This window comes from Ranitomeya variabilis, chromosome 7 (assembly GCF_051348905.1).
Source record: "Ranitomeya variabilis isolate aRanVar5 chromosome 7, aRanVar5.hap1, whole genome shotgun sequence".
Classification (NCBI taxonomy): Eukaryota; Metazoa; Chordata; class Amphibia; order Anura; family Dendrobatidae; genus Ranitomeya; species Ranitomeya variabilis.
This window is the reverse complement of record NC_135238.1, coordinates 28,071,096-28,215,274: the sequence shown is the minus strand read 5'-3', so window position 1 is coordinate 28,215,274 and position 144,179 is coordinate 28,071,096. Positions and strand designations below refer to the sequence as shown.

Below are 144,179 nucleotides of genomic sequence, written 5' to 3'. Positions count from 1 at the left end.
TACAACAATTGCAAAGTGATACATCCTGCAGCAATTTATACCACATCTATAGAATACGTTACAACCTAACCAAGTGTGGTGGACGGTCAGTAGTGAATTTGGATAAATTAGATTATAATATGTTACTCGCTTTTTTGGCCACCACTGAGCAACCCAAACCCAAGAGTTTTGATAATGTGGCATCCTCCTGTAAAAAAAAGTGAATATTTTAATACAATGTTCATAATTTCTTTAAACTGAGGACCAAACTGAAGGGACTAAATCGGTTTAAAAAAAACGCTGTACTGTAACACTCTATGTCTGAGAAATAGAGAAAAATTTTGTAGTCATTATATTGCTCATCCATAAGTTATTCTGTGGTCTGGATTACATTTTGTTAGTATATAACCCTCAAAAAACTTGTTGAAAATGTATTGGTATTATATTGTTCATCCATAGGATGATACTACTTCTCGTGTACATTTAGTGGCTATATACTGTAGGTCTTTGAAAAATAACTCAAAATTTTATCAGTATTGTATTGCTCACCCATAGGGTATTACATCTTCTTGGGTGCATTATGTTACTATAAAAGCCTCAAAAAACTTGCTCAAAAATGTATTGGTATTATATTGCTTATCCACAGACTAGTCCATGGTCTGGAGTACATTTCCTCGGTGTATAACCCTCTAAAAACTTGTTCAAAAATGTATTGGTATTATAATACTCATCCATAGGGTATCACATTTTCTTGGGTACAGTTCATTGCTATATAAGCCTCAAAAACTCTTTAAAAAATTGATTGGTATAATATATTGCTTAATCATAGACTTTGACATATTCTTGGGTAGATTTTGTTGCTATATACAGTGGGTACCGAAAGTATTCAGACCCCTTTACATTTTTCACTCGTTGTTTCATTACAACCATTTGTTAAATTCAAAAAGTTCATTTTTTTCTCATTAATGTACAGTCTGAACCCCATCTTGATAGAAAAAAAGAAAAGTAGTAATTGTTGCAAATTTAATAAAAAAGAAAAATATCACATGGTCATAAGAATTCGGACCCTTTGCTCAGACACTCATATGTAAGTCACATGCTGTCCATTTCCTTGTGATCCTCCTTGAGATGGTTCTACTCCTTCATTGGAGTCCAGCTGTGTTTAAATAAACTGATAGGACTTGATCTGGAAAGGCGCACACCTGTCTATATACAGTGGGGCAAAAAAGTATTTAGTCAGTCAGCAATAGTGCAAGTTCCACCACTTAAAAAGATGAGAGGCGTCTGTAATTTACATCATAGGTAGACCTCAACTATGGGAGACAAACTGTGAAAAAAAAATCCAGAAAATCACATTGTCTGTTTTTTTATCATTTTATTTGCATATTATGGTGGAAAATAAGTATTTGGTCAGAAACAAACAATCAAGATTTCTGGCTCTCACAGACCTGTAACTTCTTCTTTAAGAGTCTCCTCTTTCCTCCACTCATTACCTGTAGTAATGGCACCTGTTTAAACTTGTTATCAGTATAAAAAGACACCTGTGCACACCCTCAAACAGTCTGACTCCAAACTCCACTATGGTGAAGACCAAAGAGCTGTCAAAGGACACCAGAAAAAAAATTGTAGCCCTGCACCAGGCTGGGAAGACTGAATCTGCAATAGCCAACCAGCTTGGAGTGAAGAAATCAACAGTGGGAGCAATAATTAGAAAATGGAAGACATTCAAGACCACTGATAATCTCCCTCGATCTGGGGCTCCACGCAAAATCCCACCCCGTGGGGTCAGAATGATCACAAGAACGGTGAGCAAAAATCCCAGAACCACGCGGGGGGACCTAGTGAATGAACTGCAGAGAGCTGGGACCAATGTAACAAGGCCTACCATAAGTAACACACTACGCCACCATGGACTCAGATCCTGCAGTGCCAGACGTGTCCCACTGCTTAAGCCAGTACATGTCCGGGCCCATCTGAAGTTTGCTAGAGAGCATTTGGATGATCCAGAGGAGTTTTGGGAGAATGTCCTATGGTCTGATGAAACCAAACTGGAACTGTTTGGTAGAAACACAACTTGTCGTGTTTGGAGGAAAAAGAATACTGAGTTGCATCCATCAAACACCATACCTACTGTAAAGCATGGTGGTGGAAACATCATGCTTTGGGGCTGTTTCTCTGCAAAGGGGCCAGGACGACTGATCCGGGAACATGAAAGAATGAATGGGGCCATGTATCGTGAGATTTTGAGTGCAAACCTCCTTCCATCAGCAAGGGCATTGAAGATGAAACGTGGCTGGGTCTTTCAACATGACAATGATCCAAAGCACACCGCCAGGGCAACGAAGGAGTGGCTTCGTAAGAAGCATTTCAAGGTCCTGGAGTGGCCTAGCCAGTCTCCAGATCTCAACCCTATAGAAAACCTTTGGAGGGAGTTGAAAGTCCGTGTTGCCAAGCGAAAAGCCAAAAACATCACTGCTCTAGAGGAGATCTGCATGGAGAAATGGGCCAACATACCAACAACAGTGTGTGGCAACCTTGTGAAGACTTACAGAAAACGTTTGACCTCTGTCATTGCCAACAAAGGATATATTACAAAGTATTGAGATGAAATTTTGTTTCTGACCAAATACTTATTTTCCACCATAATATGCAAATAAAATGACAAAAAAACAGACAATGTGATTTTCTGGATTTTTTTTTCACAGTTTGTCTCCCATAGTTGAGGTCTACCTATGATGTAAATTACAGACGCCTCTCATCTTTTTAAGTGGTGGAACTTGCACTATTGCTGACTGACTAAATACTTTTTTGCCCCACTGTAAGAGCTCACAGCTCACAGTGCATGTCAGACCAAATGAGAATCCTGAGGTCAAAGGAACTGGCCAAGGAGCTCAGAGACAGAATTGTGGCAAGGCACAGATCTGGCCAAGGTTACAACAGAATTTCTGCAGTACTCAAGGTTCCTAAGAGCACAGTGGCACAGAAAACTGAGCCAGAGTATAAATGAAAACATGCATGATGTAAAGGCATACCTTGTAGCGGTGGGATAGCTTTTTTTGATCAAAAACAGTGTTTACTAAATACCCTATGCTAACTATTTAATGCACTTGTTTTTTTACTTACTTTTTTTTTCATTTGGGTATATGCAGACATTGTCTTTTTTTTTGGTTTTGTACATTTTAGCTTGCAGTTGGTTCTCTTGCGCCTTTATTTTAAATCAGAATTTGTTTTTGTTCTTTATTGCCACTACTAATAGCAGGGTTCTCACAAGAATTAATAAGCTTCATAAATTTTCCAGGCACTATATTTCCCTTCCCGTATTGCTTTAGTTTAAAGCTCTCCCAAATATGTGTTTTCCTGTTTTTGTAAGAGGCAACTCATCTCTAGCAAGGAGTCCATCATACACATAATTAACCGCATGGTCAAGAACCACAAAACTTTGCTGACGTCACAATTGATGTAGCCAGTTGTTCACTTGTAGAATAATTTTCAGTCTCCTTGTTTCCTTGTTTGATGTATATCCACTTGGAAGACATCCTGCTCTCCCAGTTCCTTCACTTTCCGGCCTAGGTCTTCAAAGTCTCTGATTATAATTTCCAGGAACTTTTTTGTTGTATCATTTGTTCCTCCATGTATTATTGGCCAAAGGTAGTCATCTGTATTTAGTACTTAAGAGTCTTGATACCCTATCAAACACATCTTTGTTATGGGCACCAGGAAGACAGCACACTTCTTGTGAGGTAATGTTCGTTAGGCACACAGTGGCTTCTGTTCCTCTCAGTAGAGAATTCCCCACGACCACCACTCTCCTTTCCTTCTTCACCACAGCGCTTCTTTTTTCCATTCAAGTGGCTTCTGACTTCTTACTGGAGTATTTTTTGTTGTCAACATCTTCGTAGTTGTCCTGCGTGAGAGCCTGGTAGTGTTTCTTCAGCAATATGAGTGCTAACTGTCTCCTAATCCTCCTGGTTCTTTGGGTCACATGCCTCTATTTCTCTTTTTATGCAGGTACATTTAGAGGTGCTTCTCTTCAAAAATTCTAAATAGTTATCTGTACTCTGTCATTAGCTTCTGCAGGAACACTGAAAAGTTCTTCTCTTGGAACATTCTCAAGTAGTGTTGAGCGATACCGTCCGATACTTGAAAGTATCGGTATCGGAAAGTATCGGCCGATACCGGCAAAATATCGGATCCAATCTGATACCGATACCCGATACCAATACAAGTCAATGGGACTCATGTATCGGACGGTATTCCTGATGGTTCCCAGGGTCTGAAGGAGAGGAAACTCTCCTTCAGGCCCTGGGAACCATATAAATGTGTAAAAGAAAGAATTAAAATAAAAAATATCGCTATACTCACCTGTCCGACGCAGCCGGGACTTCAGCGAGGGAACCGTCAGCGTTGTTTGTTTAAAATTCGCGCTATTACTTGGTTACGTGAATTCCTGGCTTGTGATTGGTCAGGTCGGCCATGTTGCCGGGACGCGGACCAATCACAGCAAGCCGTGACGAAATTACGTCACGGCTTGCTGTGATTGGTCCGCGTCCCGGCAATATGGCCGCCCTGACCAATCACAAGCCGTGACGTCACGGGAGGCTGGACACGCGCTCATTTTAAAATGGGCGCGTGTCCAGCCTCCCGTGACGTCACGGCTTGTGATTGGTTGCGCCGCGGTCAACCAATCACAAGCCGGGAGGCTGGACGCGCTCATTTTAAAATGGGCGCGTGTCCAGCCTCCCGTGACGTCACGGCTTGTGATTGGTTGCGCCGCGGTCAACCAATCACAAGCCGGGAGGCTGGACGCGCTCATTTTAAAATGGGCGCGTGTCCAGCCTCCCGTGACGTCACGGCTTGTGATTGGTTGCGCCGCGGTCAACCAATCACAAGCCGGGAGGCTGGACGCGCTCATTTTAAAATGGGCGCGTGTCCAGCCTCCCGTGACGTCACGGCTTGTGATTGGTTGCGCCGCGGTCAACCAATCACAAGCCGGGAGGCTGGACGCGCTCATTTTAAAATGGGCGCGTGTCCAGCCTCCCGTGACGTCACGGCTTGTGATTGGTCAGGGCGGCCATATTGCCGGGACGCGGACCAATCACAGCAAGCCGTGACGTAATTTTGTCACGGCTTGCTGTGATTGGTCCGCGTCCCGGCAACGTGGCCGACCTGACCAATCACAAGCCGGGAATTCACGTAACCAAGTAATAGCGCGAATTTTAAACAAACAACGCTGCCGGTTCCCTCGCTGAAGTCCCGGCTGCGTCGGAGAGGTGAGTATAGCGATATTTTTTATTTTAATTCTCTCTTTTACACATTTTAACATTAATGTTGTTGCGATACCCGATACCCGATACCACAAGAGTATCGGAATCCCGGTATCGGAATTCCGATACAGCAAGTATCGGCCGATACCCGATACTTGCAGCATCGGAATGCTCAACACTATTCTCAAGGAAATCTTCATTTTCTTTGATGAACGTCAGTGTAGCTATTTTCTCCTGAACACTTTGTACCTTATCCTCTAACAGATTCACAAGCTTGCATTTCTGGCACATAAAGTTTGTTTTTTTTCAACTCCGGCAAGTCTGTAAACATATAGCACACATTGCAGCTCACCATAAGGGTAATCTCCTTCGCCTTGTTGAACAAGATGAATTGATGTTAAACTGTTGTAGCTACACCCAAAGATCTTCAGACTCACGGTGACTCTTCAATACCCCCTACTCACCTCTTTCACATCCCTTTTTACTTCTTCCACATCCCTGCTTCACCCTTTTCATGCTCCCTTCTTACCCCTTACACCCTCCCTTCTTACTCATTCCACACCTTCTACTCACCTCTTCCATGTCTTTTCCATGCACCTGCCTCATCACTTCTGCATCCCCTCCTTACTAGTGTTGAGCATTCCGATACTGCAAATATCGGGTATCGGCCGATATTTGCTGTATCGGAATTCCGATACCGAGTTCCGATATTTTTGCGATATCGGAAATCAGAATCGGAAGTGTGCGGTGCGTATGGTTCCCAGGGTCTGGAGGAGAGGAGACTCTCCTTCAGGCCCTGGGATCCATATTCATGTAAAAAATAAATAATAAAAATAAAAAATATTGATATACTCATCTTCGGACGGCCCCTGGACCTCACCGCTGCAAGCGTCTGCCTCCGTTCCTAAGAATGCAGTGAGTGAAGAACCTGCGATGACGTCGCGGCTTGTGATTGGTCGCGTGAGCGGTCACATGAGCGGTCACGCGACCAATCACAAGCCGCGACGTCATCAAAGGTCCTTCACTCCCTGCATTCTTAGGAACGGAGGCAGACGCTTGGACCGGTGAGAGCCGGGGCCGTCGGAGGGGTGAGTATATCAATATTTTTTATTTGTATTCTTTATTTTATACATGAATAAGGATCCCAGGGCCTGAAGGAGAGTTTCCTCTCCTTCAGACCCTGGGAACCATTCCGATATTTTGTGTCCCATTGATATGCATTGGTATCGGGTATCGGTATCGGCGATATCCGATATTTTTTGGATATCGGCCGATCCAATCCGATACCGATACCTTTGCATATCGGAAGGTATCGCTCAACACTACTCCTTACCCCTTCCACACAACTTACCCACCTCTTCGAGGCCTCTTCTTCCAAACATCTTCCACACCCTCTCCTCACCTCTTTCAAGCTCCACCTTACCTATTTCACATTCTTACTCCACCCCTTTCACCCACCTTTCTCATCTCTTCCACACTTCCTCTTCAGCTCTTCCTCACCTACCTTCTCACCTTTTCACACTTCTCCTCACATCTCAACATTTGGATGCCAGGACTCTGTAATCACATCGAGTTATTACACACAGGAAATCTTCTGGAAGGCTTTGGTTGTGCCCTGGAGATTGGCCAACTCTTCCCAGAGTTCTTCCCTCTTTTCAGGAGAGTTGGGAATAATGCATCTTCCTGATCATGATACACTATGTCGTAGAGCTCCATGCTGCCATTTCCTATTAAAAAAAAGGTCTATTTGACAAGGCAACGTCATGACCAATTAATTCTTAGTAAAAGTAACAGCAGATAATTGCAAAAACTGTTTTAGATCTTTAATTATGGAGAAATCGGACAATTGGTGGAGATGAAATGTGTAATTACGAGAATTAGAAAAAAATATTGCAAAGCTGTGACAGGTAGCAGATGTAGCGGCTTCATTTCTGCTCGGATAAATAAAGTGTCAGCACTTGTAGCAAGTCTTCAGAAATTGAGGTGATGGTAACAGCACGGATATGTGAGATCAGGTGGCATGACATGGGGGCCTGGCAATACTTTGCATATGAAGCTGTCAGCTGTCTTGTATGGAGTAAAGGAAAGCTCCCATATTGTACATAACGGTACAGCTCGGAGGATGCCGGGCAGAATATATTACACACCTCTCAGCATTATGCCAAGTAGCGAAGACATCAAGAGTGTTTCTGGAAAAGCATAAGCAAGGAGAACAGATGCCATTATCACAAGCATAGCAATTACAAGGCAATGTCAATCTTATGGCCTGGAAATCAGAGCACTTAACTGTTGCCTGCTCAGCTGAAGCGTGGAAGAACCTAAGGACCTCTATGCATGAACTTGTCAGATCCCATGTTATCTTACTCTACTGTGTGCACTTTCACCATATCCCTACGTCAATCTCCCGCCAAATGCTGAAGGTATGGCTTTGATCTCTCAATTTCGCCTCTCAGGTCTCTTAGACTGAGTCCACAAAATGACAATTTTCTGCCGTGAATTTTATTGTAAAATCGAACTGAATCTGCAGCAAAATCTGTAAGCTTAGCGTTCTTCTTTGAAACGGAAGCTGCTCACTAGTTTACATATACAGGTTAAAAAAAAAGATGGCTGCGGCAAAGATGCTCAAAAATTAACAAGCAGAAGCCAAAGAAGACGCTTCAGGAGATACAAAGACGTGCCGTCTGCTTCAAAAATTCAGCTGGTACGCTGTCATCTAAAATAAGCTGTGCACTCATATCCTATGGATATGTGCAGCACCCCAGGTTACTGGTTGCTGCAGTGATGTTGTTTTTCCTTCGGGGAAGGTAATGTCATGCTCAGAGGCAAAGGAGTTCTCTTCACCAGGTAAGGCACACACATGCAACACATTCTGAATCCAGGCCAAGAGGGGGAGCCCAATACCCGGATTTAGGGGAACTGCCCTAGGCTTTATGTTTCCTGACCTGGAGGAGGAGTTAAAGTAGTCTAAGAGAGAGACACAGACATAGAAGGGAGTCTGGAACTGAGAGCAGACAGAGAGGCCTGGCAGCCACAGGGAGCTTCAGCCTCTGGGAAGGAGTAACCTGTTGGGTTGCATGTGGAGCAGCCAGAAGGGAAGGAGCACAGGAGAGAGACAGAGCACAGGGGGAACTGTGGCAGGGCACCCTCGGAGCTGAAGCGCAATAATCCAGGTACCGGGAGCCCGAGGCTTTCATGAACTCTAGGACATGGAGCAGAACCGGAGGGCATAACACTACATGTCACCTGCCCGCATCACGCCTGAGACGCAGCAGCACAGGAGGAGCCCGGGGCATCTGAGGGTCCCTGTAAAAAAGGCTCAAGCTGCCCATCATGCAGGTACCTGTCCCAGGACAAGGGGAAACTGGAGGACCTTGTAGGAAGCATAAAGCAGCAGGGACCTCACTTAGAAAGGCGCAAGTAGGAAAGGCTCATGGACCTTTACTGGGAAAAGAGAACTCTCACTTGCCTCTGAGTAGGCCGGACCACCATCATCCGTGCCTGGTACCCTGGTCTGTGGCCCACAAGTAAACCAGGTAAAGACTTACAACTCATCTTCTCTCATTTATTCATCAGCTACACCATCTACACCACACACAATAGGACCCCTGGGGTGGCTGTGTCTAGAAAACTTGGCAGCTCTGGCTCAGGACAAAAATCCTTAAAGATTTGTGCACATGATGAATATTTGCAGCAGATTTTTAAAAATAAAACACACCAGAATGTTGGCTAAAAGACCGCTGAGTAAAATATGTGCATTTTTTACGTGTTTTTCATGTGTTTTAAGTGCATTTTCTTAACATGGAATGGATGAAAAATGCTGAAAGAATTGACAAGCTGCAGATTTGAAAAAAACAGTTTGATCTCACTTTGTTGGTACTCTAAAGTGCAAAATTTTTACCCTTGGAAAATGCAGCAAAAAAAACAAACATGTGAGTAAGCCTTGAGGGTATGTGCACTTGATATCTTTTTTCAGGTGGATTCCATTAGAAAGCCACTTTCAAGTTATAGTGTAAAGCACAAAAAAAATTTTTTGGAAACCTCTTTCTAAAGAAAATCCACTATGCTGTTCATATGAGTTTTTCTTTTCCTGAAGAGGTTTTGGAAAACTTCTGTTGGAAAAATGCAAAGTACATGTTACCTCTTTCAAGTGAATCCTGAAGGAAATCTCTCCAAACTGGTCACTGTGAAATACAAAAGGCTACCAACAAAATGCTTCGGGAAAAAAATTCTTCCAAAACTTATACACTAAAATGTCATAATGCGGACAAAGTGGACCGCGATCGGGGTGCGTGTTGCGTGGTGCTGGGCGGCGAGAAGCGGATATTTAGATCCGAAGGGTTATACCCCAGAAACCACTATACTTATAGAACCTGAATGAGTGCTGTACAATGATACTTCAAATTGACGTTATAAATGCGTATATGTGTATGCCTGTGCCGGCTATACGGAGAGGTGCTTACCTAGCTGCACTTGTTGTTTCACCACAGCGCCCAAAGCGTAGCCCGAACTGGCGTCCGCTGAGTAGTCAGATGCGGCGTCGGTGGGGAGTAGAGGAGCAGGGGGGAGAAGAATCCCTGGTAACCGCGAGGAAAAAAGATGGCCGCTAGCGCCGGCTCGCTGGTGCCTAAGCAGTGACGTCACTAAGGTACGGAGCGGCGTTGGAGCCATCTTTTTTCCTCGCGGTTACCAGGGACGCCTTCGGCCGGGGCTCCCAGGTGCCGCGTCAGCTGCAGATTCTTCTTCCCCCCGCTCCTCTACTCCCCACCGACGCCACATCTGACTACTCAGCGGACGCCAGTTCGGGCTACGCTTTGGGCGCTGTGGTGAAACAACAAGTGCAGCTAGGTAAGCACCTCTCCGTATAGCCGGCACAGGCATACACATATACGCATTTATAACGTCAATTTGAAGTATCATTGTACAGCACTCATTCAGGTTCTATAAGTATAGTGGTTTCTGGGGTATAACCCTTCGGATCTAAATATCCGCTTCTCGCCGCCCAGCACCACGCAACACGCACCCCCGAGCGCGGTCCACTTTGTCCGCATTATGACATTTTAGTGTATATATTTTTCCCAGGATAGGCACAGATCCTGTGTGGTTCCAGCAGCTAGGGGTGTTCATTCCACTGCCCACTCTTCCTGTCACCTCCCTCTGCCCCCCTCCCTCTTGTGGTGAGCGCCAAAGTGTGTGTCGTTTCTTCCAAAACTTATCAAAACCACTTCAAACCTGCTTCAGGCATTGGAGAAGCTCCACCAAAATCTTCTCCCAAAAAAGTAGTTTTTCCTGAAGTGGTTTTCATTTTTTTAAAACTTGTTGTTTTTGACCCTCTCAAAAATAAAAAAAACTCTGTGTGCGCATACCCAAAAGCTTCCTAAAAATAGAGAGTTTCCTGACGAAGTCCCTCTTAAACAACTAGCGGTTTTTGAAAGCCTAAAAAAAATATTTGTGCGAATGTAGTTTCAACATAACTGGCTCTCAAAGATCCCACCTGGCCCTTACGGGAAATGTAGATTAACTTGTATGGGTGGGGAGCAGGTTAGGGGGTCCATTCTCCACTCAGTGTTCTACAACATCATTAAATCGGAGTTGGATAAAACAATGAGCCACTGATACTAAATGATATTACAATTAGCTGCTTCGAATGACATCTCGGCTGTGTTAAGTCTTACGAGCTCAGCTGGGCCACATCTGCGTAGGACGAAGCCTAGAGAGATCGTGTGACTTTGCTTTTGGAGTCAGAAGACCTTGACCTGCCATTGTTACCACTGACAATCATGGAAGGACTGCGGGCTAGATTAACTATACGGTCTCTGGTGTTAATACATGCTCTATCCTAGCAATGTTCCAATGTACAGAACACAACTTGGGAGAGGAAAGGAAATCTATTGATTACGATATTGTGCATTATTAATGACAATCCCAACGACACCATTGGTATTTATAGCATTGGCGCTGGCACTCCTGCAATCTCAGTGGATGACACAAGCTGGATATATCTGTAATTATCAGGAATTACTTGTACATTGCAATCAATAATCCAGGCTGTATATGGATTTTTTAGTGCACATGTAGCTCCAGGGCACTTAAAGGGGCTGTAAAAACCCCAGCTCTGTTCTGTAACCCCTGGCACTTAATAGGCACTGACAATGCAATGCGTGGATACGTCATGTCACTCGCACTCTTTGGTGTCTCAAATCCAAGAGATTTTATGTGAAAAAATCCTATTTAAACCCCCAAAAGCTTTCAATCTAAATCCATCACAATCCACATCTATACTTAGGTCCATAAAATATTTGGCCAGTGACCGAATCTACATGATTTCAGCTCTGCAGGCCACTGTTTTGGATTTTTAATGAAGCAACTAAGATGCAATTGAAGTAAAGACTTTCAGGTTTAAATAACCTGTGAAATGTTTACGAATTGTAACTATTTCAGGGGCTCAAAATTAATTGGCCAAATTAACTATCATAAATAAAATGTTCATTTTTATTACTTTGTAGAGAATCCTTTGTGCAATGACGGCCTGAAGTCTGGAAGCCATGGACGTCACCAAACACTGGATTCCTCCTTTGTGATGCTTTGTCGCTTTTACTGCAGTGACTTCAGGTGTTGCTTGTTTCTGGGTCTTTCTGCCTTAAGTTTTGTCCAAAGCCTGTGAAATGCTGCTCGATGGGGCTGAGATCTGTTGATGCTAACTCTCTGATGGAGTTCTATTTTTACAGCCTAATGATGGTCTGTTTCTCTTCTATCGAAAGGTTCTGTGTCACGAGTGTGTCAGCAAACTCCCCCGGCTCTAACTGACACACCTGGACCTGGGTGTTTATAGACTTCCTGGCTGCTTCTGGGAATCACCGTTGATATTTCCATTTCCTCCTGTTGAGGCTGGGAGCTCTAGCAGTCACTATCGTCCTCTTTGGTGCTGTTGGAGGACGTCTGTGTTATCTCTCTGAGTCTACTCAAAATAATTGTTCCTGTAAGGACTGGGACTGCGTACCTGTTTTTGTCTGTTCTTGCCCTTAGTTCTATTGGATTCTGCCCTTACCCAAAATGGAGTAGCTGGCCTCATGGGGCAATCTTGTTTCCTGTCTGATACTCCTTGCTTCCTGTATGCTACATATATAAAGGAATTCTGCACACTCTACCTTGCTTGTGTATCTTGTACCTCACTTGCTGCCAAGCTCAGGTACATGGAACCTGTTGTTTCTTCTATTCCACGGGATACCCCGCTTGCTTCTGGATTCACATACCACCGGAAAGACTCTGTTACTCTTCACATGCTTACACCCACCTCCACTATGGTCTGCTTCCCCACTAGGAGTCAGCCCAGGCTCTGACCTCTGGATTCTGCATTGCTGGACTTGTACTCACACCCTCGGTCTGTACTACTAACATCTGCATATTCTTGAGACTGTTTATTGCTTGCTTATCTGTGCAGCCACAGTTTACATCAGTCAACTGAAGTTCATCTTCCTACAATATATATATATATGTATTTTGAACTATGATATACCGTGTTTGTCATCATTCTGACCCACGTCATTGGTCTCCATAGAACGTTAGCATAATCTTATTACAGTTCCCCTTGTATGTCTATCCCATCTGTTTTAAGTTGTAGTGGGGATTGACTAGTACACACCCCATCCTTCCCTAAGCAGGGTTTATTGCCAGGGTAAGGATGACATTAGGTTCCTGCTTGGCGATAAGTGCAGAACCTATATAGGGATGTTTAGGGCAGACATGGTGACTTTAGATATGCCTATTGGTCTCCACTCCTCTCTTACCTAATGTTGGGCTCCTTTCCCCTCATCCCTTCATGTTGCACTTAGTCTTTCCCACTCTGTGTGTGAAATTGTGTGTTGTGAATTTGGATTCTGGGCTCCCCCGGTGGCCGCTTGTGGAATTGGACTTGTCATCCTCTTTCCTGTTTCACCTGGTTCCATCAGTAGTGGGTGTCGCTATTTAAGCTCATTTCTCTGGTGGTTTCTTGCCGGTCAACAATGTTATCTGATGCCTCTCAGTGCTTGTTCCTGCTTCTAGACAACTACTAGTTAAGTTGGACTTTTGTCCATGTTTTGTTTTGCCTATTTGTTCCAGTTCACAGCTGAAGTTTTGTTACTGTGTCTGGAAAGCTCTCGTTGATCAGGGCTTGCTACTCTGGCGTTATGAGTTAATGCCAGAGTTTAAGGTAATCTCTGGATGGTGTTTTGTTAGTGTTTTTCTGCTGACCATGAAAGTATACTATCTGTCTTCTGCTATCTAGTAAGCGGACCTCAAATTTGCTAAGACTATTTTCCTGCTGCGTTTGTTGTTTCATCTGAACTCACCGTCATTATATGTGGGGGGCTACTGTCTTCTTTTGAATATTTCTCTAGAGGTGAGCCAGGTCTTATATTTCCCTCTGCTAGCTATTTAGGTCTTAGGCCAGAGCTGGGCATCTAGCGATAAATAGGAAATGCTACCTGGCTATTTCTAGTTGCGCGACAGGCTTAGTTCATGGTCAGTATAGTTCCATCTTCCGAGAGCTTGTCCCTCTATAGGCTTGCTATGATCTCTGCCTGCAGAGATCATGACAGTTTGACCGGCCCATAAAGTGTTAAAGACCCAGGTTGAGAAAGGAGAGTTATAAGAAGTCTGCTGGAATTTTTTTTTTTTTTTTTTTTTTTTTTTTTTTTTCCTCCAGTCTGCCTTGCTGCAGTCTTTTTTTCTCTCTCTCCTCCTAATCTCTGTATGCTCTGTGTGCACCTGACAATAATGGATCTCCAGAGTGTAACTGCGGGTTTGAATAATCTCATCACGAAAGTACAAAATTTACAAGATTTTGTGGTACATGCTCCGGTATCTGAGCCGAGAATTCCTTTGCCGGAGTTCTTCACAGGGAATAGAGCTAGCTTCCAGAATTTCCGAAATAATTGTAATCTTTATTTGTCCCTGAAGTCTCGTTCAGCTGGAGACCCTGCTCAGCAGGTTAGGATTGTGATTTCCTTGCTCAGGGGTGACCCTCAAGATTGGGCCTTCTCATTGCCAGCAGGGGATCCTGCGTTACGCGATGTGGATGCGTTTTTTCTGGCCTTGGGCTTGCTTTATGAGGAACCTCATTTGGAACTTCAGGCAGAAAAAACTTTGATGGCACTATCTCAGGGGCAAGACGAAGCTGAAGTTTTCTGCCAAAAATTCCGTAAATGGTCTGTGCTTACTCAGTGGAATGAGTGCGCCTTGGCGGCAACTTTCAGAGAAGGTCTCTCTGATGCCGTTAAGGATGTTATGGTGGGGTTCCCTTTGCCTGCAGGTCTGAATGAGTCCATGACAATGGCTATTCAGATTGATAGGCGTCTGCGGGAGCGCAAACCGGTGCACCATCTGGCGGTGTCTATGGAAAAGACGCCAGAAAGTATGCAGTGTGATAGAATTCTGTCCAGGAGCGAGCGACAGAATTTTAGACGGAAGAATGGATTGTGTTTCTATTGTGGGGATTCTACTCATGTTATATCAGCATGCTCTAGGCGTACAAAGAAGCTTGATAAGTCTGTTTCCATTGGCACCATTCAGTCTAAGTTTATTTTGTCTGTAACCCTGATTTGTTCTTTGTCATCCATTGCCACGGACGCCTATGTTGACTCTGGCGCCGCTCTGAGTCTTATGGATTGGTCCTTTGCCAATCGTTGTGGTTTTGATTTAGAGCCTTTGGAGACTCTTATTCCTCTGAAGGGGATTGACTCCACCCCATTGGCTAATAATAAACCACAATACTGGACACAAGTAACCATGCGTATCAATCCGGATCACCAGGAGATTATTCGTTTCCTGGTGCTGTATAATTTACATGACGATTTGGTACTGGGATTGCCATGGTTGCAGTCTCACAACCCAGTCTTGGACTGGAGAGCAATGTCTGTGTTGAGCTGGGGATGTAAGGGTATTCATGGGGACGTACCTTTGGTTTCTATTTCGTCGTCCATTCCCTCTGAAGTCCCTGAGTTCCTCTCTGATTATGAAGACAGTAGCCCCAAAAATTCCAGCAGACTTCTTATAACTCTCCTTTCTCAACCTGGGTCTTTAACACTTTATGGGCCGGTCAAACTGTCATGATCTCTGCAGGCAGAGATCATAGCAAGCCTATAGAGGGACAAGCTCTCGGAAGATGGAACTATACTGACCATGAACTAAGCCTGTCGCGCAACTAGAAATAGCCAGGTAGCATTTCCTATTTATCGCTAGATGCCCAGCTCTGGCCTAAGACCTAAATAGCTAGCAGAGGGAAATATAAGACCTGGCTCACCTCTAGAGAAATATTCAAAAGAAGACAGTAGCCCCCCACATATAATGACGGTGAGTTCAGATGAAACAACAAACGCAGCAGGAAAATAGTCTTAGCAAATTTGAGGTCCGCTTACTAGATAGCAGAAGACAGATAGTATACTTTCATGGTCAGCAGAAAAACACTAACAAAACACCATCCAGAGATTACCTTAAACTCTGGCATTAACTCATAACGCCAGAGTAGCAAGCCCTGATCAACGAGAGCTTTCCAGACACAGTAACAAAACTTCAGCTGTGAACTGGAACAAATAGGCAAAACAAAACATGGACAAAAGTCCAACTTAACTAGTAGTTGTCTAGAAGCAGGAACAAGCACTGAGAGGCATCAGATAACATTGTTGACCGGCAAGAAACCACCAGAGAAATGAGCTTAAATAGCGACACCCACTACTGATGGAACCAGGTGAAACAGGAAAGAGGATGACAAGTCCAATTCCACAAGCGGCCACCGGGGGAGCCCAGAATCCAAATTCACAACAGTCCTGCTGGACATGAGAATATTGTTTCTGACAGAGGTACCCAATTTGTGTCTAGATTTTGGCGGGCATTCTGTGCTAGGATGGGCATAGATTTGTCTTTTTCATCTGCTTTTCACCCTCAGACTAATGGCCAGACCGAGCGGACTAATCAGACCCTTGAGACATATCTGAGGTGTTTTGTCTCTGCTGACCAGGATGATTGGGTTGCTTTTTTGCCATTGGCAGAGTTCGCCCTCAATAATCGGGCCAGTTCTTCCACCTTGGTGTCCCCGTTTTTCTGTAATTCGGGGTTTCACCCTCGATTTTCCTCCGGTCAGGTGGAATCCTCGGATTGTCCTGGAGTGGATGCGGTGGTGGAGAGATTGCATCACATCTGGGGGCAGGTTATGGACAATTTGAAGTTGTCCCAGGAGAAGACTCAGCGTTTTGCCAACCGTCATCGTCGTGTTGGTTCTCGGCTTTGTGTTGGAGATTTAGTGTGGTTGTCTTCTCGTTTTGTCCCTATGAGGGTCTCTTCTCCTAAGTTTAAACCTCGGTTCATCGGCCCTTATAGAATATTGGAGATTCTTAATCCTGTTTCTTTCCGTTTGGACCTTCCTGCGTCCTTTTCCATTCATAACGTTTTTCATCGGTCGTTGTTGCGCAGGTATGAGGTACCTGTTGTACCTTCAGTTGAGCCTCCTGCTCCGGTGTTGGTTGAGGGTGAGTTGGAGTACGTTGTGGAGAAAATTTTGGACTCTCGTGTTTCCAGACGGAAACTCCAGTATCTGGTCAACTGGAAGGGTTACGGCCAGGAGGATAATTCTTGGGTCAATGCATCTGATGTTCATGCTTCTGATCTTGTTCGTGCCTTCCATAGGGCTCATCCTGGTCGCCCTGGTGGATCTGGTGAGGGTTCGGTGCCCCCTCCTTGAGGGGGGGGTACTGTTGTGAATTTGGATTCTGGGCTCCCCCGGTGGCCGCTTGTGGAATTGGACTTGTCATCCTCTTTCCTGTTTCACCTGGTTCCATCAGTAGTGGGTGTCGCTATTTAAGCTCATTTCTCTGGTGGTTTCTTGCCGGTCAACAATGTTATCTGATGCCTCTCAGTGCTTGTTCCTGCTTCTAGACAACTACTAGTTAAGTTGGACTTTTGTCCATGTTTTGTTTTGCCTATTTGTTCCAGTTCACAGCTGAAGTTTTGTTACTGTGTCTGGAAAGCTCTCGTTGATCAGGGCTTGCTACTCTGGCGTTATGAGTTAATGCCAGAGTTTAAGGTAATCTCTGGATGGTGTTTTGTTAGTGTTTTTCTGCTGACCATGAAAGTATACTATCTGTCTTCTGCTATCTAGTAAGCGGACCTCAAATTTGCTAAGACTATTTTCCTGCTGCGTTTGTTGTTTCATCTGAACTCACCGTCATTATATGTGGGGGGCTACTGTCTTCTTTTGAATATTTCTCTAGAGGTGAGCCAGGTCTTATATTTCCCTCTGCTAGCTATTTAGGTCTTAGGCCAGAGCTGGGCATCTAGCGATAAATAGGAAATGCTACCTGGCTATTTCTAGTTGCGCGACAGGCTTAGTTCATGGTCAGTATAGTTCCATCTTCCGAGAGCTTGTCCCTCTATAGGCTTGCTATGATCTCTGCCTGCAGAGATCATGACAATTGTGTAACCGCATGTTGTGGGTTCACAGCAACAGCTTCCAAATGCAAATGCCGCACCTGGAATAAGCTCCACCTTTTACCTGCTTAATTGATTATGGATTAAAGAGGGAAAAGCCCATGCTGCCAATTAAAGGGCTTTTGAAATAATTGTTCAATTACTTTTTATCCCTGGAAAAAGAGGCAGCTCCCTTTTAAAGAACTGTAGTTGCTAAATCCTTACTCTAATTAGGATGTGAATACAATCAAATGAAAGCTTAGAATCAACATGTTAAGCCCATATTGATTATATAACTGTATCTTGAATATGTTTTGGCAAACATCTTAAATGCCAAAACTTTTGTCACTGTCCAAATACTTTTGGACCTAACTGTGTATTAGTCAATAGAGAGTGAGAGAGTAATTGGTAACCTCATATTATCATGTGGTTAATGACAGTAAGAATGATGTATGCCAAGATTGTTTGGTGTCTGAAATGGGCAGTTGCGGCATTATTACTTTATAAAGGAGCACTTGTGTTATATTTGCTTTGTAAGTGAACTCTCAGGGAATTACTACCTTATAGGGAAGCACTCAGGGCAGGGCCGGCGTCAGCACCCGGCGTACCCGGGCAAGTGCCGGGGCCCTGGCGATACAGGGGGCCCATTTAAGATAGTAACACTACAGTACAGACATGGACGGTACTACACTGATGCGCTCCTGGGGGGCCCCCCGCAGCCGGACTACATCCGGCTGTGCTCTATGTGTATTTACAAGATCAGCTCCGTGATCTCTGTCTCCCAGCCAGGACTCGGAGGCGGAGCCATCCCTGGCAGCAGGCACGGCACAGAACTCTCTCAGTGACTGAGTTTCGCTGCGCAGGTGCTGGAATACTCACCACACCGTCACCATGGATATGAAGAGTCACTTCCGGGCCGGCGGTTGTCTGTGTCGTCACTTCCAGATGAGCTCAGGTGCTCAGCGATCGTCCACCGTCCAGCCAGGTCCGGCGCCAAGCAGGAAGACGACGATGAGCACGAGCAGCCAGTAGTCAGTGAACGGTGCACCCGGGCCGTCCCTGTACAACGGGGGCGATGGCGTGAGTGACGGTGAAAGCGTTGCAGTGGGGATGCAGCCTGGGAGGACAAGGTGCTACTTTACGGGGCCACCACAGACCTACAGTATGGCATCTGAGTGATGCTGGGTGTGGGTGGGACTTATAGACTATATACTACATGACTGGCTGTGCTATATACTATGTGGGCTGTGCTATATACTATGTGAGCTGGGCAATATAGTACGTGGGCTGTGCTATATACTACGTGGGCTGTGCTATATACTATGTGGGCTGTGCTATATACTATGTGGGCTGTGCTATATACTACGTGGGCTGTGCTATACACTACGTGGGCTGTGCTATACACTACGTGGCTGTGCTATACACTACGTGGCTGTGCTATACACTACATGGGCTGTGTTATATGCTATGTGGGCCGCTATACACTACATGGGCTGTGCTGTATACTACGTAGGCTGTTATACACTACGTGGCTGTGCTATATACTACGTGGCTGTGCTATATACTACGTGGGCTGTGTTATATGCTATGTGGGCTGTTATACACTACGTGGCTGTGCTATATACCACGTGGGCTGTGCTATATACTACGTGGGCTGTGTTATATGCTACGTGGCTGTGCTATATTTCTCTCCTGTATCTGTGCATTATGAATTGTGGTATGTGTTAAAGGGGGGGGCCACAGAGACTCTTTCACCCGGGGCCCTCAGAAACCTGGAGCCGGCCCTGACTCAGGGCATAAGTAATCTATAAAGGGGTAATCAAGCCACTATTACTTTATTCAAAGAATTATAACTTGTGAATGGGGCACACAGAGGGCTTCAAAGATTTCTACGCATTGAATGTGACTAGTAAATATATCTCAGAGCTGAATGTGGCGCTCAAAGAAAGTAAGGTTGTAGACCCGTAAACCAATTAACCAATTGCCACCTACCAATGGCTCTGAGGATGTAGGAGACCTTTAACACCACCCCCAGTAGAAGATATTTGACAGTAGAAATGAAACAAAGTAGGGAAAAGGCAAAGGTATAATATAAGAAATAGTGATTATACGATATGTTCCCCATTTCTTAACTTAGCTTCTGTATAAGACGGTTCCTTGTAAAAAGTGTTTTTCTTGCAGAATCAGAGGAATGCACTGCCATTCTGCTACTGTGTGTCCCTCTCCTTCGCGGATCACAGGCCGCACAGATGGCTCAAACATCTCCACATTCTGGCACAGCTGAGTTCTTCATTAAGAGCTAGAAGGCCGCTCACTGCATATTGACTAAAGGTTCTTCAAACATGTTTACTTACAAGATTGATTACTTGCAGAAAGCTGCGATTCCTGAAAATGGACATGGACTGAGTCTATCAGAGCAGCAGCCTATAACCAGGTGTGAACCAGGACGTGTGGAGGCCACTCCAGACTCCGATGCTGCGGCGGCGTTGTTACTGTGCTCTAATACTAGAATCAGGGGAATTTTGGATGTTGTTTTTTCTTGTTGCATTGTTTGCACAAAATGAAGGTTTTGCAACATGTTTGATAAATTTGACACATTGCTACATATAATTCAGATGATTTTCCAACAAACCAGGAATAAAATTGTAACTTTTTAGCATTTTTTTTTTAAACTCACAATCAATCAAATTGTATAGCTAAGTACAATAACTTTTCCACCTGTATTTTAAGAGCAATGAAAAACGCAAACAGTCACATATTGTTTAGCAAAAATTTACATGCAACACATTTTGTGCTATTTTGACGCAAGGAAATTCACATACAGTGTTCAGAAATTCTCCAGAAAATGCTGTGTTTAAATATTAAGCATAGGCTTAGAACACGAGCTTTGTTCCCATGGACGTTCCTATATCTCAATTCATTAATATTCAGAATGCACTAATAATAATAATAATTTTTATTTATATAGCGCCAACATATTCCGCAGCGCTTTACAACTTATAGAGGGGACTTATACAGACAACAGACATTACAGCATAACAGAAATCACAGTTCAAAACAGATACCAGGAGGAATGAGGGCCCTGCTCGCAAGCTTACAATCTATGAGGAAAAGGGGAGACACGAGAGGTGGATGGTAACAATTGCTTTAGTTATTTGGACCAGCCATAGTGTAAGGCTCGGGTGTTCATGTAAAGCTGCATGAACCAGTTAACAGCCTAAGTATGTAGCAGTACAGACACAGAGGGCTATTAACTGCATGAAGTGTATGAGAACACGATGCAAGGAACCTGATTATGTTTTTTTTTTTTTTTTTTTCTATTTTTAATAGGCCACACAGGGATAGTTAGGTTAATGCGTTGAGGCGGTAGGCCAGTCTGAACAAATGCGTTTTTAGGGCACGCTTAAAACTGTGGGGATTGGGGATTAATCGTATTAACCTGGGTGGTGCATTCCAAAGAATCAGCGCAGCACATGTAAAGTCTTGGAGACGGGAGTGGGAGGTTCTGATTATTGAGGATGCTAACCTGAGGTCATTAGCAGAGCGGAGGGCACCGGTCTTTCATGGCATCACCTTTCTGTAACATTATAGAATTGTCTCATTTCTTGATATATCTTCAGTTCTTGTGCTTTGCTTTTAGTTTTATTTTTGTTGTATTCATTGTGCTCATTTTGTTGTAAATCTCTTAATTGTTTTTTTATTATTTTACTTGGGCTCTGTTAGCATTATATATCTAGATGTTTCTAACACAATTCCTGTGAATATTGTATTCACTTAGTCATGTACAGAATTATTACTCTATTTATATTTCTTTTCTTTCTGTTTTTCTTTGTGTTTATCTAGATATATATCTATCATATATTCTTGTTATTTATTTACATATCATCACAATTTTCTTTTTTTCTTCTTTCTTGCTTTCTTTCTTCAATCCTTTATTTGCTTCTTTCTCACATCTTATCAATCACATATGTATTTCTTTCTTACTTTCTTTGTGTCTTTCTCACTTCCTTTCTTTCTTTCTTTCTTTCTTTCTTTCTTTCTTTCTTTCTTTCTTTCTTTCCTTTCTTTCTTTCTTTCTTTCTTTCTCTCTTTCTTTCTTTTCTCTCTCATTCTTTCTTTCTCTCTCTTTCTCTATTTCCTTTTCTTTTTCTTTTTAACTTTCTTTCTCTCTTTCTTTTCTGTCTCTTTCTTTCTCTCTCTTTCTCTCTATTTCCTTCTTTCTTTCTTTTTACCTTTCTTTCTACCTTTCTTTCTCTCTTTCTTTCTTTCTTCTTCCTATCTGTTTATTAATCTATCTATAACATATTACTTTATTTCTTACTTTCTTTCTTCAATTCTTTCTTTCTTTTGTTCTTTTTTTTTGGACCTTTTGGACTAATGCAGACCTTGGGATTAAATAACATAGTCTAACTCTGACCCATAAATTCCTTTTTAAATTTTTTTCCCTTAAAATGTAAATTTAAGAGGGAAAAAAAACATTCACTTTGCCTACAGACTTCTTCCCATAACCTACAATATAAGTTTCTATACGGACATTTCAGTATCTCCAGAATCTCGCTGTCCTCCATAGGTGGAACAAGAAACCCTTGACTGCTCCGAGACATGACATTTACTCCAACCGTTGCTGCAAGGTCATGCTGAAGGGTTTCCCTAGCTAATCACGGCATTATTGTGTTTCACTGTTCAGATGAATCGATAAATCCCCACCTCCCATATCCTGAGGCTTGAGGCGCTCAGCCGCCTTCAGTCGCAAGTTTACAGCTGGAATTTATGCTCTATAAAAACCACTGACGACAACAAACAGTGTAAGTGTGTGTCCACGGGGCGGCTTCTAGGCTGTGACAATTTGGGCTGAAATTAGGGAACGGACGTTCATGCTCTGTGGGATTTTTTGTTCGTTAGGGGTAAATGGTGGAAAGTTCAGTACCTGGTGGCTGCAGGGTAATTTGTTTTGTACTTTGTAGGACGCTCTGTGCCTTTTTTTCACCACACGTAAATGCAGCAATAGAGAAGTAATTGGACATAAAGAATCAAAGTGACAAAAAAACCAAGTAGCATTTAGTAATTACATTCAGGCCATTTGAAATGTTGGCAGGTTTAAAGAGCCAAAATGGGTAAAATTGTAAATTTGTGGTAAAAAAATAAACTTTACCGTTTTCTTCTGATTAAAACTAATCTCCATTCTCAAGAACGGAATATTTGCAATCTAATAATTTACTAATAATTGCCTAGGTTACCAGCTTCTTCTGCAGCCTATCAGAGGTAGACGATTTAATAAGCAAGAAGCCCACTCTTGTAAGTTGTTTGTTATGGAGCTTGCAAGCCCAGTCCTGAAGCTGGTGGGATCACTAGATTATAGGTCTGAGTAGTGTTGCAACCATATCTCTGATCCAAATGTCAATCTTCCTTTGAGCGCCACCCCTGGCACGCAGGAAGCCGGGGAGCAGAGAAGTGGTGCCCTCTTGCTGAACGAAGACAAACAATCACTTTAAGTTCTTGTTCTAGAGATTGCATAAAAACAGAGGTTTAGTGCAGCAAAGGTCAAAAGGTGTGGTTATCCAGGAAGACCCAGGGAAGTTAAAAGTGTTTGCAACCAGTATTACTTTAATATGAAAGGTATAACCAACAAATTGAGAAGGTACACACGTCACTCAAGGTACTCGTTGGTGGTGCACAAGTCAGGTTTCCAGCCTGTCAATTAGTAATCACAAAATACTTGGCACTCAGAGGTTTTTTTGCAAAAGAAAGTTGAACATTTTGTTTATTTGTGCATCCAGTTCAAAGATTTTCAACGTTTTCGGTCTAATCCCAAGACCTTCATCAGAATACTCTTTAACACAACTGGAATAATGAGCACAGTCTAAGGGCCAGCAGGCCTGCGTATAGACACAACCCAGGAGAGTTACACCTCAAGGATCCTGGAGAGTGTTTGAGCATAGAGGCGCTGAGGAATGGTGAGGGATCGCAATATGAACTGGTGCTTAAGTTACCAGGTCTGAGGCACTGAACTGCAGAGGAGACGGTGATCCCGGGGAACACGGAGCAAAAAAACCTCTGAGTGCCAAATATTTTGTGATTACGGTATAACCAACAAGTCACAGAGAGCCATAGTGTTGCGCCTATCTGCCTCTACTGTAGCATAATACATGTAAGATGTAAAAACAGAAAAGAAACTCATACTTACCGCTCACCTTCCTTGTCGCCGCCCGTTACTCCCTGTCCCACTTTTCATACCTCCATCATTCCGCATCTCCGGCCCGGTATTCACTCAAAGCTAGGACTACTGGCCATGAGCAGGCCCTGGAGATCAATACACATACTCAGTGACGTCTGGGTCCTGCTCACAGTTGGAAGTACCGGCCTGGAGTTAACACTGGACTGTAAATTAATGTTGTAGGACACGCAGAAAAGCGGACAGGGGACAGGGAGAACAGGGGTGTCCGGAGAGGTGAGCAGTGAGAGGACTATGCTTTCTTTTACTTTTAACTATTTGACAGCCCTCTATTGTTCATCAAGGTGGTGGTCACAGTTAGTGGCTTACTTTACGCAGGCCAAATTACAAAAACAATCTGTATTCTTTGGAATTCTAGTAGAATTCAGTTCCACTTGAATAAATCTACCCAACTTAGCCTACCATGTCTCATCAGTTTCCATATCATGGTAAACATTTCCGCCGCCCATGGAGCTCCTTCTGAGGGCAGACTGTGTTCCACCTTTCGACCTCCTCAAAACATCTGTTTCATGCACTTCTGGTCAAAATAACCTCTGCTGGAATAGATTAGATAGATGCTTGTTGGACCGCTCTGTACATAGCTGCACGTTTTGCAAGACTGTCCAGATATCTCAGATACAATCTTGCAGGGTTGTCAACTTGACTTTTTATTCCAGGACCAGAATGAAATGCTGTTTGTATAAGACTCGATTTCAACATGGGTGTTCCCTTTTAGGTTGGGGGCTTTTTCTTGCAGGACAGGACATTACTGGGAGGATTGTGCTAATAGTAAAATCTAATCTACCCTACTTTTGGTCAGTATGCCCTGTCTGACACACCACACGGCAAGAGATAGAGTTTTTTTTTCTAGAAATCACCCTTTTAAATACTTTTTTTAATTCTTAATTACTTTTTTGCTTCTTTCCTCCTCCAATGTCTAATACCTGCTCGTATAAGGACATTCTACATAGCTCAAGACCTCATGTAAAAAGAAGCGAGAAAAAAGTCACCACCCGAGAGCCTCATCAAAGCCCACAAACCACACACTGACTTCTGAGATACCTATTGAGCCTAGAGTCAATTTCAATCATTAGAAATATGAAAGAGACAGACATGGCTCTCATCAATTGTGTCTCTATTATAAGTTTAGCAGGAAGGACTGGAAGTTTTTAATATTGTTAACTGCTCTAGAGGCGAAATATTTTCTTGTTTAAAGTGGCTTAAAAAATAAAACAAGCAATATTCACCCTCACCAATCCCCCACTGTTCAACTCATCCTTACTGTGTCCCCAATACTGGCTACTTCCTGGTCCCCTCTCAACACTTGTGAAATCAGCTCACCCAATCACTTGCAGTAGGTTAAAATTTACAGGACTAAAAAAATTGTTTGTTTTTTTTTCAATTCTATTTAGGTCCAAGAAATCATTAGTATTTACTGAAATTATCTTTTCCCTCCTTGGCAAGGAACCTAAAGAGCATACTAGTAGACATTTTTTAAGTAGTCTTGTAGGAAATTCCAGGGGTGGCCTGTAGACATGAGCAGATGTTTCCAAATTTGAATTTGTCGACTTCGCAGAATTTTCTCCAACAATTTGACCCGTGGCAAAGCAAATACATTTGCACGAATCTCATTACTGGAAAGCTTGTAAATGCTTGGATAATCCACTTGTGGGAGAGGAGAGAAAGGACCCCACTGACCATAAGAACTTACACTCTACAGGAGAGAGAGAGGACCCCACTGACCATAAGAGCTTACACTCTACAGGAGAGAGAGGACCCCACTGACCATAAGAACTTACACTCTACAGGAGAGAGATGACCCCACTGACCATAAGAGCTTACACTCTATGGGAGAGAAAGGACCTCACTGACCATAAGAGCTTACACTCTACAGGAGAGAGAGAGGACCCCACTGACCATAAGAGCTTACACTCTACAGGAGAGAGAGGACCCCACTGACCATAAGAGCTTACACTCTACAGGAGAGAGAGAGGACCCCACTGACCATAAGAGCTTACACTCTACAGGAGAGAGAGGACCCCGCTGACCATAAGATCTTACACTCTACAGGAGAGAGGACCCCACTGACCATAAGAACTTACACTCTACAGGAGAGAGATGACCCCACTGACCATAAGAGCTTACACTCTATGGGAGAGAAAGGACCTCACTGACCATAAGAGCTTACACTCTACAGGAGAGAGAGGACCCCACTGACCATAAGAGCTTACACTCTACAGGAGAGAGAGAGGACCCCACTGACCATAAGAGCTTACACGCTACAGGAGAGAGAGGACCCCACTGACCATAAGAGCTTACACTCTACAGGAGAGAGAGAGGACCCCACTGACCATAAGAGCTTACACTCTACAGGAGAGAGAGGACCCCACTGACCATAAGAGCTTACACTCTACAGGAGAGAGAGAGGACCCTACTGACCATAAGAGCTTACACTCTACAGGAGAGAGAGAGGACCCCACTGACCATAAGATCTTACACTCTACAGGAGAGAGAGAGGACCCCACTGACCATAAGAGCTTACACTCTACGGAAGAGAAACGACCCCGCTGACCATAAGAGCTTACACTCTACGGGAGAGAAAGGACCTCACTGACCATAAGAGCTTACACTCTACAGGAGAGGGAGGACTCCACTGACCTTAAGAGCTTACACTCTACAGGAGAGAGAGGATCCCCGAGGATCCCACTGACCATAAGAGCTTACACTCTACAGGAGAGAGAGAGAGAGGACCCCACTGACCATAAGAGCTTACACTCTACAGGAGAGAGAGAGAGGACCCCACTGACCATAAGAGCTTACACTCTAGAGAAGAGTGAGAGAGGACCTCACTGACCATATCAGCTTGCATTCTGCAGGAGAGAGAAGCTTACAAAATGATTCTGTAGATGGAAAACAACTCAGCCATACAAACTGTGCTCCTCCGGGAACCGCTGATCTGTGATGACCCAGGTACTGACCACCAATTTACAAGGTATAATCCGTAATATGTCATAGCTCCATGGCATCATGAGGAGACCCGTGCAGCCACGCTTTCAGCAGTATAGAAAATGTTGCCTGCAAATTGTTTTTTGTTTACAAATTGCGAGCCACATCTCAAAATGATCGAACTCGTGTTAAACCACAAATGTCAGGAAGTTCAACTCGAATTCAACCTTCCATGAATCATTCCACTCATCTCTAGTGGCATGCAAAAACTTTAGGGACAGCTGCTTATCGAGAATTTCCAGGAGGCTTATTCAATGCACAACTACTTCAGGAGTATGGGAGGTCTCTTTTTTTTAAGCTGCCTTCCAGACATTACAGAAGAGTGGACAAAGTATGCTAAGATAAATATCGGTCACACAGTACACATAGAATAAATTTCAAATAACTCACATTCCTATTTATATATCTGTATATGTGAAGAAAGTGTACAGAGTTCCATATGCATCACCCCAGTGCACTGTGTAACAATTCGCTGTGGAAACCACAGCAACAACCAAACTAAAACCAAAACAATCAGTAGAGGACACCAAGAACCAAATGAAATATCAAGACGTGGACATATCAGAATAAACTTTTATTATTTATTATATTATATATGACGATGGTTACAAAATATATTAAAATTTGCATAAATCCATAAATATAAAATATTATGTAAACATAAATATTTAAAAACAACAAAACATGCGCTGCACCAGGAAGATCAGAATAAAAGAGTGAAATATCACTCCTAGCTCCAGCCCCACTATAATAACAGGGTGTCTCAAATTATGCTGGTACCACGTAATAAAAAGTATCTCTGCCAAGACCAACACAATAAAACAACAATATAAAGTGCACAAACGCCAACTCAAAATTGTATTGCTAAGTTCAACTCAATAGAACTAAATTAAAAGTGCATCAGTGCCAAATCCACATTTAGATAACCTCTCATGATTATCAATTGATGTAAATCACTAAGATAAAACAAAATGAGCAAAAAAACTTAAAAACAAAAAAAATTGCTATTTTTTTCTATTTAGTGGCCAGTGTGAACATGCTCCTATGTTGCATGCTTATCAACTCATATTCCAGTTCATCTCTTTAGGTTTTAGTCCCAAAGTAAAATTAGTAACAGGAACTTTACCCACTAGTGTCTTTTTATTTGTTAAAAGGCTTTTTGTGCTCTCTCAGTCACCGGATCGGGCACCAGCACCCCCCTATATCTACGACCCTAAAAAGTCTATCTACCTTGTCGTAACATTTCTATGTTTTCCAGCCTTATTGATATTCTACGTTGCACCTGTGTTCATAATGATTTTGCCGGTTGTATTTGACTTTACATGAAAAGATTGGATTTAATTGATTTATTTTGTCCACCTTCTTTTTTATTGTGTTTACCGTGTGTGAGAAAATCACCTCCTGCTTGAAAGTCTCAATTAAATTGGTCCTTCACATGGAATAATTCTGAGAATAGTTAATATATTTTTGTTCACTTGCAGATATAGATTTATACTGAATATGTTCCCGGATCAGTGGTTTCTGGTGACATGACAGGATAATAGGAGAATAGTCTAAAAAAAAAATAATGTGAAATATATAAGAACCAACCAGGAAAACAGCTCAAAATATAACAAAAATGACTACAAATTATCTTGTACCTTTAAACTTTGGAATCCTGATTTATGGGACAAGTCCTCCTCAATATGCCCAAGAACAACCACAAAACCTAGAAGCTTCTATATCATACACCTTTGTATAGCTCTGCTTACGTAGAGGCCCATTTTGCTGAAAAATCATGGGAAAAAAATGTGAAACTTGAATTGAAGTACTATCTGTGCCCACAGGATGTACAATGAGAGACAGGGAAGCAATACTATCTGTGCCTTCACCAGTTATAGATTAAGATGGGGAGATAATACCATATATACAGTACATACATAAAATATCAGGTGAGACAAGGAAGCAGTACTATCTGTACAGTTGTGTGAAAAAGTTCTTGCCCCCTTCCTGATTTCTTATTCTTTTGCATTTTTGTCACACTTAAATGTTTCAGATCACCAAACAAATGTAATTATTAGACAAAGGTAAGACAAGTAACACAAAATGTAGTTTTTAAATGAATGTCTTTATTATTAAGGGAAAAAGAAATCCAAACCTACAGAGCGCTGTGTGAAAAAGTGTACTTACATCATTTACAGGGAAAGGCAGGGATTGATGCAGTGTTACTTGTATCTACTGTCTGCACTTATAGGGATAGACAGGAAGACAGTACTCTATATGCCTATGTAATTTAAATGGAAAGACAGGAAGTTAATATGAGTTATATACTGTACACAACATTTACAGGAAAAGCCAGGAAGGCAGCAATATCTGAACCTACATCCTAAACAGGCAGAGACAGGAAAGCAGTACTATCTGTGCCTACATAACTTAAAGTGAAAGACAGGCAGTACTTTTGATACCTTCGTCATTTGAGGGGAGATACAGGGAGGAAGTTCTTCCTGAACCTATATAATTTCCAGGTAAAGGCAAGGAGGTGCTATCTGTGTACTTTGTTTACTGGAGGAGGCCTCTCAACCAGCCAAATCAGACCTCATGGCTTCCACCGATGATGGGAAAACACTCTAAAACATGTACCTCCAAATCGAGTTTTTCATTTGGCTTCATATCTTAAATCATGTGGCAAGGCTCTTAAAGGGTCAATAATGGATTGCCACATCCAATAGATGGCACTAGAGGTTCAGACCTCTTCTTCTCTGAAGTTGTGAACTCTATATTTAAATATTTAAATTCTCAGAGGAGTATTGCATGAGCCGAATTGGCACAAATAACACAAAAACTTGGAAAAACATTACCATTTAGACCTCCTGTTGGAGACCTCTCACCAAGCCAAAACAAACCTCCTGATCGCACTGATGAAGGGCAATCACCCTGAAACATGTTTCTGGAAATGGAGTTTCTGGTTTGGCTTCTTCTCCTAAGTCATGTGGCAGGGCCCGTTAACAGGTCAATTTTGACTTTTAGGATTGCTACAAACATTAGGTTCCCTTCTTCTCTAAAGAAGATAATTGAATATTTAGATTCAAAAGGAAGCATTGTCTATTAGCCTCCTTACTACAAGACTTTAGACTCCATGCCTGCGTTCTCGTACTTTGCCTAATCAGACCAGCTGCTTTGCATTGATGAGGGGTAAACATCCTGAAACTTGTCTGCAAATGGAGTTTCTGTTTTTGTTTTTTTTTCCTAAGTCATACGATATAAGGCATGTTAAAGGGTAGATATTGACATTTAGGCTATGTGCCCAAGTTCAGAATTGTTCGCAGAATTTTCCTGATCAAAACCAGACTCCTTTCGCAGGAAATCCGCTCGCTTTTTTTTGCTTTTTTATCGCGTTTTGTTTGCGTTTTTCTTGCGGATTTTTCTCATTTTTTCTGCGATTTTATCACGTTTTTGTGCGTTTTTTGAGGATTTTTCAGGCAGATTTTTTGAGGGTTTTTTCGGAGCTTCCCACTACAATAATTTAGCGGCAACTCTGCAGATTTTCCCCAAAATTAATGAACATGCTGCGTTTTTTTACGCGATGCGTTTTTTTGCGGAAAAAGAAACGCAGCATGGGCACGAAAATTGCAGAATGCATTCTAAGTATGGGATGCTTAATGTAAGCGTTTTTTAAGCGTTTTTGCACCAGAAAACTGCAGCAAAAATGCTAAAAAAAGCTAAAAATCAGGACTGTGGGCACATAGCCTTAGGAATGCTACATCCAATAAGTGGCGCAACTAGATATCATTTTGTCTTCATTTTTAGAGAGGCTGGACGCATATTGAATCATTTGAAGGGGGATACAGGGAGAAAGCACTACTTGTTATTTACACTATACACTGGAGGAATAAAGGAGGCAGTACTTTCAGAAGTCTCTTGTTCAGATTGAGGTTGTTTTCATGATATGACCACTTTTTCTTTTTTGTAGTCATAGTGATCTGACGTTGTTCCACCATTTAGTCTCCTTTTTTCCTGTCTCAACTTAATCTTGACTTTGTCGCACCACTTAAGGCCATCATCCGACACCAGGCGGGAGCCTGCGCTCATATATGATTCAGAGCTCATCGCTGACGCTATTAGGTTACTAACAAGCTGCTCTCCACTACAGGAGCCCATCTCATACCCAGAATCTCCTCTCTGGTCCGTTTCATCTAAGCAACCCTAATAGTAAAAGAGAACTTATCATCGACCACAGTGATGGCAAATTCTAGCATAATAATGTCACCGTGCGGACGACAGCGGGGGATGGGCTGACATTGGCCCTGTTGCAGGATGCAGTTGCTTGCACAGCGAAGAATTAACAGATGGAGGATATGCAGACTATTGAGTAAAGGATCCTTTATTTGTCCTAGGAGGTAAAGCTGGAAATGTTCTATCATCAGAGGTATTTTCATCTTTTATTTCCAGCAGAGCTGCAGAGGAAAGACGAAAGATGAAAAAAAGAAAAATGAAAATAAGGCAGAGTCTTTCTTTTATTCTAAGCAGGGTATGGCCGTGGCCGTCTCTCTTCCCGGAGTGTGCGATATTCCCAGGGGACAACGTTGGTTAGGTAGTAAAAACAGACGTCCCTGTTATTCTTCCCCGCGCACCTTAGCGTTATCTTCAATCCATCACTCGCGCTTCACGCGGCAGAAGGAGGCCGTATAATGCTGAGGAATGGCCTCCACTTTCCAAACATTTTCTGCAAGGCATGCGGTCCTATAAAGCATTTAAACAGGGGCATCAGTCAGACACCAGTCTCCCCGTTCCCTATCATCAAGCACAGCAGTATTTCATAAATTACTCCATGTTCTGCCACTATTATCGAACCTTAAAAGAAAAAATAATTATAGGTTCAAAAATCCTCTCCATTGGAGATCAGCGGCTAAGGAACTTATCAAATGTGTCATCTAATGGTGGTGAAGAATTAGGAACCATAGTCATACCAGCCAACTTATTGGCAAGGTCATCCTTGAGGACACTGCTCACGGAGATCAAAAAAGAGTTTTAAACACAGCCTTATCCCCTTTTTTTAGGTTACACTTTTTCTACACCCAATCCGGGTATGATACCTTATCAGAGCCCTGCCTTCCCGGGGGTATAAAGAGGATTCACAGAGAGTCATAAATGGAGTGCTAAATCTTGTAAATCATGTTATCACGCCCAAAGGGGGGTGTGCAAAGAGGGCGGACTAGTCTGGGAAAAACAACACCCCATCTACTAGGCAAAAGCCTAATTCGCATAACAGAAACATACCTTATAGACACTTTTTTTTAAACATGGATTTAAGTGAATTACATTGGTGAGCACTAATGTTTAGTGCTCATTTTGATGGTCTTTACAAGGGGGGGGTTACTCATATGGTAATAAGGCGGAGCAGCCTAAAGACACGCCCCAGGGAATCTTTTGAGCCACGCCCCTTAGTAAACAAACAATAAAAATTAGCACTAAATATTAAGACCTAAATCTCTTGAACAGTATGGTGGATTTATTTAAAAAAAAAACACATGATACTCTGAGGTGTAGCATGAATAAAATAAAAACAAAAAATGGTCACTTTTGATTTTTTGACAAGTCCCCTTTAAGTCTATGATCATAGCAGAATTTCTAATAATTTTACAGGATGGCATAAAAGCAAGTTTATAGGGACTCTAAAGTGTAAAATTAGTGTTAGCATGGATTGACTTGCCCACACAAAATATCAGTCTTTAGGATTTTCTGCATGTTGCTGAAATTGTTCAGGGAACATTGGGTTAACTCCCATCTGATGTATTTCATTTCCATAACTAAAGTGACTTTTAGGTCTAATGCGTTATAGGTTGGTTGTCACTATGGAGGACAATTCATCCACAACTGGGCTTTCTTTAGTTGTAGGTGACACCAATACTGATGTAAATGCCCACTTAATAATGGAGTGCCTATGGGTATTGGCACATTACTATGCAATTATTCCAAATATAGACCCTGAAGTAGAGTATGATGATACCCAATATGGGTGGAAAATGTATTCCTGGACCTATCCACTAATTATTAATTTACTAGTGTCAATTCCATGGCCAGCCATACAGTCGATTGATGCTCTATGCAGGACCTTATTTTGATTCTTGCCCTTATGGTATGGCATATAGTTTCCAAACAAAATTGTCATAAGAGGCCCATATATAACTGCCAGTTAACAAGTAACATAGCAAAATCCATAAATTAGCAGTATTTTGTGCCTTTAAAATGAACCTGTCACTTGCTATGAATATGTAATTTTTTTTCCCGGTGTAAATGCCGCTGTTCTCCTGAATCCGGTGTTGTTCTTCTTTTGTTTCTACGTCTCTTTGTTCCTGAGATATAGCACCCTCGTTCCTGTATATATATCTGGTCTTTTTAGCCAACTGAGCATGCTCTTCAAAAAGATGCTCACAGCAAACATTGGTGACCACACCTACTTGTCTAAAAAAAGGTGACATTTATATAAAGGGAATAGAAGCTCAAATCTGAGGAACAGAGAGGTGCAGAAGCAAAAGAAAAACTGCCAGATTCAGGAGGACAGCCGCATTTTTTACTTGGTAAAAAATTCTACACCTATGGCAAATGATGGGCCATCTTGAAATAAGTTTAGGCATTAACAAAAGTGCCCAATCTATGAAGCTCAGTGGTAGACCTTAAGTAGACCTAGGTGTCAGACAGGTAAGCACATAAAAGTTAAAGGGATTGTCTCACGAAGACCAACCTTCCAGGGACGGACATATTGGTGCAACCTGTGCGACCATACAGGGGCCCAAGAGGTAAGAGGGCCCACTTCTATCTCCAAAACATGTTATTTTGCTTTTATAGGAGCTCTTGGGGTGCAACGGGCCTATATATTGTTGTTGCATAGGGGCCCTTTTCTGTCTGTGTCCACCAGTGATGTCATTGATATAAGGTTAAGTGATCCCATGACCCTTACGCCCTCCAGGGTTCTGAGTCTGGGTGTCTTTGCAGCTTCTACTACCCCTGCTGCTTTGCCACAGTTACCATCCTCATATCCTTTGGCATTTTTCTGCTGTCATAGTAAATCTTCAGTTTAGGATGAGAATGATCATGCACCACAGTCTGCTTTCATTGGCAGAGTACGGGTTAAGTATTAATTTCACAGTCATTAGTTCCAGGATCCCAGTCCCAATAGATCCTACTATTCCAGTGCTTGTGACTAAGAGTCGGAGTTTGTCCCGTTCTTTGCACAATGCTAATTGCCTGAATACAGATTTCTGGGTCACTAATTATCAGCAGCGACACTAAGCTCAGGGACACAATTACAGAGAGAACCCTAATTAATCAAGGGTAATTAAGAAACTTTATAATTCTGCGAGAGATTAATGAAGGTAGCCGTGCCGTAGGAATCAATGCTAAGAGCCTGGGTCTTGCACTCTCTGTTATGGGATATGTAGACTGTTCAGTGGAGGGGATTTTGTATCTGTCAGGTGACTTTTTGGGGGGAGCGGAGGGTTGGATGCTTTTTTACTAGCCCCTCAGTATTCAACCCATGCCTCAATTAAAGGCTTCAAGTGCTGTTTAGTATGCTGCACAGCAAAACTGTAAACTTGAGCAAAAACAGCGCCACTCCAATTAACAGATGGTAAATGGTATTGCAGCTCAGCTTATATCACATCTAAGGAGTTGAGTTGCAATACCTTACCTTACCTTAGGACAGGGGTGAGGCTGTTTCTACGAAAAAAAAACACATAAAAAAGTGATTTTTTTTTTTTTTTTTTTTTACAACTGCTTTAACAAATACTTATACTACAGAACCAAGGATCAATACATTCACATTTACACCTTTGTCTCCTGTCCATAACCATTATTTTTAAATATTGGACATGAAGTTGTTTTTTTCTTTGTTTTTGTTTTTTTTATTTATACTAGGTCGGTGCTAGAAACAGCAATTAGAACTGGCAGCGAATGATGAGTTAAGAAGAGAAGAGGCTCATAAGTGGAGAAAGTAGCAGATTCTTGTAAGTGTTACAAATTGTCTTATATTCACTTCTATTGTTGATTTATGAAAAGTTTATTTTAATGTAATTATTAATTTATTATTTGGTCTCCTGCACTGTGGCTTGGGTGGATTGGCATATTTTTGAAATTTATGTATTGTATGTTTTCATATTAAATACTTGAAAAAAAATATTTTTAATCAGAAGGGTCATTTACCCAAAAACTAATCCTATGTTATCCCATTTCTAAGACAACAGTGATAGGTTATAACCTTTGATGATCTCAGCAGTAGATATTGAATTTCTCTACAGCACTACCGCAGGCAAAACTTGGTATTACACTTTTATTGTTTCAATTAATGGGCTGTCTGTGTAATACACAGACCCGTTGGGTCCTCCATAACAGGAGACAGTCTTTGGCTATGACTAGAACAGAATATCTCTCAATAAAATATTTGAAAATGGGTTTTCTGAACTGGAAAACAAAAGTTAGCTGTGGTCATTGGTCTTTTTTTTTTTTAATCAACAAAAGCCTTATGAACTAAGTGGGGACATCACTAGTGCCAGTGATAATGGTTCCTCTGCCAACCTGTTTGGGGCACTGTATGAACCTGATCAGGCCACTAAAGGTCATCTACCACAATCCTATGTATCCATCCAGAAGGCAGCGCCCTATCCTGCCAGTATTCTGCTGCCCCGCAGATATCGCAGTGTGCGGGTCCATCGTGAGCGTTCCTACTCTTTATATAAAGCTTACTTCTCCATTATAGTCATTTGATGAATGTAGGTCACAGTATATTACTCCGAAACATAAAAACAAGAATCAATGTTTAATCGTAAAAGTCTAAAGTGTATTCCACAGGGGACAATGACAGCGTATTACAGACTTTATGTGTTAATCAATCTTCAGCTTGAGAACACCTAATACGGAAACTTAATGAGAATCCTTTATAAAACACAGAAAATCACCCAGATTAAATTCTATAGTTATTCCAATCCAAGCGACTGCTAAAAAATGGGCGCCACAAAAAAGTTTTATACGCACATAATTAGTCATCATTATGTGCTGCTTTCCTTTCCATGTGGATCAAGAATGGATTATAGCAAAAGTTACATAATCAAATCCCAGGGTCATGGAGAGGCCTGAGTTTAAAGGGTGCGTCCATATTTCGGGAGTGTTTTACCACTGCCATATTCATGTAAAGTGTATAACACTGCTTGTATTTTTGCTAATTTTTTGGCATTTTTACATGTCTGCCAACGTTTCCTACTTCAAGCTGTGTGCTGACTGTCTGGTTTTTGGTGCATCTGGGAGAACATATTGGTTATCGGTGGTGTTGGTAGACTCAGAAAGCACCTGGGATACCATGGGGCACCAGGGAACGATGCAGATATCATTAATGAAGGCTTTCTAACAGGAGATTTGGGTATTGGGCAAGAGACCCAAGCACACATATCCTTTTTGCCTTGTGCTAGTAATGTAAGCATTGGGGCAAAAAAGTTAGCGATGTTACGTTATTTGGGCTGGGGTGCCAAGTTCCCACCATAACCAACGCCAGGGCCCAATTTTTCACCTACATTCAAATGTGACATTATCCTCAACCACAAATTTATATAACAATGAACCGGGTGGATTGATAAATGAATAAGATGCCGCATGTGTCTGTAAATAGTGATTAAATAGACGGTGCCAAGTACTGTTCACATAAGAGGGTGGTGGCCGACTCTTGCAGAGGGGCCCACCGGAGGATTCTCCTGTTCTCCTATGGGCCAGTTCATAAGGAAGCCATACATCTTAGACAGCTGTGGGCTGAAGGCTCTTTTGCCAAACAACCATCTTTCTGACCACAACATTCTTAAACCTTCATCTTGGCTGAGAAAGAATGCGTGTATTTTCAAAAATAAAGGGGTGTAAGTAGCAGGCAAAAGCCTCACCACCCGAATCTTTTGCTCTCCCAACATCTATTGCCAGTGGAAGATTAGGACACCTTCATACGCATGCGATAATTAGCCAGTTCCGGTGAAATTGGTTAAGCCAAAATGAATATAACGTAGATCGTTACGTTAGCATTTCACTTTGAGATTATAATGTTGCATGGAAAGCATGGAGCCAACATTTTTTTTACCATATCCACACCTTTATTTTTAGGACGCACCTCTTTTACACCCCCTCCACATCTCATGTATGGAAGAAATCTTCTGGAGGTTGCTGTTTAGGGAGGCAACGGTGGCACCAGGGAAATTTGCCAAGTGCCCCTGGATTCCGGGTGGTTTTCATTCTTTCCTTGACATTCCAGAAGAGTCGGTAAGAATTCCATAAGATGCTTTTTTTTACAACATTAATCCTATTCCTGCCAATCCAATCAATTTAGCCCAAATTTTGCATTTCAATTCCAGTACAGATATCAAGTCGTGAGAGTCACTTATGGGCGACTGATAAAAAAAAAAATGACTGCACTTTCCAAAGATGAGATGCACTCATTGTATTGGATGGTGAGGCCTCTTAATCCTGTTACTGCCCCAGAGGCCTACACGGCAATGCAGCAAAAGGATTAAACTCCTTGAAGAAGAAAGATGGAGTGAGATGCTGAGTTTATCAGCTCGTACAGCTGTAGCTCGTGTCATTGTTGCACCAGATAAAACAGTTTTATTAAAGCCCCATCATATCATAGGGCGACTATAGAATGAGCGGCAAGGGGAGCTTTGAAAGTTACAACATAACATCACGCCAGAGGGGATCGTGAAACCTGCTGTAAAGCTATAGAAAATCTGATGACATCCTGAAAAAAGCGCCCTTATCTCAGTTCTAGGGAAAGCAGAGAGCTGCATGCACTTGCGCCCCCGACTGTGGATGTGCCGTAGAAGCCCCCTGGTGCTCAAGCTCTGGAAATGTATAAACTGATGTGACATATATCAGCAAGATCATGTCTGGGCATCCACAGAGCTGGACAAACAGGGACATTAGAGACAAAGTAACGTTCCTCTGGCACAGATGCTGAAGCCGAGGGTCCTTGAGTAACTCACCAATCAAATCAGCCCGCTAATGACTGTACTGACAAACAGTTATTCTATAATTAAAGGAAAATTTCACGTTAGTCCATGTACCATTTTTCATTGTATACACTAAATGGATAAAAGTATTGGGGCATGAACATATTACACTTTGTGAGGCAGTGACTGGTGTTACATGTGAGGGTCGCTGTGTGTTCCCCCCAGGATGCGCAAGGAGGCGTATTGAGGCCATGGGAGTGCATTGCAGTCACAGGCATAGCTGTGATTGCAATGCAGAATAAAAGTAAGTGTGGGTCTTTGGCAAACTATTTGTCCAAGGTAGATTTAAGAAAACCTGCTCTGGGCGTTTGTGTTTTGAAACGGACTACAGTATGGTAGTGGTGCAGTTGTTTTAATTCCTGAATGGGTTTTCCATGTGGCCCAAGGCCAAAGATTCTAGTTAAAAACCCTGCATTATAGGGTTTGGGTGTGTCAGGTTCAGAGTCAGTGTCAGTCTGGTGTTGGCAGGAGTACAAAGCATGAGGCTCTGCAGAGCTCCACCTGTGTGAGGTAACACAGGCCAGTGGAGCCAAACAACCAAGGCAGCTGTAAAGCCTGACACCCACAGAGTACACAGCAGTGCAGTCACCCACGGAAACTGGTTTCAGTAGGTGGACTGGCATGTTTCTTGGCTGCAAACTGGAGGATATGGTTCCTGGCTGCAATTCGGAGGATATTGTGTACTATGTTTTGCTGTGACTTAAACATTAAAGAGAATTTTGTTTTGAACTTTGCTGGGTCACTGCCTCATCACTGTGAAGCGATGGCCGGGGGACCACCACGGTGCAGGAAGACTACTGTACACAAGATGAGGTGCAAACAACAAAGGGTAGATTTATTGGAAGCCAAGGAATGAAGTGGATGAGGAAGATGCAAACAGGGGTATGCAATGGCAAAAGATAATTTACAAGAGTTATATTCTTTAGCTGGGCCGTCACGGTGCTCCAACTGTTACAGGCTCAATATATGTCACACAAGTAAATGCAAACAATAAACAAAGAATGATGCTACTCTACATATAACCTCCCTGGCCTTTACTAAGCAGGCTTCAAGGCTGCTGTGTTCTGACTATTGAAGCCTACACTAGGCCCTGACATGTGCACAAAACAGGAACAAACTCACGGTGATGTTGGGGACTCATATCCAGTCCCGGAGTGTCCCCAACAGTCTAGTACAGTGGTGCGCTCGGCTTTCTGCCAGCTCCATGAAACGTGGTCTTCTCCTTGCTTCTGGGTCCTGGAGGTGCTCTTGGGAACTGTAAATCCCTTTCTCGGTATATTTGTGGCTCCTCGAACTAACACAGGACAGCCACCCTCGCTGCACCCGGAAAAGTCTGTCAAATCTCACAAATCTACTCCGTTACAGGCTGGGGTCCTCTCTTGCAGCTAAATCAGGACACAGTTCTCCTCTCTTGCAGCTATCAGCACAAAGTCATCTCTGCAGAAGCCTCAGCCCACACATGCTGTTCAGGCTCCACCCCTGCCATCTGCACAGTCCAGTTCATTCACACAGTCTATTGCAGGGGAGAAGCAGAAAATTCCATCCTGCCAGACAAAGGGGTGCAGTCTCTTAAAGTAACAGCGTGTTCCTTAATGTCCATAACAGCACCACCCTCCTATATGCTTCCCTTCTTAATGATGGTCATCCTCGGCCATCACAGTATCAAGGTCAAAGTGTAATGAAGGAACGTGCAATGTGGAAATAGCACCTATAGCGGAGGCAACAAAGTTGTAAAAACAGACAGACCTCTGGGATCTCCAAAGCTCTTGGCTGTCAGGCAAGGATTGACTTTCTTCCAGAGGAACACTTGCTGCAGGAGTCATTGTGGGCTCTTGTCTGGTCTCGTCCTCGCGTGGCGGTACTGGTACATCCATGGGATTACCATCTCTGTGCGGTTGAGGACCCCCTACTGTGTCAGGGACAATCCACCACTCGTCATCAATTTCACCATCAGGCATGACAGATTCAGGAAGTGGAGTAGCGCCTTTAGGCGACAATGGCATAGAACAGACCTCAGACCGACAGGGCCACAGCATATTTCTGTGAAGTACTCTAGGGGTGGATGCTCCACTCTCAATCTGCACCTTGTAGACAGGGCAGTTAGCATACACTCGCTCGATTACTCTGTAAGGCTGTACTTCCCATCTCTCACTTAGTTTTCCCTTGGGGCGTGTCTCTCTGACTAATACTCAGTCTCTGGGTTGGAGTGGTAACTCTTGAGTCAGTTTGTGGGCTGTATGTTCTCTTTCTTGCAGGTGCTTACCCACCAACCACCGTATCGTTAGTAATCGTTGCCGATGCTCTTTCACCCATGAGGTGACAGTTTGCTCCATCAGCTCCTCTGGCTGTTCCAAATTCAGCTCAATGATCTCTCATCCAGCTCTTCCAAACAACAGTAGATAGGGGGTATAACCCGTGGTGGAGTGGATCTGATTGTTGTAGGTCCAGACCAACTCTGGCAGGTAGTCTGGCCAACACGCCTTCTTGTCCTCCTCCAACGTTCTCAGCATTTAAAGTAAGGCTCGGTTGAAGCATTCACATGCTCCGTTACCTTGAGGGTGGTAAGGGGTAGTCTGGGACCGCTCGACGCCATACATACGATACAGTTCTTCCATCACCTTGCCTTGGAAACATGCGACTTGGTCGTAGTGGATGCGCTTTGGACACCCATACACCCGGATGAAGTCTTGACAGATGGCTCACGCTGCGGATTCCGCAGTCTGATCTTAAGTCGGGGTGACTACTGCGAACTTAGAGAAATGATCTGTCATCACCAAACAGTACTCTAGCCCCCGGGCCGAGTGTCCCACGAGGAGATAGTCGATCATCAAGATTTCTAGCGGTTCCTTAGTTTGTATCGTCTGGATGGGTGCCCTCTGTTTGGTACTCTTAATGAGGTCACATACTTTACATTGCTGGCAAACCTCTTCCACCACAGACTCCAACCAGGGGCAATACACATACCGCTGTAACCATTGGTAGTTCTTTGTGGGGCCAAAGTGAGCTCCAAATTCGTGGGCTTCTTTAGCTACTTCTTAAGCCATTCTTCCTGGGATGACCACCTAAAACCTTACTTACATATCTTTTGGCTGTTGTCTCTTACGATATAGCACTGCCTCTCGCACTTCCAGTCTATCCCACTGGTGTAACACACTCTTCATTTCAGAGTCCAGATCATCTCTCTCTTGTTTGCCAGGCTTCTGCTTCTGAGTTGCCCACCATTTCATCTGTCTCAGCCCTTCGTCTTCATCTTGAACATGTCCCCATTCCTCTTTGGTTTTCCCCAGGGACCAGGGTAATGCGCAGGCCTCCCTTCTTGACTGGGCCGCAAGCACTGGGGGCTTAAACTTACAAAAGTCTGGGGTTTCCTCCTCTTCGAGTTGCTCATCTAGGTCCCCCACTGGAGTCTCCATAGTCAATCTTGACAGCCCATCAGCATTTGCGTTTTCGGTAGCAGAGCGATAACGGATGGTAAAGTCAAATTTGGCTAGGCGAGCCACCCACCATTGTTCTAAGGCCCAAAATTTAGCATACTCAAGATGGGCCAGGGGATTATTGTCTGTTCGAACATGAATCTTGGTACCTGTCAGGAATCCCACAAACTTCTCTGTCATGTCCCACACCAGGGCCAGGAGCTCTAACCGGAAGAAGCTGTAATTTTGAGGGTTTCTTTCGCTGTCTCGCAGGGACCTGCTGGCATACCCGATGACTAGTGTTGAGCATTCCGATACCGCAAGTATCGGGTATCGGACGATATTTGCGGTATCGGAATTCCGATACCGAGATCCGATACTTTTGTGGTATCGGGAATCGGTATCGGAACCATATTAATGTGTAAAATAAAGAATTAAAATAATAAATATGGATATACTCACCTCTCCGGAGGCCCCTGCACCTTACCGCTGTTAACCGGCAGCCTGCTTTGCTTAAAATGAGCGCGTTTAGGACCTTCCATGACGTCACGGCTTCTGATTGGTCGCGTGCCGCTCATGTGACCGCCACGCGACCAGTCACAAGCCGCGACGTCATTCTCAGGCCCTAAACTCCTCATTCTAGGAATTTAGGACCTGAGAATGACGTCGCGGCTTGTGATTGGTCGCGTGGCGGTCACATGAGCGGCACGCGACCAATCAGAAGCCGTGACGTCATGGAAGGTCCTGAACGCGCTCATTTTAAGCAAAGCAGGCTGCCGGTTAACAGCGGTAAGGTGCAGGGGCCTCCGGACGGGTGAGTATATCAATATTTTTTATTTTAATTCTTTATTTTACACATTAATATGGATCCCAGGGCCTGAAGGAGAGTTTCCTCTCCTTCAGACCCTGGGAACCATCAGGATACCTTCCGATACTTGGTGTCCCATTGACTTGTATTGGTATCGGGTATCGGTATCGGCGATGTCCGATACTTTTCGGGTATCGGCCGATACTATCCGATACCGATACTTTCAAGTATCGGACGGTATCGCTCAACACTACCGATGACTCTCTCATGTCCATCCTGTATCTGAGAAAGTACTGCACTGAGTCCATGAAGGCTACCATCTGTGTACAACAGGAACAGTTGATCGAAATCTGCGTAGGCCAAAATCGGGCTGAGGTAAGGGCATTCTTTATAGCCTGGAAGACCTTGTCTTCTCTCTGGGCCGACGGCATGTACTGGGTCTTCGGCACTCCAGCGGCCCCCCTCAGCAGCTCATTGAGAGGACCCACCACCTTCGCGAAGTCTTTAACAAACCGGCGGTAGTACCCGGAGAGCCCCAGAAAGGCCTTGAGTACTCTCACTGTTCGAGGGACTGGCCACTTCTGGATAGCAGCCACTTTTTCTGGCGAGGGTAGAACTCTATCTTGTGACACTATGTGGCCCAGGTACTTGATCACTCTCTTGAAGAGGTGGCACTTCTTTGACATCACCTTCAGGTTATTAGTAGTGTTGAGTGATACTGTCCGATACTTGAAAGTATCGGTATCGGATAGTATCGGCCGATACCGGCAAAGTATCGGATCTCGCCGATTCCGATACCCGATACCCATGCAAGTCAATGGGACACCAAGTATCGGACGGTATCCTGATGGTTCCCAGGGTCTGAAGGAGAGGAAACTCTCCTTCAGACCCTGGGATCCATATTACTGTGTAAAATAAAGAATTAAAATAAAAAATATTGATATACTCACCTGTCCGGAGGCCCCTGGACATCACCGCTGGTAACCGGCAGCCTTCTTTGCTTAAAATGAGCGCGTTCAGGGCCTTCCATGACGTCACGGCTTCTGATTGGTCGCGTGCCGCTCATGTGACCGCCACGCGACCAATCACAAGCCGTGACGTAATTCTCAGGTCCTAAATTCCTAATTCTAGGAATTTAGGAACTGAGAATTACGTCACGGCTTGTGATTGGTCGCGTGGCGGTCACATGGGCGGCCGCGACCAATCACAAGCCGTGACGTCATTTAAGGCCCTGAACGCGCTCATTCTTAGGAAGGAAAGCTGCCGGAAAGAAGCCGAGGGTGAGTATATTGAGTTTCCTGTAATCTACACAGAACCGGTTGGTCCCATCCTTTTCTTGACGAGCACCACGGGGGCTGCCCAAGGGCTCTGACTACTCTGCACCACTCCTAAATCCAGCATCTGCCTCAGTAATGTTTTCACCTCTTGATACATCTTGGGCGGGATCTGCCGGTATCATTCTCGAATTGGACGGGCTTCCCCGGTCGGTATCTCATGCGTGATGGCTTCAGTACAGCCGAAATCCTCGACGTGATGGGCGAATGCGGTCTGATTCTCCCACAGTATAGTTTCCATTGCTTGCACACCGTCAGGGCCCAGAGCCTTCACATCCACTTCCATTTGATCAAGGATGACCCATCCACTCCACTCCTGGGATGGCGTCTCCTCGGCCCCTGCCGCAACTGCTAGGGTCCACACCGCACCTTCATTTGGATATAAAGACATCTCCTTCTGACTCACCACTTCACCCTTATGTAGGTACACCAGGGGCAGGTCTGTCCCTCGTGGCAAGGTGACCTCCCCAGGGCCCACATTCAAAGCTCTTATGGGGATGTGTCCTCGCTGGACCACAGCTATAGTACGAGCTATCATGACTTCTTGGTCCACTCCTCCACCTACAACAGGCTAAACAATCACTTCCAACTTGTCAAGGTTGCAATGAGTCCCCACTGGAAGGTATACTATAGTTTCTCGCTCGGGAGGCAGGATTACAGGTTCTTTACCAGGAGCCCTGATGACCCCTACAGTCTGATAAGATGGCACACTCTTCTGTGTCCCACAGACGTGGATCAGTCATTGAAGGGCTTCTTGAGTAGGCTTATGTGTAGTAGCCTTCTCCCAATATAAAGGTCCCCGTTTGGTAAACATAATCTGATCAAGTTCACGTAGAATATTCATTCCCAGTACTACAGGCATATCTTCTTTGATAGGCTCAGGGACTAGCAGGATCCCTTTTCTCCCCACTTCTTGCCCACAGATTTGAATATTCATCCACACGACCACTGTGACCGGGATCGGTTGTTGGTTGGCAGCAAAAAACCGGATCAATGTCTCTTTTTCTGGCTTGGCCAGGGCATGGAAATGCTGCCTGAAATACGTTTCTGGCATCGTCTTAACTTGTGACCCGGTATCTATTATGCAATCCAATAGAACTCCCTCGAATTCAGCACATAGGATGGGACACCCAGCAATCAAGTGTTCGTTATGATATGAAGCGGCCTCTCTTCTCACCTCCCCCGCAGAGTGCCACACTACTGCGGGGGGTTGGTAGCTTAACGGCGGCTTCCGCTGGCCTTGAATGTAGTTCCAACAGTCTCTGGCAAGGTGCCCCCATCCTCCACATTCCCAGCATTGGATACCTCCTCCTTGCCAGGGGGCACCTCGGGCCTGCCCTCGTGCTTCCGATGCCTGATGGGAGGGGGCTTGCTCCCACTGATCCCGTATCGGTCGGGCTGAAGAATGGTTGCATGAGTACGGTGGGTCAGACTGTTGTAGTACCCCCACTCTTCGCTCCATCTGGGTCAGTTTCTATTGCACATTGACAAGGGACCACTGCAAGTCGTGCACCACCTGGACCAGCACCTCCTCATGGTTTGGGTCTCCTCTGGTATTGGCACGCTGGACATGCATCACCCCAGACGCGTAGCTCTCTTCTTTACTTTGGACCACTGCTTCCGCCAGGATTTGACGAAAACGTAAGAGGCGGATCTGCCCGGACCCATTCTGACAGTGCTCGCCTCAAGGATGTGCTGTGCAGTCCCAGAATGAATTTCTTTCGGAGTATCCGGTCTTTAGAGCACATGCTGCCAAATCCATCCGCCTCCTTTCTCTGCACCTCCGCTAACACTTCTTGCAGTGCTGTTGCAAACTGAGAAATTCCTTCTTCTTCCCGCTGCAGCCTAAAGAGAAATTTGGCGCGAAGGTGTCCGGTAGTGTTGAGCGATACCTTCCGATATGCAAAGGTATCGGTATCGGATTGGATAGGCCGATACCGGCAAAATATCGCATCTCGCCGATACTGATACCCGATACCAATGCATATCTATGGGACACAAAATATCGGAATGGTTCCCAGGGTCTGAAGGAGAGGAAACTCTCCTTCAGGACCTGGGATCCATATTCATGCATAAAATAAAGAATAAAAATAAAAAATATTGATATACTCACCCCTCCGGTGGCCCCTGCTCTTAGCGGTGCCTCCGTTCCTAAGAAGTTTCCTCTCCTCCAGACCCTGGGAACCATACACTGGGAACTTCCGATTCCGATTTCCGATATCACAAAAATATCGGAACTCGGTATTGGAATTCCGATACTGCAAATATCGGCCGATACCCGATACTTGCGGTATCGGAATGCTCAACACTAGTGTCTGGCGCTAGCAGTCTCGCCATAGATCTCTTCCAGGAACTTCACTAGCTCCTTCAGGGTACTGCAGGTGAGATCTGGTTGTAGGAAGACATTTCTACGGGCTTCTCCCTCTAGGGCAGTTAAAGCAATGTCCGCTTCAAAGTCTGGGCTGATGTTATTATTCTTCAGGATGCTTTGCAGCCGGGACACGCATTCAGAAAATGGCATATTATTGCTGTCAAAGTTTGGTAACACTCTAAATATGATGCCCATAGGGTATGTACTTACAGGGGTTCCACCAATGCCCACAGCATCTCCATTAACATTAGTATTCCCGACATTGCTGTCTGCTGCCTCCATCTTGTTGACAGTACGCTGCTCGCAGCGCCACTTGAAGCGATGGCCGGGGGACCACCACGGTGCAGGAAGACTACTGTACACAAGATGAGGTGCAAACAACATAGGGTAGATTTATTGGAAGCCAAGGAATGAAGTGGATGAGGAAGATGCAAACAGGGGCATGTGTTGTGAATTCTGCTCTTGGGTTCCCTCCGGTGGTTGGTGATAGTAATGCAGTTGTCCCTGGGTTGCAATCCTGGGCAGGTGTCCCTGCTGATTGCAGCTCTGACTGGAATATTTAGGTGTGCAAGATTCATTAGCCCTTGCCAGTTGTCCATTGTTCTTGGAGGTTTTGCATCTCTGTCTGGTTCCTCCTGCCCTGCTGCCAAATCAGCAAAGATAAGTGTCTGGTTTTTGTTTCTACAGCACACATGCTGTGTGCTTTACAATTCAGTGCTATTCATGGTTTTTTCTTGTCCAGCTTAGACTGTGTTTGGATATTTTCAGTCAAGTTGGATTCTCAGGAGAAGCAGATATACATTCCATGTCTTTAGTTAGATGTGGAATTTTTGTATTATCTGCTGTGGACATTTTTAGGGTTTTAATACTGACCGCTTAGTATTCTGTCCTATCCTTTCCTATTTAGCTAGCGTGGCCTCTTTTGCTAAATCCTGATTTCTGCCTGTGTGTGTCTTTTCCTCTAATACTCACAGTCAATATTTGTGGGGGGCTGCCTATCCTTTGGGGTTCTGCTCTGAGGCAAGATAGAATTCCCATTTCCATCTATAGGGGTATTTAGTCCTCCGGCTGTGTCGAGGTGTCTAGGATGTGTTAGGTACACCCCACGGCTACTTCTAGTTGCGGTGTCAGTTTAGGGTTTGCGGTCAGTACAGGTTCCACCTACTCCTGAGAAAGTCCCATGCGGCTCCAAGGTCACCAGATCATAACAGTACAACTGGCCAGCAATGAGTTAAATGCATCTCAGAAGAAGGGAAGAAAGGTGTTGAGCCATTTTTTTTTCTGTAGCCTGCTTTGTCTTTTCTTCCCTCTTTTTCTCTGGGTGACTGAGGAGTCTTGTTCTAGCATGGATGTTCAGGGATTAGCTTCTCGTGTAGACCAGCTTGCTGCTAGGGTACAGAGTATTTCTGATTATATTGTTCAGACTCCAGTTTTAGAGCCTAAGATTCCTACTCCTGATTTGTTTTTTGGGGACAGGTCAAAATTTTTGAGTTTTAAAAACAACTGTAAACTGTTTTTTGCTCTGGGACCTCGATCCTCTGGTGATTCCATTCAGCAGGTTAAAATTGTCATCTCCCTGCTGCGTGGCGATCCTCAGGATTGGGCATTTTCCCTGGAATCTGGGAATCTGGCCTTGCTTAATGTAGACACCTTTTTTCAGGCTTTAGGATTATTATATGATGAACCAAATTCTGTGGATCAAGCGGAGAAGACCTTGTTGGCCCTGTCTCAGGGTCAAGAAGCGGCAGAATTGTATTGTCAGAAATTTATAAAATGGTCTGTGTTGACCAAATGGAAAGATGATGCTTTGGTGGCAATTTTCAGAAAGGGTATTTCTGAATCCGTTAAAGATGTTATGGTGGGGTTTCCCACGCCTTTCGGTCTGAGTGATTCTATGTCTCTGGCCATTCAGATTGATCGGCGCTTGCGGGAGCACAGAACTGTGCGCGCTGTGGCGTTGTCCTCAGAGCAGATGCCTGAGCCAATGCAGTGTGATAGGATTCTGTCTAGAACAGAACAACCGGGATTCAGACGTCAGAATAGGTTGTGTTTTTATTGTGGCGATGCTTCTCATGTCATTTCAGTCTGCCCTAAGCGTACCAAGAGGATCGCTAGTTCATTTACCATCAGTACTGTACAACCTAAATTTCTGTTATCTGTGTCCTTGATTTGCTCATTGTCATCATTTTCTGTCATGGCGTTTGTGGATTCAGGCGCCACTTTGAACTTAATGGACTTTGAGTTTGCCAGGCGTTGTGGTTTTCCCTTACAGTCTTTGCAGAACCCTATTCCTTTTAGGGGCATCGATGCTACACCTTTGGCTAAAAATAAGCTCCAGTTCTGGACACAGGTGACCATGTGCATGGCGCCAGCCCATCAGGAAGATTGTCGTTTTCTGGTGTTGCATAATTTGCATGATGCTATCGTGCTGGGTTTTCCGTGGTTGCAGGTACATAATCCTGTGTTGGATTGGAAGTCTATGTCTGTGACTAGTTGGGGATGTCAGGGGGTTCATAATGACGTTCCTTTGATGTCAATCTCCTCTTCTTCCTCTTCTGAAATTCCAGAGTTTTTGTCTGATTTTCAGGATGTATTCGATGAGCCCAAGTCCAGTTCCCTTCCACCGCATAGGGACTGTGATTGTGCTATTGACTTGATTCCAGGCTGTAAGTTTCCTAAGGGCCGACTTTTCAACCTGTCTGTGCCTGAACATACCGCCATGCGGAGTTATGTTAAGGAGTCTTTGGAAAAAGGGCATATTCGGCCATCTTCTTCACCGTTGGGAGCAGGATTTTTTTGTTGCTAAGAAGGATGGTTTCTTGAGACCCTGTATTGATTATCGCCTCTTGAATAAGATCACGGTCAAATTTCAATACTCTTTACCTCTGCTTTCTGATTTGTTTGCTAGGATTAAGGGGGCTAGTTGGTTTACGAAGATTGACCTTCGGGGGGCATATAACCTTGTTCGTATTAAGCAGGGTGATGAATGGAAAACTGCGTTTAATACGCCCAAAGGCCATTTTGAATACCTTGTGATGCCATTCGGGCTCTCTAATGCTCCATCTGTTTTTCAGTCCTTCATGCACGATATCTTCCGGACTTACCTTGATAAATTCATGATTGTATATTTGGATGACATTTTAATTTTTTTTGATGATTGGGAGTCTCATGTGAAACAGGTCAGGATGGTATTACAGATCCTTCGTGATAACGCTCTGTTTGTGAAGGGGTCTAAGTATCTCTTTGGAGTGCAGAAGGTTTCTTTTTTGGGCTTCATTTTTTCTCCCTCATCTATAGAGATGGATCCGGTTAAGGTTCAGGCCATTCATGATTGGATTCAACCCACATCCGTGAAGAGCCTTCAGAAATTTTTGGGCTTTGCTAATTTTTATCGCCGTTTCATTGCTAACTTCTCCAGTGTGGTTAAACCCTTGACCGATTTGACGAAGAAAGGTGCTGATGTGACGAATTGGTCCTCTGCAGCTGTCTGTGCCTTTCAGGAGCTTAAACGCCGATTTACTTCTGCCCCGGTGTTGCGTCAACCGGATGTTTCTCTTCCGTTTCAGGTTGAGGTTGACGCTTCTTAGATTGGGGCAGGGGCCGTTTTGTCTCAGAGGGATCCTGTTGTGTCATGATTCTCAATGGCGAGAGAACATAGCCCAGCATATATGAGAACTAGCTCTTGGAAGATGGAAACTATACTGACCATGAACTAAACCTGCCGCACAACTAGAAGTGGCCGGGTAGCATGCCTACGTTTTTTTATCCCTAGATGCCCAGCGCCAGCCGGAGAACTACCTAATCCTAGCAGAGGAAAAGACAGTCCTGGCTCACCTCTAGAGAAATTTTCCCAAAAGGCAGACAGAGGCCCCCACATATATTGCCGGTGATTTTAGATGAAATGACAAACGTAGTATGAAAATAGGTTTAGCAAAAATCGAGGTCCGCTTACTAGATAGAAAGAAGACAGAAAGGGCACTTTCATGGTCAGCAGAAAACCCTATCAAAACACCATCCAGAAATTACTTTAAGACTCTAGCATTAACTCATAACACCAGAGTGGCAATTTCCGCTCACAAGAGCTTTCCAGACACAGTAACGAAACAGCAGCTGTGAACAGGAACAAAATGCAAAAACACACAAGGACAAAAGTCCAACTTAGCTGGGAGTTGTCTAGTAGCAGGAACATGCACAGAAAGGCTTCTGATTACATTGTTGACCGGCATGAAACTGACAGAGGAGCAAGGTTATATAGCGACTCCCACATCCTGATAGGAGCAGGTGAACAGAGGGGATGATGCACACAAGTACAATTCCACAAGTGGCCACCGGGGGAGCCCAGAATCCAATTTCACAACAGTACCCCCCCCTCAAGGAGGGGGCACCGAACCCTCACCAGAACCACCAGGGCGATCAGGATGAGCCCTATGAAAGGCACGGACAAGATCGGAGGCATGAACATCAGAGGCAGTGACCCAAGAATTATCCTCCTGACCGTATCCCTTCCATTTGACCAGATACTGGAGTTTCCGTCTGGAAACACGAGAGTCCAAGATCTTTTCCACAACGTACTCCAACTCACCCTCAACCAACACCGGAGCAGGAGGCTCAACGGAAGGCACAGCCGGTACCTCATACCTGCGCAACAATGACCGATGAAAAACATTATGAATCGAAAAGGATGCAGGGAGGTCCAAACGGAAGGACACAGGGTTAAGAATCTCCAATATCTTGTACGGGCCGATGAACCGAGGCTTAAACTTAGGAGAAGAAACCCTCATAGGGACAAAACGAGAAGACAACCACACCAAGTCCCCAACACAAAGCCGAGGACCAACACGACGACGGCGGTTGGCAAAAAGCTGAGTCTTCTCCTGGGACAACTTCAAATTGTCCACCACCTGCCCCCAAATCTGATGCAACCTCTCCACCACAGCATCCACTCCAGGACAATCCGAAGATTCCACTTGACCGGAGGAAAATCGAGGATGAAACCCCGAATTACAGAAAAACGGGGACACCAAGGTGGCAGAGCTGGCCCGATTATTGAGGGCGAACTCCGCCAAAGGCAAAAAAGCAACCCAATCATCCTGATCCGCAGACACAAAACACCTCAAATATGTCTCCAAGGTCTGATTAGTCCGCTCGGTGTGGCCATTAGTCTGAGGATGGAAAGCAGACGAAAAAGACAAATCTATGCCCATCCTAGCACAGAATGCCCGCCAAAATCTAGACACGAATTGGGTCCCTCTGTCAGAAACGATATTCTCCGGAATACCATGCAAACGAACAACATTTTGAAAAAACAGAGGAACCAACTCGGAAGAAGAAGGCAACTTAGGCAAGGGAACCAGATGGACCATCTTAGAGAAACGGTCACACACCACCCAGATGACAGACATCTTATGAGAAACAGGCAGATCCGAAATAAAATCCATCGAGATGTGCGTCCAAGGCCTCTTCGGGATAGGCAAGGGTAACAACAATCCACTAGCCCGAGAACAACAAGGCTTGGCCCGAGCACAAACGTCACAAGACTGCACAAAGCCTCGCACATCTCGTGACAGGGAAGGCCACCAGAAGGACCTTGCCACCAAATCCCTGGTACCAAAGATTCCAGGATGACCTGCCAACGCAGAAGAATGAACCTCAGAGATGACTCTACTGGTCCAATCATCAGGAACAAACAGTCTACCAGGTGGGCAACGATCAGGTCTATCCGCCTGAAACTCCTGCAAGGCCCGCCGCAGGTCTGGAGAAACGGCAGACAATATCACTCCATCTTTAAGGATACCTGTGGGCTCAGAATTACCAGGGGAGTCAGGCTCAAAACTCCTAGAAAGGGCATCCGCCTTAACATTCTTAGAACCCGGTAGGTAAGACACCACAAAATTAAACCGAGAGAAAAACAACGACCAGCGCGCCTGTCTAGGATTCAGGCGCCTGGCAGACTCAAGGTAAATTAAATTTTTGTGGTCAGTCAATACCACCACCTGATGTCTGGCCCCCTCAAGCCAGTGACGCCACTCCTCAAAAGCCCACTTCATGGCCAAAAGCTCCCGATTCCCAATATCATAATTCCGCTCGGCGGGCGAAAATTTACGGGAAAAAAAGGCACAAGGTCTCATCACGGAGCAGTCGGAACTTCTCTGCGACAACACCGCCCCAGCTCCGATTTCAGAAGCGTCGACCTCAACCTGAAAAGGAAGAGCAACATCAGGCTGACGCAACACTGGGGCGGAAGAAAAGCGGCGCTTGAGCTCCCGAAAGGCCTCCACAGCATCAGGGGACCAATCAGCAACATCAGCACCCTTCTTAGTCAAATCAGTCAATGGTTTTACAACATCAGAAAAACCAGCAATAAATCGACGATAAAAGTTAGCAAAGCCCAAAAATTTCTGAAGACTCTTAAGAGAAGAGGGTTGCGTCCAATCACCAATAGCCTGAACCTTGACAGGATCCATCTCGATGGAAGAGGGGGAAAAAATGTATCCCAAGAAGGAAATCTTTTGAACCCCAAAAACACACTTAGAACCCTTCACACACAAGGAATTAGACCGCAAAACCTGAAAAACCCTCCTGACCTGCTGGACATGAGAGTCCCAGTCATCCGAAAAAATCAGAATATCATCCAGATACACAATCATAAATTTGTCCAAATAATCGCGGAAAATGTCATGCATAAAGGACTGGAAGACTGAAGGGGCATTTGAAAGACCAAAAGGCATCACCAAATACTCAAAATGGCCCTCGGGCGTATTAAATGCGGTTTTCCACTCATCCCCCTGCTTGATTCGCACCAAATTATACGCCCCACGGAGATCAATCTTAGAGAACCACTTGGCCCCCTTTATACGAGCAAACAAATCAGTAAGCAGTGGTAACGGATATTGATATTTAACCGTGATTTTATTCAAAAGTCGATAATCAATACACGGCCTCAAAGAGCCGTCTTTCTTAGACACAAAGAAAAAACCGGCTCCTAAGGGAGATGACGAAGGACGAATATGTCCCTTTTCCAAGGACTCCTTTATATATTCTCGCATAGCCGCGTGTTCAGGCACAGACAGATTAAATAAACGACCCTTAGGGTATTTACTACCCGGGATCAAGTCTATGGCACAATCGCACTCCCGGTGCGGAGGTAGTGAACCAACCTTGGGTTCTTCAAAAACGTCACGAAAGTCAGACAAGAATTCAGGAATCTCAGAGGGAATAGATGATGAAATGGAAACCAAAGGTACGTCCCCATGAGTTCCTTTACATCCCCAGCTTAACACAGATAGCTCTCCAGTCGAGGACTGGGTTATGAGATTGCAGCCATGGCAATCCCAGCACCAAAACATCATGTAGATTATACAGCACCAGAAAGCGAATAACCTCCTGGTGATCCGGATTAACACGCATAGTCACTTGTGTCCAGTATTGTGGTTTATTACTAGCCAATGGGGTGGAGTCAATCCCTTTCAGAGGTATCGGAGCCTCCAATGGCTCCAAATCATACCCACAGCGTTTGGCAAATGACCAATCCATAAGACTCAAAGCAGCGCCAGAGTCGACATAGGCGTCCGCGGTAATAGATGACAAAGAACAAATCAGGGTCACAGATAGAATAAACTTAGACTGTAAAGTGCTAATTGAAACAGACTTGTCAGGCTTCTTAGTACGCTTAAAGCATGCTGATATAACATGAGTTGAATCACCACAATAGAAGCACAACCCATTTTTTCGTCTAAAATTCTGCCGCTCGCTTCTGGACAGAATTCTATCACATTGCATATTTTCTGGCGTTTTCTCAGTAGACACCGCCAAATGGTGCACAGGTTTGCGCTCCCGCAGACGCCTATCGATCTGAATAGCCATCGTCATGGACTCATTCAGACTCGCAGGCACAGGGAACCCCACCATAACATCCTTAATGGCATCAGAGAGACCTTCTCTGAAAATCGCCGCCAGGGCGCACTCATTCCACTGAGTAAGCACAGACCATTTGCGGAATTTTTGGCAGTATATTTCAGCTTCATCTTGCCCCTGAGACAAGGACATCAAGGCCTTTTCCGCCTGAAGCTCTAAATGAGGTTCCTCATAAAGCAACCCCAAGGCCAGAAAAAACGCATCCACATTGAGCAACGCAGGATCCCCTGGTGCCAATGCAAAAGCCCAGTCTTGAGGGTCGCCCCGGAGCAAGGAAATTACAATCCTGACCTGCTGTGCAGGGTCTCCGGCAGAGCGAGACTTCAGGGACAAAAACAATTTGCAATTATTTTTAAAATTTTGAAAGTGAGATCTATTCCCCGAGAAGAATTCAGGCAAAGGAATTCTAGGCTCAGACATAGGTGCATGAACAACGAAATCTTGCAAATTTTGTACCTTTGTGGCGAGATTATTCAAACCTGTAGCTACACTCTGAAGATCCATTTGAAACAGGTGAACACAGAGCCATTCAAGGATAAGAAGGAGAGAAAGAGAGGAAGGCTGCAGTATAGGCAGACTAGCAAGTGATTCAATTAAGAGCACACTCAGAACTAGAGGAAAAAAAAAAAAAAAAAAAAATTGTAGCAGACTTCTTTTTTCTCTCCTTTCTCAGCCAGTAATTTATCCCTTTTTTTTGGGGCCGGTCAAACTGTCATGATTCTCAATGGCGAGAGAACATAGCCCAGCATATATGAGAACTAGCTCTTGGAAGATGGAAACTATACTGACCATGAACTAAACCTGCCGCACAACTAGAAGTGGCCGGGTAGCATGCCTACGTTTTTTTATCCCTAGATGCCCAGCGCCAGCCGGAGAACTACCTAATCCTAGCAGAGGAAAAGACAGTCCTGGCTCACCTCTAGAGAAATTTTCCCAAAAGGCAGACAGAGGCCCCCACATATATTGGCGGTGATTTTAGATGAAATGACAAACGTAGTATGAAAATAGGTTTAGCAAAAATCGAGGTCCGCTTACTAGATAGAAAGAAGACAGAAAGGGCACTTTCATGGTCAGCAGAAAACCCTATCAAAACACCATCCAGAAATTACTTTAAGACTCTAGCATTAACTCATAACACCAGAGTGGCAATTTCCGCTCACAAGAGCTTTCCAGACACAGTAACGAAACAGCAGCTGTGAACAGGAACAAAATGCAAAAACACACAAGGACAAAAGTCCAACTTAGCTGGGAGTTGTCTAGTAGCAGGAACATGCACAGAAAGGCTTCTGATTACATTGTTGACCGGCATGAAACTGACAGAGGAGCAAGGTTATATAGCGACTCCCACATCCTGATAGGAGCAGGTGAACAGAGGGGATGATGCACACAAGTACAATTCCACAAGTGGCCACCGGGGGAGCCCAGAATCCAATTTCACAACACTGTTGGTTCCTTGATGAAACCATGTGCCTTATTTTCCCGTAAGTTTTCACCTGCTGAATGCAATTATGATGTCGGCAATCGGGAGTTGTTGGCTATGAAGTGGGCATTTGAGGAGTGGCGACATTGGCTTGAGGGAGCTAAGCACCGTATTGTGGTCTTGACCGATCATAAAAATCTGATTTACCTCGAGTCTGCCAGACGGCTGAATCCTAGACAGGCTCGATGGTCCTTGTTTTTTTCCCGTTTTGATTTTGTGGTCTCGTATCTTCCGGGTTCTAAGAATATTAAGGCTGATGCCCTCTCTAGGAGTTTTTTGCCTGATTCTCCTGAGGTCCTTGAACCGGTCGGCATTCTGAAAGAAGGGGTGGTCCTTTCTGCCATTTCCCCTGATTTACGACGGGTTCTTCAGGAATTTCAGGCTGACAAACCTGATCGCTGTCCAGTGGGGAAACTGTTTGTTCCTGATAGATGGACTAGTAGAGTGATTTCTGAGGTTCATTGTTCTGTGTTGGCTGGCCATCCTGGTATTTTTGGTACCAGAGAGTTGGATGGTAGGTCCTTTTGGTGGCCTTCTTTGTCACGTGATGTGCGTTCTTTTGTGCAGTCCTGTGGGACTTGTGCGCGGGCCAAGCCTTGTTGTTCCCGTGCTAGTGGGTTGCTTTTGCCCTTGCCGGTCCCTGAGAGGCCCTGGACGCATATTTCTATGGATTTTATTTCTGATCTTCCGGTTTCCCAGAAGATGTCAGTCATCAGGGTTGTTTGTGACCGGTTCTCTAAGATGGTCCATTTGGTGCCTTTGCCTAAATTGCCTTCCTCTTCTGATTTGGTTCCGTTATTTTTTCAGCATGTGGTTCGTTTGCATGGTATTCCGGAGAATATTGTGTCCGACAGAGGTTCCCAGTTTGTTTCTAGGTTTTGGCGGGCCTTTTGTGCTAGGCTGGGCATTGATTTGTCTTTTTCTTCCGCATTTCATCCTCAGACAAATGGCCAGACCGAGCGAACTAATCAGACTTTAGAAACTTATCTGAGATGCTTTGTGTCTGCTGATCAGGATGATTGGGTGGCTTTCTTGCCATTGGCCGAGTTTGCCCTTAATAATCGGGCTAGTTCCGCTACCTTGGTTTCGCCCTTCTTTTGTAATTTTGGTTTTCATCCTCGTTTTTCTTCGGGGCAGGTTGAGCCTTCTGACTGTCCTGGTGTGGATTCTGTGGTTGACAGGTTGCAGCAGATTTGGTATTGTCTCAGGAGGAGGCTCAACGTTTTGCTAACCGTCGTCGGTGTGTTGGTTCCCGGCTTCGGGTTGGGGATTTGGTCTGGTTGTCTTCCCGTCATGTTCCTATGAAGATTTCTTCCCCTAAGTTTAAGCCTCGCTTTATTGGTCCTTATAGGATTTCTGAGATTATTAATCCGGTGTCTTTTCGATTGGCCCTTCCGGCTTCTTTTGCTATCCATAATGTCTTCCATAGATCTTTATTGCAGAAATATGTGGTGCCCGTCGTTCCCTCTGTTGATCCTCCGGCCCCTGTGTTGGTTGATGGGGAGTTGGAGTATGTGGTTGAGAAGATTTTGGATTCTCGCTTTTCGATGCGGAGGCTTCAGTACCTTGTCAAATGGAAGGGTTATGGCCAGGAGGATAATTCTTGGGTTTTTGCCTCTGATGTCCATGCTGCTGATTTGGTCCGTGCCTTTCATCTGGCTCGTCCTGATCGGCCTGGGGGCTCTGGTGAGGGTTCGGTGACCACTCCTCAAGGGGGGGTACTGTTGTGAATTCTGCTCTTGGGTTCTCTCCGGTGGTTGTTGATAGTAATGCAGTTGTCCCTGGGTTGCAATCCTGGGCAGGTGTCCCTGCTGATTGCAGCTCTGACTGGGATATTTAGGTGTGCAGGATTCATTAGCCCTTGCCAGTTGTCCATTGTTCTTGGAGGTTTTGCATCTCTGTCTGGTTCCTCCTGCCCTGCTGCCAAATCAGCAAAGATAAGTGTCTGGTTTTTGTTTCTACAGCACACATGCTGTGTGCTTTACAATTCAGTGCTATTCATGGTTTTTTCTTGTCCAGCTTAGACTGTGTTTGGATATTTTCAGTCAAGTTGGATTCTCAGGAGAAGCAGATATACATTCCATGTCTTTAGTTAGATGTGGAATTTTTGTATTATCTGCTGTGGACATTTTTAGGGTTTTAATACTGACCGCTTAGTATTCTGTCCTATCCTTTCCTATTTAGCTAGTGTGGCCTCTTTTGCTAAATCCTGATTTCTGCCTGCATGTGTCTTTTCCTCTAATACTCACAGTCAATATTTGTGGGGGGCTGCCTATCCTTTGGGGTTCTGCTCTGAGGCAAGATAGAATTCCCATTTCCATCTATAGGGGTATTTAGTCCTCCGGCTGTGTCGAGGTGTCTAGGATGTGTTAGGTACACCCCACGGCTACTTCCAGTTGTGGAGTCAGTTTAGGGTTTGCGGTCAGTACAGGTTCCCCCTACTCCTGAGAAAGTCCCTTGCGGCTCCAAGGTCACCAGATCATAACAGGTATGCAATGGCAAAAGGTAATTTACAAGAGTTATATTCCTTAGCTGGGCCATCAAATAGCACAGTGCTCCAACTGTTACAGACTCAATATATGTCACACAAGTTAATGCATACAATAAACAAAGAATGATGCTACTCTACGTATAACCTCCCTGGCCTTTCCTGAGCAGGCCTCACGGCTGCCGTGTTCTGACTATTGAAGCCTACACTAGGCCCTGACATGTGTACAAAACAGGAACAAACTCACGGTGATGTTGGGGACTCAGATCCAGTCCCGGGGGCCCCCAACAGTCTAGTACGGTGGTGCACATGGCTTTCTGCCAGCTCCGTGAAACTTGGTCTTCTTCTTGCTTCTGGGTCCTGGAGGTGCTCCTGGAAACTGTAAATCCCTTTCTCGGTATATTTGTGGCTCCTCGAACTAACACAGGACAGCCACCCTCGCTGCACCCGGAAAAGTCTGTCAAATCTCACAAGTCAACTCCGTTACAGGCTGGGGTCCTCTCTTTCAGCTAAATCAGGACACAGTTCTCCTCTCTTGCAGCTATCAGCACAAAGTCATCTCTGCAGCAGCCTCAGCCCACACATGTTGTTCAGGCTCTACCCCTGCCATCTGCACAGTCCAGTTCATTCACACAGTCTATTGCAAGAGAGAAGCGGAACATTCCATCCTGCGAGACAAGCAGGTGCAGTCTCTTTAAAGTAACAGCATGTTCCTTACTGTCCATAACAACACCACCCTCCTACAACTGCATAAGTGTGCTACAGGAGCTTTTGTGAACTCCCATTCTCCATCCATAGATGTTAATATGGAGTCGGACCCTCTGCAGATATAATGCTCTTCTGGGAAGAATTTCTATAAGATTTTGGAGATGTTTTTAGGAATTTTTGCCCCTTCATCCTGAAAAGCATTTGTGAGGTCACATACTGATGTTAGGGAGAGGTCGGGCTCACAATCTCTGCTCTAGTTGATATCAAAGGTGTTGGATGGGGTGGGTTCCAGGATCTTTGCAGTGGCTCATGTTCTTCTACCAAACTCCCCCAACCATGCAACTATGGACCTTGTACACTGAGCACAGTCATGGGGAACAGAAAAGGGTCTTCCCCAAACTGTTCCCACAAAGATGGAAGAAGCAATTGTCCAAATGTCTTGTATGATGAAATATTGAGATTTCTCTTCATTAAGACTAAGAGGCCGAGGCTGAGGTTGACCCTTGAAAAACAAGCCAATAGCAATATCCTCCTACACCAGATTGTACAGGTGGCACAATGCAGTCAGGGGGTAACGCTCTCCTGGTATTCACCAAACCAAGACTCACCCATCAGATGACAGATAGAGAAGTGAAATCCGTCACTGCACAGAACACATTTCCTCCAGGTAGGGATGAGCAAACATGTTGAAGTTTGGGTTCTGGTACCTGACCGAACTTTAGTGCAAAGAACTGTACCCGAACTTGAACCCAAACCCCATTTAAAGCAATGGGGACAAGAACTTGGGAGCTGGAAATTTTAACTGAAAATTTTGCTTGCCTGATATTTATTGGATCAACATGGAGACACAGTTTAAGGAGAATCAGTTTACTAAATACTTGTCATTCCCATGATATGGCAATTTTATAAACAGAAAATATTTCACACAGCACATGTTGAACCTTTCAGCTTGGCATACATTTCTCATATTTTTCTCTGGACCACCCATAATTGTACAATGATAATGGTACCTCTCTAAAAGTTTCAGATAACTTGCGAAAAGCAGATTAAATCATCACTGAATTTCATGTAAAAACAATCAACTATATTTTCAGGAATATTACAAAACCAAATCTCAAGTATAGATATTCTACAATGCCTGTCCCTTGTTCTCATTTACTGTAAGTATCAGTGGTTATGAATAAATAAATAAATAAATAAATAAATAAATTATGATATTACTCCTGCCGCTGTTGGGAAGCGGATTTACATCTACATTTTATTGCTTATTATATATATATATATATATATATATATATATATATATATATATATATATATATATATATATATATACACTCACCGGCCACTTTATTAGGTACACCATGCTAGTAACGGGTTGGACCCCCTTTTGCCTTCAGAACTGCCTCAATTCTTCGTGGCATAGATTCAACAAGGTGCTGGAAGCATTCCTCAGAGATTTTGGTCCATATTGATATGATGGCATCACACAGTTGCCGCAGATTTGTCGGCTGCACATCCCAAAGATGCTCCATACAAGGCAGGATGGATCCTTGCTTTCATGTTGTTTACGCCAAATTCTGACCCTACCATCCGAATGTCGCAGCAGAAATCGAGACTCATCAGACCAAGCAACGTTTTTCCAATCTTCTACTGTCCAATTTCGATGAGCTTGTACAAATTGTAGCCTCAGTTTCCTGTTCTTAGCTGAAAGGAGTGATACCCGGTGTGGTCTTCTGCTGCTGTAGCCCATCTGCCTCAAAGTTCGACGCACTGTGCGTTCAGAGATGCTCTTAGGCCTACCTTGGTTGTAACGGGTGGCGACTTGAGTCACTGTTACCTTTCTATCAGCTCGAACCAGTCTGCCCATTCTCCTCTGACCTCTGGCATCAACAAGGCATTTCCGCCCACAGAACTGCCGCTCACTGGATTTTTTTTCTTTTTCGGACCATTCTCTGTAAACCCTAGAGATGGTTGTGTGTGAAAATCCCAGTAGATCAGCAGTTTCTGAAATACTCAGACCAGCCCTTCTGGCACCAACAACCATGCCACGTTCAAAGGCACTCAAATCACCTTTCTTCCCCATACTGATGCTCGGTTTGAACTGCAGGAGATTGTCTTGACCATGTCTACATGCCTAAATGCACTGAGTTGCCGCCATGTGATTGGCTGATTAGAAATTAAGTGTTAACAAGAAGTTGGACAGGTGTACCTAATAAAGTGGCCAGTGAGTGTATATATATATATTATGATATTGCTCCTGGTAGTTTCTAAGGAATGTCTTGATTTATTTAAAGTCCATGTAAATCCCTTTCCCAATAGCGGCAGTGGGGATCAAACTCTTGCAGCTGCACTCACAGATGTGCATCTCTTGACAGATGGCTTCCTCAGGAGATCATGAGCACCAGCGGAAACCAATGTGTACTTGAGATTTGGTTTTTTTTAATAGTCTGGGGAAAAAAAGTGGATTTTTTTTGTAAAGTTCAATCATGATTTTTTTTTGACTGCCTGTATGATATAACAATTCTGTAGCATCTTTTCGTAAACTGAAAATGTTTAAATAATTTATTGCTACCGTGACCCACGTGAGCAGTCAGTCACCCTACACTGTCCGATCAATGGTATGTAAGGACACACTTTACTGACAAAAGAATTGTATGGCTGATTTGAAGGCTAATGGAGGAGCAACACAATATAGAATTCTTAGAAAATATACTTGAATTTTGACGGCTAATAAAATGAGAGACATCTTACTATGAATCAGTCATGGCCAATAATGAAAAATAATCTTAGAAAACTCCTTTACATTTGACATTTTTGCAAAAAAAAATTGTTGTATTTAAGAGTTTAAATACAAATAAAAATAGAATTAAATTGAATATTTAGACAGATAATGAAGATACGTAGTTTATTTTGCATTGATCGTGGAATATCAAGGACATTGTACTCTGTCCCCCATCCCTTTCTCCTTCTATATATTTGTATATAGTGATGGGAAATAGGCACTAAGTGCGATCATCCCGCTACAGTCATTTGCTTTCAGTTCACCCGAGACCATGGCAGACGGTTATTATCTGCTGTTCTGCCCCTTCATCCATAATGTATTTTAAGAGATGGGAGACATTGTGGTCGCAGGGACTGTCCTTTTTATGACCAATATAATGCAGGAATACCCCAAAAGGAGGATACGACGGCAGATGAAAACTTGCTCTCTTCCCAACTGTGCCCTCCTCTGCCCACCTTGGCCCACCTCCGCCCACCTCATCCCTGGATCTGGCAGGGACACACATTAATATTGCAGGCTGAAGATGGACTGTGCAGAGAACGCCTGTCTGGAAGATAAACCTTCTCCATAACTCTGTCAAATGTAACAGCCCTGGATCAATGAGGGCATCAAAATGTGTCAGGTTCCATGGTGTCCAACTGTCATGAAGAAGACATGTGCAGAACAGAGAGCTAAGGTGTAGCCCCCGAAGCCCCCAGCTCCTTACTAGATCTGCTGCATTTTCTAACATCTGCAAACTGTTAGGAGACTTTTTTTTAATCTTTTTAGTATAATTTTCTTGTGTCGTTACACCCCTATAGTTCTTCTGATCATAGAATTATCTTATAAAGTGTTTGAAATTAATATCAACATTACAAAGGTATGCTTTAGAAGAGCAACCTTCAACATGTAACTAGAGAAGACCAGCAATACATTCTTTAACTTGCACTTTTTCATCTTAGGATCAAGCCCAAGTTGCACTTTCTATATGGTTAGTATATTTACTTATTGTTTGTTATATGTGTATACTTTTTATCTATCACTCTTTTGTACCACCGTGTAAATCCATTGTGTAGCATGATATCACAATGTCACAGTTATAATACAAAGGAAACTCAATGGTTTCCAATATTGTCACCATTCATTATTGTTATAATGTATAACTTTATATTGTCACCTCTTTTCATAGAGTATATTATTCATTATACTTTCATTAAGTACATGAGCAGATTGCTATAATTGAGCTGGCATAGCAGCTAGTGCCCATTTAGACTCTTGAGAAGGGATGAGTGGACCTGTAGACATTCGCGTTCTGGTACCCAACCTTAGTCCAAAGTTCGATTTGGATACCAGAACTATACCCGAACTTGAACCAAAACCCAAACTACATTGAAAACAATGGAGACCCGAACTTTGGATCTGGAAAAAGCTTCTGTCTCCATCTCTATCTCTCTGCAATGGACTTACCCCAGAACTCCAAATTTTGCAACGGACGTCCGGGAGAGGTCCGCGTTCGGCATTTAGCTCCAGACACTAACTGACCGGTACAAACCCCGAAAGTTTGTCCATCTCTACTCCTGAGTCTTCCTGCTCACTTTCTTCTTTGTCTAATACTGTGACAGCACTTATGTGGTAGCGTTGCACTCTTGCTCACCCCACATAAGATCAGACTAATGGGGAAGAGTTTTGAAACCGTGGACTCTAATTTGCAGATAGAACATGTAACTCTAAAGGGCTGGCCATACAAGATGTCACCGGACCCATTGTAGACATGAGGAAGCGAGTGATGCGAAACGCGCGTTGGGGAAGTGGTGCAGTTTATTCCTGGATATTAATATGGATAATCACCTTCTACATTTACTTGCTTTGGCTAAATGTGATACCGCTCTTGATATCGGTCTATTATAGCACTGGACATAGCTATGATCTACTTCTACTATGTGTGTGAATACTTTTAAAAGATACTAGTGGTTTAGTTAACGTTCATTTATACAGCTCTGGCAAAAATTAAAAGACCACTGTAAAATGTTCAGTTTGTCTGATTTTTCTCTTTATAGGTATATCATGTAAATTGTTCTTTTATTCTATAAACCTCTGACAACATATCTCCGGATTTCCAAACAATAATTTTTGTATTTTTTTTCTGACAAAGAAAAATGGTCAAAATTAAAACCAAAAACAGTGCTTTCAGACCTCAAATAATGCAAAGAAAACAAGTCCATAATCATTTAGAAACAACAATACTAATGTTTTAACTCAGGCAGAGTTCAGAAATTAATATTTTGTGGAATAACCATGATTTTTAATCACAGCTTCCATGCGTCTTGGCATGCTTTCCACCAGTCTTTCACACTGCTTCTGGCACAAAAATGTAAGCAGTTCTTTGTTTGATGGCTTGTGACTATCCATCATCCTCTTCATTAGATTCCAAAGGTTTTCAATTGGGTTCAGGTCTGGAGATTGGGCTGCCCATGACAGGGTTTTGACGTGGTGGTCTCTTAATTTTTGCCACAGCTGTATGTGAATAAAGGGATTACAGCTATTATCTGTGTATTAAAACATCAAATATGTGCGGATGAGATATATGAACAATCAGAGTGCTGTTTCTATGGACATACTATTGGAGTGGCCAAGCTAATATGTGCTTTCAAACATGCAAATCTTGTACTATTTAGAGACTCTTAGGAGACTTTGTAAATTAGACACTCATCAAACTAATCCCCCGAGACACCCCAGGGTTTTATATATGATGAATCTTGTGCATATTAAATGGCAGAGATTGATAAATCACTGTTTAAATGCACGTTCCATTTAATGGTACTATTTTACCTAAATAATCCTCCAGGTATTGCTTACGTGAGTCTTATACAGTGCAATAACGCTGCCATGTAGCGTTTTTATAATTCTTTAACACAGTGATCAAATAATACTGCAATACACAGTGCCTACATAGCACTTCTACTGTATATGGCACTGTCATAATACTGCCATGCAGTGGCAAATAATACTGCCACATAGTGCTCCATAACACTGCAATGCAGTGCTTTTAGAATCTTTCAATACAGTGCCTATATAATACTGCCATATAGTCTTCATGTAACACTGCCACATAGGGCTTTCAGAATACTTTTGTACAGTGACTACATAACACTGACATATAGGGGCCGATTTATTAAAAATGTTGTTGCACACGCCAGGCATAATGGACAGGCTTGCTGAAGTATAATGAGCCTAATTCATTAAGAGACGTACGCCCGTCGCCACTTAATGGATAAGTCACATCACTTAACTGGCAAATGACTCAACCAGAAACTGGAGATTTCTGAAGTTAGTTACCGAGCATAAAAGTGATATCACTTTTCATGAATTTATTGGGCAGGCATAGCCACAACCTGTCCTGCCCATACCCTGACCATATTGGCATAGCTAGCCGAGGATGACGTGAAAATGCCAAAAGTTACAATATTTTATCCTCACTTTTAGTTGCATAAAAATAATGTAGAGACTTTCTAAGGTGCTGTTTGCCAGAAATCTGCCCAACAGTGCCCAGACAATACTACTATACACAGTCCTCATAGCATTTCTATATAGCGCTTTCATACTTCCATAAAGTGCCCAAATGAAGTTGCTATGTACAGTGGCACATAACACGGCCATATAGTGCTTTCATAATACTACCACATAGTAGCCAATTAATACTGCCATTTATAGTGCCTACATAAAACTGCCATTAAGTGTTTTCATAATACTATCAGAAAGTGCCCAAATAATACTGGAATATACTGCTACCCAATAAACACCGAAGAGTGTATTACAGTATGAACACAATACCAGTATGCAAAGACAACATAAAAGTTGCTTAGAATGGACATTTACTAAAGTGTCATACAGTGCCGATATAACAGTACCATATAGACCCTACTTAAAGTATGGCAAATTCAATAATCACTGATGAGGCTCTAAAAATGAATGCTAAGCTTTTCTTTCCATCAAATATGAAAAAATCTGTGAACACAGATTAAATACGGACATATGAACAATTACTAAATAGAGGAAATGGAGGGGAGCCTTAACATAGCCTAAATAAAGGGGAAGATGTGAACTGTTGTGAACTCTGTTTTTGGGCTCCCTCTAGTGGTCACAAGCGGTACTGTGTAGTGTTGTCTTTCTGCAGGTTGGCAGCATCAGCTGGTTCGTTATCCTTGGTTGGGTTTCCTATTTAGTTCACCTGGATACTCAGTTCCTTGCCTGCTCTCAATGTATTCAGTGCTCTTCAGATTCCTTGTGACTACCTTGCTCCCAGTCTCTCCAAGACAAGCTAAGTTTTTGTTTGATCATTTTTTGATTATCAGCATTTATTATGTTTTTAGTCCAGCTCGCTAAAATGTGATTTCCTCGCTTGCTCGTTGCTCTAGGGGACTGAGTTTCTCCCCCCCCACACCGTTAGTTGGTGCGGGGGTTCTTGAAATCTCAGTGTGGATATTTTGTAAGGGTTTTTTACTGACCGCACAGACCCCTTTACTATTTTCTGCTATCTAGTATTAGTGGGCCTCATTTGCTAAATCTGTTTTCACCCCTGTGTATGTGCCTTCCTCTTACCTCACCGTTATTATATGTTGGGGGCTTCTATTTATTTGGGGATTATTTCTCTGGAGGCAAGAGAGGTCTTTCTTTCTCTCTAGGGGTAGTTAGTTCCTCAGGCTGGCTCGAGACGTCTAGGATTTTTAGGCACGTTCACCGGCTACTTCTAGTGTGTTTGGATAGGTTCAGATTTGCGGTCAGTCCAGTTTGCCACCTCCCTAGAGCTTGTCCTATGTATGTTACTTAGCTGGAGTAATTTGTGATCCTCAACCACTAAGGATCATAACAGTGAACGCAGCCTAAGCAGAAGTGGCGATGTGAACATAGCTAAACAGAGGAGGAGATGTAAATGCAGCCTAAACAGAGGGAGACATGTAAAGACAACCTAAACAGAAGAGGTGTGAACACAGCTTAAACAGAAAAGGAGATATGAACACTGCCTAAAGAGAGGGAGAGATGTGGACACAACCTAAACAGAAGAGATGTGAACACTGCCTAAAGAGAGGAGATATGACCACAGTCTAAAAAGAGACTGAGATATGAACACAGCCTAAACACAGGGAGACATGTGAACACAACCTAAGGGTACCGTCACACAGTACCATTTTGATCGCTACGACGGTACGATTCGTGACGTTCTAGCGATATCGTTACGATATCGCTGTGTCTGACACGCAGCAGCGATCAGGGATCCTGCTGAGAATCGTACGTCGTAGCAGATCGTTTGGAACTTTCTTTCGTCGCTTGATCACCCGCTGACATCGCTGGATCGTTGTGTGTGACAGCGATCCAGCGATGTGTTCGCTTGTAACCAGGGTAAACATCGGGTAACTAAGCGCAGGGCCGCGCTTAGTAACCCGATGTTTACCCTGGTTACCAGCGTAAACGTAAAAAAAACAAACAGTACATACTTACATTCTGGTGTCTGTCCTCCGGCGTCTCAGCTTCTCTGCAGTGTGAGTGCCGGCCAGCCAGAAAGCGAGCACAGCGGTGACGTCTGACGTCACCGCTCTGCTTTCCGGCTATGGCGCTTACACAGTGGAGAGAAGCAGAACGCCGGGGGACAGACACCGGAATGTAAGTATGTACTGTTTGGTTTTTTTACGTTTACGCTGGTAACCAGGGTAAACATCGGGTTACTAAGCGCGGCCCTGCTCTTAGTTACCCGATGTTTACCCTGGTTACCGGGGACTTCGGCATCGCTCCAGCGCCGTGATTGCAACGTGTGACTGCAGTCTACGACGCTGGAGCGATAATCATACGACGCTGCGACGTCACGGATCGTGCCGTCGTAGCGATTAAAATGGTACTGTGTGACGGTACCCTAAACAGAGAAGGAGATATGAAAACAGCCTAAACAGAGGAGGAGATGTGTACACAGCTTAAACAGAAGCAGAAATGTGAATGCAATCTAAACAGAGTTGAAAATATGAACATAGCATAAGCAGAGGAAGACAGTGAACACAACCTAAATAGAGGGGGAAATGTGAACACAGCCTAAACAGAAGAGGAGATGTGAACACAGCCTAAGCACAAGCAGGACATATGAGTGCAACCTAAACAGAGTAGAAAATGTGAACACAGACTAAACAGAGGAAGAGATGCGAACATTGACTAATCAGAGTTTGCCTTAGACATCTTGTCTGTTAGTTTGGATTCTTCAAAAAAACTATACTTTTTTTTAAATAAGATAAGCTGCAAAGCTTTTCAATATTTTCAATACACTTACACTAGAAAATGATTTTTCATGAATATATTTGTCTCTTACTGTACCAGAATACCAATTGCAAAAAAAAAAAAAAAAGAAAAGTAGAGGAAACTCTTATGTGGTAGCAGAGGACTATTGTAAAGCCTGCGCTAAGTTAACCCCGACCTAGACGTGATGATAAGTAATGGCAGATAACACTCCCGTCATTGCCGGCACTGGATGCCGGCTGCTGCTGCTAGGACATGGGCTTGGATTTGTTGCACAGCAGAGGAGTCAGGCAGGGGTTAAGCGTGGTGTAACGCTTCTCTGCCCTGTTTTAGCACAGGGTGGGTTAAGACAGAAGGGTGGGAGAACCTGTGAGCCCTCCTTCAGCAGCTGATCTCAGACAGGGGGTGTGTGCCAGCCACCAGTGCCGGCATCTGTGTGCAGCTTTACCGGGACAGTCACACATGCAGGAGCCCAGGGGGCCACAATGTGGCCCCTGTGCATGCAGTCATGGCACCCAGACTGAGCCCCCGCAATGCCCGCAGGTATTTCTTCCTGTGCACCCTGTGCTTGTCCTGCACCCTGCTCTGCTACAACCTCATCCTGCGGGGTGGGCACCCCAACATGCACATCCGTGACTATCAGCACCTCAGCTGCCCCCCAGTATTGGGGGGCAAGAAACTACTGCAGAAGGTGCTCCTGTGCCCGAACTCCGGCGCTGCACTCGCTTTCCCTAGCACGGACCTATCTTCTTACACCGACTGGAGTGGCAAAAATCAGACTGAACCTCCTGAAATAATGGGGTTCCCAGAAAAACCTACTGGGCACCAGGGTCACCTCACCGGGAATAGCACCGCTGCATTCCGATATGGGCACAAGAGGCTCCCCCAAGCCATCATTGTGGGGGTCAAGAAGGGGGGCACTAGAGCAGTCCTGGAATTTATTAGGGTGCACCCAGAAGTGAGAGCTATGGGCACTGAACCACACTTCTTTGACAGGAACTATGAGAGGGGCTTGGACTGGTACAGGTAAGTGGAAATTCCATTGCCGGCATGATTATATAAAAGGCTGGGGAGGAATGTAACCATCGTCATTACCGATCGTCCTATCGTTTTGTTTACCATCAAAATTCAAATATTTATCTTTTCCTTTACAGCAAACATTCACATGTCAGAAGTCATCTGATTGCATAGAATCGTGCGATGTCTTTAAACCTGACTAGTTTACTGATTGTAATGCAATTAATAACCCTAGCAGAAAGGCTAGAAAGTTATCACACTACGATCGGTGGGGGGAAAAAAGGAAAGTCCTGGATAAGGAAAAAAATCACACGTAACTCAAAATACATTGAAAAGTAGACAGTAACAGTAACCACTGCTTGCCCCTACCTCTACAATCCAATATCTGTAGGGTTAGCATTAGCATCCCATAACTGCAATAATAACAGGAAGTCTAAATTAATCAAATAAATAAATAGACAAATAAAAATGCTGAGTAAAATATTAACCAGAGTTCTCTACTCATCAATCTTTTTTCAAATGTTTGTATGGAAAAATATAAGACCCCAATCAGTTTTATTGACTCTCTAAAAGGAGGGTATTTTTTTTTACAACTACACTTCCCCTTTAAATTGGTTTGCAATGGCACAGATAAAGTTCCATGGGTATCTGCGCTGTCACATGGGGATTGTGATGACATTTTCCCCATTATAGGTGTCAAACCATTTCTAATTATTGAAACTTTACATCTCAAGCTGGAGTCATGGAGAATGATTGAGCGCAGTTACCTAGAAGCATTGCAAGGACTGCACAAATCCTGCCAGCAAGGTGACCATGACAGATGGCTTCCAACATTGTATAGTGTTCACTGGAGAGCATCCTCCCTGCAGAGGCTTCACCCTGAACATTCCTGCAGACTGGAGTATCCCAGCACCCTGCCTGGCCCAGGAGCTGGGATCACATCAGGTCTTCCTCATGGACACAGGGACAACCAATTTCCCAGATAATTAAATCAGTGTAGAAGGAAAATACAGAGACACTCAGTGAGATCCCAGGGGGGCGCAGATTTGTTCCAACACCGGAGTGACCATACAGGCATTAATTACCATGTCTTCCCTTTTCTACAGCAGCGCATTAACCCTCTCCCTGCCACAGAATTACCCAGTAGTAATTGCCCACCGCTGTCATAAGCCTGCTTGTCAGTCAGTCATCTGTAGACCATTGACTTCATTTTTATGATATGCGTCAGTCAGATTATGGTGAGGGTTTATGGGTTCTGGCAATAGTTTCCAGACTCTAAACATAGTGCGGCTGGGATACACTGCTGAGATGTCAGGAGAAATGTGCAGAGGAGCAGAACACTGGGCTAACATATTACATAGATATAAGATGGTTAGCTGAATGGATAGAATAGAAAGACAGATAGATAGATAGATAGATAGATAGATAGATAGATAGATAGATAGATAGATAGATAGATAGATAGATAATAGATAGATAAATAGATAGATAGATAATAGATAATAGATAAATGTATAGATAGATAGGTAGATAGATAGGTAGATAGATAGATAGATAATAGATAAATGTATAGATAGATAGATAGATAGATAGATAGATAGGTAGATAGATAGATAGATAGATAGATAGATAGATAATAGATAGATAAATAGATAGATAGATAATAGATATATAGATAATAGATACCGTAGATAGATACATAGATAATAGAAAGATAGATCGATAATGGATGGATAGATAGATAGATGATAGATAGATAGATAGATAGATAGATGGATAGATAACAGATGGATAGATGATGGATAGATAGAAGATAGATAGATAATAGATAGATAATATATAAGAGATAATAGTTAGATAATAGTTAAATAGATAGATAGATAATAGCTAGATGTATAGAAAGATAATGGATAGATGGATGGATAGACAGATAAATAGATAATTAGATAGATAGATAGAAGGACAGATAGAAAGATAAATATATCTTCCAAAAAGCTAAAGAAGCACCAATCAAACACAGCAAGAGTGCAAGACACAAAGTTCGGACCACTGGGCTTCTGTATATATACATATATAAAAAAGTTAGTACTGCCATTTAAAAAAAGATCAGAAAAGTAATATCTGATAATTATTCTAGGTGTTGTATGCAAGGACTTGGAATAAACACTACTTGGTTCATCTTTTGGAAGTGACATTTTTTTTTATTTCAGATAGATAGATAATATATAGATAGATAATAGATGATTGATAGATAGATAGATAGATAGATAGATAGATAGATAATAGATAGATAAATAGATAATATATAGATAATATATAGATAGATAATAGATAGATAGATAAAGATTTATCGCTGTTATAGAAAAATGTTATGGTACCTGCCTGCTCATGAGAATTATAAGATTGCAGTCTCATTAACAGTGGCATTATTACACTTTATGAGACTCTATAAACAGATTTTCTCACCACTATGCTTAACAACTTTAAATAAAATTATTTGATGGACTATACATAAAAGAATTAGATAGATAAATGATAGAAAGATAGATGGATGAATGGATAGAAGGATGGATAAATAGATAGATAAAATATAGATAGATAATAGATAGAAAGATAATTGATAGATGGATAGATGATATAGATAGATGATAGATAATAGATAGATAATAGATAAAAAGGTAATAGATAGATATATAGATAGAAAATAGCTTTAATAGAGCTACCCTGCAATACCATACACAACCTTTGAACAGGTGTGGCACTATTTCTATTAGCAGCAATATATACTTTTTAATGCTGGAACTCTCTTAAAATTCTTTTGGGTCAAAGTAGCACTTATGTGACGTGACTTGACTTTTATAAGTAAGGGTTTGCTTGGTTTGAAGAGCCATTTTCCAATATTGTGTAATGGAATAGTAAGTTAATAGAGAGGATCTCCCCTTTAAGAAGACCTGTCATCATCAAGACAAAAGTGTCCGTCTTTTGCTCCTATTTTATTTCCGCTGCTCCCATGTGTATTTATTTATTTGTTCTTTTTTCTCTCTTTAAAAAATCCAGCATCCGACTCCATAGATATGGACCTTTTTATTTAGTGGTAATTTTTCTGGTCTTTTCCAAGGGGGCGTGACTTCCAGATATCTCTGGGGGCGTGTGTATAGTCTGCTCTGCATTAACCTGTGAGCTGCTGCCCTGTGTTAAAAAGATTATAAAACTAATGCGAAATAAAAAGGCCCATATGTCTGCAACGTATCGTGTATTTTAAAAAATCTGGATACTCAAAGGAACGGCAGGGATAAAATAAGAGCAAAAACGTACAACATTTTGCATTGTGACGGTCTTCTTTAAGGTTCCTCATCAGCATGTCTATGCATTAAATCAAATGGTGTAATGCTTCCTTTGCCCTAAGGTGGCGCTGTAGGGAGATTACTCACACGTTACCAGACTCCACTCTTCATCATCGTATCTTGGGGGATTCTTCTGACAGCAGGGATTGTCCAAAGTGGACAACCTCTTATAATCCTTGTGTGGAGGTATCCTGAGATTCTCCATGATCTCTCATGAGTGGACAGAGATCAGTCAAACCTGATAATGGGTGATATCACGTACAACAAGGATTCATTCTTCTGGAAAAACTTCCCTTCAGCAACAGCAAAAGAGAGACAGAGGTTACAATGTACGAGAGGGACGCAGACACCTCCGGTGGCCGTATTTATCATGTAGACGCAGATGCTGTAGAAGACAACTCAAGTGGAAAAGTGGAGTCATTTATATTCCAGTTACTATTTGTGATGGCACCAGGGAGAATGCACCTACTTCTTCGAAAATGTAATGTCTTACATCAATTTTTGCTGATAATATATTCGCTAGTGGACGAGGAAACGACTTAAAGTATTTCTATGACTTGTAACGAATTAGACAAAAAGGTCTGCTTCATCTCACAAACAGTGCCTCTCCAGTCCGTAGGTTGTATCTGGTATGACAATATTTATTTGACTAAGGTTAAGCTGCAATACCATAGATAACCTAAGGGTGGTGTGACGGATCGTACAGGGGGTGTGTCGACTTCACTCATCTCTGGGTAGGGGAGAGAATGACCCAGCAGGGATCGACTCTTTGGCACCACCACTTACCCCAGGTCAGTCAGGGAACTGCACAAGGGCAAATAGTCATCTGAGAGGCTTTCCTTATAGGTATGAGTTATTGAGGAGCTCCCAGTGAGAGGGAGTATATATCAGGCCGGGGATGTATACATAAACCTCCTGGCCATCACTGTCAGGGTTCCACACTAACACAGCATGGCATGCTGCCACCAGTTCCTCGTTAGATATAAGCCCCGTCTGACAACAGGCTTATATCGGGTCAGAAACCAACCCCGGGTACCATATAATAACCAAGCGATCGTGCAGACATGGGGATTCATGAATTGAGATAAAATAGCAGCCCAAGATTAATTTTATATTTAATCACCGAAAGGCGCACTAGAAAGATACAGGTATATATATATATATATATATATATATATATATATATATATATGTATACAAGAACAAATATACAGGTATACAGTCAGGAGTGTAGTACAAGGGTAGGGTACATATAGATTACAATTACTGTTTGATGTAGCATGTGATCACAGGGAGGCATGGATGAATCACTGGTCCAAATCCTTGTTATGTAATTCTCTGGCCGTGTCAACAAACGTGCCTTCTGCCAGTATAAAAACTATGTCCAAAATGAGGAGCTGCCTATAATCCCCTAGACAGCTCCCTCCCATGCGCTGCGCCAACCCCTGGGCTGTATAGCTTCTCTCCTCCCATACCTAAGTGCATGGTTTTCTGGACAGAACCATGGATGCCCATAACTTTCTGCCCGAAGCTCTAAATGTGACAGCGGAAGCACTACTGGGTTCTGCTGGACTTTATCGGTGCAGGGAGACCAAATATGGCTATCATATTTGATTCCTGGTAGCTAATATATATAATAATAATTATTATTTATATAGCGCCAACATATTCTGCAGTGCTTTACAACCTATAGAGGGGACTTGTACAGACAATAGACATTACAGCATAACAGAAATCACAGTTCAAAACAGATACCAGTAGGAATGAGGGCCCTGCTCGCAAGCTTACAAACTATGAGGAAAAGGGGGGACACGAGAGGTGGATGGTAACAATTGCTTTAGTTATTTGGACCAGCCATAGTGTAAGGCTCGGGTGTTCATGTAAAGCTGCATGAACCAGTTAACTGCCTAAGTATGTAGCAGTACAGACACAGAGTGCTATTAACTGCATAAAGTGTATTAGAACATGATGCGAGGAACCGGATTATGTCTTTTGTTTTTTTTCAATGGGTCACACAGGGATGGTTAGGTTAATGCATTGAGGCCGTAGTCCAGTCTGAACAAATGAGTTTTTAGGGCACCCTTAAAACTGTGGGGATTGGGGATTAATCATATTAACCTAGGTAATGCATTCCAAAGAATCGGCGCAGCACGTGTAAAGTCTTGGAGACGGGAGTGGGAGGTTCTGATTATTGAGGATGCTAACCTGAGGTCATTAGCGGAGCCTTATAACTCTATAACGCAGTTCTAGAGGTGGTTGCATGGTATGGGCTTGTGGTGAAAGGAATGCAGATTCTGATCATGTGCTTGGCTAGGTTCAGGGATATTGCATTATTTTATTATAGGTCATTTTCTAGATTCAATATCTCAGAGCCTTGTGCTGTTGAGCATGGAATCTGTGGTGCCACTATGTTTGTGTGTCACCCTGAGTTCAACAAAGGAAGCCAGTTGGCTAGTAACTGTATAAGATTTCACACCCCTGTGATAATTGCTGGACTTGGTGCTGAGGGATACAGGTGTATGCCTTTTGCCCCCCCCCAAGAGAGTTTCAAAGACCTAGTTGCTTGAGCTAATTAAAAAAACTATTGATCTGCCCTGTCCAAGGAAATGCCTTCACTGGATAATGAGGCCCGATTGTTTGATGTCTATTTAACTTCTCTCTTGGCCTGGGGGGAATGCCAAAGGTGGGGGCTGAGTTTGGAATCCCTTTAAAACTTAGCTTTTATTAACCTAATAAATATAAAACCCTGACCCAAAGCAAACCTTGGTTTGTTAAAATATACAATAAATACCACATATACAAACAAAAAAACCCAGGTACATTGTGAACATCATCAGGTGGGAATGCTAAGTAGCCAACCACCGAATATTACTTAATTCGAACTCCATAAATACTTCTGGTTCAAGGAGAAAATAGTGGAGTCAACTCGAATTTTTAGAATATAATACAGTACAAATTTTATTTAGAAAATATTAAAATCAATACAAATAACGGAATCTCAGATACATTCAGGAAAACACAGTAACAGGTGAAGTGCACACATCTATTATAACTGAAGGGGAGGCTAGATAATTCCCTCAGTAGTAGATAAAATGGGCAAGCAATGCTTTTAAAGGTAAAATGTAGCAGCGGAGGCAGGAGGCAAATAACCTCATACAGCTCTATTAGTATGGAGCAAGCACAAATAGTGCGATAGTAAAGCCTCACAAAGTAACCTAAATTAGGACAAAAGTTCGCAAAGCTTACCGTGGTGTGTGCAGCAGACCTGTGTGTGATGGTAGATGACCCGACGCGCGTTTCGTATCCGCACAGGACACTTCCTCAAGGGGTAATGTTCTGCGCATATGGAGAAGGACCTTAAGAAGCCATAGCAACGCATCACCTGATGTGTAGTACTCCAATCACGTTGCGGTACAAGTGGCGCATGCGCAGTGCGTACCCCGGGTCACGGCACAGCAGTAAGGCGTCTGGAGTCACAGCGCGTGCGCAGGGTGACTGGGCAGGCGAGGGAGACCATAGAGACGCCGACCACTATACCGAGCCCGGGGACAACATCGCGCATGCGCGCGGCCGCCGGTGACATAAAGACCATGTAAAATGTGCAGCAGGTACAGAGTATAACATCGGTATTATAAGCAGCACAGATTATACAAATCATATCGGTACATATACAAAGCATGCTAATATTAAAAGAAGTAACAACACGTTATAGATGTAACACATGTATTGAGTAGAACTGGCTGCTGTATATACAGATGCTTAAAGTGGCAGGACGTGAGAGGACGTCTAAGGTGCTGTATAGGCTCCATGGTAGAATGATGAAGTGGTAAAAGTCCGACATTTAGATTCATAACCATATGGAGAGATCACTGAATAGTAGAAAAAAATTAAAAACATGTTAAAAACAAAGAACGCATAATATACCATCATTTATATATAGAGGAGTAAGGGCATACAGAGCATAATAAGGATGTGGAGCGAAATTACAGAAATGGGGCAAAGGTGAGAGATTCATTAAGGCCTTTCGGGGCCAGTGTGTCAAGAACTACAATCCATCTGGATTCTTTTTGAGCTAGAATCTTTTTATAATTTCCACCACGAATCCCGAGATGGATAGCTTCAATACCTCTTACTCTAAATGTTGTTGGGTCACATTTGTGATAAACTTTAAAGTGGCGAGGAATAGATTTAAGTTCAGAGAGGTCTACCACTGTCTTGGCCGCGCAAATGTCCCGCACATGCTCACGCACTCTGATCCTTAATTCTCTCGAGGTAAGACCAACGTATATCATGGAGCAACCACATGTGGCGTAATAAATTACGTTCGTGGTGCCACACGATATACGCTGTCGTATGGTGTATTGTTTTGAGCCATCTGATGATTGGAACGTAGAGCACCGCAGGACATTCGCGCAGGCAAGACAGTGGCCACAAGAAAAGCAACCCACTAACGGTTCTCTATTACTGAATGGATTAACCACTTTAGGAACATAGTGGCTATTGACAAGTAAATCGTTTAGATTTTTAGATCTTCTTGATGTCATGGAGGGAAAGCTGCCAATGGATGGACCAAGGGAGGGTTCGGCACCCAGGACAGCCCAATGTTTTGTTAGGATATCACGCATGTTTTTCCATTCGTGATTATACGTTGCAATGAAACGGATCTTTTGGTTATCTTTTTTCATTTTATTTCCTCGAGGATATAGTAAATCACTGCGTGGAGTCCTTTTTGCTCTACCATATCCTTTCCTTATACACCTGTTGCTATAACCACGATCAGAGAAACGGACTTTAAGATCTGCTGCTTGTCTCTCAAACCGGTCATTGGTGGAGCAGATTCGCCTCATTCTGAGGAACTGTCCGATGGGGACAGCGTCAATGGTGGAGGGGTTATGAGAAGAACTAGCGTGTATGAGTGAGTTAACTGATGTCGGCTTTCTGTATACATCAGTCTGCACCAACTTATTGGCGTCGACTGAGAGTGAAATGTCCAGAAAGTCGACAGCAGCAGTATCAAAACTATATACAAGTTTGATATTAAGCCTATTATCATTCAAGGCTGACATAAAATCCTCGAGCTCCCTCACCGTCCCGTCCCACAAAAACATCACGTCATCAATATAACGGAGCCAGCACAGCACATGGGAGGCGGCCTGCGCGCCCCCGTCGCCAAATAAAGATCTCTCCCAGTGGCCTAGGAAGAGATTAGCGTACGAAGGCGCGCAGGCCGCGCCCATGGCCGTGCCGCGCCTCTGCAAGTAAAAATGATCTTTAAAGACGAAAAAGTTGTGGGTCAGGACGAAGTGAAGCAGCTCGAGGATTAGCTCCACCATTGCTCCGTCCAACTCGGAAGCCCTCAGAAAGAAACGAACCGCATCCAATCCGTTATCGTGGTTAATGCAGGTGTATAGGGATTCTATATCTGCTGTTACGAGAATAGTATTATCCTCCACAAGGATGCCGTCAACACGAGCCAGGACGTCCGTCGTGTCGCGGACAAATGATGGTAATAATGACACAAGTGGTTTTAAATAAAATTCTATAAATTTACAGATTGGGTCACACAGACCTTCTATCCCCGACACGATAGGGCGTCCCGGCGGGTTGAGGGCATCCTTGTGGACTTTAGGAAGAAGATAAAAGGTGGGTGTTTTGGGAAATTTTACCGTAAGACCATCAAGAATCTCTTTTGTAATAATGTCTTTTTCATAGGCAGAAAATAGAATACGCTGGAGTTTGAGCGAGAAGGAGGTAGTAGGATTATATGACAATTTAGTATATGTCAAAGGGTCTCTCAGTTGGCGAAAGGCCTCTTTTTCGTAAAGTGTAGTCGGCCAGATCACGATGTTTCCTCCCTTGTCTGCTCTTTTAAAAACTACATCAGGTAATGACTGTAGTTCAGCGATGGCGCGGCGTTGTGCCGCAGTCAGATTGTCAGAGCTACGTCTGGAGGAACGTTTTTTAAAATCTTCACTGACTAATTTGGTGAATATTTCTATCGCTGGACTTAGAGACAAGGGAGGGAACCTCTGTGATCTGGGACGAATTGTAGATGGAAACCTACCTTGTTCAGAAGAGGCCTGTTCGTCAAGGAGGTCTTCTAGATTTTGGAGTACCTCCCTCTCGATCTCGTCCAGCGGCTCCGCCAGTTGTTTCTTAGTATGTAGTTTTCTTAATAGCAGCTTACGGGAAAATAAATTTAAGTCTTTTAATGCTGAAAAATAATCAAAAGAATTAGTGGGGGAAAAAGTCAGCCCTTTTTCCAACACCTGAAGCTGTGTAGTGGTAAGGACATGAGTAGAAAGGTTAAGTACCTGAAGTCCCCCCCGGGCACCATCAGAGGCAGATTTCGCTCCGACATCTTTATTTTTAGTTTTTGTGTATTGTCTTGTCATAACTCGTTTATTAGTTTGATCTGAAGGGAGCTGACCGCCAGATACGGGTTGCTGTAGTTGGATGTCATCATCATATGATCTATTAGATTTTATTGAGGCAGATCTTGATCTAGATCGAGATTGATTTCTGAAATGTTGGCGGGAGCGCTCATTTGGATTACGCCACCTATATACTCTACCCGTTAGCTTATCCTGAGTGTCTCTCTGAAACTTTTTATTTTTTGTAGTTTGAATGTCACCAACCCATTTTTGAAGCTCCACATCAATATCTTCATTCAATTTTTTCAAGGCATCACTTGTCATTTCTTTCTGTAATGTAGTTTGTAAATTATCAATATCTGCTTCAAGAGATTCCAATGAGCCTTGATTCATATTTTTTAAAAGCTCTAAGAACCCTCTGGAACAGGTGTTGACTAGTTCCTCCCACTTGTCTTTAAACTCATCATCATGTATGGGGAAGGCTGGAAACACCTGAACCCGTAATCCACGGGGAATTAATTCTTTTTGCAAATACTTCTCTAAGTAAGCATGATTCCACCAGATGCGGGTTCTTTTTTTCAGAAGATCCTTAAATTTATAAATGGTTTCTTGTAGATTGCTATTGTGCCCATCTATACTCGTCAGACTGCTATCCTGAAATGCATCATTAAGTTGGGCGCGCCATGTATGGTCACGAGCCCGAAAATCCATATTAAAATTGGGAACCACTGTAAAGAATACAGAAACAATGAATATACAAACAAAAAAACCCAGGTACATTGTGAACATCATCAGGTGGGAATGCTAAGTAGCCAACCACCGAATATTACTTAATTCGAACTCCATAAATACTTCTGGTTCAAGGAGAAAATAGTGGAGTCAACTCGAATTTTTAGAATATAATACAGTACAAATTTTATTTAGAAAATATTAAAATCAATACAAATAACGGAATCTCAGATACATTCAGGAAAACACAGTAACAGGTGAAGTGCACACATCTATTATAACTGAAGGGGAGGCTAGATAATTCCCTCAGTAGTAGATAAAATGGGCAAGCAATGCTTTTAAAGGTAAAATGTAGCAGCGGAGGCAGGAGGCAAATAACCTCATACAGCTCTATTAGTATGGAGCAAGCACAAATAGTGCGATAGTAAAGCCTCACAAAGTAACCTAAATTAGGACAAAAGTTCGCAAAGCTTACCGCGGTGTGTGCAGCAGACCTGTGTGTGATGGTAGATGACCCGACGCGCGTTTCGTATCCGCACAGGACACTTCCTCAACCACACCTTGACCAAGAGTGCCCAAACTTCTACATGCCACTGTATTGAAATCAAAGGGCACCCCTTTTAGACCCTCCTCTGCTAATAAGTAACCTATCGGGTTCCCGCAATAGTGTCTCAGGGGCCCAAAGGCTGAAAGAAAAAAATCTGTCTTTCTAACCACTTAGATGCCATGGTCGCTTTCAGCACTGCACCTAAGGCGTAAACTGCTGTGATCAGAGCTGTTTTCTATGCACCAGTTACTGATGGATGTGTGTGCTGTGTAAAACAGCCAGCACCCACCAGGTATGGCTCTGCCAAACAAATCATACAGACCTTTGACATACATATATGACGGTGGTGGAGAGAACCCGAAAGGAATGTCAACAAGGAGTAGGGCTGTTTGGCACTGGGCCCCCCCTAGTTCCTTTTCCTAGGAACTGTGGTCCCTCCCATGGTCATGAAATCAGGACAGCTAAGGGGGTTTTCCAGATTAAAAATTAAGCCGAGAGCAAGGAATGAGTGAACCCCCCTCTTTATACATGCCATTTTAACCCTAGCTATTTCCTTCCTGCAGTGATCATGTGACCACTAAAGACAGTGATTGGCTGCAGTGATCATGTGATGTGAATGCTGCATAATATGTAATAGCTGCAGGAAGTAGTAGGCAGGAAACTTGAGAAGCAGCAGCTGATGTAAAACATGAAAATACTTTTTTTTTTTTTTAAACCCATTTACTGCTAATAGATAAATTTAGATAAATTCTGGAAAACATCTTTAATTAATTGAGAATGTTGGATGTGGAGCAAACAAAAAAGACTGTCCATTAGTAAATCTAGCCTGCTTTGCCCTTTAAATATCTAATTGATATCATTTCGATATCTGATGGAGCTCCCAATCAGATACAGTTTGGCCCTAAAATACTTGTTCCAAACTCAGCCGAGAAAATTAAGGAATTGAATAAGGACTAATCAGAATCAGTTGTGCACATGTAATCCCTTTAAAACTTAACTTTTATTAACCTAATAAATATAAAACCCTGACCCAAAGCAAACCTTGGTTTGTTAAAATATACAATAAATACCACATATAGGATCACCTATTAAGATACTGTACTACAACCTACTGTTCTCGCCTGCCTTGCTGTGGAGGTTGGCACCCTAAGAAGCGATTTTATGGCGCCCCCACTCAACGCAGGCTGTCCCTCTCTCCCCTACAATGTCCCTCTAGATATAGGTGGGAAAACAATATAGTGGAGAACAGTGGTGAAAAAATAGGATTAATCAAATACAAAATGCAGACAGTAAATAAGCTATACAGGTGCCTCCAAATGCTATATAGATGATCCAACACACAGCTAAACGCTAATCAAGTAGTGACATTCAATCCATCAATAACTATATCTGTCCCATGCCAGTAATGGACATACCAATGTCACATATACACTCACCGGCCACTTTATTAGGTACACCTGTCTAACTTCTTGTTAACACTTAATTTCTAATCAGCCAATCACATGGCGGCAACTCAGTGCATTTAGGCATGTAGACATGGTCAAGACAATCTCCTGCAGTTCAAACCGAGCATCAGTATGGGGAAGAAAGGTGATTTGAGTGCCTTTGAACGTGGCATGGTTGTTGGTGCCAGAAGGGCTGGTCTGAGTATTTCAGAAACTGCTGATCTACTGGGATTTTCACGCACAACCATCTCTAGGGTTTACTGAGAATGGTCCGAAAAAGAAAAAAAATCCAGTGAGCGGCAGTTCTGTGGACGGAAATGCCTTGTTGATGCCAGAGGTCAGAGGAGAATGGGCAGACTGGTTCGAGCTGATAGAAAGGCAACAGTGACTCAAATCGCCACCCGTTACAACCAAGGTAGGCCTAAGAGCATCTCTGAACGCACAGTGCGTCGAACTTTGAGGCAGATGGGCTACAGCAGCAGAAGACCACACCGGGTACCACTCCTTTCAGCTAAGAACAGGAAACTGAGGCTACAATTTGTACAAGCTCATCGAAATTGGACAGTAGAAGATTGGAAAAACGTTGCTTGGTCTGATGAGTCTCGATTTCTGCTGCGACATTCGGATGGTAGGGTCAGAATTTGGCGTAAACAACATGAAAGCATGGATCCATCCTGCCTTGTATGGAGCATCTTTGGGATGTGCAGCCGACAAATCTGCGGCAACTGTGTGATGCCATCATGTCAATATGGACCAAAATCTCTGAGGAATGCTTCCAGCACCTTGTTGAATCTATGCCACGAAGAATTGAGGCAGTTCTGAAGGCAAAAGGGGGTCCAACCCGTTACTAGCATGGTGTACCTAATAAAGTGGCCGGTGAGTGTATAATACCAAAGGGACCAGCCCAAAAGGATCCGAATACGTTGATACACAATATAGAATATAGAATGACTTAGCGTGTGTTGGTATTGCCCCTTGGGTGCCCCTTTGGTATTGGGGCACTACTTGATTAGCGTTTAGCTGTGTGTTGGATCATCTATATAGCATTTGGAGGCACCTGTATAGCTTATTTACTGTCTGCATTTTGTATTTGATTAATCCTATTTTTTCACCACTGTTCTCCACTATATTGTTTTCCCACCTATATCTAGAGGGACATTGTAGGGGAGAGAGGGACAGCCTGCGTTGAGTGGGGGCGCCATAAAATCGCTTCTTAGGGTGCCAACCTCCACAGCAAGGCAGGCGAGAACAGTAGGTTGTAGTACAGTATCTTAATAGGTGATCCTATATGTGGTATTTATTGTATATTTTAACAAACCAAGGTTTGCTTTGGGTCAGGGTTTTATATTTATTAGGTTAATAAAAGTTAAGTTTTAAAGGGATTACATGTGCACAACTGATTCTGATTAGTCCTTATTCAATTCCTTAATTTTCTCGGCTGAGTTTGGAACAAGTATTTTAGGGCCAAACTGTATCTGATTGGGAGCTCCATCAGATATCGAAATGATATCAATTAGATATTTAAAGGGCAAAGCAGGCTAGATTTACTAATGGACAGTCTTTTTTGTTTGCTCCACATCCAACATTCTCAATTAATTAAAGATGTTTTCCAGAATTTATCTAAATTTATCTATTAGCAGTAAATGGGTTTAAAAAAAAAAAAAAGTATTTTCATGTTTTACATCAGCTGCTGCTTCTCAAGTTTCCTGCCTACTACTTCCTGCAGCTATTACATATTATGCAGCATTCACATCACATGATCACTGCAGCCAATCACTGTCTTTAGTGGTCACATGATCACTGCAGGAAGGAAATAGCTAGGGTTAAAATGGCATGTATAAAGAGGGGGGTTCACTCATTCCTTGCTCTCGGCTTAATTTTTAATCTGGAAAACCCCCTTAGCTGTCCTGATTTCATGACCATGGGAGGGACCACAGTTCCTAGGAAAAGGAACTAGGGGGGGCCCAGTGCCAAACAGCCCTACTCCTTGTTGACATTCCTTTCGGGTTCTCTCCACCACCGTCATATATGTATGTCAAAGGTCTGTATGATTTGTTTGGCAGAGCCATACCTGGTGGGTGCTGGCTGTTTTACACAGCACACACATCCATCAGTAACTGGTGCATAGAAAACAGCTCTGATCACAGCAGTTTACGCCTTAGGTGCAGTGCTGAAAGCGACCATGGCATCTAAGTGGTTAGAAAGACAGATTTTTTTCTTTCAGCCTTTGGGCCCCTGAGACACTATTGCGGGAACCCGATAGGTTACTTATTAGCAGAGGAGGGTCTAAAAGGGGTGCCCTTTGATTTGAATACAGTGGCATGTAGAAGTTTGGGCACTCTTGGTCAAGGTAACAGTTTCAGTTTCAAAACAGTGCTTACAAGCTTAATGATAAGCATCTTGTAAGCACTGCGCATCTTCTGCTGTTTAGCAGAGGTTGTCGGTGTCCACGGAAATAAACTGTAAACTAAGGAAATGTGTTAATGCCCAAAGAATGGCTGAGAAATTTGTAATAAGCAGTACATTGCAAAACTAAATGTATTTACAGGCACTATCTGACTAATACCCTTTTATCTATCCTTTAGTAGCTCATCATGTATTTTTCACTACTTTTAGGAAGTCTAGAAGTCTTTCAAGACTTCTCAAATTTGCTGAGATTGCTTTTAAGAAAAATCTAGACAGTCCCACAGAAATAGGAACTGTTGTCCACCAGGTTCAAGCATGCAGCAAATTGAAAGCCTCAGATTGAAAAACACCTCTTTAATGTATAGTTCTCTGACCCCCATTAGAACTTTGTAATCCAATGGTTTCCAAACTGTGGGTCCGCTGCAAAAGTGGAACTGCCCACATCTAACGGGCTGACCAGGAGACCCTCAGGTAAAAGGCCACCTTCTTAGACTATGTTTAAGGAGTAATCTGGCTCTTTACACATCAGGAGGCGAGTGGGGACGATGATGTCATCTCTACTGCTCCAATGAAAATAAAGCAATAAAAAAAAAATACACATATTTCAGAAATATTCAATATATCAAAATAAATTAATCCGATAGGTAAACGGCATAAAGATAAAAAAATTGAGACAGCAGAATACATTTTTTTGGTCTCTCCGCAATATTGAAATAAAATGCAATAAGAGGCAATCAAAAGATCGAATCTGCTCCCACAATGGTATCAATAAAAATGTCAGCTCAGAGCATGAGACATAAGCCCTCACCCAGCCCCATATCCTGAAGAATGGAAACACTATGGGTCTCAGAACATGGTGACAAATGCAAAAACTTTCATATTTTTTTTTTTTTACCACTTAAATAAAAAATAAACTGTACATGTTTGATATCTGTGAACACGTACTGATCTGGGGAATCATATGTTCAGTTCAGTTTTACCATATGGTGAACATGGTAAACAAAAAACGTAAAAAAACGGTGTAATTGCACTTTTTTTTGCTATTTCACCGCACTTTGAAATGTTTTTTCATTTTCCATTGAAATATATGGTAAATTCAATGGCGCCATTCAAAAGTACAGCTTGTCCCCTCAAAAATCAAGCACTTATATGGCTATATTGACAGAAATCTAAAAAAGTTATGGCTCTTGGAAGAAGAGGAGGAAAAATGAAAACGAAAAAAAAACCAAACAGAAAATGGCCATGGCGTGAACGGATTAAGGAAGCACTCTTCCCATCAAAGTGTTTATCCTCCTAATATATTGCAATCATCATATTATATAGCACTGTGTACTTACAGTTGCTCATTTTGCCTTTCTACCCAGATAATTCTCTTTTCACTGCATTTATCATTCTCCTCTTCAACTCCTGACCCAGCTGCTCCCTTCTCCCCATGCCGAGGACTTTTGCAGTGACTGATGACTCATGCTGGGGAAATAGTCTTCCTGTTTCTACATAGAGCATGGAAGGATTCAACTAGTCTGTTTTTAATCATGTAATTTAAGTAGAAGGATAGGAAGAGTTTCTCCGCTCTCCCCAATGCGACACAAATATTGGTAAATAAAATTGCAGGTTTATTGTCAACGCGTTTCAGAGTCCACCGACTCCTTCTTGAGGACTTGTTTTGATGTACGGTTGTCCTGAAGAAGTCAGACTCCGAAACGTGTTGATAATAACCGCACAATTTTATTTACCAATATTTGTGTTGTATTTCGGAGAGAGGAGAAACACGTCCTATATTGCTACTTAAATCTAATGTTTCACGGAAGCTGCTGCATCTGGTTCTCAGGCTCTATAAGTGTTGTGTCTCACACAACCTCATAAGGTGAGCGGTTCTACTTATAATTATCAACCTTTTTAACATGGATAAGACCCTATTGCGCTCTTGCGTTTCTTTACTGTTTAATCATGTGATGTCATAGACCTAATGGAAAAGAGAAGAATTATCTGGGTAGAAAGGTAAAATGAGCAATTGGAAACACAGAGTGCTGTATAATATGATGACTGCAATATATTAGGAGGATAAAAACTTGGATGGGAGCACTTCTTTAAGAAATTCTGTGGTCTATATCCTAATAGATTGGATCACGTCTCAGAGCTGACTTAAAATGCACGTCCTGTCACCTCCCGGGTCCCTTCACAACTTGATTCCACATTCTTGTTCCTGAGATTATAAACTCATTTTTAGCAGGGCTCTTGTGCCCATTGAATCTTGTTTGTTTAAATGATTTCATTAATGATGTAATTATAATAATTACCCCGCATAATCCTGACTCTGAACAGCACTGCGGGACACGTAGCTAGATCAATTCAGTATGAGTGAGCCGTCTACAATAATGTCCTTCAGAGGCGGCCTCTGTTTAAACAAGTATTTCAATAGTCATGAATATTTAATTATTTTTCCGTAAAAGGGTGTCTACTCTATTACTTCCTATAAGAAAAACAGGACCATCATCTATTAGCTAGAACAGAGATCAGGGTTTCTTTCTCTCGAGGATCCACCATGGTCATGCGTCACACATGTAGCCTTTAATGAGAACTATGTAACGCTTCATTACTCCGGCGGCAGGGCCGGAAACTGACCACTTGCTACCAGGTTTTCCCACAGATTGTAACTGATCGCTCAGGCTTGGAAAAAGAGGTCCAGCACTCTTCTGAAGGCAAAAGATTTATGGCTTGATGGTCCACAAATTATAATCCAGCTCAGACCATCAAGAGATTCACTGGCGCTTTTCGAGCAAACAAATGTTCTTAATCAACATTTGTTCCTTCGAAACGCGTCAGCTGAATCTCTTGCTAGTCTGAGCTGGATTTTACTTTGTGGACCATCAAGCCATAAATCTTTTATCTTCAGAAGAGTGCTGGACCTCCATTTCTTGCAATCGCTGCCGGTCCCACAGAGGAAAAATAAAATATTTTGAAGGAAACCATTTATTGAAAAAAGATTCCAGAACGTGGACTACCCCTCAAACTTCTACAGGAGTGGTGATGTATCCTTAGAAAGGACTCCCTGATAATGAGACCAGAATTATTCCAGTGCTAGAGATTCCAAACCTGGGACATAATTCTGTAAATCGTCCTCTTCAGCCATGGAGCGTGTCAATCACTATTTGCTGAACCTTTTGGGCCACTATTAATCTTTTCCTTTTTTTTAAGCCACTTTTCTTTTTTTTGTCTCATGTCATTCTCTGATGTTTTTCGTTCCAAAAATGAAAAATTAATTTTGCGCAAAAAAGTCACATGTTCTGCTAAAATTGCAGAAAATTTGATCAAAAATTTTAGACTTACATAAAATCACTCCAAGGGAGAACTGCGATACATTTCTGAGTTTTTAAAAAGTCGCAATTGATGAATTAGCCAAAACCATGTAGAGACCCCGTACTAGGCCCACAATAAAAAACATTTAAAAAAAAACTCATGTAGAATAGCCTTTAAATAGGTACAACTGAATAGAAAAATAAGGTGCAAATGAGAAACAGGCAAAAAAAAACAAAAATAAAAACTAAATAGACAAAAAGGACCAAAAGGCATAAACGCGGTTATGACGAGTTGTGACCATTGTGTTGAATCTCCATCACTAGAGACTGAACCTCAGATCTGAAATTGTTTTGCAAAAAACTGTCCTGTCATGTCAAGGCCTTCGTGGAATATGGTAACCTTGTGATATTGGTTCAATCCAGCCTGGTAAGATGGGGGCCATGTACCAGTCCAACAAATGAATGGGATCACTTTCAATGGAGCTGCCAAAGTTTTTCCCATATTACTTGTGAAGCACATCCTCCCTGTAAGTACTGCTAAAGTTAGGTGCGGGTGTATGGTGCTGTTCCCAATACAAAAATATAGAAATTCAAACATTAATATGTGTAATATTGGTATTACCATATCCATAAAACCTGATTTATCATTATATACAATTATTTAACCTAAGATAATATCATAAAACAAAAAAAATTACGGGATTTAGAGAATTAACATTTTTAGGTGGCTGCACTTCCCCCCCATTTTTTTTAAAGTAATAAAAAAACTATATATATATTCAAAATGATACCAATGAAAACAGTTGACAGCACTATAAATAAGCATTTTTATGGAAAAATAAAAAAAAACTACAGTTCTCTGGAAAAATGGAAACAGAAACCCCCCAAAAAATTAAATTCAACTTCAGTATGAATTCAGATTCATTTATATATCTATAATATAACGCTGGGAGCGTCACTCTGTCCGAAGCCTTTATAGACTGCGCAAGCGCAAGCGCCGGCGCAGTCTGGACCCCACAGAGTAACGCTCCCAGGAGACCGCGGTATGCGTAAGCGCTGAACGCACACCGCGATCTCCAACGGAGAAGCAGGGACGAGCCAGGAGGGTGAGTATGCAATACTTACCTGTCCCGTTCCACCGACGCGATTCCGGGCCGAGACTGTCCCCCTGCTCCCGGAATCGGCGCCTGCGCAGTCCACGCTTTCCGGAGCCATTTTCTTGAAGACACACTGCGTGTCTTCAAGAAAATGGCGCCGGAAAGCGCGGATGCCTGTGACGTTCAGTTCAGAGGGCGCGATGATGCGCTTAATGCGCGCCGCCCTCTGACTGAACAGTCACAGTCAGAGGACCCGGAAGACGGAGCGGAGGAATGGGGGACAGGTAAATATAGCAAGTGCCAGGGGCCTGAGCTAGCGGCGACTCCGGCACCTGACCCCCACAGCACGCCGGTGTCCCCGCCTGCTCAGGCCCCCAGCACAGCCGCCCACACTCTCAGCACCACCACGCACAGCCGCCCGCACTCAGCACCGCCACGCACAACCGCCCGCACTCACCACCGCCACGCACAGCCGCCCGCACTCACCACCACCACGCACAGCCGCCCGCACTCACCACCGCCACGCACAGCCGCCCGCACTCACCACCGCCACGCACAGCCGCCCGCACTCACCACCGCCACGCACAGCCGCCCGCACTCACCACAGCCACGCACAGCCGCCCGCACTGAGCACAGCCGCCCGCACTGAGCACAGCCACCCGCACTGAGCACCGCCACGCACAGCCGCCCGCACTCACCACAGCCACGCACAGCCGCCCGCACTGAGCACAGCCGCCCGCACTCACCACCACCACGCACAGCCGCCCGCACTCACCACCGCCACGCACAGCCGCCCGCACTCACCACCGCCACGCACAGCCGCCCGCACTCACCACCGCCACGCACAGCCGCCCGCACTCACCACAGCCACGCACAGCCGCCCGCACTGAGCACAGCCGCCCGCACTGAGCACAGCCACCCGCACTGAGCACAGCCGCCCGCACTGAGCACAGCCGTCCGCACTGAGCACAGCCGCCCGCACTGAGCACAGCCGCCCCCACTGAGCACAGCCGCCCGCACTCACCACCGCCACGCACAGCCGCCCACACTCACCACCGCCACGCACAGCCGCCCGCACTCACCACTGCCACGCACAGCTGCCCGCACTCACCACCACCATGCACAGCCGCCCGCACTCAGCACAGCCGCCCGCACTCAGCACAGCCGCCCACACTCAGCACAGCCGCCCGCACTCAGCACAGCCGCCCACACTCAGCACAGCCGCCCACACTCAGCACAGCCGCACTCGGGCAGTAGAGCCAGAGAGAGAAAGATGGGAGCAACATATGGCAGAATGGAAACAGGAACAGGCAGAATGGGTGCAGCACATTACAACAGAATGGGGGCACAGGATGGGAGCAGCACATGACAGAATGGGGGCACAGGATGCCAGCAGCACATGACAGAATGATTGTGCACGATGGGAGCAGCACATGACAGGATGGGGGTGCAGGATGGGAGCACATGACAGGATGGGGCGCAGGATGGGAGCAGCACATGACAGGATGGTAGGCACGCACATGACAGGATGGGGGTGCAGGATGGGAGCACATGACAGGATGGGGCGCAGGATGGGAGCAGCACATGACAGGATGGTAGGCACGCACATGACAGGATGGGGGTGTAGGATGGAGCAGCATATGACAGGATGGGGGCACACACATGACAGGATGGGGGTGTAGGATGGAGCAGCATATGACAGGATGGGGGCGCAGGATGGGAGCACATGACAGGATGGGGATGCAGGATGGAGCAGCACATGACAGGATGGGGGCGCAGGATGGAGCAGCACATGACAGGATGGGAGAGCAAGATGAGAGCAGCACATACCAGGATGAAGGCCATATACCAATATAAATGCTCGCCACCCGGGCGTAGAACGGGTTCAATAGCTAGTATATATATATATATATATATATATATATATATATATATATATATATATATATATATATATGCAACACCCGTTAGGGCCGTGGGGTTCTCGGAACTGGGTCAGACGGCTCTTAAAGGGGTGGTCACGGCAGCAGGGAATGTAATGGATAATGGGAAATGGGAATAACGTTTGTATAGGGAAAGGGATTGTTCGTGATGCCACCTGTGCAGTTCACATAATTGCTCAGCAGCTTCTCTTGAACTTAAAGGGAACCTGTGACTTGCTATAAATATGTAATTTTTTTTTACCTGGTGAAAACGCCACTATTCTTCTAAATCTGGCGTTGTTTTTCTTTTGTTCCTATGACTCTCCAATCCTAAGATATAACCTTCTCTTTCGTGTATGTAAATCTAGTCTTTGGGAGGGGGAGTGGTCAATAACTTTTCTCAGGAAGTTTATTTTGATGACCACGCCCAACTGACTAAAAGACTAGATTTATAAATAGGGAAGAATAGGCCATATCTCAGGAACGGAAAGGCGTAGGAACAAAAGGAAAGCAACGTCGGACTCAGTAGAACAGCGGCATTTAAACCCGGTTATAAAATTAAATCTTTATACCAAATAACAAGTTTTCTTTAATAAAGGCTCAAAACCCATACTGGAAGGAGAGTGAGTGTCAGGTCCCATTACCCCCTTCCTATCCAGGCCCAGCAAACTAGTTTTTGTATAGAGTCTCAGTTTTTCAGGATTCTTTTCCAGTGTAAGATATATCAAACTTTGTATTAAGAAACTGCTTGTAATGCAATTCCCTGGTATGAGATGTCCCTTGTCTGTACACTGAAGCTTTTCCTTTACCTTTTTATTATGCAACCTCCTTTGAAGACTTGAATTCATTTTTTGACTCCTTTCAAGTTAAAAACAATATCTAAAAGTATAGATTTCTACGTAGAATCAGAAGCAGTTGTCTTGGCTGCCTCCCAAATTCTGTTGTAAAGAACGGTGAAGAGAGGGCACATGAGGACTTGGACTCCTATGAGTTCTAACAGCTAAACTCTCCGAATCACTGCAAAATGTTTTGTAATGCAGGTTGTGGCTGTATTACCACTAGGGTCATTACTAAAGTCATGGGGCCCATAGATAAACTCAGAATGGGCCCCTACCTGACAGTCAATAAACTAAATTATAGCAAGGCAGACTGCAGCAAATCTATAGCATATTGGCTTAGAAGAATAATTTTCAAATATCCTTAATAGTATAAGTATGAAAAAAAGAGGACACACAGCTCCAAGAGGGCCCATGATTTCAACGAGTCAGGACCTAAACCAGTGATATAGTGGCTACCTGCAGTCATCAATAGGTGGAACTCACTGCAGACAAGTGTATACAGCTCAAATTGAGTTCAATATTAATTTTATAAATCCATATAGAGTTATCTTTCCCTAGTGGTGGCGGCATTTATCCCGAATTTTGGGAATTCGGAAAAGTCCCTATATAGATATTAAATATTACAAAATAATTTTACAGTCTAAAAATGGAACTGTAAGCAATAAAAAAGCACAGTATATTTGGTGGCGTTAACAATAGGGCCAATTTGATGTTTTGCTGTGAGACCCCTTGATTTCTATGTATGCCCCAAAATAGTTCATTAGGGAATATTGAATTACTGAGGATCCCCCATTTCCTATTCTGGAGGATCTGACATGTCCATGCATAATAGAGATTGATTTCAATGCAATCTGTGTAATGCTTGATTTCTCCTGTGGAGGAGCTGTGGGGAAATCAAAGACTTACTACAAGGTTTTCTTACACATTTTAGCTGATCAATTTAGGTTTTGATACTAAAATAAATTAATCATCATAGTTTCGGGAGATTTATTTTGAAATGGCATTGTAAAATGTGACTAGTCTTTCTACAGTTCTCCACCAATCAGGTGCCTGATTTAATTTTGAAATTTTCAAATCCAACATTTTTACAATTTCTTACCTATCATAGTCATATCCATTCTTTCCTCTAATAGCCGAGATGTTTTCTCCTCCTTTGTTCTAACAAGTGCAATTTCTTCTCGCTTGTTGAAGATATGAGTTGATCATTGGCAAAATTAAGAGTATGGAAACTGATCCATTTGGCTGGTAATTAATAGACCATCCTCCAAACGGATCAATACTTCTGATCAGAGGTATAATGGGAAAATCTATGACTGGCCGTGATTAGATTCTGGCAGCAGTGAGGATTTCTTTGACTCCTAGGTTTGTCCGTTGATTTATATTTTCAATGTGGCAGATAGGTGCTTCGCGGACCTAGGATATATGGAATGGGTCAGCTGGGAGCTGCGTCTGCCAAGATGATGGTATTTGAAAGGTACTCTTAGTGTGGGAATACGCTGACTTAGGCCTCTGAAGAGCAGCATGTTAGCATAGCTCGGGGAGAGTACACTGCCAGCACTGGATCTCATTTTTTGCTGTCCTAAGGCTTCCTGACTAATGTGCCAGTGATTAATATCTGTGCAGCGTTCAGAATATTCCTGCCAAATGCTCCTTCCAGTAGTTTGGCCCCATCAATGGGAAAAATGTATTAATAGAGTGGAGCAAAACTTTGAAAATCTACTTTTGACAGTATTTTTGCAAATCTAGGGGCACTTCTGTTTGTGTCAAAATGTGGTCTTAGAAAAATGGGCTCATATTGAAGGACCCCTTGGGAACCGTAGTGCTAGATGTGTGATTTTCCTAGAATTGTAAACACCAAGTCTCTGGTGCGCAGGGAAATACAACACAACCCCATTTACTTGTATAGGGCAAATCATATAACCTGTGGTGGAAAATGGAGTCAGAGAGGATACCTCACACCCATGTCCATCCACAACTGACAACTAGGGGGTAAAACTTTTATGACTGGAGCCAGCTCTGATCACAGCAGTTAGACTTGGGTGCCAGCTGTATGACACTGCTTCTAAGTTTGCTTCATGCTTGTAGTATATGGTAAATGTTATCAATGGAAATCGGGGGCAAGGAGACCCCAGCACTGATGTGGCCCAGTCCAATAGTGTCACTATAAGACATCCTGCCCTTAAAGTAATTTTCTTGCCTTTGAACTCTTATTAGTTGCTCTCTCCAGTAAATAAAAATGCCTGTCAACTGTAATATTTGGGACAGTAATATCCTTAAAAATTGTCTATCCACTAGATAAATACTTGTACCAGGAAACGGAGTACTACTTTACGATCATTAATTTAGAGTAGTTTACACATCTGGAGAACCATGCTGCTATCAGTGTCTATGGGCAGGTCCATCACAAGACAGAAGGTGTTGGCATAGAATTGTATAGTCCAGTGAAGGAGACACATCTGGCCATCTTCTTCTACATGCTATGCCTTGCGAATTTATTATGTCACAGTGTGGTGGCTCCATTGACAAGCTGTCAATATGGTTTCACAGAGCACAACATGTAGAAGGAAGTTGACAAAATGAATGAAATGGCAGAATGGTATGCAAAAGGTGCCAACATCATGGGTGATCCTTATATTTGGACTACTCAAGTAGTCAACCAGGGAGAAGTACATTAGATTGATGTCTTGTAGGTTCTCCACTTGGCAATGATCTCGGACCTTAAAATTTTGCACACTCTCTGACCATCTCATCTCAGTATAAGAATATGATTGATGTTTCCTTTTCTAACAGAAGACAAGACTAGATTTAGCAGTATTTTTTATTGCATTTGCCTTGACAACTCTCATTGATGTAGGGTCTTCCACCCAGTCATGATTTTGAACAGAAAAACTTTGCAAGTTCTTGTGAATTTCTACTTCTTCTGCTGAGTAAAAGATTATAACCAGCTCTAAGTATGCCATAAAAAAGAGTGGATTTAGCTATATATTGAAGCTATGAAAATCTACAGAAGAATAAGCCTGAGGTCCATCTATTGTAGTTTATTTGAGAAGACTTAACGATGAGTCGAACACCTTACCTCACAAGCCGGCAGCATAACCTATGATAGGTGTTCTAATTGTGCACATATATGTTATGTCTGTAAGAGATGTTGGCAATTCTCCACAATGATTGTGCCAGCCAAAGCTTTGTCTGGGAGGATGGAGGATAGTTGTAACCGGTGCCTGATGAGCCTGATTCAGGATGTAATTTGCTAACTTCCAAGTCTCTGTTGCACATTATGCACATTTACTAGTCAAGATGTACCTTTTAAATAATTAAATAAACGTCAATGTGGTCCACAGGAAACTTTACTTTCGTTTCAACAGTATTCATTCCTTGGTATTTTCTTTTAGGTGTGTACATACTGGCAAGGAATATAAAGGAAAGTGACTTCATTTCTTCGTCATACAGTTTCTTATATGGTTATGTAAAGGTTCTCTTCTGGTAAACATAAATTGTACAGCACCTGAATAGTAATATTCTCTCTGTACAGTCCATTACCTGCTCATATCACATTGCATAGTTGTTTTAACAGCTCTCAAAGTCCCTGATGCCATTACATTCTGTGTTCTTGAGGAGTCAGTGCAAAATGATGAATGAATATTTTAAAAAAACATTCTTATTGAACAAAATAAAATTTTGTATCATTAAAATTACATATGGAAAGCTTGAAGGGATTTTTTTTCATTTTTTCATAGGGAACTTAAATGTTTTAAGAGGAATTTAATATTTGACTGGTACTTAGAACTAAACAACTTGGCCACCAGGGACAGGACAATGCCACTAGGTCACCACGGAGAAGATATTTTCCTGCTTGGCCACCAGTGAGTTGTCTCCTGCCTATCAGATTGTGCTTCATGGGTGCCAACATTTCCCTGGATGCTTAAAGAGTTTTTCCAGGAGCAGAAAAAAATAACTAAAGGAGATGTCATTATATATAAATTCCTAATTAAATGTTCTTACGAATCACAATCTTTTTGTGTAGAGAGCGAATAACTATAGAATTAAAATGGCCGTCGTTTTGTTACACTGGAAAAAATTTGTCCTAGAATGTTAGAACCGGAGACTGTGAGCAGGCGCAGTAGGAATCTACATCCCCCTTCATGTGGAAGATATACTCATTGTGGATACCTGGATTGCTGAAGTAAAGATAGTAGGATTCCTGCAGTAAGAAGAAGTTGCTCACACTGCTATCCTCCCTGTCTATCTGATCTAACACTAGAGGTACAAGAGACACTGAGGTAAGAAGAGGCTGCTCACACTGCTGTCCACCCTGTCTATCTGATCTAATACTGGAGATACCAGGGTGTTGAGATAAGAAGAAGCTGCTCACACTGCTGCACACCATGTCTATCTGATCTAACACTAGAGATACAAGAGACACTGAGGTAAGAAGAGGCTGCTCACACTGCTGTCCACCCTATCTATCTGATCTAATACTGGAGATACCAGGGTGTTGAGATAAGAAGAAGCTGCTCACACTGCTGCACACCATGTCTATCTGATCTAATACTAGAGATACAAGAGACGCTGAGGAAAGAAGATGCTGCTCACACTGCTGTTCACCATGTCTATCTGATCTAATACTGAAAATACCAGAGGTGCTGAGATAAGAAAAGCCTGCTCACATCAATGTCCACCCTGTCTGTCTGATTTAATGCTGGTGATACCAGGTGTGTTGAGGTAAGAAGAGGCTGCTCACACTGCTGTCCACCATATCTATCTGATCTAATACTGGAGATACCAGGAGTGCTGAGATAAGAACAGGCTGCTCACACTCCTGTCCATCCTGCCTGTCTGATCTAATACTTGAGATGGCTGAGGAAAGGATACAAGGATTGCTGCCGTAAAAAGAGGTTGCTCACACTGCTGTACTCCCTAGCTATCTAATCTAATACTGGATATACCAAGGGTCCTGAGGTAAAAATATGCTGCTCACACTACTGTCCATCATGTTTATCTGATCTAACTCTGGGGATACCAGAGATGCTGAGGTAAGAAGTAGCTGCTCACTCTGCTGTCCACCATGTCTATCTTATCTAATACTGAAGATACCAGGGATGCTGAGGTAAGAAGCGGTAGCTCTCACTGCTGACTACCCTATCTGATCTAATACAGGAGATGCCAAGAGTGTTTAGGTAAGGAGAGGCCACTCACACTGCTATCCACCCTGTATTTCTGGTCTACTTCTGGAGATATCAGGGGTGCTGTAGTAAGAAGAGGCTGCTCACAAAGCTTCTGACCCTGTAAATCTAACTTAATTCTGGTGATACCAAAAATGCGAAGGTAAAATGAGGTTGCTCACCCTGCTGTCTATCATGTCTTTCTCATCTAACACTGGAGATACCAGGGAAGCAAAGGTAAGAAGAGGCTTCTCACACTACTGTCCATCCTATCTAATCTAGCACTGGAAATACTAATGGTGCTGAGGTACGAAGATGCTGCTCTCATTGCTCCAACCTATATATCTGATCTAATTCTGGAGATATCAGTAATGATGTGATAAGAAGAGGCTGTTCACACTGCTGTCCACCATGTCTATGGCTACTTTCACACTAGCGTCGTGCACTGCACGTCGCTATGCGTTGTTTTGGAGAAAAAAACGCATCCTGCAAAAGTGCTTGCAGGATGCGTTTTTTCTCCATAGACTATTATTAATGATGCAGTGCAACGCATTGCCACACATCGCAACCTTCGTGCGACGGTTGCGTCGTGTTGCGTCAGACTGTCGCCACCAAAAAACTTTGCTTGTAACGTTTTTTTGGTGCGTCATTCCCGTCTTTTCTGACCGCGCATGCGTGGCCGGAACTCCACCCCCTCCTCCCCGCACCTCTCAATGGGGCAGCGGATGCATTGAAAAACAGCATCCGCTGCCCCCGTTGTGCGGCGCTTGCACAGTATGCGTCAGTGCGCTGCAACGCGCATTGCGACGTGCAGTGCACGACGCTAGTGTGAAAGTAGCCATATCTGATCTAATATTGAAAATGCCTGTGGTGCTGAGATAAGAAGAGTCTGATCACGCTGATGTCCTCCCTGTCTATCTGATCTAATGCCCATAGATACCAGGTGTGCTGAGGTATGAAGAGGCTGTTCACACTGCTATCCTCCCTATCTAATCTGATACTGAAGATACCAAGGGTGCTGAGTAGTGTTGAGCATTCCGATACTGCAAGTATCGGGTATCGGCCGATATTTGCTGTATCGGAATTTCCGATACCGAGATCCGATACTTTTGTGGTATCGGGTATCGGGTATCGCAACAACATTAATGTAATAATGTGTAAAAGAGAGAATTAAAATAAAAAATATTGCTATACTCACCTCTCCGACGCAGCCTGGACCTCAGCGAGGGAACCGGCAGCGTTGTTTGTTTAAATTTCGCGCTTTTACTTGGTTACGTGAAGTCCCGGCTTGTGATTGGTCAGGGCGGCCATGTTGCCGGGACGCGGACCAATCACAGCAAGCCGTGACGAAATTACGTCACGGCTTGCTGTGATTGGTCCGCGTCCCGGCAACATGGCCGCCATTAACCAATCACAAGCCGTGACGTCACGGGAGGCTGGACATGCGCGTATTTTAAAAAGCGCGCGTGTCCAGCCTCCAGTGACGTCCCGGCTTATGATTGGTCACGGCGCCATGTTGCCGGGACGCGGACCAATCACAGCAAGCCGTGACGAAATTACGTCACGGCTTGCTGTGATTGGTCCGCGTCCCGGCAACATGGCCGCCATTAACCAATCACAAGCCGTGACGTCACGGGAGGCTGGACATGCGCGTATTTTAAAAAGCGCGCGTGTCCAGCCTCCAGTGACGTCCCGGCTTATGATTGGTCACGGCGCCATGTTGCCGGGACGCGGACCAATCACAGCAAGCCGTGACGAAATTACGTCACGGCTTGCTGTGATTGGTCCGCGTCCCGGCAACATGGCCGCCATTAACCAATCACAAGCCGTGACGTCACGGGAGGCTGGACATGCGCGTATTTTAAAAAGCGCGCGTGTCCAGCCTCCCGTGACGTCACGGCTTGTGATTGGTTAATGGCGGCCATGTTGCCGGGACGCGGACCAATCACAGCAAGCCGTGACGTAATTTCGTCACGGCTTGCTGTGATTGGTCCGCGTCCCGGCAACATGGCCGCCCTGACCAATCACAAGCCGGGACTTCACGTAACCAAGTAAAAGCGCGAATTTTAAACAAACAACGCTGCCGGTTCCCTCGCTGAGGTCCAGGCTGCGTCGGACAGGTGAGTATAGCAATATTTTTTATTTTAATTCTTTTTTTTACACATTTATATGGATCCCAGGGCCTGAAGGAGAGTTTCCTCTCCTTCAGACCCTGGGAACCATCAGGGATACCGTCCGATACTTGAGTCCCATTGACTTGTATTGGTATCGGGTATCGGTATCGGATTGGATCCGATACTTTGCCGGTATCGGCCGATACTTTCCGATACCGATACTTTCAAGTATCGGACGGTATCGCTCAACACTAGTGCTGAGGTAAAAAGAGGCTGCTTACACTACTGTTCATCCTGTTTATCTGATCTAACACTGAAGATACCAGGGGCGCTAAGATAAGTAGAGGCTGCTCACACTGCTGTCCACCATGTCTATCTGATCTAATACCAGAGATACCAAGGGTGCTGAGGTAATAAGAGGCTGCTCACACTCCTGTCCATCCTCTTTATCTGATCTAATACTGGAGATACCAGGAATTTTGAGGTAAGAAGAGGTAGCTATCATTTGTGAACACCCTATCTGCTTAGGTAAGAAGAGGCCACTCACACTACTGTCCACCCTGTCTTTCTGGTCTACGTCTGGAGATATCAGGGGTGTTGTAGTAAGAAGAAGCAGCTTACAAATCTCACCCTGTCCATTTAACTTAATTCTGGGGATACCAAGAATACTAAGGTAAGAAGGGGCTGCTCACACTGCTGTGTATCATATCTTTTTCATCTAACACTGGAGACAGCAGGGGAGCAAAGGTAAGAAGAGGCTTCTCACACTACTGTCCATCCTGTATATCTGATCTAACACTGGAAATACTAGGGGTGCTGACCTAAGAAGATGCTGCTCACACTGCTCCAACCTGTATATCTGATCTAATTCTGGAGATACCAGGAATGTTGTGATAAGAAGAGGCTGTTCACATTGCTGTCCATCCTATATATCTTATCTAATACTGGAGATTCCAGGGGTGATAATGTAAGAAGAGGCTTCTCACACTGCTGACCACCTTGTCTATCCTATCTAAAACTGGAGATACCAGGGGTGCTGAGGTAATAAGCTGCTCACACTGCTGTCCTTCCTATCTATCTTATCTAATACTGGAGATTCCAGGGGTGATAATGTAAGAAGAGGCTTCTCCCACTGCTGACCACCTTGTCTATCCTATCTAAAACTGGAGATACCAGGGGTGCTGAGGTAAGAAGTGGCTGCTCACACTGCTGTCCACCCTGTGTATCTGAATGACATTACATGGTATATGTTATGTCCATGTCACACAAACGTAACTTGCTACTTCTCATGTGTAACAGGAGAAAGGCCATTTTAATTCTACAGTAATTACCTCCCTAGACAAAAGAATTGTATGTTGCTAATTAAAAGCAAAAAAGAATATTCTAGATACTTTTCCTCTAATTTTTATTTTTAATCCCAGATAACCCCTATTTGTCTTCTTTCAACACATTTGTATTTCACCAACTAATGTCAGCACTCTGGAACACCAAACTTGGGGTGGTGTTTACACAAATCCAATCACCTTCTGCCCCAGGGTTCGTCGGAAATCTTGGGTCTGTGAGGAGCTAAATTGCTTCAGTAGGGCGCAGATACTTGACCACTGGCAATGTTATGGACTAATGAAAGTATTGAGAGTCCAAGGAGGAATTGTCCTGTTGTTGTGAATAAGATTAGCTTCAGTATTTGGTAAAGTTGGTCATAGACAAGAGATTTTATTTGAGTCTCCTCAAAAATTAGTTGGTTTTGTCAACAGATATTTCACATCTGTGGCCAAGTATGTATTTTTATTCATTAAAAATGGTTTGTCCAACTTCTGAGAAAATTTTTTTTAAATGCAATTATTTAGGACTAAAATCATTTTTGTAATTGGATTTCATTAAACATGTTTCATTGTTAAACTTTTTTAGCTTTTGTGTTGCACCGTCTATTGCTGGAAGCAGAATGAATTAGCAGAGGAGTGTTTGTTAATTGTTAATTTTTTTTCCGTCTTCTGAGCTCCTCTCTGCTGTAAAGAGCCTGTAAAAACCAAACTAGGTTAAATTTTTAATGCAACCATACACTCAAAAAGTAAGTAAGAAAAGCAAATGTTAACAAAAATTATATATATATATATATATATATATATATATATATATATATATATATATATATATATATATATATATGGTATATACATTTTTATATATGTATCAAAAGGTGGACAACGCCTCTAAGTCTACATGCCATCATACACATTGGACTTATATCGGCCAAATCTGGCAATTTAGCTGGACTGATCGACCATCTATTGGGCCTCTAAACTCTTCCTTGAAAGTTAATTTTGCAGGAAAGATCCCGTTTTTCATTGTGAGAAAACAATGTCTTCTATTCGCCGGTTAATCCGGCGAGTTTTTCATGCAGGCGGTGTTTTTCCTTAAGCGCCTTTCTTGTCATAATTGCTTCCGTTTTTTGTGGCGTCTTTGCTAGTGGTATTTTTTTTAAGTTGCGTAAATAAAGTTGACAAAACAAATTGGTGGGAGTTGATGCCCACTAACAAATACAAATATCCCACTCATTCAGACCAAATCTATAGAAATTGTGAGAATTATGGTAAGACTTACTGTAACTTTTAATGATAAAAGTAAAACAATAAAAAATCAACTTAAAATGAGAGAGAGCAGATACTGCATTTAGGTATAGGTCACCCTTTTGTCAATCCACTGGATGAGAATACTTGGGGTTAGAGTCATACGCAGTTACTATAAAGATTTTAGGGAAAGAGTGCACCCCTATTCTCTCCTGGATGAATATTCCAGGATAAAGTACACCTCCACCTAAAATGAAGAGCGCAGAATGGGCGAGAACGTTCCATGCTTTTTTTAATCAAGATGTGTTCTGACTTATATCATGCACCGTGTACTGGTTTATGTCTATGAATATAACATAGTCTGATATATGTATCCTACTGTTTTCTGCTGGTCCTAGTTTAACCTCTGTTAACACTGGACTTGAAGTATCAGATAATACTGGGAGAGTAACATATAGAGATACACAAAGTAATTATGCCCCTCTACTCCTCCTTGGTCAAGCCTCATCTGGAATACTGTGTCTAGTTCTGGACACATTTTAAAAAAAGACATTGAAAAACTGGAGCAAGTTCAGAGAAGAGCTACCAGGATGGTGAGCGGATTTAAAGTATGTCCTACAAGGAACGGTTAAAGGATCTGGGAACGTATAGCATGCAAAAGAGAAGGCTAAGAGGAGACTTAATAGCTTTCTACATACAGTACAGACCAAAAGTTTAGACACACCTTCTCATTTAAAGATTTTTCTGTATTTTCATGACTATGAAAATTGTAAATTCACACTGAAGGCATTAAAACTATGAATTAACAGATGTGGAATTATATACTTAACAAAAAAGTGTGAAACAACTGAAATTATGTCTTATATTCTGGGTTCTTCAAAGTAGCCACCTTTTGCTTTGATGACTGCTTTGCACACTCTTGGCATTCTCTTGATGAGCTTCAAGAGGTAGTCACCGGGAATGGTCTTCACTTCTCAGGTGTGTCCTGTCAGGTTTAATAAGTGGGATTTCTTGCCTTATAAATGGGGTTGGGAACATCAGTTGTGTTGAGCAGAAGTCTGGTGGATACACGGCTGATAGTCCTACTGAATAGACTTAGAATTTGTATTATGGCAAGAAAAAAAGCAGCTAAGTAAAGAAAAACGAGTGGCTATCACTACTTTAACCCCTTTCTGACATATGACGTACTATCCCGTCGAGGTGGGGTGGGCCCGTATGACCACCGACGGGATAGTACGTCATACGCGATCGGCCGCGCTCACGGGGGGAGCGTGGCCGATTGCGGCCAGGTGTCAGCTGCATATCGCAGCTGACATCCGGCACTATGTGCCAGGAGCGGTCACGGACCGCCCCCGGCACATTAACCCCCGGCACACCGCGATCAAACATGATCGCGGTGTGCCGGCGGTATAGGGAAGCATCGCGCAGGGAGGGGGCTCCCTGCGGGCTTCCCTGAGACCCCCGGAGCAACGCGGTGTGATCGCGTTGCTCCAAGGGTCTCCTACCTCCATCCTCGCTGCAGGTCCCGGATCCAAGATGGCCGCGGCATCCGGGTCCTGCAGGGAGGGAGGTGGCTTACCGAGTGCCTGCTCAGAGCAGGCGCTGGTAAGCCTGCAGTGCTGTGAGGCAGATCGGTGATCTGACAGAGTGCTGTGCACACCGTCAGATCACCAATCTGTAATGTCCCCCCCTGGGACAAAGTAAAAAAAAAAATTTCCACATGTGTAAAAAAAAAAAAAAAATAAATCCTAAATAAAGAAAAAAATATATATAGTATTCCCATAAATACATTTCTTTATCTAAATAATAATAAAAAACAATAAAAGTACACATGTTTAGTATCGCCGTGTCCGTAACAACCCAACCTATAAAACTGCCCCACTAGTTAACCCCTTCAGTAAATACGGTAAGAAAAAAAAAAAAAAACGAGGCAAAAAACACCACTTTATTACCATACCGCAGAACAAAAAGTGGAATAACACGCGATCAAAAAGACAGATATAAATAACCATGGTACCGCTGAAAACATCATCTTGTCCCGCAAAAAACAAGCTGCCATACAGCATCATCAGCAAAAAAATAAAAAAGTTATAGTCCTGAGAATAAAGTGATACCAAAATAATTATTTTTTCTATAAAATAGTTTTTATCGTATAAAAGCGCCAGAACATAAAAAAAAGATATAAATGAGGTATCGCTGTAATTGTACTGACCCGAAGAATAAAACTGCTTTATCAATTTTACCAAATGCAGAACGGTATAAACGCCTCCCCCAAAAGAAATTCATGAATAGCTGGTTTTTGATCATTCTGCCTCACAAAAATCGGAATAAAAGGCGATGAAAAAACGTCACGTGCCCGAAAATATTACCAATAAAAATGTCAACTCGTTCCACAAAAAACAAGATCTCACATGACTTTGTGGACTCAAATATGGAAAAATTATAGCTGTCAAAATGTGGTAACGCAAAAAATATTTTTTGCAATAAAAAGCGTCTTTCAGTGTGTGACGGCTGCCAATCATAAAAATCAGCTAAATAACCTGCTATAAAAGTAAATCAAACCCCCCTTCATCACCCTCTTAGTTAGGGAAAAATAAAAAAATAAAAAAAATGTATTTATTTCCATTTTCCCATTAGGGTTAGGGCTAGGGTTAGGGCTAGGGCTAGGGTTAGGGTTAGGGCTAGGTGTTGTGAAATTGGATTCTGGGCTTCCCCGGTGGCCACTTGTGGAATTGAACTTGTGTGCATCATCCCCTCTGTTCACCTGCTCCTATCAGGATGTGGGAGTCGCTATATAACCTTGCTCCTCTGTCAGTTTCTTGCCGGTCAACAATGTAATCAGAAGCCTTCTGTGCTTGTTCCTGCTACTAGACAACTCCCAGCTAAGTTGGACTTTTGTCCTTGTGTGTTTTTGCATTTTGTTCCTGTTCACAGCTGCTGTTTCGTTACTGTGTCTGGAAAGCTCTTGTGATCGGAAATTGCCACTCTGGTGTTATGAGTTAATGCTAGAGTCTTAAAGGAATTTCTGGATGGTGTTTTGATAGGGTTTTCTGCTGACCATGAAAGTGTCCTTTCTGTCTTCCTGCTATCTAGAAAGCGGACCTCGATTTTGCTAAACCTATTTTCATACTACGTTTGTCATTTCTTCTAAAATCACCGCCAATATATGTGGGGGCCTCTGTCTGCCTTTTGGGAACATTTCTCTAGAGGTGAGCCAGGACTGTCTTTTCCTCTGCTAGGATTAGGTAGTTCTCCGGCTGGCGCTGGGCATCTAGGGTTAAAAAACGTAGGCATGCTACCCGGCCACTTCTAGTTGTGCGGCAGGTTTAGTTCATGGTCAGTATAGTTTCCATCTTCCAAGAGCTAGTACTCATATATGCTGGGCTATGTTCTCTCGCCATTGAGAATCATGACAGTTTGACCGGCCCAAAAAAGGGTTAAATTACTGGCTGAGAAAGGAGAGAAAAAAGAAGTCTGCTACAATTTTTTTTTTTTTTTTTTTCCTCTAGTTCTGAGTGTGCTCTTAATTGAATCACTTGCTAGTCTGCCTATACTGCAGCCTTCCTCTCTTTCTCTCCTTCTAATCCTTGAATGGCTCTGTGTTCACCTGTTTCAAATGGATCTTCAGAGTGTAGCTACAGGTTTGAATAATCTCGCCACAAAGGTACAAAATTTGCAAGATTTTGTTGTTCATGCACCTATGTCTGAGCCTAGAATTCCTTTGCCTGAATTCTTCTCGGGGAATAGATCTCACTTTCAAAATTTTAAAAATAATTGCAAATTGTTTTTGTCCCTGAAGTCTCGCTCTGCCGGAGACCCTGCACAGCAGGTCAGGATTGTAATTTCCTTGCTCCGGGGCGACCCTCAAGACTGGGCTTTTGCATTGGCACCAGGGGATCCTGCGTTGCTCAATGTGGATGCGTTTTTTCTGGCCTTGGGGTTGCTTTATGAGGAACCTCATTTAGAGCTTCAGGCGGAAAAGGCCTTGATGTCCTTGTCTCAGGGGCAAGATGAAGCTGAAATATACTGCCAAAAATTCCGCAAATGGTCTGTGCTTACTCAGTGGAATGAGTGCGCCCTGGCGGCGATTTTCAGAGAAGGTCTCTCTGATGCCATTAAGGATGTTATGGTGGGGTTCCCTGTGCCTGCGAGTCTGAATGAGTCCATGACGATGGCTATTCAGATCGATAGGCGTCTGCGGGAGCGCAAACCTGTGCACCATTTGGCGGTGTCTACTGAGAATACGCCAGAAAATATGCAATGTGATAGAATTCTGTCCAGAAGCGAGCGGCAGAATTTTAGACGAAAAAATGGGTTGTGCTTCTATTGTGGTGATTCAACTCATGTTATATCAGCATGCTTTAAGCGTACTAAGAAGCCTGACAAGTCTGTTTCAATTAGCACTTTACAGTCTAAGTTTATTCTATCTGTGACCCTGATTTGTTCTTTGTCATCTATTACCGCGGACGCCTATGTCGACTCTGGCGCTGCTTTGAGTCTTATGGATTGGTCCTTTGCCAAACGCTGTGGGTATGATTTGGAGCCACTGGAGGCTCCGATACCTCTGAAAGGGATTGACTCCACCCCATTGGCTAGTAATAAACCACAATACTGGACACAAGTGACTATGCGTGTTAATCCGGATCACCAGGAGGTTATTCGCTTTCTGGTGCTGTATAATCTACATGATGTTTTGGTGCTGGGATTGCCATGGCTGCAATCTCATAACCCAGTCCTCGACTGGAGAGCTATGTCTGTGTTAAGCTGGGGATGTAAAGGAACTCATGGGGACGTACCTTTGGTTTCCATTTCATCATCTATTCCCTCTGAGATTCCTGAATTCTTGTCTGACTTTCGTGACGTTTTTGAAGAACCCAAGGTTGGTTCACTACCTCCGCACCGGGAGTGCGATTGTGCCATAGACTTGATTCCGGGTAGTAAATACCCTAAGGGTCGTTTATTTAATCTGTCTGTGCCTGAACACGCTGCTATGCGAGAATATATAAAGGAGTCCTTGGAAAAGGGACATATTCGTCCTTCGTCATCTCCCTTAGGAGCCGGTTTTTTCTTTGTGTCTAAGAAAGACGGCTCTTTGAGGCCGTGTATTGATTATCGACTTTTGAATAAAATCACGGTTAAATATCAATATCCGTTACCACTGCTTACTGATTTGTTTGCTCGTATAAAGGGGGCCAAGTGGTTCTCTAAGATTGATCTCCGTGGGGCGTATAATTTGGTGCGAATCAAGCAGGGGGATGAGTGGAAAACCGCATTTAATACGCCCGAGGGCCATTTTGAGTTTTTGGTGATGCCTTTTGGTCTTTCAAATGCCCCTTCAGTCTTCCAGTCCTTTATGCATGACATTTTCCGCGATTATTTGGATAAATTTATGATTGTGTATCTGGATGATATTCTGATTTTTTCGGATGACTGGGACTCTCATGTCCAGCAGGTCAGGAGGGTTTTTCAGGTTTTGCGGTCTAATTCCTTGTGTGTGAAGGGTTCTAAGTGTGTTTTTGGGGTTCAAAAGATTTCTTTCTTGGGATACATTTTTTCCCCCTCTTCCATCGAGATGGATCCTGTCAAGGTTCAGGCTATTGGTGATTGGACGCAACCCTCTTCTCTTAAGAGTCTTCAGAAATTTTTGGGCTTTGCTAACTTTTATCGTCGATTTATTGCTGGTTTTTCTGATGTTGTAAAACCATTGACTGATTTGACTAAGAAGGGTGCTGATGTTGCTGATTGGTCCCCTGATGCTGTGGAGGCCTTTCGGGAGCTCAAGCGCCGCTTTTCTTCCGCCCCAGTGTTGCGTCAGCCTGATGTTGCTCTTCCTTTTCAGGTTGAGGTCGACGCTTCTGAAATCGGAGCTGGGGCGGTGTTGTCGCAGAGAAGTTCCGACTGCTCCGTGATGAGACCTTGTGCTTTTTTTTCCCGTAAATTTTCGCCCGCCGAGCGGAATTATGATATTGGGAATCGGGAGCTTTTGGCCATGAAGTGGGCTTTTGAGGAGTGGCGTCACTGGCTTGAGGGGGCCAGACATCAGGTGGTGGTATTGACTGACCACAAAAATTTAATTTACCTTGAGTCTGCCAGGCGCCTGAATCCTAGACAGGCGCGCTGGTCGTTGTTTTTCTCTCGGTTTAATTTTGTGGTGTCGTACCTACCGGGTTCTAAGAATGTTAAGGCGGATGCCCTTTCTAGGAGTTTTGAGCCTGACTCCCCTGGTAATTCTGAGCCCACAGGTATCCTTAAAGATGGAGTGATATTGTCTGCCGTTTCTCCAGACCTGCGGCGGGCCTTGCAGGAGTTTCAGGCGGATAGACCTGATCGTTGCCCACCTGGTAGACTGTTTGTTCCTGATGATTGGACCAGTAGAGTCATCTCTGAGGTTCATTCTTCTGCGTTGGCAGGTCATCCTGGAATCTTTGGTACCAGGGATTTGGTGGCAAGGTCCTTCTGGTGGCCTTCCCTGTCACGAGATGTGCGAGGCTTTGTGCAGTCTTGTGACGTTTGTGCTCGGGCCAAGCCTTGTTGTTCTCGGGCTAGTGGATTGTTGTTGCCCTTGCCTATCCCGAAGAGGCCTTGGACGCACATCTCGATGGATTTTATTTCGGATCTGCCTGTTTCTCAGAAGATGTCTGTCATCTGGGTGGTGTGTGACCGTTTCTCTAAGATGGTCCATCTGGTTCCCTTGCCTAAGTTGCCTTCTTCTTCCGAGTTGGTTCCTCTGTTTTTTCAAAATGTTGTTCGTTTGCATGGTATTCCTGAGAATATCGTTTCTGACAGAGGGACCCAATTCGTGTCTAGATTTTGGCGGGCATTCTGTGCTAGGATGGGCATAGATTTGTCTTTTTCGTCTGCTTTCCATCCTCAGACTAATGGCCAGACCGAGCGGACTAATCAGACCTTGGAGACATATTTGAGGTGTTTTGTGTCTGCGGATCAGGATGATTGGGTTGCTTTTTTGCCTTTGGCGGAGTTCGCCCTCAATAATCGGGCCAGCTCTGCCACCTTGGTGTCCCCGTTTTTCTGTAATTTGGGGTTTCATCCTCGATTTTCCTCCGGTCAAGTGGAATCTTCGGATTGTCCTGGAGTGGATGCTGTGGTGGAGAGGTTGCATCAGATTTGGGGGCAGGTGGTGGACAATTTGAAGTTGTCCCAGGAGAAGACTCAGCTTTTTGCCAACCGCCGTCGTCGTGTTGGTCCTCGGCTTTGTGTTGGGGACTTGGTGTGGTTGTCTTCTCGTTTTGTCCCTATGAGGGTATCTTCTCCTAAGTTTAAGCCTCGGTTCATCGGCCCGTACAAGATATTGGAGATTCTTAACCCTGTGTCCTTCCGTTTGGACCTCCCTGCATCCTTTTCGATTCATAATGTTTTTCATCGGTCATTGTTGCGCAGGTATGAGGTACCGGTTGTGCCTTCCGTTGAGCCTCCTGCTCCGGTGTTGGTTGAGGGTGAGTTGGAGTACGTTGTGGAAAAGATCTTAGACTCTCGTGTTTCCAGACGGAGACTCCAGTATCTGGTCAAATGGAAGGGATACGGTCAGGAGGATAATTCTTGGGTCACTGCCTCTGATGTTCATGCCTCCGATCTGGTCCGTGCCTTTCATAGGGCTCATCCTGATCGCCCTGGTGGTTCTGGTGAGGGTTCGGTGCCCCCTCCTTGAGGGGGGGTACTGTTGTGAAATTGGATTCTGGGCTCCCCCGGTGGCCACTTGTGGAATTGAACTTGTGTGCATCATCCCCTCTGTTCACCTGCTCCTATCAGGATGTGGGAGTCGCTATATAACCTTGCTCCTCTGTCAGTTTCTTGCCGGTCAACAATGTAATCAGAAGCCTTCTGTGCTTGTTCCTGCTACTAGACAACTCCCAGCTAAGTTGGACTTTTGTCCTTGTGTGTTTTTGCATTTTGTTCCTGTTCACAGCTGCTGTTTCGTTACTGTGTCTGGAAAGCTCTTGTGATCGGAAATTGCCACTCTGGTGTTATGAGTTAATGCTAGAGTCTTAAAGGAATTTCTGGATGGTGTTTTGATAGGGTTTTCTGCTGACCATGAAAGTGTCCTTTCTGTCTTCCTGCTATCTAGAAAGCGGACCTCGATTTTGCTAAACCTATTTTCATACTACGTTTGTCATTTCTTCTAAAATCACCGCCAATATATGTGGGGGCCTCTGTCTGCCTTTTGGGAACATTTCTCTAGAGGTGAGCCAGGACTGTCTTTTCCTCTGCTAGGATTAGGTAGTTCTCCGGCTGGCGCTGGGCATCTAGGGTTAAAAAACGTAGGCATGCTACCCGGCCACTTCTAGTTGTGCGGCAGGTTTAGTTCATGGTCAGTATAGTTTCCATCTTCCAAGAGCTAGTTCTCATATATGCTGGGCTATGTTCTCTCGCCATTGAGAATCATGACAGCTAGGGTTAGGGCTAGGGCTAGGGTTAGGGTTAGGGCTAGGGTTAGGGCTAGGGCTAGGGTTAGGGCTAGGGTTAGGGCTAGGGTTATTGCTAGGGTTAGGGCTAGGGTTAGGGTTGGGGCTAGGGTTAGGGCTAGGTTAGGGCTAGGGCTAGGGTTAGGGCTAGAGTTAGGGCTAGGGTTAGGGTTGGGGCTAGGGTTAGGGCTAGGTTAGGGCTAGGGCTAGGGTTAGGGCTAGGGTTAGGGCTAGGGTTAGGGCTAGGGTTGGGGCTAGGGTTAAGGCTACAGTTAGGGTTGGGGCTAAAGTTAGGGTTAGGGTTTGGATTACATTTACGGTTGGGAATAGGGTTGGGTGTGTCTGGGTTAGAGGTGTGGTTAGGGTTACTGTTGGGATTAGGGTAAGGGGTGTGTTTGGATTAGGGTATCAGTTATAATTGGGGGGTTTCCACTGTTCAGGCACATCAGGGGCTCTCCAAACGGGACATGGCATCCGATCTCAATTCCAGCCAATTCTGCGGTGAAAAAGTAAAACAGTGCTCCTTCCCTTCAGAGCTCTCCCGTGTGCCCAAACAGGGGTTTACCCCAACATATGGGGTATCGGCGTACTCAGGACAAATTGTACAACAACTTTTGGGGTCCATTTTCTCCTGTTACCCTTGGTAAAATAAAACAAATTGGAGCTGAAATAAATTTTGTGTGAAAAAAAGTTAAATGTTCATTTTTATTTAAACATTCCAAAAATTCCTGTGAAACACCTGAAGGGTTAATAAACTTCTTGAAAGTAGTTTTGAGCACCTTCAGGGGTGCAGTTTTTAGAATGGTGTCACACTTGGGTATTTTCTATCATATAGACCCCTCAAAATGACTTCAAATGAGATGTGGTCCCTAAAAAAAAATGGTGTTGTAAAAATGAGAAATTTCTGGTCAACTTTTAACCCTTATAACTCCCTAACAAAAAAAAAATTTGGTTCCGAAATTGTGCTGATGTAAAGTAGACATGTGGGAAATGTTACCTATTAAGTATTTTGTGTGACATATCTCTGTGATTTAAGGGCATAAAAATTCAAAGTTGGAAAATTGCAAAATGTTTAAAATTTTCGCCAAATATTCATTTTTTTCACAAATAAACGCAAGTTATATCGAAGAAATTTTACCACTGTCATGAAGTACAATATGTCACGAGAAAACAATGTCAGAATCGTCAAGATCCGTTGAAGCGTTCCAGAGTTATAACCTCATAAAGGGACAGTGGTCAGAATTGTAAAAATTGGCCTGGCCATTAACGTGCAAACCACCCTTGGGGGTGAAGGGTTTAAGAAATGAAGGTCAGTCCGAAAAATTGGGAAAACTTTGAAAGTGTCAACAAGTGCAGTTGCAAAAACCATCAAGCGCTACAAAGAAACTGGCTCACATGAGGACCGCCCCAGGAAAGGAAGACCAAGAGTCACCTCTGCGTCTGAGGATAAGTTTATCGGAGTCACCAGCCTCAGAAATCGCAGGTTAACAGCAGCTCAGATTAGAGACCAGGTCAATGCCACACAAAGTTCTAGCAGCAGACACATCTCTACAACAACTGTTAAGAGGAGACTTTGTGCAGCAGGCCTTCATGGTAAAATAGCTGCTAGGAAACCACTGCTAAGGACAGGCAACAAGCAGAAGAGACTTGTTTGGGCTAAAGAACACAAGGAATGGACATTAGACCAGTGGAAATCTATGCTTTGGTCTGATGAGTCCAAATTTGAGATCTTTGGTTCCAACCACCGTGTTTTTGTGCGACGAAGAAAAGGTGAACGGATGGACTCTACATGCCTGGTTCCCACCGTGAAGCATGGAGGAGGAGGTGTGATGGTGTGGCGGTGCTTTGCTGGTGACACAATTGGGGATTTATTCAAAATTCAAGGCATACTGAACCAGCATGGCTACCACAGCATCTTGCAGCGGCATGCTATTCCATCCGGTTTGCTTTTAGTTGGACCATCATTTATTTTTCAACAGGACAATGACCCCAAACACACCTCCAGGCTGTATAAGGGCTATTTGACCTAGAAGGAGAGTGATGGGGTGCTACACCAGATGACCTGGCCTTCACAGTCACCAGACCTGAACCCAATCGAGATGGTTTGGGGTGAGCTGGACCATAGAGTGAAGGCAAAAGGGCCAACAAGTGCTAAGCATCTCTGGGAACTCCTTCAAGATTGTTGGAAGACCATTTCTGGTGACTACCTCTTGAAGCTCATCAAGAGAATGCCAAGAGTGTGCAAAGCAGTCATCAAAGCAAAAGGTGACTACTTTGAATAACCTAAAATATAAGACATAATTTCAGTTGTTTCACACTTTTTTGTTAAGTATATAATTCCACATGTGTTAATTCATAGTTTTGATGCCTTCAGTGTGAATTTACAATTTTCAGTCTTGAAAATACAGAACAATCTTTAAATGAGAAGGTGGGTCCAAACTTTTGATCTGTACTGTATATCTCAAGGGCTGTCACAGGGTAGAGGGATCATAATTATTCTCATTTGCACATGGAAACACGGGAAGCAATGGAATGAGACTGAAAGAGAGAAGATACAGAATAGATATTAGAAAAAACTTTTTGTGCAATGAGGGTGATCAATGAGTGGGACAGGCTGCTACGAGAAGTGGTGAGTTCTCCTTCAATGGAAGTCTTCAAGCAAAGGCTGGACAGACATCTGTTTGACATGGTTTAGTGAATCCTGCACTGAGCAGAGGGTTGGACACGATGACCCTGGAGGTCCCTCCCAACTCTAACATTCTAGGATTCCAAGATTAAATATTGTCCTAAGAATATATATGCAATCTGACATTTTGTCTCCTGGAGGTGGGTGGACCACTGGACAGTACCTAACTAACTGCCCCTCAGTGTCCATCTTACTGCACGATACAACACCTAGGATTTATGATTGTGATTTCCATACTGCAGGGCAGATCACATAACTTTTTACTAATTTTAATAAGATAGGCAGATTTCTAGGTTGTACTAAAAGGTGACCTGCACCTAAATGGAATATCTGCTCTCTATTTTTAGGTGGCATTTTTTGTTTCCTACTTTTATCATTAAACGTTAAGTCTTATCATATTTCTCACAATTGCTATATGTTTGTATGTATAAAATAGCGGCTTCCGTGGAAGAATGGTCAGGTCACTTATTTTAACCTCTTGTCTTCTGCGGAAATATAAAAAAGTTCAAAAGACTAAACATAAGCCCAGCAAATCTTTCTTACATTGCAGTGCATATGTTCTTTCTTTTTACATTTATTGAGAGGTTTTTCAGTTGGGTTATTCAGCAAACCTGCCTGAAAAAAATGTTGTGTGCGCATACCTCAAAGTCTATTACTGGCTCTCAATTATCAATGAATCTTAAAAATAAGACTCTCAGAACTCAGCATTTTATTTCATAAAATGCTGTCCACAGCATTTCCACAATTCCCTGCCGCGGGTAAAATGCATGCGGAATTCGCATGCATTTTCCCGCAAAACACAAGCGTTTTGCAAGCGTTTTTAGCTTGCAGAATGCTATCGTTTTCCAAGCAATTTGAAGTATCGCTTGGAAAAGTGATTGACAGGTTGGTCACACTTGTCAAGCATAGTGCTTGACAAGTGTGACCAACTTTTTACTATTGATGCTGCTGTAATAGAGTGCAGCGTTGAGTATGTCACCACGGAACAGACAGACCAACTGTTGAGGGGAATTTATTAACAGGACTAAGATTCTCCTCGCAGGCAGTAAACAGGGGGTTAATATAGATAAATCAAACAGTAAACAGTTAAGCGGAATCAAAAGGGTTAATGACTGTCCTTGTAACTTATCAGTTCAGGGAGGTCCTGACTGGAGGGTTCTAATTCCAACCTGGGTACAGTCACCAGCAGCACTTGAGATCCTGAAGTCTCTCCTCTGTCTCCTGAGAACTGGAGACTCCGGGGTTAAGTCTTTTCTCCCAGTGAAGCTGAAAGCAGGAAGTAACTCAGCCACTCTTCTGCGAGTCTCTGTATGTTAACCCCTTCACCCCCGGAGCTTTTTCCGTTTTTCCATTTTCGTTTTTCGCTACCCTCCTTCCCAGAGCCATAACTTTTTTATTTTTCCGTCAATTTGGCCATGTGAGGGCTTATTTTTTGCGGGACGAGTTGTACTTTTGAACGACATCATTGGTTTTAGCATGTCGTGTACTAGAAAACGGGAAAAAAATTCCAAGTGCAGTGAAATTGCAAAAAAAGTGCAATCCCACACTTGTTTTTTGCTTGCCTATTTTGCTAGGTTCACTAAATGCTAAAACTGACCTGCCATTATGATTCTCCAGGTCACTACGAGTTTATAGACACCTAACATGACTAGGTTATTTTTCACCTAAGTGGTGAAAAAAAATTCCAAACTTTGCAAAAAACAAAACAAAACAAAATTGCGCCATTTTCCGATACTCGTAGCGTCTCCATTTTTCGTGATCTGGGGTCAGGTGAGGGCTTATTTTTTGCGTGCCGAGCTGGCGTTTTTAATGATAGCATTTTGGTGTAGATACGTTCTTTTGATCGCCCGTTATTGCATTTTAATGCAATGTCGTGGCGACCAAAAAAACGTAAATCTGGCGTTTCGAATTTTTTTCTCATTACGCCATATAGCGATCAGGTTAATGCTTTTTTTTTATTGATAGATCGGGCGATTCTGAACGCGGCGATACCAAATATGTGTAGGTTGGTTTTTTTTTTTATTGATTTATTTTGATTGGGGCGAAAGGGGGGTGATTTAAACTTTTATATTTTTTTTATTTTTTTCACATTTTTAAAAACTTTTTTTTTTTACTTTTGCCATGCTTCTATAGCCTCTATGGGAGGCTAGAAGCAGGCACAGCCCGATCGGCTCTGCTATGCAGCAGTGATCATAAGATCGCTGCTACACAGCAGATTTGCAGGTGTGCTGTGAGCGCCGACCACAGGGTGGCGCTCACAGCCACCGGCAATCAGTAACCATAGAGGTCTCAAGGACCTCTATGGTTACCTTCCTGACACATCGCCGACCCCCGATCATGTGACGGGGGTCGGCGATGCGCTCATATCCGGCCGCACGGCCGGATGCGGTAGTTAAATGCCGCTGTCTGAGTTTGACAGCGGCATTTAACTAGTTAATAGCGGCGGGTGATCGCGATTTCACCCGCCGCTATTGCGCGCACATGTCAGCTGTAAAAAACAGCTGACATGTCGCGACTTTGATGTGCGCTCACCGCCGGAGCGCACATCAAAGCGGGGGTCCCGACATGTGACGTACTATACCGTCACATGTCGGGAAGGGGTTAAAGGGAACCTGTCACCACGTTTTTGGAAGATGGGATAAAAATAGCGTTAAATAGGGGCAGAGGTGGGCATTACATTAGTGTGTGTGTTATGCGTTTATTACCCACCTAAGTTGCCGAAATAACTTTGCAAAGTCTCCGTTTTCGCCTGTCAATCAGGCTGGTCAGGTCACATGGGCGTGGTGTCTTCACCCAGATTTGGCGTAGTTTTCCGTTGGTGGCGTAGTGGTGTGCGCATGCCCAAAGTCCGGAATCCTCTTCCAGGGGATTTAAAATAGCGCGGTGTTCGTTATTGCATTGGTGATCGGTGGGCGCGGCCATCTTCCTTTGGCCGCGCGTGCGCAGAAGCGGCGCTCTGCTGGCCGCGGCTTCAGGAAAATGGCCGCGGGATGCCGCGCGTGCGCAGATGGATATCGCGGCGACCATTTTCCTGAAGCCGCGGCCAGCAGAGCGCCGCTTCTGCGCACGCGCGGCCAAAGGAAGATGGCCGCGCCCACCGATCACCAATGCAATAACGAACACCGCGCTATTTTAAATCCCCTGGAAGAGGATTCCGGACTTTGGGCATGCGCACACCACTACGCCACCAACGGAAAACTACGCCAAATCTGGGGGAAGACAACGCCCATGCGACCTGACCAGCCTGATTGACAGGCGAAAACGGAGACTTTGCAAAGTTATTTCGGCAACTTAGGTGGGTAATAAACGCATAACACACACACTAATGTAACGCCCACCTCTGCCCCTATTTAACGCTATTTTTATCCCATCTTCCAAAAACGTGGTGACAGGTTCCCTTTAAGCTGGCAGGCTTTCTGCAGTAGCAATGCTACCAACACACCGAGCAGTTTACTTGTCACACTCAGGGGTCCTGGCTTGTCACTGCGGTCACCGGGGCTGCGCGCTCAGGTCACTGTCAGGGGATACGTCTTCTCTGATTATGGAGGCTTCCAAGTCCACACTCTCACATCCATCCTCCACTATGGCTGGTATCTCAGCCTCAGTGCCCTCACGGGGAGCACTGTCTTTCGGGGAGCGCGGCGTTGCAGCCTGCTTTCTCTCTGGCGCGCTGTCCCCCTCTGTCCCGCGCGCTCTTCTCTCCCGCTCTTTTCTGACCACACCTCCCTCTCTTCCTCTCTGCCCCCAGCAGTCACATGGTCTCCTCTGTCCAGGGCAGAAAGTCTTCCCCCTGATAACCCAGCTGTCTGACTAAGTGGTTCCAAGTAAGGAGCAGGGAAAGCAACCTCCTTACATTCCCCCTCTCTTGAAGCTCGCCATTCCACGGGCAAGGACTCTTCGTGGTTCTCTTTGTTCTTTTGAGGGGAGTCAGATACCTGCAATTCTCGCATCTCCTTCTGCCTTTCTTCTTGCAAATACTACCAAACTAAATGGTCTAGGAGCTGCTCATCAGTCAGGTTGAGATATGCTTTCTCTGTTTCGTCAACAACTGCTGTCCTCTTCTTCTTTTTCTTCTTCTTCCTGGCCTTGCCGATAGCAGGTGTTTGCGTAGGGGCTTCTTGCTCAGGCTTCTCATTCTGGGGGCTAAGTACAGGCAATTCTTCTCCATAGCTCCCCCTCTCTTTGACAGGAGAATTCTTGTCAAAACTAGAGTCAGATGAATTAAGGTCATGCAGGTTGGACTCTTCGTCATCTGTGCCGTGCTCTGCGGGCATCACTCCACAGGGCTTCTCAGGGACACTCCCTGTCTCTCACAGCTGTTCCATTTCCTCTGTTCGATCAGGATCCTGTGAGCTGACAGCCAGCACACTCTTCACCTCAGGGGACAATATTAGTGGTTCCTCCTTCTCATCAACGAGGGCTTCGAAAACGAGTGCCGCAGGAACACTTGGCACTTTCTCTCCTTCTTTGGGAACTCGTGCTGGGCAAGGTAGTAAAGCACTTAGGTGGTCTTCTCGAGTGGACGTCCCTTTCTTCCCTCCGGGCTGGGTCTCACAGACAGAACCTTCAGACCCAAGCTGGAGTTCCACCAGGCTCGCCTTCACACATCAGGACAGCGCAGTCATTCCACCAGAGGTGCTCGACACCTTCTCCACCTCTCCTTGGCGTCCGACATTGTGGTACTGTCTTGCTCTAGGTGGAACTCTTCTCTTCTTGCCATACCATTCCCTCCAGGGGCAACATTCCCTCCAGTTAGCAGGACCTTCAGAGGGGTGAACGGATCTCGGCCACCGCTTTTCTCGGGTAGGGCAATCTCTGGACAGGTGTCCCACCCTTCTGCACGCCCAGCACTCACGTCTGCATCTGTCGGGAGGGCGCTTTCGTCCGGATCGTCGACCTTGACGGGAGACATCTCTCATCTGCGATTGCTCTTCACTCCAGGATACGGCGTTACACTCTGGAGCCGCCACTAAAGCCTTCTTCATGCTGCGCACCTCTCCTCTATCTCCCTCTGGCTGCTTTCGCACTTTACCTCGGGATATGCCGCTGATCCCCAAGACTGCAGTAAGGGCTCTCCCCAGGCTCTCAATCTCTTCCCAGATTCTTCTTATCTTCAACCAGGAATCCCGGTTCCATGTCATCTCCTCTTCATTCTGACTGGGTGCTCCGCAATTGTAGCATGTCGGCAGTCTTCTTCGCCGAGGGGCACTAGTCTCACTTTGCGAGGCGGTCTCTCTTTCTCGCACCAGATGGCTGTACTCTGCAGCAGGGGTCTTCTTATATTCAGCCACTTCCTCACAGACCCACTTATCTTCATTCTTCAAGTCTTTTACCCATTGAGGGGTGGTTACCTCCCCGCTCCATACCTTCCCCACTGGCACTACCACCCCTTGCTCTTGCTCGCGCGCGTGTGCCTCACTCCCAACCTCAGAGAAAGTAATATCTGGCTTTACGCGTATGCGCTCTCGCAGGGCCTGTTTCACCAACACATCTCGCAAGCCTGTCACCAGTTGGTCTTGAAGCACAACGTCAACTGCCCCCACAACTACGCTGTCCTTCCGTATGATGGCAGTATGAAGCTCCTGCAGGGCATTCATATATTGCATCACGATCTCCCCCTCTCTTTGTACCCGGCGAAACAGTCGCATGCGCAGCTCCCCTACGTCAGTGGGGTCCCCATGCATCTCCTCAAGTATACGTAATACTTTGTCCAGGGTATCTCTCGCCTGAGGGGGTCTGAGCATAACAGAGTCCCGTGCATCCCCCTCTAGGGCCATCACAGCTATTTCCGCCTGCAGAGCCGGCATCATAGGATGCATCCGCATCATCCCTTGGATGCGCTCCATCCAACTCCACAACATGACATTGCACCTTGAGAATTTTGGCAGGTTAACCAACATGGCTCCCAGAGAGATGCTAGACCTGGGGCCTCCCTCAACTGCTTGATCTGCCCTTTCCACGCTACCGTGTGACATCCTGCTGACTACACCAAGTGTAATAAAGTGCAGCGTTGAGTATGTCACCACGGAACAGACAGACCAACTGTTGAGGGGAATTTATTAACAGGAGTAAGATTCTCCTCGCAGGCAGTAAACAGGGGGTTAATAGAGATAAATCAAACAGTAAACAGTTAAGCGGAATCAAAAGGGTTAATGAGTGTTCTTGTAACTTATCAGTCCAGGGAGGTCCTGACTGAAGGGTCCTAATTCCAACGTGGGTACAGTCACCAGCAGCGCGAGAGATCCTGAAGTCTCTCCTCTGTCTCCTGGGAACTGGAGACTCCGGGGTTAAGTCTTTGCAGTCTTTTCTCCCAGTGAAGCTGAAAGCAGGAAGTAACTCAGCCACTCTTCTGAGTCTCTGTATGTTAAGCTGGCAGGCTTTCTGCAGTAGCAATGCCACACACACACCGAGCAGTTTACTTGTCACACTCAGGGGTCCTGGCTTGTCACTGCGATCATCGGGGCTGCGCGCTGAGGTCACTGTCAGGGGATACGTCTTCTCTGATTACAGACGCTTCTAAGTCCACACTCTTACATCCAGCCTCCACTACGGCTGGTATCTCAGTCTCAGTGCCCTCACGGGGAGCACTGTCTTTCGGGGAGCGCGGTGCTGCAGCCTGCTTTCTCTCTGGTGCGCTGTCCCCTCTGTCCTGCGCGCTCTGATCTCCTGCTCTTTTCTGACCACACCTCCCTCTCTTCCTCTCTGCCCCCAGCAGTCACATGGTCTCCTCTGTCCAGGGCAGAAAGTCTTCCCCCGACAACTCAGCTGTCTGACTAAGTGGTTCCAGGTAAAGCAGGGAAAGCAACCTCACACTGCCTATGCAGCATCAACAGTAAAAGATAGAATGTTAAAAATAATAAAAAAAAATAAAAACTATGGTTATTCTCTCTGACCGATGGCCCCCGATCTCATGGGCGCACCCGGCAGCTTCCGTTCCCTGGGATGCTTTGCGCGAAGGACCTTTGTGACGTCATGGTCACCGCTGTGAGGCAGGAGGACTCCGGGGGCCATCAGAAGGAAAGTATATAACTACTTTTATTTTAATTCTTTTTTTTTTCAGAATTATGGTTCCCAAAGGCCTGGAGGAGAGCCTGCTCTCCTCCACCCTGGGTACCATCCGCACATGAAGCGCTCACTTTACGCATGGTGGGCATAGCTACAAGCGTAAAGTGAGCGTTTCAATGTAATCCTATGGCTGCGGAATCGCTGCGATTCCGCAGAAATAATGAACATGCTGCGGATTTTACCGCTATGCGATTCTCCGCAGCGGGAAGATCCGCAGCATGGGCACAGCAACTGTGGAATCCCATAGGATTGCATGGGAATGCGGTTTTTAAGCGTTTTTATGCATTTCCGCTATGGCATAAAATGCAGCAGAAACGCATAAAAAGCGCAATGTGGGCACACAGCCTTAGAAATCATGTGATTCGTAGATTGTGTGATTTCTATTAGTATCACATGATTTGTAATGGCAAAAACTCCACCAAGAAATGAAATATGCAATATCATATCAGTTTTATACCAGAGGAGGAAAAAACAATGGAGGTCAATGAGATAATCGCCACATACTGCCTCAAAAAATACTTTAGATTAAGGGGGAAAAGGTTAATATTACTCTGCTGACCATTAGCAAACATCTGAGAGCAGGGACATTATATATATATATATATATATATATATATATATATATATATACATATATACATACTGTATATATATATACTGTATATATATAGAGAGAGAGAGAAAAAAAAACCCAACCAGCACTCCTGATGTGAACACGTGCATGCTGGAAACCGCATCATATAGATAAAAAAGAACAGCAGCACATGTACATGAATCTAGGCCATGTGAAAACACAGACAAATATTCAATATAAACTATACTTCTCAAAAATATTTTTTCAAAATTTGTTTTTCATAAAACTTACAGTAATAGATGAAATGAAGATTATGCACTAAGAATCTTCATTTCATCTATTACTGTAAGTTTCATGAAAAAAAAAATTTGAAAAAATTTGTGAAAAAATATTTTTGAGAAGTATAGTTCATATTGAATATTTGTGTTTTTACATGGCCTAGATTCATGCACATATGCTGCTGTGTTCTTTTTTATCTTTTATCTATCTATCTATCTATCTATCTATCTATCTATCTATCTATCTATCTATCTATCTATCTATATATATATATATATATATGCGTGGGTGTATGTATATATATATATATATATATATATATATATATATATATATATATATATATATATATCCAGGGGCTCCATAACCAAGGTCCAAATTTGGGCTCTCCATGAACCTAGTTGCGATGAAACAACTCATCAGGTACCCAGGATCACATCGGAGGGGCCTAGTGGCGGTGACAGAGGGCTTCACCATCTAATCACTTAACCCCTTAAGCCCGTATGACGTACTATACCGTCGAGGTGGGGTGGGCCTTAATTCCCGGTGACGGGATAGTACGTCATACGCGATCGGCCGCGCTCACAGGGGGAGCGCGGCCGATCGCGGCCGGGTGTCGGCTGCATATCGCAGCTGACATCCGGCACTATGTGCCAGGAGCGGTCACGGACTGCCCCCGGCACATTAACCCCCGGCACACCGCGATCAAACATGATCGCGGTGTACCGGCGGTACAGGGAAGCATCGCGCAGGGAGGGGGCTCCCTGCGTGCTTCCCTGAGACGATCGGTACAAGGTGATGTACTCACCTTGTACCGAACGTCTTCTCCCTGCAGGCCCCGGATCCAAAATGGCCGAGGGGCTGCATCCGGGTCCTGCAGGGAGCACTTCCGGGTCGGAGCAGGCTGCAGATGAAAGCTGCAGCCTGCTCCGATTAAAGTATGATCGCAGATCTGATAGAGTGCTGTGCACACTATCAGATCTGCGATCTGTGATGTCCCCCCCTGGGACAAAGTAAAAAAGTAAAAAAAAAAATTTCCACATGTGTAAAAAAAAAAAAAAAAATTCCTAAATAAATAATAATAAAAAAAAAATATTATTCCCATAAATACATTTCTTTATCTAAAAAAAACAAACAAAAACAATAAAAGTACACATATTTAGTATCGCCGCGTCTGTAACGACCCAACCTATAAAACTGGCCCACTAGTTAACCCCTTCAGTAAACACCGTAAGAAAAAAAAAAAAAAAACGAGGCAAAAAACAACGCTTTATTACCATACCGCCGAACAAAAAGTGGAATAACACGCGATCAAAAAGACGGATATAAATAACCATGTTACCGCTGAAAACGTCATCTTGTCCCGCAAAAAACGAGCTGCCATACAGCATCATCAGCAAAAAAATAAAAAAGTTATAGTCCTCAGAATAAAGCGATGCCAAAATAATTATTTTTTCTATAAAATAGTTTTTATCGTATAAAAGCGTCAAAACATAAAAAAATGATATAAATGAGGTATCGCTGTAATCGTACTGACCCGACGAATAAAACTGCTTTATCAAATTTACCAAACGCGGAACGGTATAAACGCCTCTCCCAAAAGAAATTCATGAATAGCTGGTTTTTGGTTATTCTGCCTCACAAAAATCGGAATAAAAAGCGATCAAAAAATGTCACGTGTCCGAAAATGTTACCAATAAAAACGTCAACTCGTCCCGCAAAAAACAAGACCTCACATGACTCTGTGGACCAAAATGTGGAAAAATTATAGGTCTCAAAATGTGGAGACGCAAAAACTTTTTTGCTATAAAAAGCGTCTTTTAGTCTGGTTTCACACTTGCGTTTTTATCTGCATGCGTTTTTTAAAAAACCCGCATGTGTGAAAAAATGCATGTAAACGCGGTAAAACGCATGCATTTTTATAGAAAAACACAAGAAAACAAGAAAAAAACAAAAAACCCTAACCCTACCCCTAACCCTACCCCTAACCTGAAATACGTGGCACTGAAATATACGTTTATATACGTATATACGTATATAAGTGCCACGATATTTCAGTGGCCACGTATATAAGTGCCACGTATTTAAGTGCCACGTATTTAAGTGCCACGTATTTAAGTGCCACGTATTTACGTGCCACGTATTTACGTGCCACGTATTTTTCAGTGCCTGAAATACGTGGCACTGAAATACGTGGCACTGAAATATCGTGGCACTGAAATATCGTGGCACTGAAGTATTTACGTGCCACGTATTTTTCAGTGCCTGAAATACGTGGCACTGAAATACGTGGCACTGAAATACGTGGCACTGAAATACGTGGCACTGAAATATCGTGGCACTGAAATACGTGGCACTTAAATACGTGGCACTTAAATACGTGGCACTTAAATACGTGGCACTTATATACGTGGCACTTATATACGTGGCACTTATATACGTGGCACTTATGACTGTCAGAAAATGTTCAGTAAACGGTTAGGGGTGAGGTTAGGGGTAGGGTTTCAGGTAGAATTGGGGAGTTTCCACTGTTCAGGCACATCAGGGGCTCTCCAAACGCGACATGGCGTCCAATCTCAATTCCAGCCAATTCTGCGTTGAAAAAGTAAAACAGTGCTCCTTCCCTTCCGAGCTCTCCCGTGTGCCCAAACAGGGGTTTACCCCAACATATGGGGTATCAGCGTACTAGGGACAAATTGAACAACAACTTCTGGGGTCCAAGTTCTCTTGTTATCCTTGGGAAAATAAAAATTTGGGGGGCTAAAAATCATTTTTGTGGGAAAAAAAATATGTTTTATTTTCACGGCTCTGCGTTGTAAACTGTAGTGAAACACTTGGGGGTTCAAAGTTCTCACAACACATCTAGATAAGTTCCTTGGGAGGTCTAGTTTCCAATATGGGGTCACTTGTGGGGGGTTTGTACTATTTGGGTACATCAGGGGCTCTGCAAATGCAACGTGACGCCTGCAGACCAATCCATTTAAGTCTGCATTCCAAATGGCGCTCCTTCCCTTCCGAGCTCTGTCATGCGCCCAAACAGTGGTTCCCCCCCACATAGGGGGTATCAGCGTACTCAGGACAAATTGGACAACAACTTTTAGGGTCCAATTTATCCTGATACCCTTGTGAAAATACAAAACTGGGGACTAAAAAATCATTTTTGTGAAAAAAAAAAATTATTTTTATTTTCACGGCTCTGCGTTATAAACTGTAGTGAAACACTTGGGGGTTCAAAGCTCTCAAAACACATCTAGATAAGTTCCTTAGGGGGTCTACTTTCCAAAATGGTGTCACTTGTGGGGGGGTTTAATGTTTAGGCACATCAGGGGCTCTCCAAACGCAACATGGCATCCCATCTTAATTCCAGTCAATTTTGCATTGAAAAGTAAAATAGCGCTTCTTCCCTTCTGAGCTCTGCTATGCGCCCAAACAATGGTTTACACCCACATATGGGGTATCGTCGTACTCAGGACAAATTGCACAACAACTTTTGTGGTCTAATTTCTTCTCTTACCCTTGGGGAAATAAAAAAATGGGGGTGAAAAGATCATTTTTGTGAAAAAATATGATTTTTTATTTTTACGGCTCTGCATTATAAACTTCTGTGAAGCACTTGTTGGGTCAAAGTGCTCAACACACATCTAGATAAGTTCCTTAAGGGGTCTACTTTCCAAAATGGTGTCACTCGTGGGGGGTTTCAATGTTTAGGCACATTAGGGGCTCTCCAAACGCAACATGGCGTCCCATCTCAATTCCAGTCAATTTTGCATTGAAAAGTCAAATGGCGCTCCTTCCCTTCTGAGCTCTGCCCTGCGCCCAAACAATGGTTTACACCCACATATGGGGTATCAGTGTACTCAGGACAAATTGCACAACAATTTTTGGGGTCCAATTTCTTCTCTTACCCTTGGGAAAATAAAAAATTGGGGGTGAAAAGATCATTTTTGTGAAAAAATATGATTTTTTATTTTTACGGCTCTGCATTATAAACTTCTGTAAAGCACTTGTTGGGTCAAAGTGCTCACCACACATCTAGATAAGTTCCTTAGGGGGTCTACTTTCCAAAATGGTGTCACTTGTTAGGGGTTTCAATGTTTAGGCACATCAAGGGCTCTCCAAATGCAACATGGCGTCCCATCTCAATTCCAGTCAATTTTGCATTGAAAAGTCAAATGGCGCTCCTTTGCTTCCAAGCTCTGCCATGCGCCCAAACAATGGTTTACACCCACATATGGGGTATCAGCGTACTCAGGACAAATTGTACAACAACTTTTGGGGTCTATTTTCTCCTGTTACCCTTGGTAAAATAAAACAAATTGGAGCTGAAATAAATTTTGTGTGAAAAAAAGTTAAATGTTCATTTTTATTTAAACATTCTAAAAATTCCTGTGAAACACCTGAAGGGTTAATAAACTTCTTGAAAGTGGTTTTGAGTACCTTGAGGGGTGCAGTTTTTAGAATGGTGTCACACTTGGGTATTTTCTATCATATAGACCCGTCAAAATGACTTCAAATGAGATGTGGTCCCTAAAAAAACATGGTGTTGTAAAAATGAGAAATTGCTGGTCAACTTTTAACCCTTATAACTCCGTCACAAAAAAAAATTTTGGTTCCAAAATTGTGCTGATGTAAAGTAGACATGTGGGAAATGTTATTTATTAAGTATTTTGTGTGACATATGTCTGTGATTTAAGGGCATAAAAATTCAAAGTTGGAAAATTGCGAAATTTTCTAAATTTTCGCCAAATATTCGTTTTTTTCACAAATAAACGCAAGTTATATCGAAGAAATTTTACCACTAACATGAAGTACAATATGTCACGAGAAAACAGTGTCAGAATCGCCAAGATCCGTTGAAGCGTTCCAGAGTTATAGCCTCATAAAGGGACAGTGGTCAGAATTGTAAAAATTGGCCTGGTCATTAACGTGCAAACCACCCTCGGGGCTTAAGGGGTTAAGCACTATGGTTGCTGTTTGCCATGGCATATAAGAGGTTAAACTGCAAAGCTCAGAGCTAGCTCCAATGTGAAACTAGCTAGCCCCAGCTCAATACAAATTTGTGTGCTATCCGCAGGGTGGATGTCGGGAGTAGTGGGCAGATGCCAGGCAGTGGGCAAAACTGATCAGCATCAGGCTACCTCCTTCTCTTGGGCCCATCATCTGCCATCATTAGAAATATTCCACTATCTGAAGTCAGAGAAATATTTTTGGAAACAATATGACATGTTTGAACAGGATTAATATCAAACTGGGATGAGATAACTGGATGAATGTACTGGTATATGTCTGCCGTACTGGCACAAGGGTGGGAATCTATAAGAGGATCTCTCTAGGGTCAGCCTCTTGTTGCCTCATTTACAGTAACAATGTGGTTTATACCATTATAAGATCCACTGCTCAAGCACATTCATTCCCCAGGGCTTGTTCCATACAGTGCTACACAGAAAGAAGTCAGAGACGGAAAATGCAACTGGATTTCAGAAATATATTCCATTGTTTCTACGTATATTTATTTTATTAATACTATAGCTTTTTAAAGGGAATGTGTCATCAAAAATGGCTTATTGGTCAAATCAGGTTTTTAAGTAAATTTTTTTGTTAAAATATTTGATTTTTTTTTTCAATTTTAGTTAAAATTATATATGCTTAAAAAAAATGAAGTCTTGCAATTTTCTCACTGGCCTCTATATAAAGTAGATAGCACAGGATCCACCATTCACAATAGGTGATGTCACAGCTCACCTCCTCCTCATGTACAATTACTGATAACACCTCTATATACAGTAGATAACACAGGATCCACCATTCACAATAGGTGATGTCACAGCTCACCTCCTCCTCCTGTACAATGACTGATAACATCTCTATATACAGTACATAATACAGGATCCACCATTCACAATAGGTGATGTCACAGCTCACCTCCTCCTCCTGTACAATTACTGATAACACCTCTATATACAGTAGGTAATACAGGATCCACCATTCACAATAGATGATGTCACAGCTCACCTCCTGCTCCTGTACAATGACTGATAACACCTCTTATACAGTAGATAACACTGGATCCACTATTCACAATAGGTGATGTTACAGCTCACCTCCCCCTCCTGTACAATGACTGATAACACCTCTATATACAGTAGATAACACAGGATTCACCATTCACAATAGGTGATGTCACAGCTCACCTCCTCCTGTACAATGACTGATAACACCTCTATATACAGTAGATAACACAGGATCCACCATTCACAATAGGTGATGTCACAGCTCACCTCCTCCTCCTGTACAATGACTGATAACATCTCTATATACAGTACATAATACAGGATCCACCATTCACAATAGGTGATGTCACAGCTCACCTCCTCCTCCTGTACAATTACTGATAACACCTCTATATACAGTAGGTAATACAGGATCCACCATTCACAATAGATGATGTCACAGCTCACCTCCTGCTCCTGTACAATGACTGATAACACCTCTTATACAGTAGATAACACTGGATCCACTATTCACAATAGGTGATGTTACAGCTCACCTCCCCCTCCTGTACAATGACTGATAACACCTCTATATACAGTAGATAACACAGGATTCACCATTCACAATAGGTGATGTCACAGCTCACCTCCTCCTGTACAATGACTGATAACACCTCTATATACAGTAGATAACACAGGATTCACCATTCACAATAGGTGATGTCACAGCTCACCTCCTCCTGTACAATGACTGATAACACCTCTATATACAGTAGATAAGACGGGATCCACCATTCACAATAGGTGATGTCACAGCTCACCTCCTCCTCCTGTGCAATGACTGATAACACCTCTATATACAGTAGATAACACAGGATCCACCATTCACAATAGGTGATGTCACAGCTCACCTCCTCCTCCTGTACAATGACTGATAACACCTCTATATACAGTAGATAACACAGGATCCACCATTCACAATAGGTGATATCACAGCTCACCTCCTCCTCCTGTACAATGACTGATAACACCTCTATATACAGTAGATAACACAGGATTCACCATTCACAATAGGTGATGTCACAGCTCACCTCCTCCTGTACAATGACTGATAACACCTCTATATACAGTAGATAACACAGGATCCACCATTCACAATAGGTGATATCACAGCTCACCTTCTCCCCCTGTACAGTAACACTGTTATCTCTGCTGTCCTGCCCTTCCATCAACACTGCCTGTCCGGAGATGTCTCAGAAATCACATTTATGTCTGTCGTGCTTACAGAAACTTGAATTCACTCTGCAGTGAGATCAGAGCAGGGTGTCGTTACATCTCACACAGGAGTAGCCAAGAGCAAGAAGGTTAATCCTTTGTAAGATGTAATGAAAGATCTCACTACTGAGTGAGTACAAGTTTCCTTGGGCACAGCAGACATAAGTGTAATTACTGACATCTTTATATTCTCAGCTCTGGGCAGGCAGTGATGGGGGAGGGCTAGTTCAGCAGAGGTGAAAGTGCTATGACAGGAGATTGGCAGATAGAAGGGTTTACAATGCGACACAGCTAAATTCAGCTGCGCTGACCCTTGCCCCACACTGTTGTGACTGTTACGCTGAGTCACTTCTCAAGGACAAGCCGTGAGATGAGATAGTCAAGGAATCTGACATCAAAAGCCAGGAGGCAACTTCAAAAAAAGAAGGAAGAGACAAAGTCGTAATCAGGTAACATTCTGAGGTCAGAATACCAGGAGGATAGTGGATCACCGCATAAGGGGTTAAACAGACGGATGGTCAGAACGAGGTCCAAGGTCAGGCAATGAAAGATAAACACACAGGATGCTAATCACAGAGGGAGAAACCACAAAATAGCTGAATGCATGTCTGACAGAGATCTAGGAGTAACAGCCCAGTTAAGTAGCCTGGCAATCACCTAGTACAATGAACACCTGAAGACAGCCAGCGCCTCCCAGTCTCAGATTGGAGAGCGGAACTGTCAAACAATAAACTGAAAGCTCAGCATGCACTAGACTGGATGACTGAGCAGTCAATCAAAGTACTGACAGCTTCATCAAGCCACATTACCAGATTGGATGGTTGAGCTGTCACTAACTGCATCCCAGACACACTGAGGGGTGGAACCATGACCTTATCTGAAAGGTGTTAGTCACCCCTGCTCTACTCCCAGCTCTTTGTAATCATGTTGGAGGTTATACCTCAGTATTAGAGTTGTATGTCATTTGTCTCACACACTGAAAAACCTGCTCTAAGCTATGGTGGGGTGTGGTCTTTTTCTGCTGTATGTTTCCGTCTGTTTATGATTGGGCAACGTCATGCAGGGACATGCAGGGAGAAAAAGTACACACGCCCAGTAAAAGCTATTGTTATGACAGTGTAGCAACTCACTCAGGAAAATAGATAACATACTAAAACTACAACTGACCCTGCCAATTCCTGTTCAGACTAGAGATCTTTTCCCCACAGTCCCTAGTGGTTCCTGCGTGCGCTGAGATAGCCCTAACCACAGAGGTGACGATGGCAACTTGAACCGATGCTGCATGAGCAGATTGCAAATTACCTACAGAAGGGAAAGTTTGCTGAAATAGAAAGATCCCAGAGTGAGTAAAACAAACCACGTTATACAAAATAAAGGATTAAGCATGTAGTGTTATGGATTATGCCGCCTACTTCCTAAAAAGAAACAGAGGATAGATGCAGGTAAAAAATATGACTGATATTAAACTAAAGCAATATAGCTCGACATTCAAATGAGACTATCACCAGCAGGAAATACTAGCAGGGGGAAAGTACAGTATATAAAGCCGCACCCAAAAGGTGATAGGGCAGACAAATGAGTAAATGAAAACTGAGAACTAAGAACACTATACGTGTTCGAAACGCGTCCAGTTACTCAAGTCATCACTTCCTTCGGTATGGACCGGTTTGTCAAGCAGCTTATTTTTTAACTTGTCCAAATACAGACTTTTGATTTTATTTCCTGAGCTGGAACCTTCATTTTCATGCTCAAGTACCTGGCGTCAAGCAAAGACGTTTCCGTGCTCAGATCAAAATTCTCATGGGCTGTGAGAATAACATCATATGGGTGAGCTAAATTATTTCCCTTTTTCAGTAAATGAAAACACCTGTTAACCTGTTATCCTAAAATTAGATGGTGGCCCGATTCTAACGCATTGGGTATTCTAGAATATGTATGTAGTTTATTTATGAAGTTTTCAGAATAATGCAATTCATACACAGGATTTGGCCGGCCGGGCATGACCAATTAGCGAAGCATGGTTCAAATTCCGTGCCAATTCGCGGCCAGACTGCGCCTGTCGTTGATTGTTCGCGGCCGGCCGGGCGTGACCAATCAGTGAAGCCAGAGCCGGCTCCAGGTTTTTGAGGGCCCCGGGCAAAAGAGTCTCAGATACACAGATACAGCAGAGAAATATACCACAGCCAAGTAGCATATAACACAGCCCACGTAGCATATAACACAGCCCACGTAGCATATAGCACAGCCATGTACCATATAGCACAGGCCACGTAGTATATAGCACAGGCCATGTAGTATATAACACAGCCCATGTATCATATAGCACAGCCACGTAGTATATAGCACAGCCACGTAGTATATAACACAGCCCATGTAGTATATAACACAGCCCACATAGTATATAACACAGGCAACATAGTATATAACACAGCCCACATAGTATATAACACAGCCACGTAGTATATAGCACAGCCCATGTAGTATATAGCACAGAGACGTAGTATATAACACAGCCCACACAGTATAAAACACAGCCCACGTAGTATATAACACAGCCCACACAGTATAAAACACAGCCCACGTAGTATATAACACAGCCCACGTAGTATATAGCAATGTGGGCACCATATCCCTGTCAAAAAAATAATTAAAATAAAAAATAGTTATATACTCACCATCCGGCGGCCCCTGGATCCAGGCGAGGCGTTTAACGATGCTCTTTGCGACGCTCCGGTCCCAAGAATACACTGCGGTCTCGCGAGATGATGACGTAGTGGTCTCACGAGACCGCTACGTCATCATCTCGCGAGACCGCAATGCATGGCCCGGAGCATCACAAGGAGCGGGAAAGGTGCCGGAAGGTGAGTATATAATTATTTTTTTATTTTTTTATTACTTTTAACATTGGATCTTTTTACTATTGATGCTGCATAGGCATCAATAGTAAAAAGTTGGTCACACAGGGTTAATAGCAGCATTAACGGACTGTGTTACACCGCAGCATAACGAGGTGTAACACAGCCATTAACCCTGTTTGAGCGCTGACTGGAGGGGAGTATGGAGGGGCCGGGGGCACTGACAGTAGGAAGGGGCGAATTCGTGGCCGGACTGTGCCCGTCGCTGATTGGTCGCGGCCTGCCAGCAATTTCCGTGAGACAGACAGACGGAAGTGCCCCTCAGACGATTATATATATAGATGACTGAAGCAAGGATAACAGAAACTAAACACCCAGAGAAAATGTGTATCTGATGCAACTCGGCGGACAGAGAAAACGACCACAAAGCACAAAAATTTGGTGAAAGACCCTTTTTAAATGTTTTTTTCTCCAGGACACTGGAGGGCCCTGGTGTGGGCAGCTGGGCCTCACACAGCCAATTCTACACCTGATCCAGCAATGTTTTTTGGGGTACTGCACAACAGGGAGAGGTGTACACAGAACGTATGGCACAGCACAGCACACCTGTTAAACAGTATCTGTCACAAGATCAAAAGCAGCCAGCTTTTGCCCTTGTTTTTTTTCCCACTGCTCCTCTGAATAGTCCACTTTTTTCTTTTAAATTCAGCCATACTGTTCAAAAGATGTGAGCCTTTATATTTAGTGCTAATTTTGATGGTATTTACAAATGAGGTATTGTTCATAGTGTAAAAATGAAGAGCAGAATGAAGACACACCCCCGAGGATCCTGTTAGCCACACCTCTTTGATAAAGACCTTTAAAAAATTGCATTAAATAGAAAGGTTCATATCTCTGGACCTGTATGCCGAGTTTAAATTAAAAAAAAATAAAGTACTCAGGCGAAGATCAGAAATAGAATAAGAGCAGACTTTTTTGTCCTAATGACACATCTTCTTTAAGAGTACCAGAGAGAAATTCCAATTTTTGTTCTCTATTTTTCACTATTTTATTTTTCTTTCTCTTTTTTTTTCTCTTGCTGACTGTTGACTTTGACTTGAGTTTTATTGCAGTGTGTTTAATATATTGTAGTGGGCCGGTAGTCCATGGGGAAGGAGAAAAGGGCTATCTGGCTTATTTAGTCCACCCCCTCATTGCTGAAGAAGAATCTCTGTTTATAGTGCCACTCAAGCAGAGAAAGCAAATATCGCCTTAACTGATGGCTTCACATGAGCGGCTGCAGTAATTTCCAGTCTGCTTCTTTCACAGTGCGGATGCGCAATACATGGATAAATCTTCATCCCGACAAGCTTTTGATTAGGAAATAATTGCAGCAGCTGTAGCTTATTATGAGGTTTTTTAATGAATGTAGCTTGCTTTATCTAGGTTGGAATTTCACCTCAAATTAATTACTTTGAGTCAAATTAACTGCACATAAATGCCTGTCTCAGTAAGGCAGAGACCAGGGTAGTAGATGGCGGCACACATACATCTATAGTGGATACTCTGTCTGTTTTAATGATTTCTAGCTCTGTCGGGTGCAAAGAGGGCTGTATGTGTTTAAATTCTGCTTCTCGGGTGGCAGACTGGCAGTGTGTTGATTAATTAGGACTAGCCCAAGTCATGGGAGCGAAGCAGCTGTCACTGCCGGGAACGATAGCTTTGACAGTCCTAGGTTGCGTCTGAGTAGCGCACGGATCTGGACTTTGAAAATCTGAAAAATGTTTTCCCATTAACCTGTTAAGAACAATGCAACATCTTACATATATGTCTTGTATGTCAGGGGTGAACTCGGACAGAAGTGGGCCCCTGTTTGTGAGTCCTTTACATTCATCATAATGCACAAGCCACTTGCTTTGGAGGTGAATGTTGGCACTCTTAACTCTTCCAGCTGCACAGGTTACATCAATGACGACTGGTCGTTGTGGTTAGAAAACCAACTGGAGACCAAGCTACTAGACCCAAATTGATACTACTAACACTGTAAAGCTTTATGCGCCCATCAATATTAGTGCCTGGGTTTGTACTGCTCTTAGTAGGGCTTCCTTCAAGGTTTCCCAATACACTTAACTGTACACTTGGTTTCATAGAAAAATATTTCTGTTGGATTTTCTATGCATATACCTACATCAGATACTACAGAGATATTCTCTTTGCCTATACTTATTCTATTTTGCTAGATACTGTGCCCAACAGTTTCTCTACGGCAGTTTTGCTCTGTGTAGTTGTACAGTCTTCATGAACTGCTGGTCCTCCTCTGGACTCTGTCGGGCACATGAACCTTTCAAACCTCTACAGTTTTCTCAAAACTGAAAATAATATCCATAAGGATAGCACCTGATGGTCTACACACAGTGTTATAGGGTTTTTCCCAACTGTAAAAATTGTTATCCTGCTTATCACCTGGGCTCTGACCATTGGTATCCCCATTGATTCCAAGAATGGGGTTCTGAATTGCCCGTTAGTATAGAGTATGCATGTCTCCACTCCAAAATGTCTTTTTGATTGCTGATGATAAGCTGTTTGAGAGTCCCCACACTTGGATTAGCTCCCAGTTCTTGGGCTCTAGAAATATGCAAGTGTGGAAGAGTAATAACTTGCCCGATTTGGAATAACCCTTTAAATTATCATAGTTCGTGGTAGCTTTGTCAAGGTCATATTACTTTTGTAAGTGAAAAGGTCAGATAAAATCAAAACAAAATACAAAGTAATTTTAGATGGAGATCTGGTGTCCTTCAAGATATTCAATCTCCAGGCTCATGCTGAGATGGGATACAGTCGGGTGCTCTTTATCTGGTACTATTGTCCCCCAGCTAAAATTTGAGAAAATCCAAATGAAATCAGCATTGGTATTAGGTAAGGTAGAGAGACAGAAGATTTCTCTACTTCAATGTCTCTGGGTGATGAGACAAATGGAAACATAATTTGTATATCTACTTCTATATATTATATTCAGATATTCAAGTGTTTTTCTAAAATGGGCTTAAATTGTAAGGGACAATTCATATTTTTAATTTTTCAATTTTTCTTCTCCTTACATACAGAAATCTGATGCCTCGATCACTGGATCACCAGATTACAGTGGAGAAGACCCCGAGTTACTTTGTGACAAGGGAAGCCCCTCATCGGATTTCACACATGTCACCCAGAGTCAAACTGATTGTGGTAGTCCGTAATCCTGTCACTCGGGCAATCTCTGATTATACTCAGACTCTATCCAAGAAACCGGACATCCCCAGCTTCAGTGAGTTGGCTTTCCTTAATAGGACAAGTGGGGAGGTGGATACTTCTTGGAATGCCATTCGGATTGGACTCTATGCTTTACATCTGCAGCCCTGGCTTAATCATTTCCCAATATCCCAAATGCACTTTGTAAGTGGAGAACGACTGATCACAGATCCAGCGGGGGAGATGGCAAGAGTACAGGACTTCCTTGGTCTCAAACGTCTGGTTTCAGAGAAACATTTCTACTTTAACAAGACTAAGGGTTTTCCATGTCTCAAAAAGCCTGGTGGTGGAGGAGCACCTCGTTGTTTGGGTAAATCTAAGGGTCGGGCTCATGTTCAGATCAACACTGAGGATATAGAACAGTTACGAGAATTCTATAGACCCCATAACATTAAGTTCTATGAAACTGTTGGTCAGGACTTTCACTGGGAGTAGGATATCATTCAAAAGCCATGGGACAAGGAAGAAAATGGTTATAAAAAAAAGCACAGGGTAACGAGAAAAAGTTTTATCCTGTGGACAAAAAGGACAGCAAGAGATGTAGACTTAAATCTTATAAAAATATGATCTAAGTCAAAACAAGTTTAAAAAAATCTAAAAATCTTAGCATTACTGAAATCTTAAACTTTCATGAATAGATTTGTCCCTCATATCAAGGGGACATGAAGCACGGTGCACTTTCCTCTTCCAATGAAAGTACCAGAGAACATGGTTCATAGATGGAGCTCAAAAGCATTAGAACTAAAAGGTCCCAGGACACTAGACATGATAAACTATTCTTCTATGTTGAGATCTGGGCCCTCAGTGGTCTTCTCCAAAAACAAATCTCTAACCTATTGAGAAAATCTCAACAAAAAAGTTTTATGTAACAGATTGTAATCAAAATAAAGATATTATTTAAAGATTCAGCTCTAATAAAAGGAATGACCAAGATTTCGGCATCATTAAAGAAAGTTACTTTGAATTCTCTCTTACTTCGGGTTAATACACATTGAATGAATGTTTTTTTCTAGAAAACGAGGTAGAATTTGGGGCAAAAAAACTTGGTAAGCAAGCTCACAATACCACTGTCATGTTTTTCTTGACATTGCAAGCTGTCAATAAGAGAGTCTCCTCCATTTCATAACCCTAAAGACAAGTTTCAAAAATCCCTTTGTAAAAAGACAATTCTCCAAACAGGTTTCTAGAAGGTCTCCCCTTTTCTGGAGTATTACAGCTTTATAATTTTGGTTGTCTGCATCTGAACAACTTAAGAAGCTAATAATAGAAAAGTATTTTTTTAATGGAGAAATGTTATAGTTCTATTTTTTTTATTAAATTTGCCACCAGCTTTACACGCAGACATTTCATTAAGAAGAAGAAACATGCTGTCCAAGCAAAATCATTCTAGCAATTGGAGACGGTCCACACATCTTACTCATTGATTAAAAAGTATACTTAACCTTCTATTGTGTGTTCCATTCAAAGTTAGAGATAAAAAATTCTGATACCCAAAATACCTGAAAACTTACGAGATGTACCACCATTCATAACAGCTGTACCAAAAATTGGCCATAGTTATCAACCAGTTCACTAAAACATCTCAAACAGATGTCAGTCCAGCCTTTGCTTGAAGTTTTGCATTGAAGGATAACTCAGTCACCATCTCTTGTGGCAGCCTGTTCCACTCATTGATCGCCCTCACTGTCAATATGTTTTTTTCTACCTTGCAAAACCTCCAATTGTTCTAAGGGCATGTGCACACGTTGCGGATTTTGCTGCGGATTCGCAGCAGCTTTCCATGCGTTTACAATACCATGTAAACCTATGGAAAACAAAATCCACAGTGCCCATGCTGCGGAAAAACACACGCAGAAACGTAGCGTTGTTTACTCCGCAGCATGTCAATTCTTTGTGCGGATTCCGCAGCGGCTTACACCTGCTCCATAATTGGAATCCGCTGGTGTAAAACCGCAGGTGAAATCCGCACAAAATCTGCAAAAAAACCTGCGGTAAATCCGCGGTAATTCTGCAGGTAATCCGCAGCCCGGTTTACCTGCGGATTTACCAAAATCAGTCCGGAAAAATCCACAGGACTTTCCACAATGTGTGCACATACCCTAAAAAGGCATGTGTAAAACTATAAGGTCTCTTAAGAGATTATCCAACCCCTTTTAAGTTTTTAACACAAACTCAGCCTCAGTAATGTCAAAGTGACACTATAGAAATGGATTGTAACCTGGTAGTAACAACAGCCAAATTAATAATCCAGCATACTGAAAAACTTTTCATGTTATTTTTTAAATTAAAAACTGTCCAAAAAGTATCCTTTTTAGTTATGTGTGGCCAGGGAAACCATTATATGCAGAGCTCTGGCTCACACTGATAGTGTCACTGTCAGAGGTAACATTATCTTGCTGTGATTAAGATGAGTGTTGTGCCATAAATTCCATAGCAACCCCCAATTCCTCCCCACTAATACACTAAAGGTACCTTCACACGAAGCGACGCTGCAGCGATAGCGACAACGATGCCGATCGCTGCAGCGTCACTGTTTGATCGCTGGAGAGCTGTCACACAGACCGCTCTCCAGCGACCAACGATGCCGAGGTCCCCGGGTAACCAGGGTAAACATCGGGTTGCTAAGCGCAGGGCCGCGCTTAGTAACCCGATGTTTATCCTGGTTACCAGCGTAAAAGTAAAAAAAACAAACAGCACATACTTACATGCGTCCCCCAGCGTCTGCTTCCTGACACTGACTGAGCTCCGGCCCTAACAGCACAGCGGTGACGTCACCGCTGTGCTTTCACTTTCACTTTTAGGGCCGGCGCTCAGTAAGTGTCAGGAAGCAGACGCTGGGGGACGCATGTAAGTATGTGCTGTTTGTTTTTTTTACTTTTACGCTGGTAACCAGGGTAAACATCGGGTTACTAAGCGCGGCCCTGCGCTTAGTAACCCGATGTTTACCCTGGTTACCAGTGTAAAACATCGCTGGTATCGTTGCTTTTGCTTTCAAACACAACGATACACAGCGATCGGACGACCAAATAAAGTTCTGGACTTTATTCAGCGACCAGCGACATCACAGCAGGATCCTGATCGCTGCTGCGTGTCAAACGAAACGATATCGCTAGCCAGGACGCTGCAACGTCACGGATCACTAGCGATGTCGTTTCGTGTGAAGGTACCTTTACTGGAGGCAAAAAGAAGCCAATTGTGACTTTACATTGTGACTGCCAGCTGGTGCCAGTTGTACTAATGATACTTCTGCTGCTGCTAGTGGATCTCACATTTTTATCAGTGATTTGTTTGTTTTTGTTTTGTTTTTTTGCACTACCTAATCCATTGTCATTGCTCCTTTTTCTTTTACACATTTTATGCAACACTATAATTAACTTTTGACAATTTTTTTCAATCACAATTATTCAACCCTTGCCACGAAAGGTGTTATGTAGGTAGCTGCACATATGGAAAAAAAAATATATGGCAGCAGACCTCTGTATTTGTTTAGTAAGTACGGTTCTCAAGTTAGGCTTATAAAACAGGTGTTCAAAAACATCCACAGTTAAATATCTACATTTTTTTAATTTCTATTTAAGAAAAGTCAACCCCCTTTCCAAAAATAATGTGATTAGAAATGCTTAGTAGATACATGTTTAAAAAGCCAGCACCTGCAATAGGGTACTGTATAGATGAGACATTTACAGTTGTAACATTTAACTAATAAAATAGATATGAGAAAAAAAATTGCAACATGCAGTCTTTGTGGGATAGATAGGACAGTCATAGTTAAATGCCTGGATTTGGGTAATTTCTTTTGTATTTTTTAAAAGCAATTATTTCCCTTTAAAAAAAAGGAATGCACAAGAAATGTAAAAACTCAGTGCAGTTTCTTGAGAAAAGCATGCACATAATCTCAGTCTGATACTGATGTCATATTTTTTTTATCTTGTGTTGCCTTGTTGCTGCTTTTTAGGGCATTAAGAATCAAGGGAAAAAGTTTAATTGTAATTCATATGCAGCTACACCATATCAGTGATTGATCACACTTCTTCACCTTTAAATTGAATCTCTCTATCATTCATAGATTACTACACTTATCTTACAGGTGGCGCTATAGAGTTGAAGTCCTCTTTTTCTCTGAAGAGGCATTTTGCATATTAATACACTTATCTTATTTACTGCTGCACTTATACAGCACATTACTATCTGGAGTATTTATCCAATGTTTTAGAGCTTTCTATTACTATTTCCTTTGATGAGCTATAAGCTGCAATATCCTCTCACTATCCTAAATTACCCTAAAAAAGCTGCTGCATTTCTTACGTTAGCTTTTATACAGGCTATGACAGTCCCAGGTAACTGGCTGCAATTTACCATGTGATGTGGTAGGTGCAAGGTATTATAAGGAAGACTGAGGTCATGTGAGGCTTCTGCGACTAATACAATCTTCTGCAATGTGTAAAATGGAAGCCGACATTTTTTTTTAAAAAAATTTGCACAAATCAAATCACAAATTGTTTGAATTCAACATGAATCGTGAATGTCATAAAATTTGACTCGTATTCCGTCATCATTGAACTTATTCTCTATTTATCTGTAGTCAAAATCCAACATGCCTGATCTATTCTTTCTCTTTTTCTACCATCCAAAGAGCAAAAATCAGAGGTTTCGGTTATGATTCATATTTGTGTATGTGCTTATGTGACACACATTGTATATCCACAAAATATGCCATGAATGTCTGACAGATGTGGATCCCATTTCTGTATGGTCAACTGGGGATTCCAAACCTTTCGGCGAGCCACCTTAGTAGGTGGGTTAGGGGACCCTTTCCATTTCGGGGACCAGCATCTATCAGACTTTTATGGCATATGCTGTGGCTGAGAATACTACGTTTTTCCCAAGTACAGCCAGCACCAACTTAAGATAGCTGAGTGCGCTCCTTTTTTCTTAATAAATACTACTGTAATGGTAGCATTGTATGTGAGGAGCAGTTTTTAGGGTTTGAAAGCTACTTTTGGCCATGTTGAGCTGTATATCCTATACTTAGAGAATATTTTACATATCAGCTCAGCACACAATGATATCAGGGAGGTATTGATCATTTTGTATGCCATCATAGCTCATCCATATAGTCAGCAAAGTATCTGCCTCCAAGGTAGTGAAGGAGACAGACACCGACTTGGCTTTTTTCTGCTTTCCCTAAAGGTTAATATCTCCCACAGTTCCCATGGTCTGAAGGATTAGCATTGTGATTATAGAGATAAGACTTGTTTGAGGCTCCATTCCACATCATTTACAAAAACCCTTCCTGGTCTTGAAAACCTTTGCTAAAAAGAAATTAACTTTGGAGTTAGGAGCCTTGTTTGTCAAGAGGCTTCGGCATCTTACGAAACAGCTAAATCCAATAAAACCAGTGTGTGATGTTCTGTAGATGTGCGGCATTTAATCTCTTCCTGCCTTGACATACCCAGAATGCTGTGCACCATTAAGACGCTGCGCCAAGGGATCTTTCTGGTCAGCATTGATTCCACAAATTGTATACCGTCTGCCAGGTAGTAGACCGCACAATGGAGCATAAAAGGTTCAATGTTCTTCACACCTGGTTATTAGAGTAGGTCTACAACCCCCTCTTAAAACCACACAACGTGAAATAAATTGTTAACCGTATGTTCGAACGTAATGAAATCCACAAATATTGATCTCATTACATTACAAGATCCAAACAATCTAAAAGTTGTCAGAATATGCTTTTTGAAGGGGTTGTCTAGTTTTTAAAAGGCATTTCGAAAAACAGTATTTAGGGTATGTGCCCGAAAGGTGTGTGGATTTTTCCAACACTGAATTTTGTAAATCCGCAGGAAATCCACACTGCGGATTTACTGCGGAATTACTGCGGAATTACCGTGGTTTTTGTGTGAATTCCACCTGCGGTTTTACACCAGCGGATTCCTATTGAGGAGCAGGTGTAAACCGCTGCGGAATCTGCACAAAGAATTGACATTCTGCGGAAAAAACAACGCTGCGTTTCTGCGCATTTTTTTCTGCAGCATGTGCACTGCTGATTTTGTTTTCTATAGGTTTACATGGTACTGTAAACTCATGGAAAACTGCAGCAAATCCGCAGCATCCAATCCTCTGCGGATCCGAAGCAAAATCCGCAGCGTGTGCACATAGCCTAAGGGTTTGATGCTCATCAACCATTCCATTGACTCTTGCTCTAGAGGACCCAGTAACTTCAGGCAAAATAAAGAGATTACTAATTTTTTATCTTCGCTGTGTAATAATTTATTTAACCCCTTCCCGACCTGTGACACAGCGTATGCTTCATGAAAGTCGGTGCCAATCCAACCTGTGACGCATATGCTGCGTCACAGAATGATCGCGTTCCTGCAGATCGGGTGAAAGGGATAACTCAAATTTCACCTGACCTGCAGGGACAGGGGGAGTGGTTCTTCAGCCCAGGAAGGGTGGCTTTGCCCCCACGTGGCTACGATCGCTCTGGTTGGCTGTTGAAAGTGCTCCCTCCCTTCCAAGCCCCGACGTGAGCCCAAACAGTGGTTTACCCCCACATGGGTTACCAGCATACTCAGTACAAACTGGACAACAACTTTTGGCGTCCAATTTCTCCTGTTACCCTTGTGAAAATAAAAAATTGCGGGCTAAAAAATCATTTTTGAGGAAAGAAATACAATTTTTTATTTTCACGGCTCTGCGTTATAAACTTCTATGAAGCACTTGGTTGTTCAAAGTGCTCACCACATATCTAGATAAGTTCCTTTGGGTGGTCTAGTTTCCAAAATGGAGTCACTTGTGGAGGATTCCACTGTTTAGGTACATCAGGGGCTCTCCAAACGCGATATGGTGTCTGCTAACGATTGGAGATAATTTTCCCTTTCAAAAAGTCACGCAACGTGACGCCCGCAGATGATTCCATCAAAGTCTACATTTCAAAACGTCACTACTTCCCTTCCGAGCCCCGATGTGTGCCCAAACAGTTGTTCCCCCCCACATATGGGGTATCAGCATACTCAGGACAAACTGGACAACAACTTTTGGGGTCCATATTCTCCTGTTACCCTTGTGAAAATAAAAAAATTGCGGGCTAAAAAAATAATTTTTTTGAGGAAAAAAAATGATTTTTTATTTTCACGGCTCTGCGTTATAAACTTCTGTGAAGCACTTGGGGGTTCAAAGTGCTCACCACACATCTAGATAAGTTCCTTGGGAGGTCTATTTTCCAAAATGGGGTCACATGTGGGGGAGCTCCAATGTTTAGGCACATCAGGGGCTCTGCAAACGAGACATGGTGTCCGCTAACAATTGGAGCTAATTTTCCATTAACCCCTTACTGACCTCGGACGGGATAGTACGTCCGAGGTCAGCTCCCCTGCTTTGATGCAGGGCTCCGCGGTGAGCCCCCATCAAAGCCGGGACATGTCAGCTGTTTTGAACAGCTGACATGTGCCCGCAATAGCGGCGAGTGAAATCGCGATTCACCCGCCACTATTAACTAGTTAAATGCCGCTGTCAAACGCAGACAGCGGCATATAACTACCGCTTCCGGCCGGGCGGCCGGATATGAGCGCATCGCCGACCCCCGTCACATGATCGGAGGTCAGCGATGCTTCTCCATTGTAACCATAGAGGTCCTTGAGACCTCTATGGTTACTGATCGCCGGTAGCTGTGAGTGCCACCCTGTGGTCGGCGCTCACAGCACACCTGATTTTCTACTACATAGCAGCGAACAGCAGATTGCTGCTATGTAGCAGAGGCGATCGTGCTGTGCCTGCTTCTAGCCTCCCATGGAGGCTATTAAAGCATGGCAAAAGTTAAAAAAAAAGTTAAAAAAATGTGAAAAAAATAAAAAAAATATAAAAGTTCAAATCACCCCCCTTTCGCCCCAATCAAAATAAATCAATTAAAAAAAAAATCAAACCTACACATATTTGGTATCGCCACATTCAGAATCGCCCGATCTATCAATAAAAAAAGCATAAACCTGATCGCTAGAAGGCGTAACGAGAAAAAAAATCGAAACGCCAGAATTACGTTTATTTGGTCGCTGCGACATTGCATTAAAATGCAATAACGGGCGATCAAAAGAACTTATCTGCACCCAATTGGAATCATTAAAAACGCCAGCTCGGCACACAAAAAATAAGCCCTCAACCGACCCCAGATCATGAAAAATGGAGACGCTACGAGTATCGGAAAATAGCGCAAATTTTTTTTTTTTAGCAAAGTTTGGAATTTTTTTTCACCACTTAGGTAAAAAATAACCTAGTCATGTTAGGTGTCTATGAACTCGTAGTGACCTGGAGAATCATAATGGCAGGTCAGTTTTAGCATTTAGTGAACCTAGAAAAAAAGCCAAGCAAAAAACAAGTGTGGGATTGCACTTTTTTTTGCAATTTCACCGCGCTTGGAATTTTTTTCCCCATTTTCTAGTACACGACATGGTAAAACCATGATGTCGTTCAAAACTACAACTCGTCTCGCAAAAATAAGCCCTCACATGGCCAAATTGACGGAAAAATAAAAAAGTTATGGCTCTGGGAAGGAGGAGAGCGAAAAACGAACACGGAAAAATGGAAAATCCCAAGGTCATGAAGGGATTAAAAAAGTCAAATGGCGCTCCTTCCCTTCCGAGCCTTACCATGTGCCCAAACAGTGGTTTACCCCCACATGTGAGGTACTGGTGTACTCAGGAGAAATTGCCCAACACATTTTAGGATCCATTTTATCCTGTTGCCCATGTGAAAATGAAAAAATTAAGGCTAAAAAACCTTTTTGTGAAAAAAAAAGCACTTTTTTATTTTTACGGATCAATTTGTGAAGCATCTGGGGGTTTAAAGTGCTCACTATACATCTAGATAAGTTCCTTGGGGGGTCCAGTTTCCAAAATGGGGTCACTTGTAGGGGAGCTCCAATGCTTAGGCACACGGGGGCTTTCCAAACGTGACATGGTGTCCGCTAAAGATTGGAGCCAATTTTTAATTCAAAAAGTCAAATGGCGCTCCTTTGGTTCCCCCCACATATGCTATCGGCGTACTCAGAACAAATTGGACAACAACTTTCATGGTCCAGTTTCTCCTTTTACCCTTGGGAAAATAAAAATATTGTTGCTAAAAGATCATTTTTGTGACTAAAAAGTTAAATGTTCATTTTTTCCTTCCATGTTGCTTCTGCTGCTGTAAAACATTTGAAGGGTTAATAAACTTCTTGAATGTGGCTTTGAGCACCTTGAGGGGTGCAGTTTTTAGAATGGTGTAACTTTTGGGTATTTTCAGCCATATAGAACCCTCAAACTGACTTCAAATGTGAGGTGGTCCCTAAAAAAAAATGGTTTTGTAAATTATATTGTAAAAACGAGAAACCACTGGTCAAATCTTAACCCTTATAACTTCCTAGCAAAAAAAAATGTGTTTCCAAAATTGTGCTGATGTAAAGTAGACATGTGGGAAATGTTATTTATTAACTATTGTGTGTCACATACAGTTAGGTCCATAAATATTTGGACAGAGACAACATTTTTCTAATTTTGGTTATAGACATTAACACAATGAATTTTAAACAAAATAATTCAGATGCAGCTGAAGTTCAGACTTTCAGCTTTCATTTGAGGGTATCCACATTAAAATTGGATGAAGGGTTTAGGAGTTTCAGCTACTTAACATGTGCCACCCTGTTTTTAAAGGGACTAAAAGTAATTGGACAATTGACTCCAAGGCTATTTCATGGACAGGTGTGGGCAATCCCTTCGTTATGTCATTCTCAATTAAGCAGATAAAAGGCCTGGAGTTGATTTGAAGTGTGGTGATTGTTTTGCTGTGAAGTAAACATGCGGTCAAAGGAGCTCTCCATGCAGGTGAAACAAGCCATCCTGCGAAAACAGAAAAAAACCCATCCGAGAAATTGCTACAGGAGTGGCAAAATATACAGTTTGGTACATCCTGAGAAAGAAAGAAAGCACTGGTGAACTCATCCATGCAAAAAGACCTGGGCGCCCATGGAAGACAACAGTGGTGGATGATCGCAGAATAATCTCCATGGTGAAGAGAAACCCCTTCACAACAGCCAACCAAGTGACCCACACTCTCCAGGAGGTCGGCGTATCAATATCCAAATCTACCATAAAGGGAAGACTGCATGAAAGTAAATACAGAGGGTTCACTGCACGGTGCAGCCACTCATAAGCATCAAGAAGAAAAAGGCTAAAAAACATCTAAAAAAGCCAGCACAGTTCTGGAAGAACATTCTTTGGACAGATGAAACCAAGATCAACCTCTACCAGAATGATGGAAAGAGAAAAGTATGGCGAAGGCTTGGTACAGCTCATGATCCAAAGCATACCACATCATCTGTAAAACACGGCGGAGGCAGTGTGATGGCTTGGGCATGCATGGCTGCCAGTGGCACTGGGTCACTAGTGTTTATTGATGATGTGACACAGGACAGAAGCAGCCGAATGAATTCTGAGGTATTCAGAGCCATACTGTGTGCTCAGATCCAGCCAAATGCAGCCAAACTGGTTGGTCGTCGTTTCATACTACAGATGGACAATGACCCAAAACATAAAGCCAAAGCAACCCTGGAGTTTGTTAAAGCAAAGAAGTGGAATATTTTTGAATGGCCAAGTTAGTCACCTGATCTCAACCCAATTGAGCAGCATTTCACTTGTTAAAGACTAAACTTCAGACAGAAAGGCCACAAACAAACAGCAACTGAAAACCACCGCAGTGAAGGCCTGGCAGAGCATCAAAAAGGAGGAAACACAGCGTCTGGTGATGTCCATGAGTTCAAGACTTCAGGCAGTCATTGCCAACAAAGGGTTTTCAACTAAGTACTAGAAATTAACATTTTATTTAAAATTATTGAATCTGTCCAATTACTTTTGGTCCCTTTAAAAACAGGGTGGCACATGTTAAGGAGCTGAAACTCCTAAACCCTTCATCCAATTTTAATGTGGATACCCTCAAATGAAAGCTGAAAGCCTGAACTTCAACTGCATCTGAACTGTTTAGTTTAAAATTCATTGTGGTAATGTCTATAACCAAAATTAGAAAAATGTTGTCTCTGTCCAAATATATATGGACCTAACTGTAACTCTCTGGTTTAACAGAATAAAAATTCAAAATTTGAAAATTGCGAAAAAACAATCTCAGAATCGCTAGGATCAGTTGAAGCGTTCCTAAGTTTTACCTCATAAAGGGACACTGGTCAGAATTGCAAAAAATGGCCAGGTCATTAAGGTCAAAGTAGGCTGCGTCATGAAGGGGTTAACCTGTGGTGGTGCTGCAGGAGAATTTAACAATTGGTTATATGTTCTGTCAGAGATTACAGCTGAGTTTTAGAGGTACAGAATGACATCCGTTGTTAGGTGGGCTCCTTTCTAACAAAACCGCTCATCCAAAAAAAGCTCTGGAAGCAGTTAGGTCGGAAGGTGGAAGATGATGC

General features: G+C 43.3%; 1 protein-coding gene across 1 annotated transcript; it reads left to right on the top strand.

Annotated features, from left to right (window-relative positions):
* Nucleotides 1–67,708: 67,708 nt before the first annotated feature.
* LOC143785673 (heparan sulfate glucosamine 3-O-sulfotransferase 2-like) lies at nucleotides 67,709–134,006 on the top strand. The gene is made up of 2 exons (XM_077274733.1): nucleotides 67,709–68,492; nucleotides 132,553–134,006. The coding sequence occupies exons 1-2, from the start codon at nucleotides 67,975–67,977 to the stop codon at nucleotides 133,169–133,171; spliced, it is 1,137 nt and encodes a 378-aa protein (XP_077130848.1). The 5' UTR covers nucleotides 67,709–67,974; the 3' UTR covers nucleotides 133,172–134,006.
* Nucleotides 134,007–144,179: the final 10,173 nt, after the last annotated feature.

Bases quoted from the DNA above. Each gene is read 5' to 3' on its own strand.
- LOC143785673 (XM_077274733.1), top strand. From the start codon at position 67,975: ATGGCACCCAGACTGAGCCCCCGCAATGCCCGCAGGTATTTCTTCCTG. The intron at 68,493-132,552 runs GTAAGTGGAAAT...CCTTACATACAG, and splicing joins AGGGGCTTGGACTGGTACAG to AAATCTGATGCCTCGATCAC.